At 43.4% G+C, this 144,179-nt stretch overlaps 2 protein-coding genes across 2 annotated transcripts; one reads left to right on the forward strand and one right to left on the reverse strand.

Annotated features, from left to right (window-relative positions):
• Positions 1-47,289: 47,289 nt before the first annotated feature.
• LOC147361605 (uncharacterized) lies at positions 47,290-48,288 on the reverse strand. The gene has a single exon (XM_086328481.1). The coding sequence runs from the start codon at positions 48,286-48,288 to the stop codon at positions 47,464-47,466; it is 825 nt and encodes a 274-aa protein (XP_086184607.1). The 3' UTR covers positions 47,290-47,463.
• On the forward strand, positions 47,933-96,435 carry UBL3 (ubiquitin like 3). The gene is made up of 5 exons (XM_086328482.1): positions 47,933-48,753; positions 84,104-84,212; positions 88,600-88,686; positions 93,040-93,117; positions 93,419-96,435. Exons 1-5 carry the CDS (start codon positions 48,712-48,714, stop codon positions 93,469-93,471), a joined length of 369 nt encoding a protein of 122 aa, XP_086184608.1. The 5' UTR covers positions 47,933-48,711; the 3' UTR covers positions 93,472-96,435.
• The last annotated feature ends 47,744 nt before the right edge of the window (positions 96,436-144,179 follow it).

Consider the following 144,179-nt stretch of genomic DNA (forward strand, 5'->3'; position numbering starts at 1 on the left):
ACCAGAGAAGCAAGGATTCAATGTATCAAAATTTAACTGACATGACTTTTCAAGAACAGGTTTATCAAAGAAAGGCTTAGCTATTGAGAATCTTTTTTTGTTTTTTATTTATTTATTCAAGGAGATCACACCAGTCAATCCTAAAGGAAATAACCCCTGAATACTCATTGGAAGGACTGATGGTGAGGCTAAAGCTCCAATAATTTGGCCACCTGATGGGATGAGCTGACTCATTGGAAAAGTCCCTGATGCTGGGTAAGATTGAAGGCAAAGGGAGAAAGAGACAACAGAGGACAAGATGGTTTGATAGCATCACTGACTTAACAGACATGAATTTGAGCAAACTCCAGGAACCAGTGAAGGACAGGAAAGCCTAGTGTGCTGCAATCCATGGGGTCACAAAGAGGTGTACACTGAACAACACCACATTTTTTAAGTCTTTACTGAATTTGTTACAATATTGCTTCTGTTTTATGTCTTGGTATTTTGGCCCCCTAAGCACATGGATTCTTCGTTCCCCAACCAGGGATCAAACCCACACCCCCTGGATTGGAAGGCAAAGTCTTAACCACTGGACCACCAGGGAAGTTTCCTGATATTCTTAAGAAGAAAAACATCAGTGGAGGAGGAAAGATCTTCATACCCAGTTCTTATAGTCTGTTCCGTGAGGCGATTTCACATTTGCTCTGATGGCATGATGCTGTGTCTTCATTGGAATCTGGCATCTTCAGGAAGCTTTGACACACTTGGAGCAACCTGCCTCTGGAATCAAATGATCACCCCGGGGACCTTGGAGCCAAGGGAGACCCAGGGTGGAAGGCTTTTCAGAGACGACCAGCACCTCCTAGACCCACATGGAGCCATCGCCTGAGACAGGCTCTTGGAGACCAGACTAGAATTTGATGGCACCTATGCTGGGACTAACAAGAGTTTGGTGTGACTTTGCTCAGAAGTCTGAAAGAATTGCTTGATTTTCTGTTTCCGTTTCTATTAAAACTATTCAAGAGTCACTGTTTTCTGATTAAAGCACAATTTCATATTGGGAACATCTTGTACGATCACAATAACATCGGGGGACTGTTTATATTTAATGAGCTTTCAAAGTACCTCTGCAATGTACTTTACCACCAGAAGAAGAGGTGACCAAATGGCACTCGATCAGAGTTTGAAAGCCTGCAAAGCCCATCTGACATTTCATTATAACTGGCATTGACGTCACAGAAGCAGTTGTCTTCTGGGTGGTGGGATGAACCACCTGCATGGACCCAGTGGGCCACTGAAGTAACCCTGTGAGTCAGCCCCATGCAGGGCCAGTCAAGTTCCACCGAGCAAGTAGGTCCCTTTGGCTGGGAAGGATGGAAAGCTGAGATCACCTTTAGCTATACAGCAGCCCCTGTTTCTCCTACTCATTTGGAAGAAGAAACTTACAAGAAGTATATGTTGTTCAGTCACTGTCTTGTCTAACTCTTTGTGACCCCTTGAACTGCAGCACTCCAGGCTTCCCTGTCCTTCACTATCTCCTGGAGCTCGCTCAAAGTCATGTCCATCAAGTCGGTGATGTGCTCCAACCATCTCATCCTCTGTCACCCCCTTCTCTTCCTGCCCTCAATCTTTCCCAGCATTAGGGTCTTTTCCAGTGAGTCAGCCCTTCGCATCAGGTGGCCAAATTATTGGAACTGTATCTTGAGTCCTTCCAGTGAATATTCAGGGTTAATTTCCTTCAGGACTGACTGGTTTGATCTCCAAGGGACTCTGATGATCACAAAAACTTGTACCTTGACAGAGGGTTTTCTAGGATTCACAGTTAGAAATACTACATTTGACATCATGACCGAATACACATATCCACAAAAATATGGCTGAAATAAAAGACTCATGAAACAATAGCTAGCCTTACTCTATAGAATACATTCTCATGTGTTCTACTTGATTTCATATTTTGAAAAATGCTGAAAGTCTGTTTGGAACATCAGAGAAAGTTCTCTGATGATAGAAATGGGTTCTGTCTACACCAAACTCTAAAAGGGACCATAAGCCATGTGGGGTCATCGAGCATTTGAAATGTGCTGGTGTGACTGAAGAACTCAATTTAAAATTTTGTTTGAAGTTAAATTTAAATAATCATGAGGACAACCTGTGTCCAATGGCTATCATACTGGATAGCTCAACTTGGAAAACTGCTCGGTAGCATTTACTAGAAATAAACATGTCCCAACCCTGGGACCCAGCAATTCTAGTCATATGTGAAGAACTGACCATTGGAAAAGACCATGATGCTGGGAAAGATTGAAGGCAGGAGGAGAAGGGGACGACAGAGGATAAGATGGTTGGATGGGATCACCGACTCGATGGACATGAGTTTGAGCAAACTCCAGGGTTGGTGATGAATAGGGAAGCCTGGCGTGCTCCAGTCCATGGGGTCGAAAAGAGTCAGACACGACTGAGCAACTGAACTGAAGGCACATACCCAAGGAAAAATGAGAGAATATGTCCATCAAAGGACTTGTAAAGTCACAGCACAAAGCTAGAAATAAACCAAATGTTTAACCATTTGAATTAATTTCTTAACGTGCGAATTATTCATACAATAAACTACCACAGAGCAATTAAAAAAAAAAAAAGAGCAACTCCCATATAGATACAGCATTTGGTTGAAACAAGCCAGATAAAAGAGTATCATTATATGATTTTACTTATATGATGATTACGAATGGGCAAGGTGGGACTTCCCTTGTGGTTTAGTGGTTAAGACTTCCCTTTCCTGTGCAGGGGGCATGGGTTTGATCCCTGATTGGGGAACTAGATCCCACCTGCCATACAGCATGGCCAAAAAAAAATTTTTTTTTTTTCAAATAAGAATAGGCAAAATATGCAGAGTACATCATGAGAAATGCTGGACTGGAAGAAACACAAGCTGGAATCAAGATTGCCGGGAGAAGTATCAATCACCTCAGATATGCAGGAGACACCACCCTTATGGCAGAAAGTGAAGAGAAACTCAAAAGCCTCTTGATGAAAGTGAAAGTGGAGAGTGAAAAAGTTGGCTTAAAGCTCAACATTCAGAAAATGAAGATCATGGCATCTGGTCCCATCACTTCATGGGAAATAGATGGGGAAACAGTGGAAACAGTGTCAGACTTTATTTTTCTGGGCTCCAAAATCACTGCAGATGGTGACTGCAGCCATGAAATTAAAAGATGCTTACTCCTTGGAAGAAAAGTTATGACCAACCTAGATAGCGTATTCAAAAGCAGAGATTACTTTGCCAACAAGGTCCGTCTAGTCAAGGCTATGGTTTTTCCTGTGGTCATGTATGGATGTGAGAGTTGGACTGTGAGGAAGGCTGAGTGCCGAAGAATTGATGCTTTTGAACTGTGATGTTGGAGAAGACTCTTGAGAGTCCCTTGGACTGCAAGGAGATCCAACCAGTACATTCTGAAGGAGATCAGCCCTGGGATTTCTTTGGAAGGAATGATGCTAAAGCTGAAACTCCAGTACTTTGGCTATCTCATGTGAAGAGTTGACTCATTGGAAAAGGCTGTGATGCTGGGAGGGATTGGGGGCAGGAGGAGAAGGGGACGACAGAGGATGAGATGGCTGGATGGCATCACTGACTCGATGGACATGAGTCTCAGTGAACTCCGGGAGTTGGTGATGGACAGGGAGGCCTGGCATGCTGCGATTCATGGGATCGAAAAGAGTTGGACACAACTGAGCGACTGAACTGAACTGAACTGAACCACAAAACAGTGTTTGTCTGTCTGGTCCCATCACTTCATGGGAAATAGATGGGGAAACAGTGGAAACAGTGTCAGACTTTACTTTTTGGGGCTCCAAAATCATTGCAGATGGTGATTGCAGCCATGAAATTAAAAGACACTTACTCCTTGGAAGGAAAGTTATGACCAACCTAGATAACATATTCAAAAGCAGAGACATTACTTTGCCAACAAAGGTCTGTTTAGTCAAGGCTATGGTTTTTCCAGTGGTCATATATGGATGTGAGAGTTGGACTATAAAGAAAGCTGAGCACTGAAGAATCGATGCTTTTGAACTTTGTTGTTGGAGAAGACTCTTGAGAGTCCCTTGGACTGCAAGGAGATCCAATCAGTCCATCCTAAAGGAGATCAGTCCTGAGTATTCATTGGAAGGACTGATGCTGAAGCTGAAACTCCAATACTTTGGCCACCTCATGGGAAGAGCTGACTCATTGGAAAAGACCCTGATGCTGGGAGGGACTGGGGGCAGGAGGAGAAGGGGACGACAGAGGATGAGATGGCTAGATGGCATCACTAACTCAATGGACATGAATTTGGGTAAACTCTGGGAGTTGGTGATGGACAGGGAGGCCTAGCATGCTGCGATTCATGGGGTTGCAAAGAGTCGGACACGACTGAGTGACTGAACTGAACTGAGGGAAGTAAGTGGGTATTTACCGGGATGTCACAGGCTGGCACTTCCTGGGTTGCTGCAGATGTTCTATACCTTGATTTGGGCTTTGGTTGGTTTTATGTATAAACATGTGCTAGGTCTCTTCAGTCATGTCTGACTCTGCAACCCTATGGACCATAGCCCACCAGGCTCCTCTGTCCACAGGATTCTCCAGGCAAGAATACTGGAGTGGGTTGCTGTGCCCTCCTCCAGGGGATCTTCCCAACCCAGGGATCAAACCCACGTCTCCCGCGGCTCCTGCATTGCAGGGGGATTCTTTACTGCTGAGCCACAGGGATGCCCCGTTATGCAGATATAGACATAGATAAATAGATACTGCACACATATATATAAACATATATACATTTCTGAGCTATACAGTACATTTAAGATATATGTACTTTGTTGTACACATTATGCTTCAATTAAAAAGTTTTAAAGGATGCTGGTTCTCAGTCCCTAGTTGATCTTAGGATTCTCTGCTAGGTTGGGACCTGCAGTCTGAAGAACAGTGCTGACACAGACATACCTGGCTGCCTTCTCTAGCAAATGAGTCCTTCATGGAAAGGAAGGGCAGGAGTATTGAAGGGTGCTTTCTTACTCTGGCCTGGATTTCTTTCCATTTTCTCCCTGGCTCTTGTTGCTCCCACATTCTGATATCTTTCTCCCTTTGAGTAGAAGAGCTGATATAAATGTACGTGGAATCAAGTCAGTTTGTGCATCACCCCACGCTTTTTCCTCTTCACTGTAGCTGGTCCCTCTGTTCTGTGTTTTCCGCCTTTATCTATCTGCCTGGTCCCCGGACAACACAGGGAGAATCAGGCAGGTGAATGCTGCAGTAAGAAAGGGACTCTGTAGTCACGAGCTGGCACTGTGCTTCCCCTTCTCTTCTCCCTGTTGCCGGGAGAAGGCCTCTCACATGCAGACAGTGAGTGCCCTTGTCCACACACCCCAGACCCAGCCCAGTGGCTGGGAGCACTGTCCTCCCCACCTGACCAGAAGGGCAGGGGGTCTGCTCCACACTGGCCTAATAGCTGATGTTCTGCCTGGCACTGCCCACTTGCTCACTGAAGACCAACAAGAGGGGATACCCCAGAACTCCAAGAGGCACACAGCCACCTGGAGGAAGCCAGAGAAGGAGGGTCACAAAGCAGTTCGCTGAGAAAACCTGGGATGGAAAGTGCCAGGGAGGACATAGTGACTAGCAGGGGAACACCTCAAGGACCAAAGGGAAAAGAAGCCAGGATGTGGAATGTAGGTGGGAAAGGGGAGAACTTGTAAGTATGGAGCCCCCGCCCTAGGAAAACAGGGTGAGTTATGAATGGAAGAGGAGTTGGGGCACATGTCCAAGGTCTGAGACCACATGAAAATAATGAAGGAATTAGTGAGGGGGTGAGGGAGGAGAACTGAGACTTATCAAATGCCTTCTAAGTGCAGATTCTTCAACACTTCTGATCTCACTTAATCCTCACAATCACCCTGCGGATAGGTAGCAGTCTACCCATTATACGGATGAGAAAGTTGAGGCTTATTCATGCTGAAGACTTTGGCCTAGTTGCACAGCTAAGACTCGAACTGATGCTGTGCAGTTGTGAAGTCCATGCGCCTTCTGCTCTGTTTAGTGAGTGACCCTCCTGCCAAAGCACTGGAATTCTCCACCCTGGACCTTCTTCCAGTCCTGCCTCTTCAGATAATAGGGGGGCCTTTGGACTAGGCAAGTGGTGACTCACTGAAGAGTAAGAACAAGCTCCGTGATGTTTGCATAACGAGGGAGGACCTTGTGTTGCTCAGGGTGACCAAAAGCATGTTACAGTTTTAGACCAAGAAGATTTCTCGGCCCCTGGAAGCCCATTCTAGCTTTCAAACATCCCGGGGATTCTAGTTCCCTATCAAGAGGTCCGAGAGTCCTGTTCAATGCATAAGGGTCTCTGAGCAGGGGGTGGTAGTCTGAGAATTCCCGATCCATCCCAAAGGGTACCCAGGAAGGCAGAGACCATTCCTTTTCCAAAGATTCCCAGAGACTTCCAAACCAAATCGTTTCTCCCTAAAACTTGATGCCTCTAACCTTCATTGTTCACTGAAATTTCCAAAGTAAACAAGGAACCAACAGAGGCCCTACCTCTTTCAGGATGCATGCCTACTCCTTTGGCCCAGTGCTGGCAACAAACACATTGGTCCAGTTTTTGGTGAATTTGAGTCCAGATTCAGGTTTGACTAATGCTTATTAAGATCTACCAGGTGCCAGATGTACTGACATATACTATCTTGTTTCATTCTTCCAGTAGTCTGGAAAGAACATGTTATTATCCCTTTTTGCAAATCAGAAAGAAAAGAGGTGGAGAGACCTGTTCAGTATCAAACCACTCATAAGTGGCAGGGTTGCCATTCAAGCCCACAATCTCCAGCCATACCTCCCCAGCTCATTACAGCATGTTGTTCAGCTTCCCATGGGGCATGCAGCTGAGGGGCCTCCACTATATCATCATGGTCCTTAATTACCAGGCACTACAAAGCTCATGAGAGCCTCATAAAGGAAGGAGAAAATGCATTCGCCTCACTAAGAGTTCAAGCATGAAGACAGCTTATAATCACACCCAGAGTATTACCAACATGTGTCCATCCTGACTATGGCCCTCAGTTCAAACAGGAAATCTCTGATGTATTTCAGGTCCTTGACAAGAGTACAAATGGTTAGATATCAAACCATTGAATCAAAGTTCACTCAGGTTACTCCTCAATCTTTTGAGATTAGCCCTGTAATATTAATCTGTAATATTAATATTACAGATAGAATCTGTAATATTAAAAGGTTATGTTTATGATCACTTCACTCCTGCTGTGTGTCTTGGGGTTCCAAGAGATGGCATCTTGAGTGGTATTCTGGTGCTTGAAATTGAAACAAGTTGGACTGTAATAAATTTTTGGAAAGAGAGTCAGAAAACACATACATGCTTGATCCCTATCTGAAAAAGCTTTGTAAAATAATGAAACTCAAATTATTCAAGTATTAACCAAACTCCAGTGTTTTCATCTCAATTTTCTTTAGCGCATTTGGCAATCAGATGACCAGATATTCCAGTTTTGTTTGAGGTATGTGGTAGATTATTAACCAGGAAACAAATTAAGTCTGCTGTGGCAACATGGTTGTCCAGGTAGCGTGGTCAAGCCTGATCATCCTGAAATGTGTGGAAAGATAGTGAATACCTCTATTGTAAAATCTCACTGACTCCAATAGGCCCTAAATCATCACATCCAACAAACTGGTGATTAACAAAGCTGGGAGTAAATGCACACATTACTCTTAGCCACTGAACAGTTGTTCCATAAGACTTGGTGATAAACATTTCATTCACCACACTAGAGGAGAAGCTTTAAATATATACTTTAAAAATAGATTTTAATATATTTAATTCAAAATCAAATTAATTCAATTTAATTTATATTTTATTTATAATATGTATGTATAAATATTTAAACATATAAATGCTTTTTTACATACATAGTATGTTATGTAGATCTTTGTTATAATTATTATATAATTATATAAAATAACAGCTTCTTAATATGCACAGTGAGTTATCTTGGGAACTTCCAACAGTTTCATGAAGACAAAACCAGTGATCTATTTATGGTAATGGTAGTTAAACTATGCAGAACAAAGAAAACTTGAATTAATTTAGGTTAAAAAAGAAGTTTTTCCGCTTTAAAATTTGATCAGTGAAGACTTATGCAAAATATTGGCAGAATTTTGCAATGTTTGCCATTCTTTTTTTTAAACTTTTTACTTATTTCTTTCTTTATTTTTGGCTGTGCTGGGTCTTCTTTGCAGTGTGCGGGCTTCTCATTGCAGTGGCTTCTCTTGTTGCAGAGCATGGGATCTAAGCATGTGGGCTTCAGTAGTTGGGGGGTGCAGGCTCAGTGGAAGCTCTGTGGAATTCTCCCAGACCAGGGATCAAACCCATGTTCTCTGCATTGATAGGCAGATTCCTATCCATTGGGCCACCAGGAAAGTCCTACCGTTCTTAAAATTAGACTGATATAGTTAAAACCTTTTAAAAACAGAATCCAAAAGCCTGGTACCTGTTAGTGTAAAGGTTGTGTGGGTTTTCATCATCCTTCTTTGATACACTTGGGCTTCCAGTGGTGTGGTTGATGTTGCCAGTTCCCAGGGACATCTGTGGCATGCATGGGGAGTAAGAATATAAGAAGAAGAAGAAGGAATAATGAGTCTAAATGAACTTGGCACCAATGATAACTGTAGATTTTAGAAAAATGTTTTCTTTGCCAAGAAAAGGGAAGCTATTAAATGTGACTAGATCTCATACAGAGTGTTGACAGTCAACGCTGAAGGAGGGCAGCGCAGCTCCAATCAGTTGGATGCTACCAAAGAGAACAGTATGGCTCCGAGTCAATATCAGCAACATGCTATCAGCTCCAACGCTGTGGTGACAGGCAGTATTCGGCCCTTTCTGCATGCAGTCAATGAACAATGATGCCCATGTGGGCTTCACATAAACCATGTCCAGCAGAGGGTCCAGGACTGATGTTGACAATTGCTTCTATATTCATAGGGCTTAGCAAGCTCAGGACCTTCCTGTTCTCATCCAAACATCCTTTTCTTTAATGCCTAACTTCCAACATTATCAAAGCAAGAGGCAGTTTAGCAATGAACATTGAATCTCTTTCTAAGGGCATCCTCAAAGGTCTGGTGAAGCCTTTGTCTTTCAAAACTGGAAAAGAGCTTCTCAAAAATTAAAGATTTTTAAAAATTCACGTGAAGGTGAAGGATGGACTGAGATAAGGAAGTACTTATCTCGGTAAATGACACAGACTAATTCTCTACAAGACCATCTGTATGGTGGAAAAGAAGAAATTAAGTCTTCCAGATGTTTTATCAGCATAACATAAAAAACTTCTTTGATTAAATTTTTTTACTTTCATTTCTGTGTTTGATGTTATATAGACAAAGTCACAGATAGGAGAATACGAGAAGAAAATGAAAGGTATGTGGAAAGATTTCATCAAAAATGCTTTTTGATGATAATAAAGTTCCCCTTTAATGTTTTAGAGTTTTCTTCCAAGCAAAACTAAATAGGTTTTATATTTATGTAGTATAGGACATGTATTAGCACAATTGAGGACCTTTGGAAGCTGTTGATCTCAACGTCTAAAAATGAAAGAGGAGAGTCAAGCACTAAATTTTGGAATGTCCTTGTCATAAAAAAGTTTGCTCCTAGTTATTTCAGAAAATAAGTGGTTAAACCAAAGTAGAAGCTGCAGGAAACCTATGATTAAGGGAGGACAAGCACTTCGCAAAGGCAATATAAGAAGGAGAATAGAGACACACACTGGATGGCCTTGAAAGGTCTGCTGTTTTGAGACTTAGTTGTAGAGAAATGTGGATGCCAGATGGGAAAGTGGGTATTTATTTCATTAGTCCCTGAAGGGTCACGAGTATTTATTTTTAATTTTGTGTTTATTGGTTACCAACAACAGAATTTACCCTGCCTACTCCAAGCTGAAAGATAATTTATCACACAATATTAAATAGCTTATAGAAACCTCAGGTGAGAGCTACAGCTTGGCTCTGAAGCCAGAAAATGGGAGCTACATCATGAAAACACATCCCACCAACACTCCTGAAGACTGAATCTCCCAGCTGCATTTAACAGAAGAATGGATCCCTGAAATGATATGCCTGAGTCTTAGCTGCAAGACAATCTGTGGTATGAGGTTTCCTAATGTCAACGTTAGGAAGACATTGGCCCCAAATATGGAAGGGTATTCAATGACGTTGGGCAGCTTCTACAGATGAAATCTATTACAGCAAGGAGATGGCTATAACTAGGAAAATCGCATGCATGCACAGTCAGACATGACTCTTTGTGATTCCTCTAGGCTCCTCTGTCTATGGGATTTTCCTGACAATAATAATGGAATGGGTTGCCATTTCCCGCTCCAGGGGATCTTCCAAACCCAGGGGCTGAACCCACCTCTCCTTCCTCTCCTGTGTTGGCAGGTGGATTCTTTACCAATGATCCACCTGGGAAGCCCTTGTGCTGCTGCTGCTGCTGCTGCTAAGTCGCTTCAGTCGTGTCCGACTCTGTGCGACCCCATAGACAGCAGCCCACCAGGCTCCACCATCCCTGGGATTCTCCAGGCAAGAACACTGGAGTGGGTTGCCATTGCCTTCTCCGGGAAGACCTTGTAGGAAAATTAAATCACCATTATTTGTGGACAAGGATTGGCATGAAAAAAGGATGGATGAGGGAGGAGCCTGCTGCAGTTGTCAAAGGAAGTAGCAACAAGGTCTTTCACTACCGTGTTGCTTAGTGGTGGGAACCCAAGGGAGTGGGAAGGTTCTGAAATCACCAGACAGAACTAACACCACTCACAATGATAGTGTCACTGAACCAAACTTGGGTCCACGTGCCTAACTGCAATAAAGCCCATGTGCTGACACCAGGTTGTAGTGAAGGAAAGTGCAATGTTTATCGCAGGTGTCAAGAGGAGTCCAGGCAGCTAGCACTTCAAAGGCCTGAACTCTCTGACAGCTTTCAGGGACAGGTTATTAAAGGCAGGATGAGGCGGGCAGGTTGTGAGGTGTGTGATCAGCTCATGGACATTCTTCTGGTTGGTTGGTGGTCAGGTATTCGGGAGCCAGCACCATCAATCTTCTGGATCCAACTGGTCTGGGGTCTACATGCTTGTGGGTAACATACAGTCAACTTCTTCCACGTGGTGGGGGTTTCAGTATTTACAAACAGCTCAAAGGACATGGCTCAGAATATTATCTGCAGCTCTTGAAGAGAAACTAAAGGTCCTTCACTTTGTTTAATGGTTAAAGGATTATTATTTTGTCTTGTTTGACTGATTTCCTTTCTTACTGTATTTTCTCACTTCTCTGATTAAATTCACTTTTGGAATCTGGGAAAGGCCAGGGAGACTAGAGGTTTTCTACAGACAAGAGGCAGGGAGAGGACATGGGCATGTCTCTCCCAGCAAGGCCCCATAGCGTCCTGCTTGGTTACAATAGTTGATGCCATCAGGGGAAACAAGGAAGTCAGGAGGAGATGCCCTTCCAAAGGGGAGGGTGGAGTTCAGTGGCGGACACATTCAGTTCGGGGACAGCAAATTACCCATCATTGGAAAAGACCATGATACTGGGAAAGATTGAAGGCGGGAGGAGACAGAGGATGAGATGGTTGGATGGCATCACCGACTCGACGGACATGAGTCTGAGCAAGTTCCGGGAGTTGGTGACGGACAGGGAAACCTGGTGTGCTGCAGTCCATGAGGTCGTGAAGAGTCGGACATGAATGAGCGACTGAACTGAACTGAAGCTACCCATTGGTGGGCCAATCCAGCAAGTGTTGGAAAAGCAGATCTGGAGTTTAGAGAGAGGCATCCAGACACAGGTATTAGAGTCACCCACAGAGAGAGGAGAGCTGAAGGAACAGGACGGGGAGGACGTAGTTCAACATTATTGTTTTCATTGCATTTGAAAATTGGTTTCTTTTCTTTGTGTCAATGCTCCTGGGTTTCTGCCAAAGAGATTTAAGGAGACCTTAAACCAGAACCTTTTTCCTCCAGCAAAAAAGGGACGATTTGAAATTTTGCTCTTATCCGAAGAATACATTCCTTTCTGTTTTGAGAAACTTATCACCTGTCTATAAACGACTCCCCTCTATTCTTTAGAGAACGATGTCTTGGGGGTTTGAAGACTTAATTGTTTCTGTCCAGCTGATGGGTTTGTCAGAAATAAGGAAAGCCCAGCCTTGTTTTTATCACAGTCATTCTTTCACCTGGTCTGAGAAAAAAAAACAAACGACCTGGCTGATATAAATCAAGAGTCTACATCACAAAAGAGCAAGTTTCTGAATCTCCCACCTGAATAAGCCTCTCCCTGGAAGCAGAGGGAGGGGCCCACTTCCTGGGATTTCAGTGCCCTCAGAGCTTGCAGCACAGGGCCCCACCTTCCCATCTCCTAACAATGTGCCTTCTCTGAGGCTCCAAAGAAAGGGACCCTCTGGAGAGTGAATGGGAGGCTTGTTACCCACCAGGAGTAAACTAAGAAGTTAGGACTGGCATTTTCTTTTACATCAACAGACCCTTTTGTTTTGAAGGACAAAACTGTCTCAGAGCAGCCTGGTGCTCTCCGGGGAAGAGCCTCGCCACCTGTTCTGCTCTGAGCAGGACCGTGGAGCCCCCACGCTGGCCAGGGTCAGCGCCCACAGCACCCTGGAAAGATCCAGAAGCTGTGCCACCCTAGAAAGCGGGGTCCAATCAGCCACTCTGGGCCAGCGAATGGGTACCACGTTCCAGGTGCTTGCCTTCCATCTGAGCACTCACCTCCTGACATGGGATTCTCATACAGGATGCCTTCACACTCACACGGATGCCCTGCTACACAACCAACCCTCCCACCATGCCATCTGTTTTCTGACAAGTAAGAGGGTCTGTGGTTGCCCAGCATTGAGACCAGCAGATGCTGCTTCTCTGATGCAAACCATCCAGTCCTTCCCATGTTAAGTAGTAAATAGTTGAGTCAGTCTTCAGAACTCTGTCTTCCCAGAGACGTCGGGAGAAGCGGGGCATTCTTATTTAATACCTTGGACCATCACAAGTACGCCTTCTTCTGAACAGTAACTGACATTGTTCCTGAGACAGAAGAGTCCTTCACCCAACTAGAAAGACACAGTAGGACCACTTGGTCTGGGTAGGGCTAGGGGTTTCCTTCAGGAGATCAGAAGACTGAAGAGGGTCAGGACCAGCATTTTCATTCTGGTTAAACTCAAATTTCATGTTGTCTCGGGGTGGAGGGGGGCATTCTGTTGTCAAAGGTTTGACAGACGGTTTGAGATGGGGTAATGGATGATCGAAGGGAAAAGCAAACACATGCGCAGCAGAGCTTACATTCCTCATGGGTTCACTTGGGCTTTAGATTTTGCAACTATAAATGGAGAGACTGTCTAGGAGGAGGAAGAAGACAAAGAAGGAGGTGCTGTGGACTTGGTCCTCTAGGCAGAACGCAAGTCCTGAGGCAAAGTCCACAGGGATCAAGAGATCACTTAGGGCTTCCAAGGTGGCACAATGGGAAAGAATCTGCCCGCCAATGCAGGAGACATAAGAGGCTTGGGTTCGATTCCTGGGTTGGGAAGGTCCCCTGGAGGAGGAAATGGCAACCCGCTCCAGTACTCTTGCCTGGAAAATCCCATGGACGGAAAATCCCTGGACAGGAGCCTGGTGGGCTACAGTCATGGGGTCACAGAATAATTGGACAGGACTGATCGGAGAAGGCAATGGCACCTCACTCCAGTACTCTTGCCTGGAAAATCCCATGGACGGAGGAGCCTGGTAGGCTGCAGTCTATGGGGTCACTAAGAGTCAGACACGACTGAGAGACTTCACTTTCACTTTTCACTTTCATGCATTGGAGAAGGAAATGGCAACCCACTCCAGTGTTCTTGTCTGGAGAATCCCAGGGACGGGGAGCCTGGTGGGCTGCCGTCTATGGGGTCGCACAGAGTCGGACACGACTGAAGCGACTTAGCAGCAGTAGAAGAAGCAACTGAGCACACACCCACGCACAAGCAGTTAGTGCATGATGACTCGGCATAGATTATTCTTCCCACCTGGGCCATGATCTCAGACAGACCCTTTGGAAGGCCTCTAGGGGCCCCTATACTGGCCGCACCTTGGCCCTGACAGTGTTCTGAAGCCCTTGGGACTGAGCCTTAACCACAGCGCTTCCATCCAGCTGAGCCATAATGGAAAAAAAAAAAATGTGATGCTGTTACAAGACACCTCCCACGTCTCCCAGCAGCAGCAATAAATTCGGGGTCAGCTTTATGCCCTGTAGGCACTAAGTCAGCTACAGGAAGTGAGCATAAAAGATTTTATCTGTCTCTGGGTCCTGCAAATAACAGAATGTATCCCAGATCTCCTCTGCTACCTGCTCAGAGGGATGTCAAAATTAAAAAGGGAACCGAAGGTGTCGAAGTTTGAGCTGTCAGCTTGCCCAAGGATTGTCTAGGACAAGAAAGAAAGAGAGGAGTCTGGGGGACTCTAGGACCGAGCTGGGGGTGGTCCACCCACGCTGCTCCTTGCCACGCTCCAGGCAGTGCTGCACAAAGATGTCATTTACCCACCAGCCACTGTGCAAACGTCTCTTTGTGGGTGGTCTGATCTGGTGGAGCTGGAGAGAATAAGAGGACAGGATGATTTGGGCCTGATGACCTTTTACCTCATCTTTACTTGAGGGTGGTCTGGTTCCCACTGGTTTCAGAAAAACCGAGGTGGTCCCTTACCCCTCAGGAGGTCTTGCCTTCTAGCCCAGGCTGGTTGAAAGTTTACCTTCCTACCTGCCCTCTTCCTCTGGTGGGCTGTCAATGATAGCATCTTCACACCTGGAGAGGTGTTTACAGACCACAGAACATATGTGTCTCTGAAAACCCTCCAGGCAGCCCAGTGACTAGTTATCATTGCCCTCAGGTTCTCAGTGTGAAAACTGAAGAAATTGGTCCCATATATTACCAACTAAGAAAAAAAGACCAGGGTTTATGTAGCATATATTGAGCACCTACAACCTTTTAGATAAGTGCTTTATGTGGATTGATGATTTCATCCTTATAACAGCCAGTGTGGGGATATTACTGCCCCCAGTTTACAGATGGGGAAACTGAGGCACAGAGAGTATTCATGCATCTTGCCCATGGGCTCAGCATGCAAGGGATGTCAAGATCACGTGAACTAGATAGGGTGGCTCCCAAATCCTGGCTTTCTCTCTTAAAAAAAAAAAAAAAACCCAACAACTTATTTTTATTTATTTTATTTGGCTGTGCTGGGTCTTAGCTGTGACATGTGGGCTTTAGTTCCCTGACCAGGGATTGAACCCAGGGCCCCTGGATAGGGACTGTGAAGTCTTAAACACTGGACTACCCGGGAAGGGAAGTCCCCAAACCCTGGCTCTTCAGCCCAGGGTGTTCTGCCCCTGCCACTATGGGAAGCTGGTGGACGCAGACTTTGAATGGAGGTCCTTGACCAGTTTTTTCAGGAAACAGGGTATCTCCTTGAAATGCAGGCTCTGATCCCTCAGGTCTTGGGTATGGTCCAAGGTTCTGCATTTTTTTTAACAAGCTCTCAGATGACATTGGTGCTGATGACCTGCCAGGGTGTTCTGTACAATTACTGCTGGTCAGCCAGCCCACTACCAAATCCATTTATTTTTCTCTAAGACCCAAATCCATGGCCTCTTCCCATACATACCACTGCGAAGTCTACTCCTAAGTGTACCTTTCTATTCTCTGGTGGGATCAATTCAGACAACGGTCCTTCGCCAAGAACGAAGATAATAATCGCTTGGGTGGCCCTTTCAACACAAAACTCTCACCTCAATGGCAGATCTTCTTATTCCGTGTTATCAGGAGAGGGGCCCAGGGTCAGCACAGAGTTGTTCTCTGCCCTTTCCAGTATAAATCAACCCATCTTTTTTTTAATCAAGGCCCAAGTAGTTTATACAACTAGACCCACGAAATGGGCTGGCAAAATCCGCTTTCTCCTCAGTGGTGTACACTTATCCTAAAAGAGTCTTCTTCCCCTCCATACCCAGATAGGTCGACTTCTCTGCCAATCACAGTGTCCATGCAGGGGATTGGCTCTCCTGCTTCTACCACCCCGTGACACAACTTCCCAGCCACAGACTTGGTTCTGCTAATTTATCAGTTTGGCCAGCAGGCATAATGCCTGATCATTTCTGATCTCACGTGTCTAAGACTGAAGAAGCATCGGTGTTATTTTCTGTCCCCCAAAGTCCTGAGCCCAGTCATTTAGCTGTTATGAACCTTGGCTGAGAATAAGAACTCTTCAAGAAGAGTCCTTTTACTTTAAGTATTTTCAAAGACCAATTCCCTGTGTGGTTACGTTTTCCCCGGACTTTTTTCTACACTTCCCGAAGAAAGAAATTCTCACTTTGAGAAAAACTAGAAAGGCACAATTTAGTGATGTCAATGCTCTCAGGAGCCCTCCTTCCAAAGTCTTGTTAATTGTACCCAGTATCTATAGTGATAAATTTAAAGACACGTGAAACAGCAGATCGGAAAGACAGTGGACTATTGTATTGACCTATTAAGTTGAAACAATGGAGCCAAGTCTCCAGCCTGTTTCCAGGGCAACTGAAAATGCCAGGCACAGTCAGGTGGGCTTTCTATGAATTTTTAAAATAGGGTTTCACATACTTTCTTATTTAAAATGGGAAAGTTAACTGATCAGTATCTAAATAAAATATGAACACTTTGAATCAAAAAATATATCTTTGCTTTAATCCCAAATTTTCCTTTTTAATATTTGGTTGATTTGTGGCAAAATAAAATTTCTCATACCGAGAGAAAAAATGGACCCGTGGAAAACCCTAAAGCAACATATTACCAAAAAAAAGGGATGAATCAGCAGATTGAGACTGACATATATACACTACTATACGTAAAATAGACAACTAATAAGAATCTGCTGTATAGCACAGAGAACTCTACTCAATATTCTGTAATGACATATATGGGGAAAGAATCTTTTTAAAAGAGTGGATAGATGTATGACTGATTCACTTTGCTGCACACCTGAAACTAACACAACATTGTAAATTAATTATATTTTATTTTTCAATAAAAATTTTATTTTTTATTTAAACTAAATTTTATTTTTAAATAAAAATTTTTTTAAACAAACAAAAATACAGCTGTAGACAAAAAAGTCCCGAGCTGTGGGCCTAGGGGAAGTTGCCCGTGTGTCTCACTGGACACTCTGCCCTCATTCCCTCCATCTGGCCTTGTCCCTCTCTGGCTCCGGTTGGTCCTCTGCACTCAGCTTTGACTCCTTGCCATTGCCTCTCGAGCCTGACCACCCATTTTGGCAGCGTTTTTCTTGGCTGACCTCAGTATTCTCCTTTGGATGAGGTTTTAAATCCCTGCTCTCTAGACACATTGATGATAACTAGGAATACAAAATTCTAGAGCTATGCTCTCCAGTATGGTAGCCACTAGCCACATGCATTTATTTAAATCTTTTAAAACTAAAAAAATAAATAAAAACCATTTCCTCAGGCACACTAGTCACATTCCAAGGGTTCAATAGCCACATTCCTTTTACTGCAGAAAGTTCTCTTGAACAGTGTTGATTTACAGACACCCCTATTTCCCTGGTAGCTCAGACAGTAAAGAATCTGCCTGCAATACTGGAGACACAGGTTTGATTGCTAGGTAGGGAAGATCCCTGGGAGAAGGAAATGCAACCCACTCCAGTATTCTTGCCTGGAGAATCTCCTGGACAGAGGAGCCTGGAAGGCTATGGTCCATAGGACTGCAAAGATTCAGACACAACCAAAGTAACTTAACACGCATGCATGTAGAGTAATTACAATATCTGTTCATGCTCTTTCTTGACTTACCACCACTTCAAAACAACCCTGTAGAGGAGAGAGAGCAAGAATGAGGCTCCAGGGCACCTCATCATATATCACATATCACAAATGAGAAATTATTTGTGGGCAACAACTGTTATATACCCTACGTAGGTGTTCAACACATACCTGATGGGCTAATTATAGATATTTAAGTTTAAGAATGGCTTTAAGAACACTTTAGCATTTGAATCACTCTGAAGCATGTTCATCCATCATGAATTTAATTTTAAGTGCCCAAAGCAAGTTTTCTCATATATTTTTGATCAAATGAGCAAAAATCATCCCTTCCACCTTTCCCCACCCCCAACAAGACTTCTCCTTCACTCATTTGTTTATTGATTCATTCAACAGCTATTTTGTGCTCCTGCTCAAGCACTGTCCAGTCTTTGCAGAGGATAGAAAAGTTGAAGAATACTCCTTGGTCTAGAAGCTAGGTGACTGTGAGTCCCAACTAGGACCCACAACAAATAGAATAGAAGATTCTTGCCTTTTCTATCTCTGACCTCTGTCCTCCATCCCATGTTTCAGAACCCCAGCCCATTCACTAGACTATGTCTTGGGTGCCTAATTGAAGAAACCTGAAATAGGAGTGCTTAGACCAGATCAAACTTACTCCTTCAGGTGAAAAACCAGAGTTTGCCTCCAGGACTAAGATGATGGCTCTTTTGGAATCCAGGCCCCTTCTGCTCTCTTGTTTCACCAACCTTAGTCCATCACTTCAAGATGTAAACTCTACCTTCCAGGTGACAGAAAGAGGGGAAATCAAAGAAGCGCATCTTTCACCCTTGTAGGAGGCTTCCTCTTAACCGCATTGGGCAAAACTTAGTCCCGCAGCTGCACCTCCATACAAAAGAGGATGGGAAGTTTCATCTTTCGCCCAGCAGGCTTCGAATCTGAAAGAGAAAGTCTGGAATGGATGGAAGGGTAGACGCCTAACAATGTCTGTCACCTACCACACTCTATATCAGTGAGCTATTCTAATAAAATATAGAAGCAAATATAATAATCTGTGCCCTCTGCTGAGGGAAACAAAGGGCACTAAGCTTGAATGAAGTTATTCACAGCACCAATGTTCTTTCAATTGTGCATATTGCAAGGTTCTAATCTCATCTTTTGCATGCTTGCTTGTTACTGTAGAAGTAAAATAGATGTCAGCAGATGCAACAATTAAAAACTTTCATATATATTAAGACAAAGCCTTTGCAGAGGCAATAACAAAGCCATAAAACACGGAAAGCTATAACATTAGACCATCTAAGTTTTTATAAAAAACAAAAACAAAACGGGGCATATTGACCATGGTATTTTAAACTTCCAATTATCCTGCTAATTGCAAAATCTCAGACCAGGACATGGTAAATGGGGAAATAAATTAATGTTCCTATGAAAAACCTAATTTTTGAGACCATACCTTTGAAATAACTCTGTCTTTAGTTCTTATGCATAAAAGGAAGAAACAGCACAGAGTGGAAAACGCTGGCAAGTGTAATACTCACAATGACAAAGTCCATGGAGGCTTTGATGTTAGTATCTGACAGAGTTTTAAAAAGGACCAGATCAGACCTCACCTGCTGCTGATATTCATTTGGGGATAATTAAATCACCATTAGGTTTCCCAAGCAGAAAAGAGACACATTTTCTCGTGTGAAGAAACGTGCTTCTGTAAGTTCTGCCCAAACCATAACCTAATCTCACAGATAGAAATTCTTTTTAAACTGTGATATAACTCAGCAGTGTTTCATTTCCTTTTGCCCTGATAGTTGATGTTGGATCCTGGTCCAAAGCAAGGACCTCTCTGTCTACAAATGATTCTGAGAGTTTCACATGTGTTCCATGTGCTTGTGGAAAAGCCCAGTTGAATTTCCAGGGGGCAAATGTGGTGCTATTTCTGTTTATTTTCCACCTCCCTTGGTGCCCCAGCCCTCTCCTCCCTGACAGAGTGCCACATCTGCAGGCCCAGTGACTGGCAGCCATGTACTTGGGTGTGTGGCTCTCCAGCACCCTGCCAGCACTTCTGGTCACTCACAGGCTCCTCAGTCTCCCATCTCACTGACAAACATCAGATTTCTAGTCAGCACTGCCTACAAAATCAGTATAAATGCTGATATGTGTCTAAACCCCAACAGTGGTTGGGATAGGATGGGATGGGATGGATAGATGGGAGCTGTAATCCTGTGGCAGAGACTCAGAATTTCCTCTCATTTCTCTATAGTAATAGAATCCTTCATTTTCATAGTACAAAATAAGGACCATGTTTTTTTTAACTCTTTCTGCAGCTAAATGTAAGAACTTATGTCTAAGTTCTGGCCCAAGAGATATAAGTAAAAATGGAGGAGAGGGGTCATATCCTTCTTTTTCCCTTCCACCTATTTGTTGATGAGAATACAGATTCAATGGTTGGAGCTCCAGCAGCAATCTTGAGCCATGAGATAATCTGAGAATGGAAATTATACATGCAAAAACAACCAACCAAACAAACAAAAAAAATTTGGGTTCTCCTGAAACTATGAAGTACAATCTATCTCAGAAGTAACTGTCCCTGGGATTACAGAATGTAAGAGAAAAACAATCTTGCTTAAGAATCACTGTTATATGTTACTTGCAACCATATTTAATCATAACTATATGCTACAAATACAGAGCTATCCATAGTTAAAATAGTGACTATGTGTGCTGAGTTGTTTCAGTCATATCTGACTTTTTGTGACTTCATGGACTACAGCCCACCAGGCTCCTCTGTCAAATTCTCCAGGCAAGAATACTAGAGCGGGTGGCCATGCCCTCCTCCAGGGGATTTTCCTGACCCAGGGATTGAGCCACATCTTTTAAATCTCCTGCATTGGCAGGTGGGTTCTTTAGCACCAGCACCACCTGGGAAAATAGTGACTAGGGAATTGATTTTTCCATCTTCTGGACCCTCTTTAATGAATCTTCTTCCAGAGTCCACTGTCTTCTGATACTTTCTGTATGTCTCTGCACTAATACTCTTCACTGAAGAGCCCATGCTCTGCAATTTTTCTAATCACTCTTCATTTATCCAGATTTGCCAACACTTCCCTGGTGGCTCAGAAGGTAAATAATCTGCCTGCAGTGCAGGAGACTGGGGTTCAATCCCTGAGTTGGGAAGATCCCCTGGAGGAGGGCATGGCAACCTACTCCAGTATTCTTGCCTAGAGAATCCCCTGGACAGAGGAACCTACAGTTCATAGGGTCACATGGAGTCAGACATGACTGAGCAACTAACACTTTCACCAGTGTTACATCCCATCCCCTTGGGATCTGGCAGGTGACTGACTAGGTAATGTGACCATTAAATTTATACTAAATTATTCATGGGACATAATGAGTATTTTTATTCTGATATAGCATCCTAATAGGGTCTTGGGTAACTGGACCTAAGGAATGACTAACATGGCTACCCTAGTAAGTAATTTTGGTAAGTCATTTCAGGCAGGCAAGCTTTTTGACATCTGATATAAGAAATATAATTCGGCAAACTGTCAGCCAGCTCCAAGTTTACATACATAGTATGTCAGATTCAATTAGAATTCCCAGATACTCATCTCTGCTTTCTCCTTGGATTGCTTACCTGTGTAAACCTATGCTGATGGTGTTTAAAATAAGGTACATGAGGTCTGGGTAAGAGGGAATGTGGAGTTTGCAGTCTGGAAACTTTGAACGCTTGCAGACATGGTATTTGATTTTCCTACCACGGAAATTGGAAAGGGTATTTGAAGGAGGCGCCTACATCCAGCACTGCAATGTGTGTTGGAAAGTCTTAGGCTATCTCTATAATCTCCATCGTTCAGCTCTCCTCTACCCCAAAGAAGCAGACCATCTAAATAAAAACAGTGAGTGCCATATAGAAACATTGCTTCTAGAAAAGCCTCTTGGCTTCAGTCCTTCCAGCAAAACTGTGATCCCCAACGTCCTCCACTTTGGAAGTCAGGGGCTACCCCTGATAGACCCAACATTATGATTCTACTTCTTGAAACTATCACAGCCAACTTTACTGTTTAATAGCCTGGGAACTAGACAATGGGCAGACACGGGAGCTCACCTGAATCACCAACTACCAGCTGCATAAACACCACTTGCCTGAGCCTCCACTGGCATCACTTCCAGTAGAAATACAGTCATTTGAGCCTCTGTCTTGGACTCTGAAGCAACAGCTTATGATGGGCGTGTACCTGTAAACCAGCTTCCTTGAAGATAGTAGTACCTTGAAATGCAAGGTTGGCCTTGGAAAACAGGGAGGAAGTGACCTCACGGTGACCTTTTTTCTTTTGGCCGGTATCTTAAGTTTCCTAACTAGAGATGGAACCTGTACAGGTAGAGTGGAAGCAGAGTTCTAAATACCAGGGAAATCACTCGGTGGTCTCTTATCTTTTCTTTTAGCATCCTTATCTTGCCAGCCTCTTCCTAATATTCCTCTCTTTCATCCCACTGTCGTTTACAACAGTAGACCCCTGGCAGGAAACAAGTTTAAAAAAAAAAGTTATGAACACATCTTAAGTTACCCACTATAAAAATAAAAAAAATTAAAAATAAAAAACCACTTTCTTACCTCCCCCATTCTCTCATTTTCTCCTGAAGAAACATCCCCTGGATTACAAAACTAGCAATTCCAAGTTGCGTAAAATAAAGCCATTATTTCATTCAAGCAACATTCCTAGATAATGGAGAATGGTAACTCAGGCAAAACTAGGGACTAAAACTAGAAAGGCTATAGGAGGAGTGGATCCTGTGAGGATGGCTGAAAGAAAGCCTGAATAACAACGATAAAGCAAGCTGAGGAGGCAGTAACTCAGGTTGGAGCCGGACAGAGGGCCCTAAGAGGAAGGTAACCAGGAAAAAGTGAAATTCAAACACGTCAACAATCAGATGAAGCACTGGGAGAAAGAGAGCCTGATGTATTATGCAGGGAAGAGATTAAGCGCTGTTTGAAACATCAGCAACAACATAACACTGTACTATTGATTTAAAGAAACTACAGGTATGGTGTATGTCTTGGCTCTGAAGTGTATGACATTTGTAGAATTATGACATATTTGTAGAATTGTGACCTTTTCAAGTATATTGAGAAGGTGAAATAGGAGAAGTCAATGTAATTTTCACCTGTCAAGGAAGAAACCTTTAGGCAAGATCTAATATTGAATAGGGCTTTCCTTGTGGCTCAGCTGGTAAAGAATCTGTCTGCAATTCGGGAGACCTGGGTTTGATCCCTGGGTTGGGAAGATCCCCCGGAGAAGGGAAAGGCTACCCACTCCAGTACTCTGGCCTGGAGAATTTCATGGACTGTATAGTCCATTGGGTCACAAAGAGTCAGACACAACTGAGGGACTTTCATATAAGGCTTCCCTGGTGACTCAGATGGTAAAGAATCTGCTTGCAAGGTGGGAGACCTGGGTTCGATCCCTGGGTTGGAAAGATACCCTGGAGAAGGGAATGGTGACTCACTGCAGTATTCTGGCCTGGAGAAGTCCATGGACAGAGCAGCCTGGCAGGCTACAGTCCATGGCGTTGCAGAGTCAGACATGACTAAGCGACTTTCACTTTCAAAACATTGAATAAATGTGAATACTAAAAATAATGTCCCATGTGCACACTGCTATATTTAAAATGGATAACCACAAGGAACTACTGTATAGCACATGGAACTCTGTTCAGTGTTATGTGGCAGGCTGGATAGGAGTGTAGTTCGAAGGGGAATGGGTACATGTATATGCGTGGCGGACCCCTTTCTCTGTTCACCTAAAACTATCACAACATTGTTAATTGGCGATACCCCAATATAAAATAAAAAGTTCAAAAAAATAATATCCCTTCCTATATATCAATAACTGTGATTGTTTCAGGCCCTTACCTCCCAAGCTCAACAGGTCGGAGATCCAAGCCTCCGACAGAGCTGAGAGCCAGAAGCACACTTGCCGTCTGACTCGGGCTCTCCCAGGCACTGCGGGGGAGTGTGAGTCACCTGCTGACACACCTGTCACGATGAGCAGGTAGGTCTTGTCGGAGGAGACAAGACAGGATGCATACAGCGATGAGAAAACAGTGTCAACCGAAGGTAACTCACAAGGCTGTCATGCTGTAAATCAGTCCTTGAAATAACATTGACACCTAAGAATAGAGCTCGCGTGAGTAAGGAAGTAAGTGGGTAGAGAGGTCTAAGAACCGGAAAGGCCCAGCAAGGGCACTGTGAGTCACACCAACTTCAGAGAGAGTTTGCAGAACTGCCAAGGGCGATTGTTTCGGCCAGGGCTTAATCCCATTAAGGTCTTTCGTGAAATTTCAGTTTTGAGACATTCAGCACCAGTGGGGAGGCAAAGGGCTTCCCAAGAGGCCCTAGTGGTAAAGAACCCACCTGCAATGCAGGAGAGGTAAAGAGACGCAGGTTCGATCCCTGGGTTGGAAAGATTCCCTGGAGGAGGGCATGGCAACCCACTCCAGTATTCTCGCCTGGAGAATTCCTTGGATGGAGGAGCCTGGTGGGCTACAATTGGGGTTGCAAAGCGTCAGACACGACTGAAGTGACAGCATACACGCAACATGAGGAGGAAAAGAACTCTGATGGGTGCCCTTTCTCTACAGTGGGAAAGCCACGTCCATCACTGGGCAAGAATGACTCTGGTGACTCTTCTGTCTCTGTCTACGAGAGAGCTTGGGGTTTTCTTCTGCAGCAAAATCCTTGGGGATGCAAGAAGAAGAAGGAAAGAGAAACCCTAGGAAGCTATTTGAGGAAATAAATGCAAGTGAAATGAGGCTTTAATCTTACTTTTAAGCCATATCACACATGTATAATGCCTAACTCTAAGCTTTTTTATAAAAGGAGATATAATTTAGATGCATGGAAGTCAATGTTTAATTACCCATGAGTTCAACATTATGGGTCCCTTTGCAAATGTAAAATCCTTGCTATTAGGAAGAAAATCCCAGCCTAAAGTAAGGGAGACTTTGCTTCTAACTTAAAGAAAGGTTGCCTTTAAACATGGTTTAAATTGTCGGGTTCATCAATTTATGACTTTGTGTTCAATGAGATAGAAAACACCCAGCACACTGGCTGGCCATGGTGTGTTGTGCTCGGTAAATGTTAACTTATTATTTTTCACAAAACTGTAATTAAGCTATGATCTGAGTGTTCCACATTCTTCATTAACTCACCTGTGCCTTTCCATTTAGATGAGCTTAAAATGCACAACAGGAACTCTTTGAAAATGTTCACAGTTTTTAAAATGATTCTGGACCTTCCCTACATTTTTCATCTCAAGGTTCTGTACTAGAACTAATTCTCCTTGTGTATTTTTGTAACTGTATTATCTCAGCCAGGATCTGAGATCAGCAGCTTATAATTATCTCACCAAGTCAAACAGATCTACATTGACAGACAAGACCAAGCTGCTTCCCCAAAGTGGGGACATTTTAGCGCAACATATGGATGTCTGTCCATCATTCATCCTTAAAGAAATTCCTGCCGACCCAGTCAGTGGTTTTAAGAGCTGTTACCTGTCAGACTTTCTCTGGTAAGTGGTTGGCATCCTTGGCCTTTGCAGGGTATCACTGGCTTTACCCAAGAGAAGAGCTCTTGGTGTGAATTCAGTTCAGTTCAGTTCAGTCGCTCAGTCATGTCCGACTCTTTGCGACCCCATGAATCGCAGCACGCCAGGCCTCCCTGTCCATCACCAACTCCCGGAGTTCTCTCAAACTTATGTCCATCGAGTCGGTGATGCCATCCAGCCATCTCATCCTCTGTTGTCCCCTTCTCCTCCTGCCCCCAATCCCTCCCAGCATCAGAGTCTTTTCCAATGAGTCAACTCTTCGCATGAGGTGGCCAAAGTACTGGAGTTTCAGCTTTAGCATCATTCCTTCCAAAGAACACCCAGGACTGATCTCCTTTAGAATGGACTGGTTGGATCTCCTTGCAGTCCAAGGAACTCTCAAGAGTCTTCTCCAACAACACAGTTCAAAAGCATCAATTCTTCAGTGCTCAGCTTTCTTCATAGTCCAACTCTCACATCCATACATGACTACTGGAAAAACCGTAGCCTTGACTAGACGGACCTTTGTTGGCAAAGTAATGTCTCTGCTTTTGAATACGCTATCTAGGTTGGTCATAACTTTCCTTCCAAGGAGTAAGCATCTTTTAATTTCATGGCTGCAATCAAGGTAGGTAAACCAAATGATTTTCAATGCAACAGAGCTTTCAAACAATCCTCTAGTGGCTCCTTTGCAAAGTCAAGAATTCTTTTACAAAGCCAATAACCACCTCCTAATGCATGGGTTTTGCAGATCTGGATGGTAATCCTTCAGACTTTCTTAAAACAGGCCGACCCTTCTTTATCTGTTTCTCTGAGCATTGGTCTCTGTTTTAATTTAAAGAATACAAGTATCGATTTCTCCAGTCACACTAGTTCTGGCAGCACTGATGATCAGTGTGTAAGGGGTAATTTGGTGTAATGGAATGGAAACGTAAGGTACAGATGGTACGTATGGTACAGAAGTGGTCTGAAGTCACTGTGCCACAGAGCAGGGTGGTCAAGATCCTTGCACAGAGGGCAGCAATAGAGATGCAGCCAGAAAGAATGGACTTGTAGACACAGAGGGGAAGTTGAGGGTGGGATGAATTGGGAGAGTGGCATTGACATATAAACACTACTCTGTGTAAAATAGATAGCTTAATGGGACGCTGCTGTATAGCACAGGGCACTCAGCTCAGCGCTCTGTGATGACCTAGAGGGCTGGGATGGGAGTGGGGAGTGGGAAGGAGGTTCAAAAGGGAGGGGATACATGTATACATAAAGCTGATCACTTCATTGTACAGCAGAAACTAACACAACATTGTGAAGCAATTATCCTTCAATTAAAAAAAAAAAGAAGATCCTTGCACAGCTGAGGTTTGAATATCTCTGATTTTCTTTTAAAATTTACCAGGCCGTTTGGAAGAGTACATCGTACCAAAAAAACAAAAACAGAGAAAACCCTGATATTCCACAGAGCTGAAAAAGTAGGAATGCATTTACAACTGGTTCTATTCACAGAGTGTTAGTTATACAAAAGTGGGTTAATCTAGCACAAAGAGACACAAGGGCAGAGCACAGAAATCTGTGAACTGATGGTGTAAAACAAAACCACAGAGATGGGAAAGGTCAAAATTAGTTGATGAAGTATGTTTTTCTAACCAGGAGAATAGAAAACTAAAAATAAGACCTCCTTCCTATCAAAAAGGACTGGACCGTGTCCTTTATAGTTCTCCTTTGTACCCCTTACTCACATGCTCGTCTTTTATTGCACCATCCAGTCCTCCAGGGAGAAAAAGAATCTTGTTTTGTCCCTGCCAGGCCTTCAGAGCAAACGTAGCCCTTTGTATCAGAGCTCTTTCACCTTCACAAAATGCTGATACAGTTTCTACACATCTGAGGAAATCTGACGGTAGGAGTGGGAGCAGATTTGCAGAAGAAGAATTTTCCTTCCTGTCACTAAGACAGGAGAAATTTAGTCATGTTCCCTGGGATGAAGATTGCTGTGCTGGTGGCCTAGACCCTTCATGCTTTGATGATTTCTTTCTGGAACTTCATCCAAACAACACAGAGCGGGGGAAATCTAACCCACCTAAAGGTTCCATCTCTCCAGCTATCTACGTGTTCCTCAAGAGTTTTAGCTGAATGTTGTTCAAGGTAATGCATTTTCAAAAGAAAACTTCTAATTCTGGCTGCTCAGCTCCATCAACCTCTATGAACTTCCTTTTCGGGTTCTTAAAATCCTCAGCGTGTTTTACTACTTCAAATTGAATGAGAGGGCATTTTGGGAGATCAATCAGAGATAATAGGAGGGTTCTGAGCTTTTATAGTTTAGAAGAATGCCGTGTTCAGAAATGGAGAACAAGAGCTCTATTATGAGCATTTAATTATTTCTATGAATACATTACAAACTCCTCCATCACTAGAATGTAATAACTAAAAACTGCCTTAGAATGACATTTAAATGAATTTCATTCCATGAAAATGAGACTTTAAAATCAGCCAGGCAAACAATGACATTTTTTTTTCCTGTTGGCTCCTCAAAACTATTGCTCCATCAAAACACCAAAAGAATGTTGTTCCTGTCATGTAAGACGTGATTGATAGTAACATAACTTTCATCCTAGTTCCAAGACCCTAGTTATGTAATATTCTAGAGCAACTCCAATTACTTCAAGGATATTGTGAAATCTCTTTAAAAAAATAAAAAACTAATTGTGCAGCCATGAAATTAAAAAATACTTGCTCCTTGGAAGAAAAGCTATGACCAACCTAGACAGCATATTAAAAAGCAAAGACATTACTTTGCCGACAAAGGTCCATCTAGTCAAAGCTATAGTTTTTCCAATAGTCATGTATGGATCTGAGAGTTGGACTATAAAGAAAGCTGAATGCCAAAAAGTTGATGCTTTTGAACTGTGTTGTTGGAGAAGACTCTTGAGAGTCCCTTGGACAGCAAGGAGATTCAACCAGTCCATCCTAAAGGAAATCAGTCCTGAATATTCATTGGAAGGACTGATAATGATGCTGAAACTCCAATCCTTTGGCCACCTGATACAAAGAACTGACCCATTTGAAAAGACCCTGATGCTGGGAAAGATTGAAGGCAGGAGGAGAAGGGGACGACAGGGGATGAGATGGATAACACCACTGACTCAATGGACATGAGTTTGAGTAAACTCTGAGAGTTGGTGATGGGCAGGGAAGCCTGGCATGCTGCAGTCCATGGTGTCGCAAAGAGTCGGACATGACTGAGTGACTGAACTGAACTGAAATGAAGTTTAATACAGTTCAACTTTGAAAGGATGTATAGCTGGCATTAGGATTTTTGGAGGCAGAAACATGGATCACCGACTATATGAGTATATTTGTTCCACTATGTACATGATCAAAACATATATATTCTCATGCTAACTTGGGTCTGACTCTGCAACCCCATGGACTGTAGCCCGCCAGGCTCCTCTGTCCATGGGATTCTCCAGGCAAGAATACTGAAGTGGGTTGCCATTTCTTCTCCAGAGGACCTTCCCAAACCAGGGGTTGAACCTGTGTCTCCTGAATTGCAGGCAGATTCTTTACCACTGAACCACCAGGGAAGGCCAATCAAAATATAAATCTTTACCAATTGCCAAGAGCCCAAACACCTGGGTCCAAAGGATGATAGATTTATTAGGCTATAAATATCAAAAAGGAAGAAAGTAAATGCACATTTAAAATGGATTGAACTCTGAGTGTGTAAGAGTTGATGATGGGGACTTCCCAGGGGTTAAGACTTTGCCTTCAATGCAGGAAGTGTAGGCTCAATCCCTGGTTGGGGAGCTAAGATATCATATGACTAGCAGCCATAAAGCCAAAAACAGAAACAATACTGTAACAAACTCAATAAAAACTTTAAAAATGGTCCACATTAAAAAAAATCTTTTGAGAAGAAGCTAATAATACAGTTTAAGTACTTATAATTTTCATTCTTAATTATAACTAGATCTTAGACAATTGTTTCTTAGGAACTCCCCAAGATGCTGGGGTTAGCAAGGCAGATGATATAAAAGTCATAATCAAGGACCTGTTCCACCTGAGGTAAAAATAATAAATGTAAATGTATATACATTGTTATATGATCTTATGATGGGGTGATCAGCAGTCATTCACTATGATATTTACAAAGAGTAGTGATGTGTTTATGGTAGTGAAAAAAAGAGCAAGATTTGAAATTTTATATTTACATTGAGTCCAAATACTTACAAGAAATGTAGAAAACAAGACAAATAGGGTGTGGTAGGAGAAGATTTGGGGTCAGGGTTATGAGAGGAGTTTATTTTTCTGGTTTTATGTCCTTTCACATTTTTCTAATGAAGATGTGTTGAGTTTCATTTGTGATTCTTGACAGTGTTTGAAAAGGCAAATTTATTTCTAAATTTGCCTTTTCTGAACTCAGTCATTCTTAATTAATCCTTTTGTTATTTTTGCAAAGAAGCCTTTTAGGTATTGATGTTGATTAGGCATTGATTTTAGGTATTGATACAAATAGATATCCCGAAGGACCATTGTAGTAATGGCCTAGTTTCATGTGTGGAGCAGAAGGCAAACCAGGCAGGGTCCATGTAGAAGCGGTACATGGCACAGTGAATATTTGCTGGACAGTTCTCATGATTAGGGTTATCTTGTAAAGTGAAAGGGACTCCTTTTATTCCTCCAGGAAATACCAGATGGCTTAGAGTCTAGTGAACAACCGTTTAAAGGGGGAAAAGGCAGAAACCAGAGGATAGTTACAGAAGAGACTGGGTGTTCCTTTCAATAGAAGCTGAGCATCAGAAAAGACTTCTTTTTTGAATTAGAGAAGTTTAACTGGGAGCTCTGCCAGAACTGGGACTGGAATCCAGGGCCCTGGCAGAAACATGGCTGCGGTATTCAGGAAGAACATTGTGCCTTAGTGCTGGGTGGGCAAAGCCAAGTGGAACTATGCCGGAGTTAGACAGATATCAGGATGGCTAGATGAACACCGACCTGACTTGCGGGGCTGCACAGAGTTCTCCACACATGGGATCTGAGCCACCTGAACCAAGTGAGGTTCTGTTTTATTATCTCTACCCACCTGTTCGAAAACAGACTGCACCCTTGTCAATTACCATCTGGAGGAAGGTGGTTTCCACCACTCCACTCGCAATGACTAGCCGGCGTTTGTGTCGTGAGTATGATCATGACCTCTCTGGAGAAAAGTACAGGGAGGATGATGGACTTTGGGCCAAGGGCAAAGAGAAGAATTTCAGGCTCTTCAGGGAGTAAACACAGGGGCACAGAGATCCACAGGCAGCCACAGAAGCAGAACTGATTAACTTGGCATTCCTTAGTGCAGCTGCTATCATTCTTTAGAAACATTCATGTTTCTACATATAAATTTGTCTCTGCAGAATTATCACTATCTCTTTTGTGATAACCTTTCCCTTATGTGACTGATTGCCAGTGACACTGAAGGGTTCAGTTTGGGTGTCGACTGTACTTTAAAACACACCCAGAATCAAAGCCTCATGCCTCCTCTGCTCCCTCCCATCCAGATAGTTCAAGCCATCATCTTTTCTGACCTAGATTATAGTAAAGCTCTCCAAATGGGTTGCCCTGCTTCTCTTCATGCCCCTCTGTAATCCATCCTCCATGTGTTAGCCCAAGTGATTTATATAAAGCCTGAGTCAAATGTGAACACCATCCTGAATGACATCAAGCCATGCTCTTTGCTGGGCACCCTGAACCTGTACCAACCACTTCTATCCAACTCTAACTTCATCCCCAGCCCTCACTCCCACACAGATCAAGTTCAGGCTACACCAACTTCTCCGTTTCTTGTCCACCTCTCAGTCTTGGTCCCTTTGCTTGGAAAACTCTTATTTTCTCTTTTTCTGGGGTAGGGGGTGGGGAGGGGAGCTTCCCAGGTGGCGCTAATGGCAAAGAATCCACCTGCCAATGCAGGAGATGTGCGTTCAATCCCTGGATAAGGAAGATCCCCTGAAGAAGGGCATGTCAACCTGATCCAGTATTCTAGTCTGGAGAATCCTCATGGACAGAGGAACACGGTGGGCTCCAGTTTAGAAGGTTGCAAAGAGTCAGATGTGACTGAAGCGACTTGGCACTTTTTTTTAAGCTTTTTTTTTTTTAATAATCACAGTTCAATTCAGTCGCTCAGCCGTATCTGACTCTTTGCAACCCATGGACTGAAGCACACCAGGCCTCCCTGTCCATCACCAACTCCCATAGTTTACTCAAACTAATGTCCATTGAGTCAGTAATGCCATCCAACTGTTTCATCCTCTGTCGTCCCCTTCTCCTCCCACCTTCAATCTTTCCCAGCATCAGGGTTTTTCAAATAAGTCAGCTCTTCGCATCAGGTCGCCAAAGGATTGGAGTTTCAGCATCATTATCAGTCCTTCCAATGAATATTCAGGACTGATTTCCTTTAGGATGGACTGGTTGGATCTCCTTGCAGTCCAAGGGACTCTCAAGAGTCTTCTCCAATACCACAGTTCAAAAGCATCAATTCTTCGGTGCTCAGCTTTCTTTACAGTCCAACTCTCACATCCATACATGACTACTAGAAAAACCATAGCTTTGACTAGATGGACTTTTGTTGCCAAAGTAATGTCTTTGCTTTTTAATATGCTGTCTAGGCTGGTCATAACTTTTCTTCCAAGGAGTAAGCGTCTTTTAATTTCATGGTTGCACTCACCATCTGCAGTGATTTTGGAGCCCCAAAAAATTAAGTCAGCCACTGTTTCCCCATCTATTTGCCATGAAGTGATGAGACCAGATGCCATGATCTTAGTTTTCTGAATGTTGAGTTTTAAGCCAACTTTTTCACTCTCCTCTTTCACTTTTATCAAGAGACTGTTTAGTTCTTCTTCACTTTCTGCCATAAGGATGGTGTTATCTGCATATCTGAGGTTATTGATATTTCTCCCAGAAATCTTGATTCCAGCTTGTACTTCCTCCAGCCCAGTGTTTCTCATGATGTACTCTGCATATAAGTTAAATAAGCAGGGTGACAATATACAGCCTTGATGTACTCCTTTTCCTATTTGGAACCAATCTGTTATTCCATGTCCAGTTCTAACTGTTGCTTCTTGACCTGCATACAGATTTCTCAAAAGGCAGGTCAGGTGGTCTGGTATTCCTATCTCTTTAAGAATGTTCCACAGTTTGTTGTGATCCACACAATCAAAGGCTTTGGCATAGTCAATAAAGCAGAAATAGATGTTTTTCTGGAACTCTCTTGCTTTTTCAATGATCCAATGGATGTTGGCAATTTGATCTCTGCTTTTTCTAAATCCAGCTTGAACATCTGGAAGTTCATGGTTCATGTACTGTTGAAGCCTAGCTTGGAGAATTGTGACCATTACTTTACAAGCGTGTGAGATTAGTGCAATTGTGCAGTAGTTTGAACATTCTTTGGCATTGCCTTTCTTTGGGATTGGAATGAAAACTGACCTTTTCTAGTCCTGTGGCCACTGCTGAGTTTTCCAAATTTGCTGGCATATTGAGTGCAGCACTTTCACAGCATCATCTTTTAGGATTTGAAATAGCTCAACTGGAATTCCATCACCTCCACTAGTTTTGTTAGTAGTGATGCTTCCTAAGGCCCACTTGACTTCGCATTCCAGGATGTCTGGTTCTAGATGAGTGATCATACCATTGTGATTATCTGGGTGGTGAAGATCTTTTTCATATAGTTTTCTTCTGTGTATTCTTGCCACCTCTTCTTAATATCTTCTGCTTCTGTTAGGTCCATACCATTTCTGTCCTTTATTGTGCCCATCTTTGCATGAAATGTTCCCTTGGTATCTAATTTTCTTGAAGAAATCTGTAGTCTTTCCCATTCTATTGTTTCCCTCTATTTCTTTGCACTCATCAAGGGGAAGCTTTTCTTATCTTTCCTTGCTATTCTTTGGAACTCTATATTCATATGGGTATATCTTTCCTTTTCTCCTTTGCTTTTAGCTTTTCTTCTTTTCACAGCTATTTGTAAGGCCTCCTCAGACAGCCATTTTGCTTTTTTGCTATTTCTTTTTCTTGGGGATGGTCTTGATCCCTGTCTCCTGTACAATGTCATGAACCTTTGTCCATAGTTCTTCAGACACTCTATCTATCAGATCTAATCCCTTGAATCTATTTGTCCTTTCCACTGTATAATCGTAAGGGATTTGATTAAGGTCATACCTGAATGGTCTAGTAGTTTTCCCTAATTTCTTCAATTTAAGTCTGAATTTTGCAATAAGGAGTTCATGATCTGAGCCACAGTCAGTTTTTATCACGGATATTTTTTAAAACCATGAATTTTCAAATACAATGGCCATACACAAATACTGAGTAAAATCATTACATTTTGCCAGGCAAATGGACCACCATGCCTTGTAACCATGTCTGAGCCTGCAAGAGTACACAACAGGGTCAGGGTCGTGGAGGGGGGTGCTCACCTTGGGAAGAACACAGCTGATTGGCCCCCAAGAGTGCTCTGTGGTGAGGCTTCCTGGGTAACTTTACCAAAATCCAGGTTCTGGATGTAGGTTTTCCTTCTGCTCTGACATGGATTTTCTTCTTGCCATCAGGACTCAGCATAAATATGCCCCCTTCTAAGCCACCTTCTCAATCCCCCAGTTGCTGATAACTCCTCTTGGAGTCTCCCTGTCCTGTCTCCCTGGGTCATTTTATTTATAGCACATAACCCGAACTGGCTGTATCTATTGTAGTTGTGGTGGTGGTTTTCTAGAGTTACCTTAACAAGGTACCACATCCTGAGTGGTACAAGCAGCAGAAATCGATTAAAAAAAAAAGACATTAATTTTTCCTAGAGTTCTGGAGGCTGGAAGTCTGAAATCAAGGTGCTGGCAGGTTAGGTTTCTTCCAAGGCCACTCTCTTGTTGCCTGTTCACACGGTCATCCCTCTGTGCATGCACCCCTGCTATCTTCTGTGTGCCCTGGTTTCCTCTTAGAAGATCACCAGAGTGCAATAGGCTCCACTCTAATGGCTTCATTTTCAATTTGATTATCTTTTTAAAGCCAAATATAGTCATATTTAACTTATATTTAGAGTACATCATGAGAAATGCTGGGCTGGAGGAAGCACAAGCTGGAATCAAGATTGCCGGGAGAAATATCAATAACCTCAGTTATGCAGATGACACCACCCTTATGGCAGAAAGTGAAGAGGAACTAAAAAGCCTCTTGATGAAAGTGAAAGAGGAGAGTGAAAAAGTTGGCCTAAAGCTCAACATTCAGAAAACTAAGATCATGGCATCCAGTCCCATCACTTCATGGCAAATAGATGGGGAAACAGTGGCTAACTTTATTTTTCTGGGCTCCAAAATCACTGCAGATGGTGATTGCAGCCATGAAATTAACAGATGCTTACTCCTTGGAAGAAAATCTATGACCAATCTAGACAGCATATTGAAAAGCAGAGACATTACTTTGTCAACAAAGGTCCATGTAGTCAAGGCTATGGTTTTTCCAGTGGTCATGTATGGATGTGAGAGTTGGACTATAAGGAAAGCTGAGCGCTGAAGAATTGATGGTTTTGAATTGTGTTGTTGGAGAAGACTCTTGAGAGTCCCTTGGACAGCAAGGAGATTCAACCAGTCCATCCTAAAGGAAATCAGTCCTGAATATTCATTGGAAGGACTGATAATGATGCTGAAACTCCAATCCTTTGGCCACCTGATACAAAGAACTGACCCATTTGAAAAGACCCTGATGCTGGGAAAGATTGAGGGCAGGAGGAGAAGGGGACGACAGAGGATGAGATGGTTGGATGGCATTACCGACTCGATGGACATGGGTTTAGGTGGACTCTGGGAATTGGTGATGGACAGGGAGGCCTGGCATGCTGCAGCTCATGGGGTCACAAAGAGTCGGACATGACTGAGCAACTGAACTGAACTGACTGAGTCATATTCGGAGGCACTGGGGGTTAGGGTTTCAACATAGGAAGTTTGAAAGTGACACAATTCAGCCCATATCAGTTACTTGTATGCTGTCTGGATAACCTATTTATTTTGTGTCTCTCCACACTAACTTTTTATCATCACAAGAGCAGAGGTTTGTCTTTTGTTCACTCTTTAGACCTGTGTCCACTATCACATCATTTCATAGGAGATGCTAATGGTTTACAGTAAAGCAATCAACAGTCAGTGGTTTTGCATAATTTTTTGTTATCTTTCCCCAATGTGCCCCGTTTTTCTGAAAGATTTTTATCTCCTAAACTGCATTTATTAAGTTTTTATTAATAGATTTTTTCCATGAGAGGATCATGCTATCACGTTCCAGCCAAAAATCCAAGAAATGTGACATTTGATTCTCCCGAGCAGCCTTATCAGTTTTAAATATAGAATTTCTATTAACTATTTTAAAGAGTTGAAAGTATTTCAAGGATTCCTCCCTCCTCCCTTCCCCATCACCATCTTTTCAGATCCCTGACATGAAGGAACTCAAGCTGGAAACCTCATGGATTAACCCTTACAGGTTGTGCCTCTCTACGTTTTCCTCTGATTCTACAATCAGACTAGAACTAGAATACATCGGCTGATCAACACCTACAAGTGCCAATCCTCCGCCCAGGACTATATATCCCTTACTTATCCATGTGATAAAGTGAATTCCAGACCCACAGCCAGTTAGGTTATTTGAGTGAAAAACAAAGGCTGAAAAAGACCATCCACTTGAGTTAAAGAATCCATAATGAACCATCCTATAAAAAATGATTGATTCCGAAAATGGTAGGTCCCTATTCTTGATGTGAAAGCTTTGCATATCTTGCAGTCAGCAGAAATTTTTACAAGAATGAAAATAAACACACCCAATCGCAATAAATAAAGGGTGAATAGGGTGCCAACTCAAAGGCATCACAACCCAGTAAAACATGGGCACCAGCAGGCAGCTGTGCTGAGAACCAGAGCATACCACTGACAATGCAGGTACCAGTGGTTTATAACCAAGACTTCTAGTTTCATACTGAGCCTCATAAGAATTATTGTCACTACAATTTATTTGAGAATTTGAGACTTCACACATTTGACTTAACATAGAAACTAAAGTCAAATAGCACGTATTCGTGTAAAGAACATGTGTGTTAGTCGCTCAGTCTTGTCTAACTCTTTGTGACCCCATGGACTGTAGCCCTCCAGGCTCCTCTGTCCATGGGATTCCCCAGGCAAGAATACTGGAGTGGGTTGCCATTTCCTCCTCCAGGGGATCTTCCACACCCAGGGACAGAACCCCAGGTCTCCTGCATTGCAGGTGGATTCTTTATCGTCTGAGCCACCTATAAAATGAAAGCAAAAGTGTTAGTCGCTCAGTTGTGTCTGACTCTTTGTGACATCATGGACTGTAGTCCACCAGGCCCCTCTGTCCATGGGATTTCCCAGGCAAGAATATTGGAGTGGGTGCCCATTTCCTTCACCAGAGGATCTTCCCAACTCAAGGATCGAACCTGGGTCTCCTACATTGCAGGCAGATTCTTTACTAAGCCACGATATAACTGGAGTTTAAATTTGGGGGCAAGGGAAAGGCACCTCCAATGCCAACAAAACTCTCCCCAAAGTATTTTGTAACTATTATTTAGCATATTTCAAAGGAATAATCTTATTCGGAGTAAGCTGGCCTTTTAATTTAATGACCAGACATTCAGCCCCAAAGAACCACTGTGTGTAGCGGAAAGCACTCTCAAGCTTCAACAGACTCATCCTTCACTTTGTTCAATGTGAACGAAGCCTGGAAGGAATTTGAATTTGAAATTTGACAAGCGCTTCTTTAGAACACTTTTAAAAATGAGCTTTGGGCCACTTGCTTTTGTCCTAAAGGGATGGTGCTTGCAAGAAAAGAGTAAAAAGGCAGAAGATCCATTCAGGCCTGCAAGTATTTTATGGTGTCAGGAGATTCACTGAAGCTTGCCATTTCTTTGTGCTAATAAATGTTAGTCATGTGATTTGTTATTAAATAACTGGCAAAGTTTCATTTCAATTTCTTTGACTATGTCATGATGCAGAGCTACCTGGAATCATATTTGTACAGAAAGAAGGAACACCCTCCCAGGAATATGAGAACCCCAAGAGTCGGTTTAATGGGTAAATTATATCCTTGTCGCTCAGTCGTGTCCAACTATTTGCCACCCCATGGACCTTAGCCCGCCAGGATCCTCTGCCATTATATCCTTAGAAGAAACTAAACTCAAAGGCCAGGATTTTATGAAGCCAATAACTTATTTCTGGGTTCCTAAAGCTACTTGCCTGTTTTTGCGGTTTGTGGAAGGGAAGCATGTCTGCATCTGCAAAGGAGAGTGAGGCTTCTGCTGTTCTAATATTTTAACTCAACTCTGCCTTCATGAGTTAATGCAAACTGCTGCAGGGTGCTTTTTCTAATTGTTCCCTGCCCTTCTGCTGAATCCTCAGAATCAAAACAGATCTGAGTCAGAATCCCTGAGAAAGTTGTCTTACTCCTGAGGCTCTCCTTCATCTGTAAAATGGGCAAAACGACTTGACCTCTCAGGGCTGTTGTAAAGATTACACAAAATAAAGTATGTGAAAACCCAGATGGTACCCGAGCTTACCTGGGAGAGCTTGCCTTCTGCTGCCCCGCCTTTTTCTTTCTTGTCTCCTCTTGTCTTTTCCTTCTCTCTCTTTAAACCTTTTTTATTTATCTATTTTTGGCCATACCATGCAGCATTCAGGATCAGTTCCCTGACCAGGGATCAAACCAGTCCTCTTGCTGTGGAAGTGAAGAGCCCCAACTACTGGACCACCAGAGAAGTCCCTTAAATCATTTTTAAAATTGAAGTATAGTTAATTTGCAATGTTGTGTTAGCTTGCTGCTGCTGCTGCTACTAAGTCGCTTCAGTTGTGTCTGACTCTGTGCGACCCCATGGACTGTAGCCCCTCAGGCTCCTCTGTCCGTGAGATTTCCCAGGCAAGAATACTGGAGTGGATTGCCATTTCCTTCTCCAGAGGATCTTCCTGACCCAGGAATTGAACCCATGTCTCCACGTGGCCAGGCTTTTCATCAGTGTGGTTCTACTGGTCTCTGTAACAAGAGGCAGACAGTGTGGCTGGATCCCAATTGAACAAGAACAAATAGTTGAAAACTCGGGCCCTGAAGCTGGTTTAGTCAAGTTACTATCACATATGAAAATGCTAGCACAGCAGAAAAAGAGAGTGAGACAAACACGAAGTCTCTCCCAGTGTATCTCATTTTATTATGATAATTGTCAGCCTTGCTTATTTTTGAGAGCTTATTATGTGCTAGAAAGAGTTCTCTTTAAAATTTTTGTATTTTGTATGTATTTTTCTACTTTCACATTTTTTTTTAGATGAGAAAATTGAGTAACTCACCCACATTTACACATATAGTAAGTGGCAGAGCCAGGATTTAAATACAGGGCCCACATTCATTACCAATATGTTACTTTCCCCTCTCTCTTTCACTGGAACCTGTTGATTTAAGTTCACTTTAGGTCTTCTCTTTTATCTGGTAGATAAGACAGTAAAGAATCTGCCTGCCATGCAGGATGATCCCTGGGTTGAGAAGATCTCCTGGAGAAGAGAATTGGCTACTCACGCCAGTATTCCTGCATGGAGAATCCCAAGGACAAAGGAGACTGGTGGGCTACAGTCCATGGGGTCGCAAAGAGTCAGAGACGATGAACGACTAACACTTTTGTCTGTGGCCTTACATCAAAGGTTGCCACTGTGATAAATTTATGACATCTGAATTCCCCAGAAAGATGAGAAGGTGATGTGGCATGAAGCCTCCTGACTTGCTGAAGGAGATGCCCATTTAAACAGGGTAATTCCTTTATCACTGCTGCCCTTGAGAGATGGTTAGGTCCTGGCTCCTGTGTGACGTCTCTGATTGGCATGCTGGAGGAGGTGCGTGCTGATTATTCCACGTAACATGGTCATGAAATGCAGCCACATGGGTGGTTGCCCAATAAGGCCTGACTCAAGAGATGAATCAGTGATGATGACAGAGGCCACTCTCTGGCCCCAGCCTTTCCGACTAGTGATCTCCCTGTCACTGTGATACACTGGAAGCCTTCACAAGCATACACAAGGCTTTGGAGAAATCTTTCTTGGATTCATCATTCTGCTGTCTTAGATATTAATATAATGTGCAATACATTTATTGATGGACAATGTCACTGTCTCCTTTGGTAAAGAAAAAAACACAGTTTGAACGACATGGACTTATGGGTCAATCAATCAAAAAACTGGTCTCAAAAACAGTGACTATCTGAAACTAAAATAACAGTGTAAATCAACTATCCTTCAATTAAAAAAGATGAAAACAAACAAAAGTCCAGTGACTATTGTAGAGGTTATTAGGGTATAAAAGAAATAGAATTTCCAGTTCATGCCTCAAGATCAGTATTCAAGAGAATTTTCTTGCCTACATTGATGGAAGTATAATCTTATACAGGATTTTTTTTCTTTTTTTTTAATTGAAGAGTTTTATTACTTTTGGCATTAAAAAAATGCCTTTTCATTGAATAATCCTATGATGGTGGACTGATTTGCATGGCAGTGAAAACCAAACATAATGACTGTTTTAGGAAATCAATTTGATGATGCATTTTATATTGGTTTGGTATATTTGTCATGACTTAACACAGAATCATGTAATAATTCAACAATTACACAATGCCGCTAGGAACTGTTCTGCCTTTTGGTTTCTTGGAACATCTTAAAGGAAACTCATTCTTATGTTCATAGGAAAATTACAGAGAAGACATGAGTACCTTTTAAGAGTTTCTATTTCCTCATTTGTTGAAAGAATCGGAGATGATGCCATTGCCAAGGTTCCTTCTAGATTTGACTTTAGATATTCAACAGTGCGGGCAAAACCCGGTAATGGTGTGGGCAAAAGTGGGGTTGGGTTGGGAAGAAAGGCACCGCAGGACATCAGCAGGAGGTCATTTGGGTACTACTTTTCTGGTGGCCCACGAATATAGTCTGCCCAACTCCCATGGCTGTATGTTTGCAAACAAAACTTGTTAAAAACATGTTACCATTAAAAAACAGAACTCGCTTTTTCAAAGTGAATTCCAGCCTGCACACAAAAATTGTCTTTCCATTGGCATATTCTCTTAGTCATGGGAAAGCAAATGAGCGAAGCCTGAATATCATTTCTGCCTTAATGAGGCACACTCCTAGGTTTGAATAGAACATCAAAAGATAATCCCTGACTTTGCAAAATCATGGAATTGGGAAGAGAATGTAGAGGGTTGTCTCTTCCATGTGATTGCTGACAAGGTATTGGGTGCTATTCCTACAATATGTTAAGCACTAGGGCTACAGAGATGAAGAAAGCCCAGCTCAGACCCTGAAGGAAGTTATGGATAGTTGGAAGGAAAGGTGGCTACAGCCCAAAAGAGGAATAACAAAGCTGCCTATCTGTAGCAAAACTGGGTATCACCTCCTTCACTCGTGATGTGGTGGCCCAGGGACTCTATTAGGTATGTAAATTATTTGTAAATAAGGAAATAATTTTTTTGAGGGGGGCTCCAAAATTACTGCAGATGGTGATTGCAGCCATGAAATTAAAAGATGCTTACTCCTTGGTAGAAAAATAATGACCAACCTAGACAGCATATTAAAAAGCAGAGACATTACTTTGCCAAAAAGGTCCGTCTAGTCAAAGCTATGGTTTTTCCAGTAGTCATGTATGGATGTGAGAGTTGGACTATAAAGAAAGCTGAGAGCCAAAGAATTGATGCTTTTGAACTGTGTTGTTGGAGAAGACTCTTGAGAGTCCCTTGGACTGTAAGGAGATCCAACCAGTCCATCCTAAAGGAAATCAGTGCTGAATTTTAATTGGAAGGACTGAATTTTCATTGGCTGCTGAAGCTGAAACCCCAATCCTTTGGCCACCTGATGCGAAGAACTGACTAATTTGAAAAGATTGTGATGCTGGGAAAGATTGAAGGTGGGAGGAGAAGGGGATGACAGAGGATGAGATGGTTGGATGGCATCACTGACTCAATGGACATGAGTTTGAGTAAACTCTGGGAGTTGGTTATGGACAGGGAGGCCTGGCGTGCTGCAGACCATGAGGTCGCAAAGAGTTGGACACAACTGAGTGACTGAACTGAACTGAACTGAACTGAAAGAAATAATTTCTGACTGTTACCTGATTGATAGCTGTACTACAATGACCCTTAAGGGAATCCCTGGGGGTCTTGTGGTTAAGACTCTGCGCTTCCAGTGCAGGGGGTGCAGGTTTGATCCCTGGTTGGGGAACTAAGATCCCACATGCCGGGCAGTGCAGCAAAATAAAACACCCTTGGAACTCCAGGGTCGTGTGGCCCATGCCCAGCCAGGGGAAGATGCATCCTTCAGCTGTGGGGGATCCCTCCCAGCTGTGCATCAGGCAAGATTCTGGGGCTTCCTCCACCGTGGTCCTGGACCTTACTGTGCTTGCTGCCCTGTTTCTGCTTGCTCAGTGTCAAGCCTTCAAAAATGTTGACTTCTTACACACAGGGAAATGTTCGACCAGATAGAAATCATCTCAATGCAAAATGAAAAACCACAAGGAACAGGATTTTTTTCAACCAAAGGACAGCAAGGAGATCCCACCAGTCAATCCTAAAGGAAGTCAACCCTGAATATTTATTGAAAGGATTGATGTTGAAGGGCTTCCCCAGTGATTCAGTGGTGAAGAATCTACTTGCAGTGCAGGAGCTGCAGGAGACTCGGGTTCAATCCCTGAATTGGGACGATCCCCTGAAGGAGAGCATGGCAACCCCCACTCCAGTATTCTTGTCTGAAGAATCCTATGGACAGAAGAGCCTAGAGGGCTACAGTCCATAGTCTCAAAGAGTTGGACATGACTGCAATGACTGAACACACGCTGAGAATGCATGCAGGGATGCTGAAGATGAAGCCTCAATCTTTGGGCCACCTGTTGCGAAGAGCCAACTCATTGGTTAAAGACCCTGATGCTGGGAAAGACTGAGGGCAGGAGGAGAAGGGGACGACAGAGGATGAGGTGGTCAGATGGTATCACCAACTCAATGGACATGAGTCTGAGCAAACTCCAGGAGACAGTGAAGGACAGGGAGGCCTGGCGTGCTGCAGTTCATGGGGTTGCAAAGAGTTGGACACGGCTGAGCGACTGAACAGTAAATTAGCATACACAGTCTGGGACAGATCCAAAGTTTTTAAATGTGAGGGGTTTCCTATCTGGTTGGAGTGTGTGTGTGTGTGTGTGTGTGTGTGTACGTATGTATGTGTGCTCTTCCTGATCACCCCACCTGCTCAACTAGCCTTCACCCAGTTCAATTCCAGACACCTCAAAGCTAAATGTGCTTCATTTCCTGTGTGCTTTCCTAGTGCCCGGTGCCAGTTCCCATGGTGGCATTTATCAACTCACCACGTGGTATTTTAAATTTCACCTTCCCCACCTCTATCTCTTACTGGACTCTGAGCAAAGAGGGAAATGTCTTGAGATAAAGAGACTCGGGCTGTATCAGAGGAGAGGTCAACATCTGGGTGGCTGAATGAGCACAGTGGGGTCGGGAGGGGAGAGCAGGGCAATGGTGATTACTCCTTTAATCTTTATGACTGTGGCCACCTTTGCAAATCACAGTACCTGCAGGTTACCACTCATTATTAAGGCAAGACTGACAAAGAGAAAGGAAGCTGATCTTACCCTTGAATGAATTTTCATTGGAGTAAGGCTTCTCTGGTGGCTCAGGTAGTTAAGAATCCACATGCAATGTGGGAGACCCGGGTTTGATCCCTGGGTTGGGAAGATCTCATTGGAGTATAGCTGTTTTACAGTGTTGTGTTTGTTTCTGCTGTACAACAAAGTGAATCAGCTATACATATATCTCCCCTTTTTTGAATTTCCTTCTCATTTAGGTCACCATAGAGCACTTAGTCGAGTTGCCTATGCTATGCAGTAGGTTCTCATTAGTTATCTATTTTATACATAGCAGTGTCTATATTAATATGTCAATCTCAATCTCTCAATCCATCCCACTCTTCTTTTTCCCCCTTTATGTCCATCCATTTGTTCTCTATGCCTGTGTCTATATTTCTGCTTTGCAAAGAGGTTCATCTGTACCATTTTCTAGATTCCACATATGTGTGTTAACGATACTGGATGCTTGGGGCTGGTGCGCTGGGACGACCCAGAGGGAGGGTATGGGGAGGGAGGAGGGAGGAGGGTTCAGGATGGGGAACACAGGTATACCTGTGGCGGATTCATTTCGATATTTGGCAAAACTAATACAATATTGTAAAGTTTAAAAATAAAATAAAATTAAAAAAAAAAGGAAACATCCCTTTAAACCTGAAAAAATATATATATACAATATTTGTTTTTCTCTTTCTGATCTACTTCACCCATATGACAGTCTCTAGGTCCATCCATGTCTCTGCAAATGGCACAATTTCATTCCTTTTAATTGTCCCACTGTATACATGCGCCACATCTTCTTTATCCATTCCTCTGTTGATGGACACCTAGGTTGCTTTGATGTCACTGCTATTGTGAATAGTGTTGCTATGAAAATTGGGGTGCATGTATCTTTTGGAATTATGGTTTTCTCAGGGAATGTGCCCAGGAATAGTATTGCTGGATCACATAGGAAAGAGGCTGAACTTGAAGGAATTTGACTTACACAGTGTTTCTCAATTGTGGCTGCACAAGTGAATTACTTGGGTAAGCTTTGAAAGATAGTGGTGTCGTGTCTGGTTCAGGAGAGTCTGACTTACTTGTGCTGGGGTAGGGGTGGGGCATCCATCTTTTTAAATGGCTCCTAGTAATTTTTATAGGAACAGGGTTGAGAATGTCTGGTTAGGGGAGTGTAAGGTTAAAGGGCTAGACATAATTGCGACTCACGTGTAAGGGGGCTCCTCAGGAGCGAAAACAGGCCCGGCACGTGTCTGCCTGTTCCCTTGCCTTAGACAATTTAATTATTTTTTTCACATCCCCAAAAAGGCATTCACAGCACAATTCTTAAATCAACAAACACACATAGTACATTCATTCTGTTCTGGAAAGAGTAAAGACTAAAGGTCGGGGGACTTTCCTCTTGGTCCAGTGGCTAAGACTCCGTGCTCCCAGTGCAGAGGACCTGGGTTTGATCCCTGGTCAGGGAACCAGATCCTCCGTGCTGCCACTAAGACCTGGCATAGCCAATTATATATATATATATATGACTTAAAGGGAAAGTCCTTTACTAGACCAGTAACTATCAAATTATCTCCTGTTTCAGAGAAAAAGTCCTTGATCTTTTATTACGGTAGGAAATTAACATTTATTGAGGACACTTCTATGATAGTTTTCACATTGGCATTAGGGGGCTTCATATACATTTTCTGGTGAGAAAGAAACGTAGTATACTTCTACAAAGTAAAACCTCAAACTGACTCTTACACTGGAACCAAAGAAGACCAGGTCAGCCTTGGGTAACATTGGATGGAGGTGGCAAAGGGGCTGGTGGTTGCCAATGGCTGGAGGGAAGGGGAATGGGAGTTTGTTAACTGATTTGGAGTTTCAGTCTCATAAGATGAAAGAGTTCTGTGGATGGATGGTAATGACGGTAGTACAACAAAGTGAATGTTAATACTGAATTGTGTGCCCCAAAAAGGTTAAGATGGTAAATTTTATATTATGTATATTTAACTATAATTTTAAAAATAAAAAATAAATTCATCCACATAAAGTATGAAATCCAATGGTTTATAGTGTATTTACTCTAGAGTTATGCAGCCACTGCCATAATCTAATCTTAGAATATTTCCATCACACCTGGCTCCACCCCACCGCACCCCACCTCCAAAAAAAAAAAAACCCTTATACATGTGAGCAGTCACTTGGGAGAGATATTTTTAACAGATCATGGGTGTCATGTGTTATTCTTCTGGAACTTGACTTCACAGACTCTTAGAAGCAGCTTAAAGACTTTTAGTCCAATCTCTGCAGATGAAGAAATTGAGGCTCAGAGAAGCAAAGCATCTTAGCAAAGGTCACACAGCAAATTATTGGGCAGAGGCAAGGCTTCTGATTTCCCATGGAGTTGCTTTTCTCAATACAAAAATGCTGTGTCATTCACTTCCTTTAGATTGTTGCTGACAGTGGATTGAAGGTATCAAAAAGATGCTACCCTTTTTCACTGTGGACCCAGGGACTCTTTCTCCAGCCTCTCATCTTACCCACCTGAATCGGGAAGTACAGAGTAAAGACAGGAGAGTACAAAAATCTGCAGTGGTGTCCGGTCATGCTTCCTTATGCCTTAACACTATTAGGAAAGAGCTATAATGAATTTTATGGAGAATAATGTCGCAGCCTCTTAGAAGAATGATTAGAAACACAGCCAGGTGCGGGGACTTTACTTTTGAAAGATGTTGCGTTTTGCTGTGGCAGCAAATAGAGCACCATGTGTCAGAGATGCCAAGGTTTTGGGCTGGCGGTGGAGGTCATTACCTCTCTTGTCATTGTATGATTATTGGGAAAGAGCAGAGGAAGTGGGTTATACATCCTGCTCTCTTGTCTTTCTTGTCTTTCAATGACTTTCAGACTCAGCAGAGCCTTGGGCAGGGCAGCAGGTGGACAAAAGTTGGGATTTGGAGTGGGGTGGAGGACGAACTTGGTGAGCTCCTTGAAGCATCTTCGGCAGTCCTTATTTCCTGGAGGGCTGGTGGAGAGGGTGCTGAGGTTGCTACACATGGGGAATGAGGCCAGGGAGATTCACGCAGCTACAGACTTAGACATATCTAGATCAAGTCCTGAAACCTACTCCAGGCAAGGTTTGGGTCTCTTTTGTCTCCTGTCCTTTGGTCTTTCTGAGAATTTGACCTACCCTCCTCCTCCCTGGTTACCACCCTAACTCACCCCAGGATGATGTACACCCCCAGGAGTGTTTGGAATTTCTCCAGCCAATCTATTCGAGAGGTAGGTACTCTAAACTTCCTGAGAGTTTCCATCATGATAGACACACCTGACTGGAGAGATTGCTGGGGGAATGACACAGGCTCCTAGCCAATGGAGGACACTGCCTGAATTAGTCATCTTTTAAACTTCCGGTACCTCGCCAAGGACCCGGAGGGTTTGCTGAATGAATAAGTAGTAACATTTCACATCAAACGATGCATATTATTTACAAAGTGATTTATTTCCCATGCATGGACTCATCCTCACAACTGCCCCTACTTGACCCCTGGAAGGTAGGCAAGACTGTTTCACAGATGAGGTCACAGAACTGGAGGTTGGAGAGGTGGCTTTCAGACTCTTAAGTCTGTTGGCATTTTTATATAGGTATATTGAGATGGCCTTTCCTAAAACACTCGAAGCACTAAGAGAGATATGTCAGATAGACATTTGCGGTCTCTGCATTTTGTTCCTAAATCTGGGGAAGACATATTCTTCATCTAAGTCTCTCACCGATGGTATTATTTTCTGTTGTTTGCTAATCACTGCTGGTGTATAAGTTTTCAATCACATTTTGAGTTAAGTGGGATTTCAGGGCTAGCCTGGTAAACTTGTGTCACCCCATGTGGTTTGGAGTACGTAGCTGTTTCTTGACAGAGATTTTGCATCATACACTATTGTGTCTAACAGTTTTTGGTTCATACACTATTGTCTTGAATGTAGTTTTGGGTAATTTCAATTAACTGGATTGTAGTTTTATGGCCCTGGGTCGTCAAGAAACACATGTTCAAACATTCTCCCTGCTTAATGATATCCTTACTCTTGCTGAACTTCTATGACCGTATTGGAAATCAATGATTGCTTCTGATCCTCCAAATGTATTGTTGAGGAGAGACCTAGATGAAATCACTATACGAAATGCTTTGAGATTGCAGGATGTGGAGAGCGCGCTGTCATTAAAATGAATGATTCTGCTTGGAGGTAAACCATGTTTTAAGTCTGAGAGTATTTTGTGCATGAGGGAATTTCTCTGTGCAGAATCATTTTCCATCCCCCACCCCCAATAATTCTCAGTATCACAGCCCTCCTGGCAGCAGGTATCTCCCTGAACTCCTGGGCAGTCGTCCGGCTAAAGCGAGTTTTCCTCTCCTAGCAACTGTTGCTAAGAGGGGCGTGGCCTCGGAGTCCGACTAGAACGCGTTTGGTGTCCGGTTCCCTACCCCCACCCCCACCGCATAGACTACACTTCCCGTGATGCTCCAGGGTGGTCTCCGTAGTGACGCACTCGGTGTTCGCGGAAAACTGGGGGGGGGGGGGGGCAAGAAGGCGGAGGCGGTGGTTGCGAAGAAGGCGGGGGGGAGGGGGACCGTGCTCTCCGCGGGTCCCCGGCTCGCGCTCCGGCAGCTGCCGCCGCCGCCGCCATGTTGGCTTGAGGGGTGATGACAGGAGGCGGCTGCGGCGTCGGGGACTGAAAAGTGAAGGAGGAGGAGGCAGAGAGACGAAGCTCTGAGAGGAAACGGTTCCCGGGCTGAGGAGAGGAAGGACCCGGCCTCTTCCGGGGTCCGGCCGAAGTCGGCGTCGCGGGGAGCTCGCGAGGCCGGGGAGGGGAGCGGAAGGCGGAGACGGTGGGGGGGAGGCACAGGCGGAGGAGGCGGGAGAGGAGCGCTGGGAAGCCGGAGACGATGCGCCCCGAGCCCCGCGGCTGCCCGGAGGCGCCCGCGGCCTGAGCCCCAACGGGCCGTGGGGGTCTCGCTCCTGGCCGGCCGAGCGCCCCGCGCTCCCCCCCGCCACCGCTCCCCGCCCGGGCTCTCCGGCCCGGGCTAGCACTTCGGCTGCCAACGAGTTAAATGCCCTTGAGCGCGGGTTTCCGCGGCCCCGGCCGCGCGATTTGAGAGCCGTTTGCCCGCTCCGGCCGCCGGGGACGAGTCCATGTGTAGCCACATAAGTTCTCTGTGTGCCGCGGCGCCTGGTCATCCTCCCGCTTCATGAGGACTCGACTCGGGAGCGAGTGTGAATCACGGCGGGGCTGGGAAAGGAGGAAGGCGATTTAACCCCCTCCCACCCCGCTCCATGTCCGTGTGTCACTCGGCTCAGTCCACCTGGCGCGGCCGGTCCTGGGGCTGCTGCTGCCGCTGCTGCTGACTTCGGCGACCCGGGAGTTGCTCCGCTCCGGCTACAGCTCTGCCGGCGATTGTTCCTCTGCGCCCGGCCAGGCCGGCACTTCGGCTCGGAAAGAACTTATTATTTTATTTTAAAAAATTATTTTTGGAGAGCACATCTCGAACCAATCAAGATCTTGAAGATTGATTTCTGTTAGCTTGAAGACTAACAGAAGACTCTTTTTAATTTGTTGTTGTCTTAAAATTTTTTTTTTTCTTTGCGTAAACATCTGGGTATATGTCAAACGGCAAGATGTCCAGTAATGTCCCGGCGGATATGGTAAGTGAAGGATTAAGAGTTAACGACAACCTTTGATTTAATTGTGGTTTCCAATCTCGTTTAATCAGAAAGGATGCAGGCGTAGGGTGAAGGTTTGCGGGGTGGGGGTGGGGAAGCCACGGTCCCGGGAGATTGTGGAAGAAGTTGGAGGGTCTGGTGTCGCTCTCGTTGAAAGCGCTGCGTTGAATACGGATCTTCTCACTTGGTTGCGTTTTCTAAATGGTTAAAGACAATGGAGAAGTTGGGAACAAGTAGCAAGGTGCCTTGAAGTGGAGAAAAATCTCTTCCGCTTTGCTAGAAGCCTCTGAACACTTGTGTCTGAAAGCTTCTGAAAACGGCAGAGCTGAGGCCGGGTGTCCCTGCTAGATACAGAGGTGGGCATGAAGTCGGGAATCTTGCCCTGTGACACTGGTCATGAATGCAGTAGGTGCAAGCCGGATATTTCCAAGAAGTGGGGACGTCTTATCTCGGCCAGGATTTGCTGTGAGCTTTTCGAAACGTTTGGGAGAACAAGCACGGCACAGAAATAGACGTTTTGGAATGTTCACAAATCCAGGCTGACTGTATTTTGGTACTTTTAATGAATATTCCAGGACTTTTAGTACCAAATATTTAGTAGTATGACATCACTGGACTTTTAAAGGCTAATAAAACACATTATTGATTGAACCTTGATCCTGGAATGTTAAGAACTGGAAACCAAAGTACTCTTGTTTATTGACGCTTTTCTTTTTGTTCATAAAGTAGGTTAAGCTTATGAGACTGTTGACTAACAGGAACTGTGTAGGCTTACAGCGCTGGGAAGGTGGGTTTGTGTGAGGTGAAATTACTCTTTGCTGTCTGTCTTGGGGACAAACGTAATGCAATTAACAGGAAGGGGAATAATCTCCTTTATGAAAGAATTGAAGTTAACATAGTTATGCTCATATATTCGAAGTTAACATTTGAGTGTTTGTATATTTCGGTGAAAAAACAAAATTGAACTTTGCTGAGGATTAAATTTTAAAATGTCAGATGCTTCAGTTAGAGTGAACCCCATTTACGGGCTGTAAAATTAAATTAAATGGCTCTAAATGGCATATTTTGACCTTGGTTTAAAGACATTTTGCTTGTGTTTGATTTCCCTTTCAGTGTGCTGTTTAAATGCAAAGGAACCACAGTGTTCTGTCTCTTGGGTGGCCACAGAGCAACCCAACACTCTCCTTCCTGAGTCTTAAAACTCGAGCATTGTCCTTTTAGTTTTCCTTTCCCTCCTGGGGTGCACACTGGAGCATAGTCTCCTGCCGGCTTAAGCCTAACCAGACTGGATTTCCTTCACCCTGTTGGTGAAGTTGCCTAGATAGGTCTCTGGACGGAGCAGGAAAACCCACTTTCCCCGATGGATACTCTGTGGACTCGTACCCTCCAGCAAAGACTTGCTGTCTGGCTAAAACCTCCATTTTATATCATCATGCACAGTGTGCAGTATGATCACCTTATGTACTATATATCTGTCATAGAAGTTGTTGTGCAATAGATCTGTGAGATTAAAACAGTGCAACAGCTTTCTTTATTTAGGCCCAGTGACGAGAAGGAGCTGAATGTGCGTAGCTTCACTCACAAATTGAGGTGATTTGGAGAATACCGTTTCCAAGTCAGAGAGGAGGTTTGGAAGCTAGTGTTCGGGGTGCCGGGAAGGGATGGCAAGGTTGTATTAATAGCTCTAGTTATCAAATACAACTGTTTCTGTTTTAGACTGTATTTTAAGGCCGTGATGATTCTGTGGTGCTTTGAGATCCCTTGATTAAAGGTGATAGGCAAGGGCAAAGCAGTATTATGTAATAAACATATAATTCCTTGGTGATGCTGTTGCAGAATGTGTCTAGGGTACAGCTCAGATTAGATGATTCTGAATAATTTTTATGTTTCATTTTTTAGCCATACAACTCGCTGGAGGCCTTGAGGGTTTTTTTCCAGCATTAAAACATTTAAACCGTCATTTGCTATTACTCACATTGCATTTTTGTTTAAGAAGTGTCTTCCTTTGATATGTACCTAGAATTACAGCTTTTTGAAATATAACATGATAAATACCGGTTAGAAGTCGTGGACTCAATACTTCATGTTTGTTAAAGTTTTCATTATCAATAATTGACAGTCTGCACTTACATTCTGACTTAAAGTGAGGAAAATGTCACTACTCTTGAAAAGCATCGGCCTTCTCAGCCTCACCTCTCCACAATCTGATACTTCCCTTGCAGCATAATTCTAAATTGATTGGGATGCATATTCTTGCAAGTATGAATACATACATTTGCTAGATGCAGTAAGCATTTTAAGTTTCTCATTGGTGATAGTGTGTGCTATTTAGAAACAAATGTTACGCTTTTTCATCTGTTAATGATGCTTGTCACCTGTATAGGAAAATCCTATTTTGGAGAAGAGGTGGGGCAGTGAAATTATAATAAACCCTGTCATGGTTTCAATAGAGATAGTTCGCTCTTGAGTTCTAATAATTGCTAAAGCAGTTGTTGTTTTTGGTAAAGTCTCCTTACAGAAATTATTGTGACTCACTTTTTAAATCGATTTTTTTTTTAGCATGACTTTTTTTGTTACTGACATTGAAAATTTATTTTTAAACATTCAGTATATTTTTTTGTGTACCATAAGGAGTCTCTTTTTCTTAGAATCCAAATCAGCAAGTCAGTCTTTTAGGGCAGGATACGAATGGTACCCCTAGTGAATGGATTTGCTATATTCTTTACAAAAAATAATTTGCAGTTGATACTTTTTCAATTAACATTCTGTAAAGATGTCCTATAAATGGTATAACAGTATTTACTTAAAACATTGGCTTTTTCTTTGCTAAAGGTGATTGAGTTTGAATTGAGATTTACTGACATTTCAGTGTAATAACTAATTTGTGAGAAAAATCTATAAATATCCTGTCCTGAACCCAGTGTCATTGTAATACATTGTATTTAAGTGGTTGATTTCCCCCCTAGGCCCAAATCAGAGCTCCTGATGGGGCTGTATTCATTGTTTATACTTGTAGCATGAATTATGTTAATGATTTAGGCTTTCTGAAAGAAAATGTTTAGTCTTTGTATCAGTAATAAAGCCTAAGGCTGGTTAGATAAGCTGGTAATTTTGTTTTCTGGATTTGGAAAGTTTTCAATATGTAAATTAATATATAAAATTTATTATATAAAAATTGGAACTACTGTTTGGAGCTTTGGACTGAAATTATACTTTATGATATCTATAAAATTGAAAACCCTTTGTAAGAGAGACATTGACAGTGTGAGAATAATGGCAAAGCAGTTTTGGTTATTTGAAGCATTTTAGGTAATAAAGAATCCTGTACCTTTTTAAGCTATGAATGTGAAATTGTAGCATATGTAACTATGTTTAGTCTGGGATTAAGTGAGTTAATGATAATTTGATTTTTTTCAGTGCTTAATGAATATTTTTATTGTAATGTCATATCTTTTCCATTTGTGAAAGAAATATTGGAGCCCTCTAGTGGACAGGAAATTATTCAAATGAATTTCTTTTCAAAGTGAAGTTTTATCACTTTTCTAAGTTTAATAACAGATACAGAGTATACCAGGGGGAAAATGTCATGCTCGAAAAAGGTTTAGAGAATAGAAAAGTTTTAACTTCGGAGAAAGAGTTATATTAAGATCCAATGCCTTAAATTTTTCTCTTTACTTACAGCTCTTTTAAATTTTTCTTTCTCTTGCTGGAGCTCTTGTTCCTAATATGAGTTGGAGGTTTTATGAAGGTTAAGGGTGGATAAGTACCATTTATATATTAATATATGTATGCTAATATATACACACACACATGCATATGTAGGTGACTTGATGAACAACATATTAAATAACATGTCTTTTATGGTATATTTCTCTAAATTGTTTTACTTTGTGTCTTAAATTTGGTATCTTGAGTTAGACAGTTTTATTGAGAAAACAAATAACACATTATTTCCTTCCATTTTGAATGACTTTTCCTTTCCAGCTCTGAATCCTATTCCAGCTCATGTCCCTCTCTTGTGAAACTGGTTTTTAGTCCATTCTAGTCCACACTGATCTTTCCTTCCTGTGAACCATTTTCTATTTCACATTCTTCAGTTCAGTTCAGTCGCTCAGTCGTGTCTGACTCTTTGTGACCCCATGAATCGCAGCATGCCAGGCCTCCTTGTCCATCACCAACTCCCGGAGTTCACCCAACATGATGTCAAATTTACATGAATATATGTCTTGTGTTTATTATATCTACCATAATTTCTAAAACATTTAAAAACTGTTGAATGATTTTCTTGACTTGTAAGGCATTACTCTTTCTGTTATTTATGGGAAACATAAATATTGTCTCATACTACTACGACTACAGTAATGGTGTTAAGCATGAAGTCAGTGATATCTGATACTACTTTGAATATGAAAAATGCATTATTAGTGTAAGTTTTGAAGTTATTTTAAATTAGTGGATAAAGTACTGATGGCTCTACTAGTTTTCATAACATGAAATAGTAAATACATTTTAGGAGACTGAACTTCAACGTGCTCTTTAAGAATTCCTCTCTTTCTGGAGGGGGAAAATTGAAAGTGACTAGAATTCATGGTAACTGGAGACCCTGGGTAATAAATTATTCTGAATCAGTAAATTTTTTGAATACATGTTGGTTATTTTGGGGAATTTCCCAAAATACTGGATTACTGTCCTGTTTGCTTACATGTAATATGAGACACATAATTTAACTTACTTTTGGTGACTTAGCCATCATTTGAATAATATTGATTCAGTTCAGTGAAGTTCATTGACTGTTCCTTTGTAACGTACTGTCATTATTCTGTAAACTACAGCTGTCTTAGCTCAGCATCTAATACAGCTTTTGAAGCTTTGTGCCCGTTGACTACTAGTAATTGACAAAGTGAGATGAGGCAAGTCAATTTGAGAATGAAAATATTAGAACGTCTAGCTTATTTTGTGCTCCAAAAAAGAAGGAGAAATTGAACTTTTTTTTTAATTAATACATGGATTGGGTCTGAAAAAACCTCCAGGCTTCTCTAGGTCCACATTCTAATGAACATTTTCCTGAGGGACAGTATGAGAATTTTGTAATGTAGAGATAGCAGGACTATCGAGTTTCTCAAGGTTCTTGCAGTTTTTTATGACACTCTTTTATATCGGTACTTTAAAAATTATTTATTCATTTTTGACTGTGCTGGGTCCTCCTTGCTGCTCAGGCTTTTCTCTAGTTGCGGCGAGCAGGGGCTGCTCTCTAGTTGTGCTGCACAGGCTGCTTGTTGGCTTCTCTTGTTGCAGAGCGTGGGCTCTAGGGTTCCCGGGCTTCAGGAATTGCAGTTTCCAGGCTCTAGAACACAGGCTGAATAGTTGTGGCGCATGGGCTTAGCTGCCCTGTGACATGTGGGTTCTTCCTGGACCAGGGATGAAACCAGCGTCTGCTGCGTTGGCAAGCAGATTCTTTACCACTGAACCACCAGGGAAGCCCTAGGTACTTTTTAAGAGAATCTTTGATACTTTGAATGGAAATGGGGAGCAGAGGTTCACTGTTAAAGTACCTCAAAGAGTTGTAGAACTCAAAACTGAACAACACATTTTTATTTTACTAAAGATGAATATCTTAGATGCTGATCAAAAATAGTCATATTCAGTAACAGTGCTCTTAGTGTTAAGAGTAATAGTATTTTTAGTGGTTGTGTGATCAAAACAATGTTTAACATAGTTAATTAAAATTAAAACAATAAATTTTAATTTTGTTTTAGTGTATTTTATAATTTGCATAAAATGTATGGTTTATAAATGAATATATTATATATATTGGCATTGTATGCTGAAGTATTTTATGGTTGGGATGTTCAGTCAAACTTTAGAAGCTGTAAGATGACTTCAGATTTCTAAGTATTTTGAGTTCTGTTTGATATAGTGTTCCCATCTCCTGCCTTGTTGAGTATTTTTCTGTGGTCAGTATGCCTAACTGTCCCTCTCTAACTTCATAGTTGCTGATTCTAATTTGCTGTGGGTGTAGAAATCAGATTTCCAAAGTTTATTAGGACAAAGTGTGTTAAAAATGAGTAAATGACGTCCAAGTGGGATTTTCAGGCATTCTTATGGGAAAGTGCATAGTCTTTTATTTCATTTGGTCATGTCTATTTTGGTTGTTCAGAGTTCTGTTTACTTGAGGGGCTTATTTCCTGGCTTAGTTTTGGAGAGATGTAGATTTTTGCAGGGATGAACTAGATAATTTAAAAAATAAAATTACACGAGGAGCTTTATTTTGAGCTCCGAGGGGAGAGATGCTAATATTTGTTGTGTCCTAGCTGTTTCCCAGGCAGATGCTTGGCATTTGACAGGATAACATTTAGTTTCATCCTTTCAGTGACCCTGGAGAAATAGGTTGGTAAGTAGAAAAAGAAGCGGCTGTTACCCGCCTGGTGAAGAGCACCAGGAATACATCTGTAGTGGAACAAGTCAAATTTACTGACTTGTTGTAGCCACGCAGTCACAGAAGAGGGTATCGCAGAGGTTCTCGCTGGGGTTTGCCTCATGATGCTGATGAGGGAGCCGGGGAAGAGGAGACTAGCTCGGTAGAATGCTGCAGACACAGAGTGGAAGTGGGTTAGTAATTGGATCTTCCAGCGGTCTTGGTTTAGGAGGCAGGAAAAAGGAAGCTAGCTGGAGGAGCTGTCAGTCACTGTGAGCCCCAGTGTGGCCCTGGGAGAGTTTATTACCTGTTGGTCTCCTGCGGGCCTTGTCTGTCTCTGTCATAGAGTGATTGTCAGCAGAGCTGTTTTTACTTTCTCTCAGCCTAGGTTCAGAGAGGGTAAGGGTCTTCTTTGGAATCACATAGCTAGGAAAATACAGAGCGAGGGTAGGAATTTGGGTTTCATGGCAATAGTGATAAACACCCTAAGCCTTTCCCCTGTGTACCTGAGCAGACAGTGCTCACCCCTCAGGCCCTCTGTTCAGCAGAATACCTGGATCCCCTCCCAACAACTTGCTCCAGGTGTTTTTGCAAAATGCTGTGTAACCTATGGGTTGGAGTGATTTTAATGCAGGTGGGTTTTTCCCTGGTGACTCAGATGGTAAAGAATCCACCTGCAATGCAGGAGACCCAGGTTCAATCCCTGGGTTGGAAAGATCATCTGGGAGAAGGAAATGGCAACCCACTCCAGTGTTTTTGCTTGGAGAATTCCATGGACAGAGGAGCCTGGTAGGCTAAAGTCTGTGGGATAAAAAAGAGTAGGACACGACTCAGCAGCAAGTAACACACTTTTCTTACTGCTTAAATTCAAGGGAATTTTCTTTAAACTTGTTGGAGCTTTGAGTCCTCTTGTATATATATTATACAATAGAATTTTTTTCCTATAAACTTACCACTTTGAATTCAAAGACTGCTGCTGCTGCTGCTAAGTCGCTTCAATTGTGTCTGACTCTGTGCAACCCCATAGACGGCAGCCCACTAGGCTCGCCCGTCCCTGGGATTCTCTAGGCAAGAACACTGAAGTGGTTGCATTATATATGTGACAGACACATGGGTTGATTTAGTGCTTTCAGGGTATTTTGTGTTTGTCTTCCTACTAGTATCTGCTTATGTATGATGCAGATTCTTTGTTAATTGATTAAAGTCTAGCAGCATTTTTTTATGGTCTAAATAAAATATATATATGGGCAGTCTTCTATAACTAGGTTTTCAAAAGAAAATGTTCTTTCTGTTGAGGAAAATTATCTTAAGTTAGGCAATATATCGTGTTTATGAACATAAATTAACATGGCAATTCATTATGTCTAGACAAAATGCTCTCTCAAGACAGATGTTTGATTTTGTTTACTCTCTTATAAAATTAGTGTTTTTGCCATAGAAATGCTCCTGATTTTTTCATTTAGTCATATATCATTAACAACTATCCATACAAATAAGTATAGAACCATGTTATAATTTTGAACGGATTCTGAATGACGTACAAAAATTGTTTAGCTATTCCATATTCATAAAGCATTTAAAAGCTATTAAAAACAATATTGTAATGCCTGTCTTAGAGTATGTCTCTGTGCCTTGTCTGATTATTTTCTTAGGATAAAATTCTTAAGAATGTAGCAGCTGTGTGTTCAGATATGTGTTAACAACTGTGGTGAGGTAGGGATACACGTTTTACTAATTTTAAAGCATCCTTGATTTTCTGGATAAACCTAACTTTTTCATTTTGAATTATCTTCTTAATACGCTACAATATATTTCATTTACATTGTTCTCAGTTTTGTTCATGAAAAAGATTGACTAGTGATTTTTAATTTCTTGTAAAGTCTTTGACATATTTAGCTGTCAAGGTTATTCTGACTTTAAAAAATGACCTGAGAAATGTTTTTTATTCTCTGAGTTTGTGAAAATTGATCTTATTGCATCCATTAATGTTTGGAGGAGTTCACTGGTGATGGAATTTGGAGTCTTCGTGGGGGGAGGGTTGAGGATTATTGATTCTGTTTCTTCAATTCATGTGGGACTATACATGTTTTCTATTACTTTTTTGTCAGTTTTGACAAGTTTTGCTTTTCAAGGCATTTATCTATTTTATCTAAATTTTTCAATGTGGCTTCAGATTTATTTTTCTTTTTTTATAATATTTCTATTATCTTTTTGATGTTTGTAGTATCTGTAATGAAATGTGCTTTTAAAATCTGATTGTTGGTAATTTGTGCTGCTGCTTACTCTCTATTGACTTTGACAGAGTCAGTTTTCAGATTTCATGTCTTGCAGGTCTTCTAGTAATAACTAGTTTTGTTTGCCTGGAAGTGTATTTATTTACCTTCATCTTTAAAGGGTCTCTTCCTTTAGCACCTTTAAATTATTTTATAATTTCTGGCTCCCACTGTTTTTATTAAGTCAGCTTGTGGTCTTACTATTTTTCCTTTGAAGTTAATGTGTTTTTCTGTTTAGCTTCTGTTGAACTTAATGTGTTTGGGCTATTTTCAAGATTTTATCTTTGTCTTTGGCTTTTAGCACTTTTACTATTGTGCGCTTATGCATAGCTTTTATTGTATTCTTTATGCATGGAATTTGTAGAGCATTTTGAGTCTATGGCTTGCTATTTTTGTCATTTTGTGAATTTTCTAAGCTGGAATTCTTTTCTAATTTATTTTTTAATTGAAATATAATTGAATTAAAATGTGTTAATTACTGCTTTATAGCAGAGTGACTCAGTTATATTGATACATGTATATACATTCTTTTTCATATTTTCCATTATGCTTTTTCACAGAATATTGAATATAATTCCCTGTACTATACAGTAGGAACTTGTTGTTTGTCCTTTCTATATATACCAGTTTGCATCTGCTGATCTCTAACTCTCGATCCAAACCTCTCCCACCCCTTTCCCCTTGACAACTGCTAGTCTAGTCTCTGTGCTTGATTCTGTTTCTGTTCCAGAGATGGGTTCGTTTGTGGCATATCTTAGATTCCGTATACTAATGGTATCAATACGGTATTTGTCGTTCTCTTTCTGACTTCCTTCACTTAGTGTGAAAATCTCTAGTTGCATCCATGTTGCTGCAAATGGCATTATTTTGTTCTTTTTTATGGCCCAATTGTATTCAATTGTATATATGTATCATATCTTCTTTATCCATTCATCTGTTGATGGATATTTCGGTTGTTTCCATGTCTTGGCTATTGTGAAAAGTGCTGCTGTGAACGTTTAGTCCACTTGAGTTCCATCGCTCAGTCGTGTCCAACTCTTTGCGACCCCGTGGACTGCAGCACACCAGGCCTCCATGTCCATCACCAGCTCCTGGAGCTTGCTCAAACTCATGTCCGTTGAGTCGGTGATGCTATCCAACCTTCTCATCCTCTGTCGTCCCCGTCTCCTCCAGCCTTCAATCTTTCCCAGCATCAGGGTCGTTTCAAATGAGTCAGTTCTTCACATCAGGTGGCCAAAGTATTGGAGTCTCAGCTTCAGCATCAGTCCTTCCAATGAATATTCAGGACTAATTTCCTTTAGTATGGACTGATTGCACCTCCTTGGAACCCAAGGGACTCTCAAGAGTCTTCTCCAACACCACAGTTCAAAAGCATCAATTCTTCAGCGCTCAGCTTTCTTTATAGTCCAACTCTCACATCCATACATGACTATTGGAAAAACCATAGCTTTGACTAGACAGACTTTTGTTGTCAAAGTAATGTCTCTGTTTTTGAATAAGCTGTCTAGGTTGGTTATAACTTTTCTTCTAAGGAGCAAGTTGCACTCACCATCTGCAGTGATTTTGGAGCCCAAGTCTGTCACTGTTTCCAGTGTTTCCCCATCTATTTGCTATGAAGTGATGGGACCAGATGCCATGATCTTCGTTTTCTGAATGTTGAGCTTTAAGCCAACTTTTTGACTCTCCTCTTTCAGTTCCATCAAGAGGCTTTTTAGTTCCTCTTCACTTTCTGCCATAAGGGTGGTGTCATCTGCATATCTGAGGTTATTGACATTTCTCCTGGCAATCTTGATTCCAGCTTGTGCTTCTTCCAGCCCAGCATTTCTCATGATGTACTCTGCGTATAAGTTAAATAAGCAGGGTGATAATAAACAGCCTTGATGAATCCTTTTCCAGATTTGGAACCAGTGTGTTGTTCCATATCCAGTTCTAACTGTTGCTTCTTGACCTGCATACAGATTTCTCAGGAGGCAGGTACAGTGGTCTGGTATTCCCATCTCTTGAAGAATTTTCCACAGTTTGTTGTGATCCACACAGTCAAAGGCTTTGGCATAGTCAGTAAAGCTGTGAACATAGGGGTACCTAGACCTTTTTGAATCAGAGTTTTGTCCAGATATAGGCCCAGAAGTGGGATTGCTGGATTGTATGGTAATTCTGTTTTGAGAAACTTCAATAATGTTTTCCACAGTGGCTACACCAATTTACACACTCACACCAACTTACACTCCCACCAACAGTGTAGGAGGGTTCCTTTTTCTCCGCACCTTCTCCGTAAGCTGGGGTTCTTCAAGTACTTTTTCTATTCAGTTCTTTCTTTCTGGGACTACAAATGCATGTGTGTTAGGTCATTTCAGTTTTCATTCTTCTTCCTACTCTGTGTATCTATTGGATATTTTTGCTGAACTGTCTTCAAGTTCCCTTATCTTCTCTGTCCAGTATACAGTTATACCCAATTATTAAGTTCTTAATTTCAGTTTTTGTATTTTCAGTTCTAAAACTTATACAGATTCAAATTCTCACAATGTTTTACCTATTTTTATTGAGTATATAAGCATTGTTGCAATGTTTCTGTCTGATAACTGTGATACTAATCCCTATCACCCATGAGCCCATTTCCGTTGTCTAGCTTTTGATCATTTGATCCTTTTCCCCAATATGCCTGGTAATGTTTTAATAACATTGTAATGAAACATTATAGTGGGTCTGAATGATGTTATCTTTCTTAACATAAAAAATATTAATATTCTCTGGGAGGTAGTTAGGTAAACATTGATCACTTTGATTCATTAGTGATTAATAAGAAATAAGCCTGAATTCAGGGTAATCAGGAAATTCAAATAGGCTTCTAACACATAGCTCTTTTGAGGTCTTATTTAAAAGTTTGAAGTGTTTACCAAGATGCTTCTTCCTTGGCAGGCCCTGAATTTTAAATATGAGGACTGATAAAAGCTCTGCTTAGCTTTTTTGGCCTCTTCGCAACATCTTTTTGAGGAGCTTTTCTGCATTTCAGTCCATGTTGTTTATGATTCAGCACATTCCTGGAGGGCAAACACTGAGCAAGATGTTGGGCTCCTTCTTTACAGTTCCTTTTTATCTGGGATCCTCAATCCTGCCTCCTCTGGTGTAGCACAGGAGTCCAGTTTCTGCCTTCCCAGCCCGGCGGGACTGCCACAAGCTCCCGGCTCCTGTTCTGCCTGGCCTGGATGCCCTGTACTGGTAACTGGCAGATGCCTCAAGGGGAAAACGGGCCGTCCGTGTAGCTCTCGGTGGTTTTCTGTGTACCTTCAGGTAGCTCAGTTTGTTTGTTTGGTATCTTAGGTCACTTTTGTAGTTGCTTTCAGTGGGGAATTTGGTCTGATATCGCTCTTCCTCATGGCTTGACCTAATTGCCCTTTCTGTGTGTGCTTTAGTTCCCCTCCCTCCCTTTTGGCTCTAGGATTACCAAGTTTTTTTTCCCTCTCTCTTTTCTATACTGATAGTAGCTATGAGTAGCTAAAATTAATTCAGTACTTAACTGTGTTACTTACCATGGCACCATCAGCCAGGCAGTTGCTTAAGTCAGACATCTAGGAGTCATCTCTGATCTCTCCCTTTCCCTCATCCCCCAAATTCAATCCATTTCAAACTGCGCCTGGAATTCATCGACTCCATCTCTTCTCCATGCCACCACCGCATTGCCAAGTACCATTGCTGTCTCCTGGACATGGCATTAGTCTTGCAACTAATTGTTCTGCTTCTGTTTACGTTCCCCTGTGATACACTTTCCAAAGATAGCTTAAGTGATTTTTGTGAGACATAAATTGGATCATCTTTCCTTCTGAAAAAATACAAACAGAAAACTTCAGCAGCTTTCCATTGAAGAATAAATTCCCATAGAATAAAATCACAGATCCTTAAAGAGGCCCTTTGGAGTCCTGCATCATCTGGCTCTTGCCTGTCTCTGTAATCTTACCTCCTTTGACTTCCTGTGCTTCAGTTATCCTGGGTCCTCTCAGACGGGTCACAGTTTCTTTCCCACACCTGGGCTGGGCCTGAAATCCTCCTCAATGTCCTCTGTGCCCTACAGCTGTGGGCAGTGCCGTCTTGCTTCCTGTCCTCAGAGGCACTCTTCCTGCTCACATCTAAAATTGAATTCCCTCATCCCTCGATTTCTGACTCAGAACCCCACGGGCTCCCTCTGTAGCACTAGTCACACTTGGTAATTCATTAGTTTGTCTTTAGATTTGTTTTAATTGTCGACAATTCTGTTAGGTAGGTATATCTCTTTCATTGGCCACTGTGGCCAGTAAGTATGATGCCTTTTATATAGTAGGTTTTTCATAAGTATTTATGGGCTTAAGAAGTAATTATATTGTAGGCACTGTGCTAAGCTAATGACTTGAAACAGACTTAATCCTCAAAAAAAAAAAAAAAAAGAGACTCTCAGAACAAGTTTACCTACAAGGTAGGTGCTTGTGTTAGCTGCATTTTATTGATGAGGAAGATGAAAATTAATGATATTTTGTCACTTTCCTTAAGCCAGCCAGCTAGGTGGGCCCATTTTGTGTTCTTGGATATTTTTGCATTTCTAACTTTTCACCATTTTAATATCATCTTCATTATATCTTAAAGGTAACGACTGTTATTATACTTATATTCTGGTATTTCAACTTTAGCTTCTTGCATTTGCTTAACATTTTAAAATAACCAAGATTTCAGAAAGGAAATTAGAAATTTGTAATGGAAGTTGAAGAAGTATTAATAAGATTTAAATACTTGAAGTGGTAGATTTGCAGTGTGGCTACCAAGTATTATGAGTGATTTTTCAAGCCGTAAAATCTCTCTCATTATTTTGTGACTAAACAGAAAGCCTGTGTTACTATTAAATGCATATATTTGATATATATAAAAACATATATTTGAAGAAAATGGTGTTTGAGCCTTTTGTACTTAAAGGACTATTACATAGATTTTTACCTTTAGCACTCAATATAATCGATATAACTTCCATGTTAGCTGTCAGTTTACTTCCATACTTATTTGTCTATGGATAATAGTCTTGCTCTGTTTATTTCTTTCTGTTATTCAGTTCATCAGCAAGTATTTGTTGAGCATGTGCTTATGCCAGGCACGTTTTTAGGCTCTGGTGTGCAGCAGTGAGTGAAGCTTGCACTTAAGTAGTAGGGAGATAGACATTAAACACAATGAAAAGTAAAATACATAGTGTGTGAGGTAGCGGCATTTTTTTCTCCAGGGAAGAATAAGGGAGAGGGTTTGGAGAGTGCTGAGGGACAGTTGCTGTGTTGCCCAGTTTTACAGAGGGTGATCGGGGAGACCATTGGGAAGGGATCTGAGGGAATTGCGGGCCATCCAGTGTCTTGGGGGATCACATGCCAGGCAGAAGGAATATGTCCTTGTTTGATTTCTTTGTTCCTTTTCAGTGTCTCTCACTGTCAGTCCTTCCCTTAAATTTTTGTGTTTCTCATAGTTTTTGTTCCCTGCCCTTCTGTGTCATCTGCGTGATCAGTATCTTCCTCACTAGTTTGTGCAGCAAGCATTTATCGCCTGCCGGTGTGCCAGATAGAATTTTCTCTGATGTCAGCACACACACAGTGTCTTTTGAATGAATTTCCTGTTCTTTATCTCCACTGCCTCCAGCCATGTTTTCATCCAGATATCATCCCCCTTTATCTGCTTCTATTTATCTGCCTTTCACCCTTTCCCCAGGTTTGTTTTTTGAAAACACAGATCTCATTACAGAGATCTCGTTGTTTAGCTCTTCTACTTAATTATGGTTGGCCAGTCCACGCCCCGCTCCTTAGGTGGTGGCATTAAGGCTCTTGGCAGCTGGGCTCCCATCTAGCTTCATCTGCTGCAGTTGCCTGCTGAGTGTGCCCTGTGTGGGGCTATAATGAATCCTCTGCTGGCCCACAGACCCTCAGTCACCGTTCCTGCTTCTCTCATCCTTGCTTAGCCTGCCCTTTCTGCTTTGGGGCACCTCCCCCCTTCCTTCTTGCTTTATTTGCACTGAAGACTTGTGCTTCGTGGCAGTGTTAATTCCTTGGTAATGCCTTAACTACTTGGTCAGGCGCTTCGTCATTCTAAGTATAGCACATGCTAGGAGTTCCAAACCAAAGGGACAGTGGAGGCACAGCTGTTTCCCTAGGAAGGACCAAGGGGAAAAAGAGTGGCAGCACGGCCTTTTCCTTCCAGGGTTGCCAGCAAGGTGAAGCACCAGCAAGTGTCCTCAGAGGGACAGAGCCAACACACATCCTGTTCAGGTTTCAGCGTCTCTGGTTCCAGTGAGCCCAGAATTGCTAGGTAGTGATGAGTCTCAGCATTACCTGTTGTACCATCATAACAGCCGGGGAACAAGATCCAGTCCACAGGAAACTAAAGTGAAAGGATTGCAGTCCTAGCTGATTAGTCTGGAATTCCGAGGGCTGGGCCTCCCAATCAGTCCTTCTCTCATCCACGGTTTTACCTCTACTCTAGCACGTGTGAATATTTTTGTTTTGTCCATTAGACAGACTGTGTACTCTATGAGGGCAGAGAGAAGCCTTATCTTCCTCATCTCTCTATACCCCTGTTCCTATAATAGCACTGCGCCGGTTGTATAGAGAATACCAGGTGAATGTTGAGCTAGCACTGCCACTTTGGCCAGTAGAACATTCTGCAGTGTTCGTAATATTCTGTATCTGTGCTGTCCAGTAGAGTAGCCACTGGCTGCACGTGGCTGTTGAGCACTTGGAAAGTGGTGTGTGACTAAAGAATGGAGTTTTAAATTTTATTTAATGAATTTAAATATGAATAGTTACAGGTGGTATTGGACAGTGCAGTTATGTAAATTTTTTTTGGCTTGTATTTCAGATGGTCCCAAACTGCTCAGCTTTTGGTTTTACTTTTTGTAATTTTTGTTCTCTCACTGTCGGCACTTTTTGCTACTGTCATTGTGTACACTGTCATCAACTTTCTTTTAACTTTTTGGATTTTGGTCTACATGACATAGAAAGACATGTAATCAAGCTAATGGAATTCTTTTAGAAAGAGCAAATGGTAGAGGGGCCTGGGAGTCATCTTTGACCTTTCCTAATGTGGAATAAGAAGTAAGAATGTGGAATAGCCCTCAGAAAAGAAGAGAGAAGACTAAAAATATAAATTAGTGTGGGCATTAAATTGAAGAAAAAAATACCTATATGACATTACATGAATTCATGAAGAGATGAGAGAGCAGCCCAAAAGTATAGTGCCTCTAGTTACAGGTAGGATAATTTTTTAAATGAGAAAAGGAACGGAGTTATGGTGAAAAAATGTTTTTTAAAGTTTGACTCTCAGGAAAGCCATCCAAGGAGAAACCCAGGCAAGAATAGCTGTGGGCAACAGCAGAGATTGCAGGGGTGATTGGATAAGGACCAATTAAAGTCCTTCTTGTGTAATTTGGTAAAGGTTGCATGGATCTTAACTCATTGTCAGATATTTTACTATAGTCAAAACATTGTTTTCATTATAATTCATAGAGTTTTCTTCCATATTGTGCTAGACATAGAAGAATTCAGCATGTCCACTTTTTTTTGAAGTCACTGCAGTTTTTCAGTTTCTGTGTCCATATCTACCTTTTCTCAACCTTCTGTGTCAAAATATTTTGCTTTGCTATTATATATAATCTGGACAAGCGTTAATAATACTTGCTTTCTGCTCTGAAGTTGATCCTTTTTAATCCTGCCCAGGTCAGTCTCTCTGTTACCTGGTGGGAGGGTTGTTGGTTCAGTAGCAGCCACTGAGTTGGTGCTCTTATGCAGGGTTTAACTAAGAGGTGTTTCGCGTTTAACTCTTTACACCCAGAGAAAGACAGGTTTACTAAGAGACTGAGACATCTAGCCTCTCCGTGGTTCTGTCAGACTCCCAGCTGGCCAAGGAAGCAGGCAGAGTGCTCTCAGACTTCCCAGAGCCCTGCCTGCCTCACTCCTGTGGGATTTAGGACAGACTGCCAATGAAAACAGAAAACTGGGAAAACATTCTCCCTAAATATCTTCATTCTGAAGTGGAGATGGGCTCATTCTTAGGTTGTTTATACTGCAGAGTGCAGATGTAAGCTTATTATTATATTTTTATTTTCGCAAGTGATATCTGAAATCTCAAGTAGCACCACTAGCTGTATACTGAAGTCTTCCTGGAATAGCTCAAGTGGCCATCACAGTCTACTGTGAATTCCCTGCACACATACACATACACCACATCGTCTTTATCCATTCCTCTGGTGATAGACTTGCAGGTCATTTCCGTGTCTTGGCTATTGTGAATAGTGCTGCTGGGAACACTAGAGTGTATTTTTTGCTTTTTAAAATGCAGTCGTCATCTTTGGGGATTCTGTGGAGTCTAATATGGAGCACCAATGACTAGAAACACTTTGCTAATTTTAGTTCAGTAATTCCCCTACAGTGAAAGCAAAACAAAAATTCACTTAAATCAGAATATTTTATTTCAGTAGAATCAAAGGAGGAGGCATTTGAGTTTATTGAATAATATTTGAGATTTGTAGGAATGCTTAATATCTTTCTGCTCTTAAAAAAGCTCTCATCTGTTGTTGTTGTTGTTTTTTTAAGCTTTTCCCTTCTCCAACTAGTACTTTGCTTTATCCTGTTTCTAGGTTTGGAAATATATACATAAAGATAATAACACATATATATGTATATATGTTTATGATTTTTTTAAAGAACCTTATACTTTAAATTTTATTTACTTTCCAGTCATCTGTCAAAAATAAATAAAAATGAGTCTCTAACTGTACTTTACAAATTTTCAAGTACAAATAACTGTACTTTACAAAATGTATACTTTTTTTTTTTTTGGTCTTCAGAATTCACATTTGTCTAAGATTATTGACTTACTGAGTTCGGGCTCTGCTAGTTTATAAGCTATTTTGTCTGCCACATGTATTCCACCAAGGTAATGTATTCCAGTGATGGTACTAATTATATCAAAATTAAGAACATCAACACTATTTCTCAGCAGTCCTAAATGAGATTAGATTTCTAGATCTTCTAATTTAAGTAATTTAATAAGACTGTAGAGGACCAGTTGCAATCACCTGGCAACTATTTATGAAACATTCTGAATTTCATTTAAATTCCTTGAGAGCCACTGTTAATGATTCTATTTTGGGGATTTATGTACAGTAAATTCATAACATGTATTTCTTTACAAAATCAGTACACAATACTAATATAAACTGAAAGTAAGTTTGAAGAAAGTCATAGTTTTTATTATGGCCTTGTAGTAGAGAAATACAGAGCAACTAAAAGTTTACTGGCATACTAAACTTCGCTATCTGTGGAATGCATATTCAATGAATAAAAGATACACAATAGAAAATGGTAGAAAATCCAACCAAAGAAATTAGCATGATCCTTTTGGAAAGGATTGAATCTCCCAGTTCAAAGTAAAATTTAATATCTGCAAAACAATAATAACACCATCTCTTACTTTAAGAGTTTTAAAGTTAGACCTTGGAGAAGGAATTGTCAACCCACTCCAGTATTCTCTCCTGGGAAATCCCATGGATAGAGGGACCTGTCCATGCTATAGTCAGGCTATAGTCAATGGGGTCGCAAAGAGTCAGACATGACTGAGCAACTAAACAGCAAAATTAGCCCTACCACTTTGGCAGAATAGCTTCCTAAGCAGTTTGTTTAGTTTACCCAAGAACCATGACTGCTGTGAAATGGCATAGTATAGTTATAAATAATAAACACAAGTTCAGTCCTAATTTGTGTTGCAGTTTTATACCTCGGAGGTATTTTATTTTTCTCTGATGAACTGAGTGTAATAAATCAGATACTACAAATAATAGGTTTTTTAAAAAATCAAAAGTAACATCAGATGTATTGGAACTTTGCTTAGATTTCAGTCTCATTAACACAGTCCTTTTGGAGCCTAGGTTGATTAGCCTTCTTGGGTCGTTTCTGTTGTTTTCTATGTAAATACTGTTTATCCTAGTATTCAGTGTCCAAGCGGGCCCTGTCCCACGTGCTCCACACACATTCATTCAGTAGAATTCCCCTACAATGCTATGAGCTAGGAGTTATTACTATCCCCATTTTACAAATAAGGAGACTGAAACATGAGAAATAAAGCAATATCTTGGTGACTGATGGAACCAGGATTCAGATCTAGGTATTCTGTTTTCAGAGCCTATGCTATGATTGTAACATCTGGAATTCTGGAAAAAGTGAGAGTCGCTCAGTCGTGTCCAACTCTGCAACCCCATGTACTATACAGTCCATGGAATTCTCCAGGTCAGAATACTGGAGTGGGTAGCCTTTCCCTTCTCCAGGGGATCTTCCCAACTCAGGGATCAAACCCAGGTCTCCCGCATTGCAGGCAGATTCTTTACCAGCTAAACCACAAGGGAAGCCTAAGAATACCGGAGCGGGTAGCCTGTCCCTTCTCCAGCGGATCTTCCCGACCCAGAAATCGAACCAGGGTCTCCTGCATTGCAGGCAGATTCTTTACTGAGCTATCAGGGAATTCTGGGGAGGTAGACTGTATTCTTCAGTACTATTGTGTGTATTAGAAATGAGCCAGTTCATTTTGTGTACACACAAAAAAGGTAGCATTTATTTAACAAATAATAGCAAGCCAGGTAAAGGGGTAATCTTTAATGTCCTTATTATGCAGTTGAGTTTATTGTTTATATCATGGTTGTAACCTAGCATGTTGATTTGGACAGTGTCTGTATCTGATTCTTTAGATTGAAAGAATGAAGAGTGGAAGATAACTCAAGGAAAAAACAACTTGAATTTAATCTTTTTAAATTTCTAATACCATTTCAGATATAGGAACCATGAATGTAAAATAAACTCTTAAGACTGCAAGGAATCTGGGAGTAGTCTAAACCTAGAATTCATTCTCTCTTACTATAAAAAGTCTGAGGACCTCTCAGTGAGGTTCTGCCTATCTCCAGTACATCTTTTCTGCAGGGTCACTAACATACCACTCAACTATTTTCATTAGAGAAGCTTCTTTCCAGAAAAGAAAATGCTGAGTGTTGGGGGTACCGTAAGTTAGGAGGCATTGTTCGACGTATGCAAACAACTTAAATCATTCTGTTAAGCTTTGTAGAATCTTCCACATTTCTAAGTGGTTGACATTTTATCCTCACAGTTGTCTGTAGAAAAACGGGAGGGGAAAAGGGATTATTACCCTTGATTTATTCCCTGTGATGGAGATCTCCGTTCTTTTAGTCAACCTTTAACATTAGTGAGTGTTGTTCATTGTTTGTTTGTGAGAGGGTGGTCTTTGGATTCTTTCTAGATTGTTTCTCTCCAAATTGCTAATCAGATTTTTTTCTAACTTTCCTCTCTCTCTCTTTTTTTAATGGTGTCTTTTTAGCGAAAGGGCTTCCCTGATAGCTCAGCTGGTAAAGAATCCACCTGCAAGGCAGGAGACCCCAGTTCAATTTCTGGATCGGGAAGATCCACTGCAGAAGAGATAGGCTACTCACTCCAGTGTTCTTGGGCTTGCCTGGTAGCTCAGACAGTAAAGAATCCGCCTGCAACTCGGGAGATCTGGGTTTGATCCCTGGGTTGGGAAGATCCCCTGGAGAAGGGAACAGCTACCCACTCCAGTCTTCTGACCTGGAGAATTCCGTGGACAGAGGAGCCTGGCAGGCTACAGTCCATGGGGTCCCAGAGAGTTGGACATGACTAAACGACTTTCACTTTAAAACACTACAGTTATCTTTCTGATGGAAAGAAGAGTGCATTTTGTTTTACTTTGAAAAACTGCTCAGAAGAAAGAAATTGATATAATTTGCAATGCCCTAGTAATTTAATTAATTCATTATTATAAATAAACTGATTATCTGGGATGGATTGGACAAAGTATATAGCTGCTTTATTAAGTATTCTAACTATCTGAACAGGTAGGTTAACTTCTTCCAGATTTGTAAAAGTACTGTTATAACATCCTTCTTACTTCACGGATTTGGTGGAATATTTTATTCCCTGGTGGCTGCATTTCTTGTTAAGTCTATAACTGTTATTCCAAGATTTCTGATATAGATGCAACAAAACACCTTACTTGGCCTTTCTCTTCCATCTTATGCTATGATAGTTTCTCATTTTCTGTCCCAAAGTTAAATGACCAGCTTTACAGTTTGACTCAACTTCTTTAGATTACAACATTAAGAGTCCCTTAGGTGGGGTTTTGTAAATACTTATTTTAAGTTTTATGAAAAATTGCAGACAAAAATGGAGAGATAAGTATAATAAATCCCCATGTATCCACATTGCAGTTTCAACAATTATTAACTCATGGTCAGTCGTGTTTACTTGCTCTTCCTGAATGATTTTGAAACATCATATTACATATGACATTTGGTATGTGTGAATGAAATATACATGAGAATGATATTTTAAACCACAATAATCATTACAGCTTCAAAATTAGTGATAATTACCTAACATTATCAGCCTTACAGATACAGAGCATATAAAGACAAGTATTTATGCCACTTTTAGTTTTGAACTGAAGGTGCTGAAAAATTTAACGTTTCAAAGGCTGTTTAACATTAAAGTGTTTTTTTTTTGTCTTATGAACGTTGAGACCTGAAGAAGTCATAGTATAGTAACCTTCTTTTCTAATCCTGCTGTGGCAATATTCTTAGCATTCTCAGCTTTTCTCTTACCTCTAAGAAGAAGTAGAAAATGTTCTGACTTTGCTGTCAGAATATACAAACTTAAACATTGACCACAGATTTTGAGCATAATTGCACTTATACAGATTATGTGACTTAAGAATGTTTTCAATAAATAACAATCTTTGAAATCTAAGAAAATTGCCTAAAGATGTAAAAATAGTTCTTGGACAGAGAAATATATTTCAGTTGATTGATTGGTGTTAATGTGGGAAATCATTAGGTTGCTATCTTCCTTTTTTATTGCAAGGAAAAGGAAGAAAATTGTGCTTGTACCTCTGGTCATTGAACTAAGCAGTTTGTTCTCTTTTTTCCTTTGCTCTGTGATAGGTTAGTAGTTATTTAAATAATTGATGTTAAGTGTCTCTGAATTCCTGTGGTTCTCAGATACTATTAACTTTCTCTTCCTGACTGAAGAGGATGAATAGGATAGAATCTTTTTTCCTTTGTCTAAATTTAGACTTAATTATGAATTAGGAAGTTTGTGAGGGTATCTGAGCTGGAGGTAAAGTATGGCTGTTTTCTTATTTTTTAGTTTTGTTTTGCTGCTGTTGCCGCCTTTTGTTTTTCGATCCTTTATGCAGTTAAGGGTGAATGGAGAGCTAAAAATAAACATTTGCAAACAGTTCACACTAGAAGTTATTTTTCTATAATCCTTGAACTGAATAAAAGCAGAAGTTTTAAAACTCTGAATCCAAGTTTCACTGGCATCCCTGGCTTACAGAGAAGGCATTTGGTTGCCATTCACCCAGCTACCTGCTCTTGTCTCAAAACCCTCACCTAGTTCTAGATCTGAGTAGGGATTGGCCCCGTGTGCAAGTTTATCCGTACCTGTGGATTTGCACTTGAATATCCCTTTTAACAAACCTGATAATCTTCTGTTGGTTTGGAGATGTTTTTTCTCCTATGATTACTTTCTGCTTGTAGAGTTGGATCATAGGTTTACATTAAAATATCAAAAGCCTCTGGAAACCCTGTCCTTTCTAATACATTTAAACAATTTCGTTTATGGCCCTTTCCCTGTTCCTCCCCTGAGAGACCCAGTCTCTTATTACCATTACTGAAACTGTCCTTCTCAACACATACCCCCACCCCCAAGGGTGGGTAGGGGACTGAAACGTAAATCGCAAAAGCAAGCCTGAATTACTTAAATCAGATTTTTAAAAATTCAGAGGTTCTGCTGCCTCTACAAATCTGTCAAACAGGAGATAGAATAAAACAGAGGAACTGAAATTTATTTATTGTAATTTATACTTTTATTCTTAACATTATAGTATACTGAGCTGTTTAGTAGTAGCCTTTCCCCACATTGACATTCAAACTCTAAACTAGAAAATGCTTTTGTTCTTTTATTCTAGAAAGAATAAAACAGACAAATTTGTATATCCACCTTCTACGTCTGATTTTAAAAATTGAAGTGGTTTAGCATTTTGCACTGTAGCTAGGAATTGAACAGTCCTCAGAACGAAATGTGGAGAAGGCAATGGCAAGCCACTCCAGTACTCTTGCCTAGAAAATCCCATGGATGGAGGAGCCTGGTGGGCTACAGTCCATGGGGTCGCCACGAGTCGGTCGCGACTGAGCGACTTCACTTTCACTTTTCACTTTCACGCAATGGAGAAGGAAATGGCAACCCACTCCAGTGTTCTTGCCTGGAGAATCCCAGGGACGGCAGAGCCTGGTGGGCTGCCGTCTATGGGGTCGCACAGAGTCGGACACGACTGACGCGACTTAGCAGCAGCAGCAGAACAAAATGTTCAGGGATAAAGAGGACATAACATAGCAGCATTGCCATGGTATTGCCTTGCTCTTGAGGATTACATGCCCCTAATACAGTTTGTGTTCTGTATCTCGAATCAGGATATAACACAGCATGGGATAGATAACCCCTAATTTACCTGTCTGTATAGCGGTCTATACAGCAATAGACCGCTGTCTCTATCTCTGCTGTGTAGAGTTTAGCTAAGACCAAGAAAATACAATGAAGGCCTCCAAACAGCAAATTTTATAACCAAATTGAGTTTGGTTATAAGATTTCCAGAGGTCAGCTTTGATAGCATAGTTGCTCTTATTTTAGACACAGTTTAAAACTGATTATCTCAGCCTATAGCAAGAGAGAAGCTCTCTGGATAGCCACCACAAGCAACTTCGTGATAAAATCTCTTTACTGTTAGTTGGTTCTAAAAGTAAATTCCCTAAATTCCGTGATTGTATTTCATAATTTCTTCAATACCTTCAGTGCTTTAACTGAGGGAAAGAAGGAACTCTATACATAGTAACATAATAACTAACATTGACATAAATAATACTGATAAAATTGCAGTATACTTATGGAGTGCTTTTCATAAAGTTAACAAAATGCTTTCATTCCTAGTGTTTTACTTAATCGATTTTTTTCTTTATTTTTTAAATTCTTTTGGCTGCATCACGTGGCTTGTGGGATCTCAGTTCCCCAACCAGCGATTGAACCCACAGCCATGACAGTGAAAGCCTAGAATTCTAACCACTAGGCCACCAGGGAACTCTAGATTATGTCTTCTAATTCAGAGAGTCTGCTGGCTTAAAAAAAATCCTAAAAAGTGGCAGAATTCCTAACAAGCATCCTGAAAGTTTGGGGGGAAATGTCGCTGAGCATCTACCTAATAGATCCTAAAGGCATCGTTGTTTGATAAAGGATATTTATAATGGCGCCCTGCAGAGACTGGTTACTTGATGTATATTGAAAGACGATAAGCTTATCTCCCTTAGACATACATGGATCACGCAACTGTTCACGAGTTGGTCCCAGAAAATAAAGTTAAGAAGGACTATATGGATTTCCCCTATTGCCTTAAGCGAGTTTTTCAGACATCTTCCGCTGAGTGCTTCTCTCTGTGGATTAGAATTATTTAATCAGCTTGTGAATGATAAAGCCAGTTGTTTGCCCTGGTATGGAACTCACCTAGTAAACTTAGATCTCTGTGCAATTCAGGAAGCACAACTTCCTGAGATTTCCCACAAAATGCCAGTAATGTCGTCTGAATTTTTGTTTTGGTGTTCTGAGTTGAGAAGGTAGTACATATTTGGGAATTAAATAGTATTCAGAAAACTGAGAATAAAATGAAGATGTTTTTATTGCAGTGGGTTAAATATATTCCTTGGTTTCTGGGCCTCCCAAATTTATTCAGGAAATTTCTAACTTGGTAAAATAATTTTAACGTTAATATCCTTGATTCCTTTGATCCATGGCAGATTGGCAATTCATGATGATTTCTCAAAGTATGTGCATTTATGGCTCTGTAGTGTCCAAATGAGAGGATCTCCGAAGTTTGAAGCAGGTGTATTTAAGAGGTGCTTCCCCTATCCACTCTCCACCAGATGAACTCCCCTGACCTCTCAGTGTAGGATAGAGCCTCCTTCTAGGCTGCTGTGCTCGGGCCTGTAAGTCTATGTTGGTGCTTGTTGGCTCTGTGTGATGGATGGCACAGGGTTTCTGCTGTAGTGCTGGGTTACCCTGGATTGACATTTCAGTTGCTGTTTAGTTTTGCCCTGGGTTGGGTCAGTTCATGTAGCTTGGGAACTAATAGTAGTATTTTACAAATATTTATTTGCTCAACATTAATTAATGGAAGGATAGACTAATTTTTATACCATTTCCATATTGAAACAAATACAGTTTCGTAAGGGTCAGTTTTCAAAAAGCAGGGTCAATTTTGTATAAAGAATTAGGCAAAACATTTCCCAGGTTTTGGGTGTTTTAATTCATAATTTTTCTAAAGCAAGAAAGAATTAGTCACTCAGTCATGTCTGACTCTTTGCAACTCCAGGGGCTGTAGCCCACCAGGCTTCTCTGACCATGGGGTTTCCCAGGCAAGAGTACTGGAGTGGGTTGACATTTCCATCTCCAGGGAATCTTCCCAACCTAGGGCTTAAACTTGAATTGGCTGCATTGGTGGGTGGATTCTTTACCATTGGGCCACCTGCGACAGTCTTCCGTGTACCTCATTGGTCGGAACTAGATACGTGGCCACTCCTAGTGCAATGAAGTTTGCTATAGTTCTCATGTCCTCTTGTGTTAAAGGTTGCTTCTTACACTCTTTATGAGGAAGGAAAGAAATGAACATTGTATGAATCTGTTAGCATTGTGTTTAACTGTTACGTCACTGCAGAATTGTACTTAGTGGCATAAAAAAAAGTGAGGGGTTTACATGCTTCCTGCAGCAAGAAATCTGGATGGTGACCCTGTAGGGTTAGTGCAGTGGCCTGAGGCTGCTCTCAAGGGACCAGGCTCCTCCTGTCTCTCTGCTCTTCTCTCTGTAGCCTGTGGATTTCTATCTGGTGGTCTAAAGGTAACTCCGGACATCACCTTATGTTCCAGGTGGTGAAAAGATGGAAAGGCAAAAGGCTTTTCCTGAGCAGTGATTTATTTGAGAAGGGCCTTCCTTCCCAGGTACTGTAACCTCTGTCCCACTGACTGGAGTTGTCAAGGGCCCAGGCATGCATGGTGCTGGCATTTTGAGTGGCCCGACAGGCCCTGATTGTGGAGGCTGGCAACTCATCAGTCTTAGTGGTGAGGGCACACGCAGCACCAGCGCAGGAACCAGCCTTTGAGACAGAGGGGCCCTGTGTCCCTGTGTGTCCTTTCTGCAGCTCCTTTCCTGTGTTGAGAGTTCTCCCTCCTAGTTTGTATTATAAGCAATGTTAGTTCAAATAAGGTAAATCATGTTCTTTAATTGAATTAAAAAATAATTCCTATGTAGGAAACTCTTTTATAGGAAAAAATGGCTGTATTTTCACTTAGTGGGAAATTAAGTAGTCATTAAATATTTACAAAGGTTGTGCACAGAATGGGCTGCATGCCCCGGAACTGTTCTAGGTCATTAGTGATCTCTAGGATATAAATCCAGAAAATGCTTTTCTGTCTTCATTGTACTTGGCCTCTCAGCAGAACTTAAAATAGGAGCTCACCTGGTCTTCCCTTTACACTTTGTTCTCCTGGCTTGCGTGGCCCCACATGCACAGCTTTTTCGTTTGTCTTCTTAGCTCCCCCCTCTCAGTTTCCTTTGCCAGCTCTTGATTTGCTTTGAAAGTGTTAACTTTTCTTTGGTGTTCAACTGGGCTCTCATCTTATCTCATCAGCCGCTTTTTCCGTACAGCAGTCAAAGGGCTCTTCAGTGGAATTTGAATTGTGAGCCTCGCTGTTTAAAACTTTTAAATGTCTCACAGTTCGCGGTGAACACTCAGACGCCTCCCAGGCTGTGTGAGCGGATCCAGCCCCTGCGAGCTCCTCAGCCTCATCTGTGCCACCCTTCCTCGGTCGCTAGTGCAGTTCCCTGCACTTGTCAGGTTCTTCCTTGTTCCTTGAAGTCCTCATACGCGCTGGGCCACTGCCTGGAGTGTCGTGCTGCCCACTCTTGGCATCTCCAGCTCCTGTTTTAGGTCCTCAGCTAGGCCTTCAGTGAAGCCCCCCTGAAGCTCCCTGTTCCAGAGTCTTGGTTGTTTCATGGCACTTTCTCTCAGGTGATCTTTTGTCCGTTTGCTTCTTTTCATACCCAGTTTGTGCATAGTAGGTACTATTTTTTTTTTTTTTTTCGGCTGAATGCGTGGTTAATATCATGGAGAGATTCTTAACATTATTTTGAGAAAAAGAAAAATTTTGTAGAGCGTCATCATACTGTGTAAAAAATGTTAATAGTCCTCTGGTGGGAATCTGTTTTTTAAAATTAGCTTCTAATGGCAAAGGAAAACTTAAAAACTCTAACTTGCAGTTTTACATCTAAATGGAACTCTAGAGATCATTGAATACAATCATTTCCTCCCTAATCAGGGAACATGGATAATAATATGCTATTTTATGTTTTTGCAGAAAGTTTCAGAGTTTACAGAATACTTTCACATACTGTCTCATTTGAGCTTTAAAGTAGATTCTGAGTAGTTAGGGTATTCTCTGGATGTAAGCCCTTGTCTAGCCACCAGGCACGTGACCTTGGGTAGGTGAGAAAATGAGGGTGGTGTGAGTATCCAGAGACTTTATATAAATTTTGTGAACTCTGCAGTATGAAACATGTCGGTAGTAGTTGTGTTACAAGTAACAAACCTAGCTCCCAGAACAGTGACGTGCTGGCACGGTGTCCGGGATGAGCAGTGAGCGGTCAGGCTGATAACCAGCCTCCGGCTGTGCAGTAATCTTAACTCTGGCAAGATGCTTAACCTCAGTTAAGCCTCAGTGTGCTCATCTGGAAAATAAAGATACTATCTGCTTTATACAATAGTAGTTAGCACAGTTTCTGACACATGCTAAGTAGTCAGTAAATCTTTTTGTTGTCACCACCATCAGTAACATCAAGCACGACAAAAATGACCAGAATGGTAGTTTGATGAGTAGTTTGAGTCTTACAGAGTTCTGAATTCTTTGCTAAATTCTCATCTGAGAAGTAATTCATATACACAGGTGTGTTGTGCAATAGCTGTGCTGCAGCATAGCAAGACTGCTCAGAAGTTGTTGTTTTCACATATTTTCTAATTGTATATGCTCAGGTCACCTTATTCAGATTGAAATTACCAAAATAATAGCAGTTTAAAGACTGAAAAGTGTGTAGAGCGATTGTAGACATTCAGAGGGCTTTGAAACTTTGAAATAAGGATTGTTAGTAAGCACTTGGACTGTCAGGTTACCTCTTCAGTGTTGCTATGGCTTCTTAGAGACAACGTCCTGATCATGGTCTCTTTCTCTTCCTCTCTAATGGCCCCCTGATGATTTTATTGACGCACTTTAGGGAGCATGATTATTTGGTTCAGTACTTGTAGCATGCCTTCATTAGGATGTGTAATACGTAATGCTGCCACAGATACCTAATCTGTAAAAAAAAACACACAACAAAAAACAAACAAACTGGCTGATGGTGGGAGGAAGTAGAAGGAAGTAAAGACATAGAAGGAATCCAAAGAAAGAAAAGTAAAAGTCGCTCAGTTGTATCCAGCTCTTTGCAACCTCATGGACTATACGGTCCATGGAATTCTCCAGGCCAGAATATTGAAGTGGGTAGCCTTTCCCTTCTCCAGGGGTCTTCCCAACCCAGGAATCGAACCCAGGTCTCCTGCATTGCAGGCGGATTCTTTACCAGCTGAGCCACAAGGGAAGCCCAAGAACACTAGAGTGGGTAGCCTGTCCCTTCTCCAGAGGATCTTCTGACCCAGGAATTGAACCAGGGTCTCCTGCAATCCAAGGCTTTGTGATTTCTGCCGTTGAGTTTACAATCTAATTGAAGCCATCTGCTGCTATTGCATTTGCTTTCTGTATTGTAATGCTAAATGTTTTGATGATGCTGGATTTATATTCAGTAACAACTTCAGTAACACACGTCTTGTGTTTTTCTAAATGAATAGCCTTGATGCAGTCACGCCTAATGAGGAGCACTCCGTGATTATGTTAAAAAACGATAGACATTCTTAGCTCAGGTGGCATGTCCTGCATAGATGCAGACTTCTGTGCTGTTTTACTGGCAGTTGTACTGAACATTATGTACTGATGTAGATGCATTTATCATGTTTGCCTTTTCCATTTTCTGCTCATTTTGTGGAGTTTTGCAGCAAAGTAATTTGCCACACGAATCCTAAGTAAAACCATTTATTGTGACTTTAAAATTTAATAAATAATAAGTAATAAAGCAATTATGTTCAAGTAAGAATTCACGAGTGTTCCAGAGACGTCCAGTTATAAATGAGAACCTCACTGTCAGGAGCACATGAGGTCATGGCTCTCTGGGGCACCACTGAGTGATGGGATCCCTAGTCACAGGTCGACGCAAGCCGTCTGCGAGCTGAATAAGCTTGCGGATCCAGGCGGCCGGGGACAATCGTTGTCTTCACGGCTGCCCAGAATGAGTTCTTCTTGGACAGGAGAGCTGGCTATCACTTTTGAATAATCAATTGACTGACAAACATATTGTAAAGAATAGGATGATTTTTAAAATGCCTTGTTCTTTTTTTCCCTGTTCAGGGCAACTGTTTTTCTTTTATCACTGTGGTCTGTTGCAGGGCTTGTGTTCCCTGATAATTTTACTTGGGAACTTAAGCTAGAGGACTCTTTGACCTCTCCTTTACCTATTTTTCAGAGTAGATGTTGGTGGCTCAGACAGTAAAGCGTCTGTCTACAATGTGAGAGACCTGGGTTTGATCCATGGGTTGGGAACATTCCCTGGAGAAGGAAATGGCAACCCACTCCAGTACTCTTGCCTTGAAAATCCCATGGACGGAGGAGCTTGGTGCAGGCTACTATCCATGGGGTCGCAAAGAGTTGGGCACGACTGAGCGACTTTACTTTCTTTCTTATTGAGTTTTTACTGCTACAGATTTAATAGTTCATGTACATTGGAATCTACATCATTTTCATCATTTTAAGTGTTAAAAAGAAGGTAAAGATCCCATAGGTTTAACCCATTTAGCAAATCTCAGTGTACCTTAGTTTATGAGTACATAATACAAGTAAATTCAGAGACAAAAATCCAGGTGTATTTTCTTAGAAGGTAGAATCTGTTTTCATGAATCCCTTACAACTTCTTCACAAATAGGAGTACTCCTTCATTCCAATAAAAAAGTAGGAATGCTTTCTTGGCTTCTTCAGTTATATTTTGAAATTCTTCCCTGCTCTTTGTTGAAAATGTAGTTTTATCACTTCACCAGGGTGACTAGGTGCAGGATAATTTTTTTATGCCATCCCCTCTCAAGCATGTGAGCCCAGAGTGTGTGTGGATTGGAGTGGGGCAGTGAGCATTTCAGCCAGGAGGAACAACCTGGATACAGGCCTTGAGGCAGAGAGCTTGGCAGCTTGAGGCCCTGAAAGAAGGTCCATGCGACTGGGGCATAGTGGGGCAAGAGGGGTTGGGGTGACAGAGGATAATCATGGAGACCTTGCTGAGGAGTTTGCCTGGGCCACGGGCCACTTGAGCAGGGCGGCACCCAGCGGGTATTGCTGGTGGTGCCCTAGGTTCAGCTCTCAGCCTCCCGCTTGCTAACATCTCTCCTTTCATTCCCAGGACTCTGAGAGGTGGGTGGTAGCATCAGAGTCCGCTAGACTGAGTACCAACTAGGTGTGTGGGTAGTCGCGGTTTTACTTCTGGCCACTGTACATTACACACCCTACCCTGGAATCTCCAGCTCACAGGTTCTGCTTTCTTTTCTCTTTTATATTCATTTAGCAAATACTTGTTGAGCACTTTGTAGCCACCCCCTCCTCCACAATCAGTTGTTTGTATGTCTCCTAGCTTCCAGGGTATGAAATCTCCACAAGTTTCATGTTAAATATTTTGTAATCAGGCACCAAGCACTGTATCAGTTTCAGAAAATGTCTGAATAAATGAACAACTAAAAGAAAGTTTATGTAATTATCATATCTAAGCACCGCAGTTATTTGAATAATTTGTTTTTAATCAGTCCTGTGTAGAAACATGAACATATTCCTCCTTCGTTCCATTTTTCTTTAACATACAGTTAACAGAAATTCAAAACATGCCATTTAAGTCCATAGGTCTAGAAAAAAAAATACACTTATCTCTTTTCAGCCTCATATCTTAAGTCACTGGTAGTTTGTATTTTTACTCTAGATGAAGTAGCTATTTTGATACAGAATTATTTTTTAAAAAGCACTGTTCACCTTCAGATAAAAATAAGAAAGATAAGTAAAGACAAACATATACCACCATATACATTTTTAGGAAGTCAAGCTCTTTTTAAAATAATCTTTTTGAGGTAATTATGGATTTACATGGGATAGTAAGAAATAATACAGGGAAATCCCATACAGCCTTCACCTAGTTTTCCCTAATGATAGCTAGCATCTTGTAAGTAGTTCGGTAGCCTCAGGGAGTGGACACTGATGAAACCCACAGGCTTTATTCGGAGCTCTCCAGTTCGCATGCCCTCATTAGTGTCTGTGCCGATGTAGTTCTGTGCAGTCACAGGCCGCTTACCCAGCAGCACGCATTTCAGTTCCACCCCGAGGATCCCTATACGTCCCTTTATAGACACAGCCGTGCTCTCTCTTCCCCTCTTCCTAGAACCCGGCCACCACTTCTCTCCATCTCTTACTTAGTAATTTCAAAAATATTGTATAAATGGAATCATATATACCACGTCATCTTTTGAATTGACTTATTTTTTTTAACTCTATATAATCCCCTTGAGATGAATTGAGAACTTTAAAAAAGTGATTTGCAAAGAAAGTCTAACCTCTTCCCCACTGGCCACTTACCTGTCCTTTAGCAAAAACAGGCAGGAATGAGCCCCACCAAGGCGCAGGCAGAGGCCTCCCCTCTGTGCCCTGGAACTCACGCTGCTCCTCAGAGACTCTCGGAGAAGTCAAGAGTTCCCCTTTTGATCAGTGCATTGATATCTTTGTGAAAAACAGTCATATTTCTTTCAGAGGGCATGGCCCATCTCCATAATCTCCTGTTTTATTTCCAAAGGCTGTTCCAGTTAATCCCATCTTCCATTACCCCTCTTTCTTTCCTCTTAATTTTTTTCCCATTCTGACCTACTCAAAATAAATTGTTGAGTGAATTAAGCTGTAGATAAGATTTCTCCAAATTGATATTATCCAACAAATAGGAATCACAATCAATTTGACCGAAAATCTTAAACAGACAAACTTGAAATTACATGCATGAAAGAGCTTCTTTTGTTTCCATTGGCTTTACAGGAAATGATCATGGTAGTTCTGCTTCACTGATAGTCTTGTTTTGATTTGTTTTGCCTCCAAAGTAATTATAAAGTATATATCATTCATTTGGATGGTCTAAGTGCCATCCCTTGGGTATATTATTCTGTGATAAGAACTCCATCTCCTACCAAGTCATTCAGAGTCCTGATGAACAGTTTTCTTTTTAGATGAGTATGTATATGAGTATATCACATTTTAAGCTGTAAATAAGAGTGTTGTTTGTAACCCACTGTTGATGTGTTGAGAATACCAGTACCTCACAAGCAGAGATTCTTATTCTTAAAATAAGGTATTTTATAAATTGACTTACCTTGGCTTCAAAGAAGAAAAAAGGTCTTTCATTAAAAAGTATTTAAATAATTAATACTTAATCTTTCTAAAGAAACTAGCTCACATTTGTAGGGACTGCTATACGTTTATTGAGAGGAGCTGTAATTGACATTTAATCTGAATGAGCATGATAGATTCTACCTATACTTTGCTTGCTTAGTTGTTCAGTGGTATTCGACTCTTTGCGACCCCATGGACTGTAGCCCACCAGGTTCCTCTGTCCATGGGAGTTTTCAGGCAAAAACACTGGAGTGGGTTGTCATTTTCTTCTGCAGAGGATCTTCCTGACCCAGGGATCAAACCTACATCTCCTTTGTCTCCTGCATTGCCCTCTTTACCCGCTGAGGAAATCCTAACTGTGCTATAAGAACAATTAACTACTGACCAACCTATATGGCTAGATGTTTGGATGATTGCTTCAAGATTTACTCTTTTGTTTCTCAATTTGTAGCTCTAAGCCACTTTCAAACTGTACCAAGAATTATAAACTTAATTTCTGTGGCCATCCAGGTATAAGTGTATAAAGCAGACCAGTGTGAGTAAATTGAGAGTATATGTGTCAAACTGAAAAGTTCATGTCCACCTGTAAACGTTTAAAACAAAAATTAACTGTGTCAGACACATCTACAGGCCAAAAGTTTTCAACATTCTGATCATCTTGACAGACATAAATTTGTCAGACTGTTGATTTTGAAATGTGAAAGAGCTTTTTAGTGACAGTGATTGTATCAGGTTTAAAATAGGAAAAGCCAAGAACTTGGCAGCATGAATGCACTTAGCATTATGTATTTATGAGGTGGAGGTGTGTGTATTAGTTTTTGTTTAATACATTGTGGATGTCTTTCCACATCAAGTCATATAGGTCTGTGTCTCACGTCATTTAACGATTGTAGGAAGCTTCCATGATGAGGATGCACTATCATTTATTTTTCCATTTTCTTGCTGAGGGATATTAGGGAAAATTTAAAGTATGTGTCAGTGTAACCTTTGCGGAAAATAATGGTTAAGTCCTCTTCTATTTTCTTCGTTATTTTAAAATATTATAACTTGAATAAAAGCTCAGTAGAAATTAATTTTTAACTTAAAAGTTGATCCCAGGAAATAGTAAGTTCCTATCATTTGCATACCTCTTAGGAAGCCTGGATTTAATTATATTTCTTTCTGAGTGAAGCAGACATGTGGCTGACCCATTTTGAAGGGCATAATTTCTTGGGCATTAATGGCTGAAGGGCCCTTCCGCAGTAGTTTGAAGCTATTAAAAGATTCCTTGTAAGTTCACAGCAAATAGATATTTACCCATATTCACACATAAAGAGACAGTGTTGAATAGTTATGTATGTGTGAGAACTGAAACTCACACCGTATTATGTAGACGGTAGGCTCCTTGCTTTAGCAGTCACTCATTACTTATTTGTTGTGGGAAAGAAAGGTGGTGCTTTCTTACAACTGAATCATTATTTTAAATTCTTCCTTGAATTTTATTCTAATGGAACTTAAGGTTCCTGGATCAAATTACTTCTTTCCAACAGTGTTGTTTCATCAGACCTCTTCCTGTATTAAGTTCTTTGGTATAATTTCATTTTATTTAGGAAAGGCAGCAAAAAATTCACACAGGTCATATCGAAAGGGCTTTTCACCTGAAATATAGACTTATTTTTCTTTTATCTTTTGAAATACTTTACAAATTGAGATAATAGGGTACATAGCAGTTAGAATACAGTTTCTAATATGGAACCTGATTCTACTCCATCTGCTGTGAAATCCAGTTACATCCCGTTGAATGCAGAGTTAGGTGTATATAGCATTTTGCTTGAGGAGATATTTTATAATTATGAGTACATTTTCAAAGTGGCGATTTTGAGGTCCTGGGAATAGCAGTGGCCATGGTGGTGGCAGATAGTAAATGAGTGACCTGGTATCTTGGTGGTGCTGCAGTAGATTCCAGTTTATTCGTTGTAGACTTTGTCATCTTACAGACTTACTGTGTTTTGTTTTTTTTTAATAATAATAAAAAGATGTTAGTAACTGAGGAGGAGAGCTTGGGTGACCTGGTGCATTGGCAGTCTCTGTGCTCTGTGTGTAGAGAAACTGGGCTCTGGCTGTACCCTTCTTTTTTAGGAAGATATTATTTCCTCTCATATAACAGGCCTTATAGGTATAGAAAACCTCATCTATATATAAGGGAGATGAATGAATATTGTGGTTGAAAAAAATGGTTAATTATGGACAAAGAAAAATTTTAAAGTGAACATTTTGGAAACTGTATTAAGAATGGTATAAGCAAATCTGTATTGACTTGGAAATGTAAATCCAGTGGCTCTCAAAAATGTTAATTCTACTGTCCATCTTAGGTGTTCCACTGAGGGTGAATCTGTGTTCTTTGTCACACAGAGCTCCATGAAAGTGAATGATCATGTCATTGGGATTAAAGGAACTACTGTTACTGACTCTTCCAATTAACTCTAATGAAGTTCTTCAAAATTACAGTTTCTGGTTAATTTGTTTAGGTTTGAATGATTTTTATAGGATAAAAAGTTGTATATAGTTTACTTTTTCTCTTCCTTTTTTCTAAGAAGCATATTAGCAACTGAATTTTTTTTCCTATTTAGTGATGTGATCTGCAGGGTAACAACTTGTATTAGCTGTTCAGTGGAAAATTGCTGAACAATTACAATGAACATTATAAAAGCATAATGAATTTTGGTTTCCCTTTGTTCATTTATATGGTAAATATATCCGCACACACACACACACATACACACGCATTAAATAATGAAAATCATGTCTCAAATTCTAGACCTTTAAAAAGAATCTTTTCAGAATTTAAGTAAATAAAAAACAGAAAATGGCATTATTACTAATTGAGAATGTGATTGAAATGAAAAGTTGTTATTTTACTTTAAAAATGTTAAGACTTGAAAAGAATCATTGTCTTCTTTCAGATAAACTTGCGCCTCATCTTGGTGAGCGGGAAAACGAAAGAGTTCCTATTTTCTCCTAATGATTCTGCTTCTGACATCGCAAAGCACGTGTATGACAACTGGCCGATGGGTGAGTAGTGGTTTTCTCTTGAGAATGAATAATGTTGATTCCTTGTGCCCTGCCTTGTTTCACAGACATTTTGAAAAAGTTGTAAGTAAAATATAAGAAAACAAGCGAATGATTGAGGGTACAAGGCTTAAAGTTGAAGGGGCTGCTGCATCCCTGCTGGGTTTGGCCTTTCAACTCCCTCACTGCAGAATGGTAAAGGAGCCTGGGCATCAGGTCGCTGGGTGGCCTTACAGCTGTTTTAATGTAAAAGAAAATTATTTTTTAAAGGAAAACACAAGGTAGCTAACACACACACACACTTCATATCAGTAACTCTCTTTACACCAAAGCACAAAGTAAAAACAAAGAAAAACTATCTTTAACAAATTGTAACACATTTTTAAAATTTTTGGTCTATTCTGTACACAACCTGCTTAGGTGGCATTTGACAGAAAGTGAATGTTTGATTCATGTCACTTCCTTTGTTTTCTGAACTACTACATGGTCAAGAAGGTATAAAATCCATTTATGCTTTGCATTTTCAAGCCAATATCCATGACAGAATTTTGGAGTGTGTGTGTGAGAGAGAGAGAGAGATCCTTTCTCTGGTTTTTTTCCATGTAATAAGACTCGTGCCATCCTCAAACGAGTCTTCAGCTTATGTTCTTCCTATGAAGCTAACCCAAGTCAGTTTGATCCTCTTAATTGCGTGTACCTAGTGATACGACTGTTTGTGCTGATTTCACTAATTTTACTGGACTTCCCTGGTGGCTCGGACGGTAAAGAATCCACCTGCAATGCGGGAGACCTGGATTCGATCCCTGGGTTGGAAAGATCCCCTGGAGAAGGGAAAGGCTACCCACTCCAGTATTCTGGCCTGGAGAATCCCATGGACAGAGGAGCTAACCAAAACAGTTTGTACTTCTTAAAGCACAAGACTTGTATTAACAGAGAACACAGTGTATACAAAATGAATCAATTAGATCATACTGCTCACCCTAAAATAATGTTATATGAAGCTCTTTTAGAAGAAACTCTTTAATCCTTATTAACTTCTATACAACCATAAAACTAAAACAGATCTATAAAGAAAATGCAAATACAGCTCTAAAACCAGTAATGTTCAAATTAACAACTTTAATGTGCCAGGTGGCATATTTTTGCTAACACTCACTCATTGCTTACCCCATGAATATGGTACTGTGGAGTATGGTGTGCCTCCTCTCCCGCTGGCTGTAGAGAACCCAGTTATGTGTGGATTTACCACAGACCCTTCATGCACACAGTGTACCAAAGTGTCATTCAGCCTTCACTGACAGGAACATGTCATTTATGTATTAAGTCAACCTTTGTTCTTTTCTTGTTAACCTCTTGACAATTAAAGAAGTACTGCTTGGTACCAGTACAATCATAAGCTTAAACGCATACATGAGCACTGAAGTCCCAAGGCTGTACTTGGTTGTAAGGTAATACTTTGAATTATCTAGATAATCTCATCCAGGTTATCAGGTTAAAATGAAAAGACAATCTAAAAACTCTTGATGAGGACTTTCAGACCCAAAGAACTTGTTTTAAGGATTCATAGACCTGAGTTTAAGAAATACTGCTTTAGACAAATACTTTGAAATGACTGGGTCTTTCTTCTTGCTGATAAGGAACAAATCAGTACTAGCTCCTGAATCAGAAAGAGACTGGAGCTAAAGGTCATAGATAAGAAGGAATTTCAGAAGAGCTGAAGTAACTAAACTTAGAATACTAGATTGTCTTCACAGCCAGGCAGGATAGATAAGTAAGACTGTGAAAAGCATTTTCAAATGTCTGAGAGTGATGTTGTTTGTTTAGTGGCTAAGTTGTGTCCAACTCTGAGACCCCATGGACTGCAGCGTGCCAAGCTTCCCTGTCCTTCACTATCTCCCAGTTTGCTCAAACTCATGTCCATTGATTCATTGATGCCATCCGACCATCTCATCCTCTGTTGCCTCCTTCTTCTCCTGACCTCAATCTTTCCCAGCATCAGGGTCTTTTCCAGTGAATTGGCTTTTTGCATCAGGTGCCAAAGTATTGAAGCTTCAGCTTCAGCATCAGTCCTTCCAATGAATAGTCAGGACTGATTTCCTTTATGATGGACTGGTTGGATCTCCTTTGAGTCCGAGGGACTTTCAAGAGTCTTCTCCAAATCCAAAGTTGAAAAGCATCAATTCTTTGATGCTCAGCATCTTCATAGTCCAGCTCTCACATCCGTGGATGACTACTGGAAACACCATAGCTTTAACTATGGACCTTTGTCAGCAAAGTGATGCCTCTGCTTTTTAATATGCTGTCTAGGATTGTCATAGCTTTTCTTTGGAGGAGCAAGTGTCTTTTTATTTCATGGCTGCAGTCACCATCTACAGTGATTTTGGAGCCCGAGAAAATAAAGTCTGTCATTGTTTCTATTGTTTCCCCATCTATTTGCCATGAAGTTATGGGAGTGGATGCCATGATCTTAGTTATATTTCTCCTGGCATTCTTGATTCCAGCTTGTGCTTCATCAAGCCCAGCATTTTATATGATATACTCTGCATATAAGTTAAATAAGCAGGGTGGCAGTATATAGCCTTGACGTAAAATCCTTTCCCAATTTGGAACCAATCTGTTGTTCTATATCCAGGTTCTAACTGTTGCTTCTTGACCTGCATACAGGTTTCTCAGGAGGCAGGTAAGGTGGTCTGGTATTCCCATCCCTTTAAGAATTTTCCATAGTTTGTTGTGATTGACAGAGTTAAAGGCTTTAGCATAGTCAGTGAAGCAGAAATAGATGTTTTTCTGGAATCTCTTGCTTCTTCTCTGATCCAGTGGATGTTGGCAGTTTGATCTCCTGTTCCTCTGCCATTTCTAAATCCAGCTTGTACATCTGGGAGTTCTCAGTTCACCTATTGTTGAAACCTAACTTGAAGGATTTTGAGCATTACCTTGCTAGCATGTGAAATGAGTGCAGTTGTGTGATAGTTTGAACATTCTTTGGTATTGCCCTTTTTGGGGATTGGAGTGAAAATTGACCTTTTCCAATCCTGTGGCCACTGCTGAGTTTTCCAAATTTATTGACCAAATGAACAATGCTAAAAGAAATATTCTATTCACAATAATCTTGGGTGTGATGAATTCAAAGTAATCCATACCAAAGTGTTAACAACTCGATTTTCCTTCTGGAGGAGAGGGGCCTGGGACCATGGGAGTCAGAGGGCACTGAAGGGGGATGGATGGGGGAAAGGCTGGGGGCGGGGCGGGGGCTCGTGTCTCCTTTCCCACCATGCTGAGTCACCCACAGGCACTGGTGGTATCAAACTCACTTCATCATCTTGAACAGTCAAAACAAGGCAAAAGGGAGAGCCCTCCACTCACCTCCTCTATCTTCTGTCACTTGCTCTTGAGAGTCTTTTAAACTAGTTTTTGTGTTGACAGTTATCTCATGAAAGCAGGAACTTCTGTAGGAAACACACACATGATGCTAGAATTCTTAAGAAAGGTGATGATGGAATTTTCAAATCTCTATCAAAATCACAACTTTAAATTCTATATCTACAAGGTAGTGAAAATTACTAACCCCATACTTTGTCATGATACAGTGTCCTCAAACCACTGTTTTGAGAGAATCGTATTCCGTATTTTACCATAATAAGGTAAGGTATTCTCTAAACTGAAGTATTCTGTTATCCGTCCTACACACCAGTTGTATTTCCGTTGTCTTTGTACATTATCCTAGATTTCATACTTGTATATATGGTACCTTGTGATATCTGTTGCTTTTCAAGTTCATTCTGAGAATTTTTGGTAAAGTGAACTAAAATTGTATCTTCTGTAATGTTTATCAGTTGGCTTTAAAAAAGCAATAAAGTTATCCACATTATGAAAAAGTAGACACTGTTTTGCTTTTTAAAATTTTCATTTTCTAGTTACTGAGGTATATTTTTTTGTTGTTGTTATGCTCTTTACCAATATACTAACGCTTTTAAAAATCTTTGTTAAACCTACTGTTTCCAGCCTCAAATACATGTTTTAACAGGTACAGATACCGGAATATTGCGATGTTTTGTTATTTTGATAATTAAAATTAATTTTCAACTGACTTCTTTTTAACTAGGATTAGACTTTCCCCAACTCATTTATTTTAGTTTTTAAACTTCAGGACTGTTTTCTGGCACATTTTGGTGTTCTTTAAGAAGCGAAGACTAACCTTAAGCAGTTCCTGCTGTGTAGTGAGAAGCAGTGAGAACAGTGCTTGCGAGAGTCGTGATTATTCCAGTTAGCAGGAAGCTCCAGGTGTCCTCTCTGATACTCTTCATATGAATGGGATCAGAATTTTAGAACAATTCGGTAATACCTTAATTTTATGTTGAAATGCACCTAACAATTCCCTGGTTCTTTTCAGACTGGGAAGAAGAGCAGGTCAGCAGTCCAAATATTCTACGCCTTATTTATCAAGGAAGATTTCTGCACGGAAATGTCACCTTAGGAGGTAATGGCCACCTTTGTAATGGGACTTAGTGCCTGTCTTGCAGCAGCATCACTCGTTTGTTTAGATGCTCATGTCTGGTTTTGCTAAAAACATACAATTTCAAACTCTATAAATTTTGCCTAGTTTTTGGTATGTCTACCTTTTTACATTTTGCATTCTAATTTCAGCTCTATGCTTAAGTGTTTACCACCTTGTAAAATAAACTCTTAAGCCATTAGAGATGGGAATCCACACTTATTATTTTATAAATGTAGTGTAATTTTACTTCTGGGTAATATAATGGCACCCTGCTCCAGTACTCTTGCCTGGAAAATCCCATGGATGGAGGAGCCTGTTAGGCTGCAGTCCATGGGGTCGCTAAGAGTCGGACACGACTGAGCGACTTCACTTTCACTTTTCACTTTCATGCATTGGAGAAGGAAATGGCAATCCACTCCAGTGTTCTTGCCTGGAGAATCCCAGGGACGGTGGAGCCTGGTGGGCTGCCGTCTATGGGGTCCCACAGAGTCGGACACAACTGAAGTGACTTAGCATAGCATAGCAATATAATTTAGATGTCATATTTTTAAGTTAAATCCAGACACACAAACTTGGCAAAGTTTATGATGGTGGATTTTCAGATATAATATTGAAGGGATGTTTTCATTTTGACTGTAATTGATGGAATTGCTAATCATGCAGAAGTACAGGTGAGTGAGTCATGTTAGAGAAACAGTGATGTATAGCGACTGGAAGAGCAGACCTTAGAGCCACGTTGTCCATGTCGGAGCTTAGCTGCGCTGCGCACTGGCTCCGTGACTGTGCGCCGGCCACTTGCCTGCCCTCTGTCCTAGTGTGGTTTCCTCATCAGTAAGGTAGAATGGCCACAGGGCCTCAGAGCAGCGCTTGCACGCGTTACACACTGTCAGTGATTACTGCTCTTCACGTGTGAATGAAGAGACGTGGCTCAGCAGTGCCCCCTCATGGTGGTGCATTTTCAACCATGAGCAGAATTTAAGTACGGGTATTTCAAATATATTGTGATAATTATCAACAGAAATTTGTAGTCAGAGGAAGTGATCTACTTTAATGTATCTTGGTATACATATAGTCATGAGTTTTTTTCTCTAAACCTAACAATTGAAATGTTTAATCTGATTTTCCTTAAAGATAGGCTATTTTCATTCATTCACTCATTCATTCAGCATCTGTTTATTTCTTATGTGACAGTAGTGCTAAACAGTTAAAGGTACAGGATTGAAAAAGATAGAATCTCTTCCTTCAAGGTACTCTGGTATGAGATAGTAGAAGCAGATAAAATTCACTGTTAAAATACTGTGTGACGAGGGCTGGAGTAGATGAATGCAAATGATTATTATGACAGACAGATAGAACGTTTCAGTATGTAATTACAAGTGTTGTCCTTGGCTGTATTTCACATTCATTGAAAATGGGACCGTATTTTAGCCTTTCTTTGGTTATCTGTGCCTCAAGTAACTCTTGGAATGTCACTGGGAGACGTGGCCTGAATTAACCTATTGACTCCACGAGTGCATCTTGAGACTACACTTCCCTTTACGTGTTGACCTGTGTGAGCATTTTCTCACCTACTTAATTTAATTACCTCTCTGTTGTGGCCCTAAAGCTCCAACTTCATGTTAAAGATCATAGAATTTGTGTTAAAATCAAATCATTGATTGTTTTTTGGAATTTGTTTTTGAATGATTAATAGATTGACTTACATTATTTCTATGTTGCTGTCAATCTTTTTAAAACCAACCATCTCTCCGGTCTTGTGATTTAGACAAATAACATGAGAATATAACCTGGATCCTCTAAGTTGATCAGTAAATCTGGGTAATGACATTCAGCCCTTGAGGGGCTTTGGTTACTGTTTTTCTTTGTCTCCTATATTCTTGAATGTGAGTACTGAGGAGACAGTGCACAGGGTCATGCCGTTGAATGGCCAGCGTGGAGCAGGCCTGGGCGTGCTCTACACGGCTTGAGGGCTGCTCTGTACTATAACCCTGCCACCCCGTGGGTGTCGGAATCTTCCTTTAAATGCAGATTTCTGCACACCCAGTCCCCCTCTCCGTCTCCCTGCCTGCTAGGGCTGTGTCGCCCCCAGTGGCTCCTGTGTCGAAGTGTGGGGACCTGTGTCCTGGCTGCTGTGCACTGCCACAGCAGAAAGCAGAGCCCCCACAGTGAAGGAGAGAGGGCGTCTCAGGTCTCGTATCCCCCTTCCTTTTTCTCCTCTGATGCCATTAGTGTCTGCTCTTTTGAGTTAAAATTCAGATGGAGAAGAACAGTAACTGTTCCCATTAGTCAGATGTGTAGCCTAAATGGGTAAGCCCCTCAGCAGCTTCCTAGGCCTGACCACAGTGTTTCTCCACATTTGCATCTCAGTTTGCACACCTGTTCTCTGAGACCCATTTTTCTTGCTGCTCAGAAAGATGATAATGGTGATGGCAATAAAATTTATGGGGTGCTTCTTTGGGCCGAGCCCTGTGGTAGGCACTTCCCTGGATTGTTTCTTTTAATCAATATGGTGGTAAGGGGCGGGTGCTCGAATTTGTCTCCCAGTTTCGGTGGGGGAAACTGAGGCATCAGGAGGAGGCAGATGGCACTCAGAACCCATCTCACAGTGAGCGAGTGGCAGGATGTGCTCTTAATGCAGGGCGGGCTGCCTGTGGTCAGGAAGCGGTGTGAGAGTGGTCCACAGCTTGGTGTGTGGACGTTGCAAATTCATTCAGGCTTTCCCAATACATTTAGTGAAATGTTTGGTAATATAAAATTTTGTTTGCATTTCAGTGTTAAAGCAGGCCCAGGAGGTTATCCAGTAAGGGCACTCTTGTTTCAGCCTACTGTGTATTCGGGGCCTACTGTGTATTCAACTTTGGAAGTTAAGAGAATAGACCAAATAGTGGCTCAGTTCAGTTTAGTTCGGTTCAGTCGCTCAGTCGTGTCCGACTCTTTGCAACCCCATGAGTCGCAGCATGCCAGGCCTCCCTGTCCACCACCAACTCCGGGAGTTCACTGAGACTCACGTCCATCGAGTCAGTGATGCCATCCAGCCATCTCATCCTCTGTCGTCCCCTTCTCCTCTTGCCCCCAATCCCTCCCAGCATCAGTCTTTTCCAATGAGTCAGCTCTTGGCATGAGGTAGCCAAAGTATTGGAGTTTCATCTTTAGCATCAGTCCTTCCAAAGAACACCCAAGACTGATCTCCTTTAGGATGGACTGGTTGGATCTCCTTGCAGTCCAAGGGACTCTCAAGAGTCTTCTCCAACACCACAGTTCAGAAGCATCAATTCTTCAGCGCTCAGCCTTCTTCACAGTCCAACTCTCATATCCATACATGACCACAGGAAAAACCATAGCCTTGACTAGATGGACCTTTGTTGGCAAAGTAATGTCTCTGTTTTTCAATATGCTATCTAGGTTGGTCATAACTTTCCTTCCAAGGAATAAGCATCTTTTAATTTCATGGCTGCTGGCTAGCATTAAATAAGATGGAAAGTCACCTTGATCATATGAAATATTAGGAATATTAAAGATTATTAGGGCTCTTCTTAACCATCATCCTATAGAGAAGATTTAAACAGCGGGTGGCAGGAGGGCTGAGCTTGTTGGGTACTGATCTGAGCCTGCGTTCAATTCCAAGTGAGGGGATAGATTGAAACTCGGAACTAGAACGTTGCAGCTGCAGAAACAACTCCAGGCCGTAGCTCCACTGTCTCCTTCTCATTTTATACACAGAATGACAAAGGGATTTACTTTGTGTAACTGGTTCATAGATACATGGGTGTATTATATTACTCTTTCTGAAATATTTCATAATAAAAATTGTTACTTATAAATGAGAAAAACCTTTTAAAGGCTTGATTAGAAAACAGTGATTACTAATAATGCCAAACAGTGATTCGTTTAAAGTAACCTTTTAAAGAAAATTGTTTTCTAATTAAGAATATAAGGTTGAAAATAATAAAGTTATGTATTATTATTATGTTTAAAATCATTAATATGTCATTTCTTCTATTTCTACATTGTGGTGACCTCTTTGATGCAGAAATTTTATTAGGTGACTAAATAAAATTAGCTTAAGCAATTATGTATTTTCTCTTTCCCCTTCCTTACACAGTATGTTTTTATATGTCAGACTAATAGTCATAGCTAAATAATTTCTGAATTATAAAAATTGCTTCTGATAATATTAACCTAACTTCATTATGTAAGAAATGCTGTATCCGGTAAGAAGTGCTATCTGTTGAGGAAGTCATACAGAAAGCAGTCAATTTTTAAAGTGGTCTCAATTCTGGTGAGTGATTCCAACAGGTTGATGTATATGTAACAAACTGTCTTCTTTTCACACAGCATTAAAGCTTCCTTTTGGCAAAACAACAGTGATGCATTTGGTGGCCAGAGAGACCTTGCCAGAGCCAAACTCCCAAGGTGAGCTGTGTGCTGGGAGCTTTCTGCCTTGCACCACAGAGGCAGGCATTCACAAATGGCTCCAGTTCTCTTGGATATTCTGGGGAAAGGATGTTTTCATAGTTTATGGTCAGAGCTCGCTAAGCAGATAACCAGGCATTTTGGAGACAGGCTAAAACTAAAAGGGTATTTATTATAGCCTTTTAATTTTAAAAAATGCCAACATTAAGCAAAAAAAAAAAAATCTGTTTCTTATTATGCTGGAATCCCTCTGCTTCCCCCAAGCATCTTTATAAACCAGGCTTCTCTTCACTTTGCCTAGGTCAGAGGAATCGTGAAAAGACTGGAGAGAGTAACTGTTGTGTCATCCTGTAAGCGGTCTGCCGGGCGCGGTGTGGCGTGGTCTTTGTCTTTCGTGCTGCCGGGCCAGGGGCGACCCGGCATCGCTTCAGAACCTTCAGGAAGAGTCTGCCTGTAGACCCTTGGACCTCAACCACCACGTGAAAACTGTCATCTTCTCTCATGAAAGTAAAAAGAACCAAGGACATTTTTCACTATGACTTTTTATTTCTAGTAGTTTTGTTTATGTTAAGCAGTTTTAAAATATAAATTGATTTTTGAATGCAAGTCAATCTCCAGGGGAAAAGTTAACAAGTGATTTTTCATAGCAGAAACCATTTTGCTGCCACAAAAGTTTTCATCACCAGAACTAACAAATCAAGTGTTCCAAATACAGTTTTGCACTAAAAACGATTGACAATTATTTTCTTCATCAGCAGAATTTATAACATGGTTTATGGTACCTAGAAATACTCATATGTGTAAATCCACACTGGAAGACACTCAGCAATTAATGAAGTTAATTGCTGGGCCAACTTGAAAGGAAAAAATGGAAAAGAACCTAAAATGTTGGGTGAATTCTACCGAAGGCAGCCGTGGCGGCTGCACTGGCACAGAATCCTGCCCTGAGCGCGCTGTTCTCACTGCGACAGATGAAAAGACACAGTGTGCCTGTTGCTGGAGGTGCTCAGCAGAGGCTCGTGACGCTAGGTGTCTTTCCTTCACACGCGCACTCCAGGCAGACTGACGGGGGCTTGTTCACACAGCACAAGAGGGCGGGCGCGCATCTTAGCCTTAACGTGGGGGGAGTTCCAGTCACTCGTAGATTTCCATGATTGCACAGAAATATTAGAAAACCTCATAGATTCACCACTTTTATGTATTTGAATATCTGCAAATTCAATTTTCCGTAATTATTGCTCATCTCTGTGTCCCGTGTCATACTTACTTATTAATGAGAGCTCAGATGAATTCTTAAAATTAAAAATTCTCCATAGGACTAATTTCGTTTCTATATGTAGTTTGCCTTGGGTATTAGTGCTTGCAATTGTATTAAAATCGAAAGCTGATTTTTAAGGCATACTTGATTAAGGATGCCATTCTTTTGTTTTGTACCAATAATTTAAAAATTGATATGCTAAAAACAATTTGCACAGCACTAAAGCATGAGCTAGTTTCATCTAAACCTGTAAAAAAAAATATAAAAGATTTTATATTTTTTCACTGGGAAGAAATTCTTCCTGGGTGAAATTGCGAATATGTGTAGAATATATTTAATAAAAACCTCATAAAATACCTAACTATAGAACTTAAATATAGATTGGCGTGTAGTATATAGAACAATATTCCATATAAATAACTCTAGCCTTTATAAAAATGAAGTTGCAGGCTGACATAATGTTCTGTACTGAGACGAGCGTCCACGGCCCTTCCAAGCAGTGAGTGTAAATGGCTTCAGTCAGCTTCGTTGAAAGGTAATCAGGTTATTTTATTCATTGTTAATGCTTTGATGAAAAGGCTTTATATGCAGTAGGTCTACAAAAATATTGTTCATACTGATCAGAATTAAATTTGTATAGAGCAGAGTTTTAAAATGAATGTAAATAGCACTAAACATTTTCTTTCTGCAACCTGTACTTATAGATTCTTTCTGTACACTAAATAAAAAAATATCATAGTGCATTTTGGTGGTAATTTTAAAGGTCTTTGATTAGGTTGATAGTTGTTTAAGTACTGTCTCATCCATGTTATAATTGTTCAATTTTTATTTCTGAATCTTTAAGAAAATTTGTTGAATATTCTATTGTTAGTTTTGGGAGGATTCCCAGTGTATCTCTGATATTTAACCTGGTTAATTTGTGCACAGTCATGACAATGGGTAGCAGTACGTAGTCTCTGTTATCACTAAGATGTTCTATTCAAGAGATGTTAAATATTTATATGCTTTGTTGACTGGCTCAAATGTGAATTCTGTTAGTGTTGACTAAAGAAGAATCTAGTTACTTAATTGGGCAATTAAGCCATTTATGGCTCTATTCTTTCCTAATATAAACTACTGGTAATTATTTTTAATACTATTTTAATTCTAATTATTGTTTTTCCAAAGTTAAAGACTATCAGTAAATTATGATTGAAATTTTATGATGGCTAACCACATTCCCTATTGGTTTTCTGTGTATTTTTCTGTGTGTTACCACGTTATAAATTTCCCTTCACAAGACTTGGAGTTTGCAAAATGGATAAACTGGATCATTAGTAGAGAAAGAAATGTGTCACTTAATACCTAATATCATTGTTGTGCAAAATGAAAAAAAAAAAAAGCAGTAAAATTATATACTGAAAACACCAAAAATTTAGATGCCTTAATAGTGTATACATGAAAGTACTCAACTGTCCCTTTTTGAAATAGTTCTTTGGACTGCTTGACGGTTAAAATCGATACCACATCCCAGTGAAGATCCCTCTGCCAGAAACAGTAGCTCACGCACGGAAAGGCGAGGGCTGCAGAGGTCCAGTCCTGTGAACACAGCCTGAGTTACGGGCCTGAGGCCCTCCTAGCACTTGGTATTTAATTCCTGTCTTTTACCTAAATTGTCCTGGATTTTAAGCGTTCTGGGAAAGGCAAAGCTTTTCTTCTTTATTAAAACCTCAGCATGTCTCCTTGATCTGACTTATTTACTTTCTATTCAAGATAAATTATATCTTATCATGGAAAAGTATAGTATCTGACATCATCACTGACATTAAATGAGGTTTCCTCATAACAGGCATTTATCCTTAGTTTTATGTCATCTTGACCAATGTTACAGTAATTTCTGTTAGCTGATTGTGGTATATGATGTTTAATGTGAAAAGAAATTAAAACTTTCTTCATCTGTTGTAGAATATTTCTCTTCTTTTAAATGACTAATGTTCATAATTTTGGTGTAAAAATTTTGTCTGCACTATTTTCTTCTTTTTTTCCTTCAGTTTATTTCATTACATTCTTCAGTAAAAGCAGTATTGTGTCAGCCCTTTATTTTTCTGTGTTACCTAAACCAAAGAGAAAGTGATCAAGTAAGATGGAGTACGCCTTCACACTGTCCTTATTGGTAACTGTCACAGGCATTTCTTTAATTTTTTTTCCCATTATTATTTTGTGATATAGTCACTGGTTAGCCAAACCAGGTGATTGGGGGTGGGAGGAGGGCTTGAAGGAGCACGCATAGCCTATACTTGTGGTTGAAACCAAACCACAGGCTGCTGGCCGTCTCCTCGGCAGTTTCCCTGTCCTGGCAGAGCGGGCCTCTTGGCCGTGGCAGTGGGTGTTGGCAGTGGCTCCCTCAGTCTATCGCAGCCGGCCTCCTGGCGCACTTTTCTTCAGAAGACTCTTGATACATGAAGCCCTTTCACGGACTGGGCGACTGGAGAGCTGACTTCTGAAAGAGCTCATGGACAAAATCAAGTCAACATCTAAGTCTTGGTAAAGTTTAATCCAGTTCTAGGACATGAGAACATTTCATTTATTAAGTTACTTTGTGACTCTTGACAGTGACATCAAATGTCTTGTGATATTTTTTATAATTCTGCCTCTTTTTCAAGATGACAACTTTAAAGAAATACACAGTAGGCATTGTAAATTAATGCTGTGAAAAGGGGGGTGCCAGTCTCTCCTTTGATTCCACCAATTAAAAGCAGGAAGTGAGGGCTTCCCTGGAAGTCCAGTGGCTAGGACACTGCTTCCACTGCAGGGTCTGAGGTCCCATCCCTGGTTGGGAGATCTCTCACGCCACCTGGTGCGGCCAAAAAGAAAAATACACACATATTTCTTAATGTAGATCTAGAAGTACTGTACATTCAGACATTGAGTATCTGATTTGTATTTTCTACAGACATCTTATTTTGATGGACGGGGAGTCTACATTGCAGTAGAAGAAACCTCATTTTAAGAAACGGAGCAGGATGTAGAGGGGAACAGTGCTGACCGCATGCAGGGCTGTAACCTCCAGGTTTAATCCATGCTGCTCTTTGGTCTGGCCACATGTTCCACGTGATGATAAAAGAGAGGGATTTATTTCGTTCTCAGCTGTCTGCTCAATAAGGTGGATTTTCTGGCGTTCTGGAGCCTGGCTCCTCTCATAGTCCCTGCTTCTTGATCATGCACCATGCTTTTCTCTTGCGGGTGGGAGGTGGGGTTTCTTAACAGAGCTCCACTAATCAGCGAGCTGCTTTCTACCACTGCTTCTCAGGCATTTTTAAAAATTTGATATTTGACACATCTCCGTCCTGACTACCCCTGCCCCTCAGCTCTCAGAACACAGGATACTATGCAGGAAAACCACAGGACTTCAGGGTCCAGTTCCTTAACCTTTGGGTTTTGGTTGTTTCATGTGTAGATTAAGAATAATACCTATTTTGTAGGGTTGTGAGGATTATTTTAAGATAAATAGAGCACTGATTGGACAAAGAACTTACCCGACCAACCTGCAACCCTGTCAAAGGGCCTTCTGTTGGAAGTAGAGGCCAGGCACCCGCGTGGTTCTAGATGTCCCGTAGAAGTAGATTAGAAAAAGGAGAGAAAAAATGAAAGTTCGGCATGCAGATCTCACAAGTAAATATGACCATATAGTCACAAGTTACTGTGATGAGGAAGGAAAAAAGACATTGAGAAGGTCATCGAGGCAACAAGTCAGCTCTCCAGCCTCATAATTTAGCACGAGCAGACCGGGAGCTTGGCCACATAAATCAAGGGTGCGTATAGTAAATGTCTAACACCTCGGAGAATGATATTCGCTTGGAATGAGCTGGGTGGAGAGGAAATAAGAAGTACATGTTTACTGTGTTTAAAAAGGACAGGGCAGCAATAACGCTGCTGGGTGTCAACCCTGGTTGCATGCTGGGACCACCTGGGGAGTTTTTACATTATCATATTAATGCCCGGGCTTCTCACATCAGCTGAATGAAACCTGAACGCTTGTGGCTCGGAATGGTCACCTGCAGATGGCCATAAACTGAACCACTTAAATACCAATAACACAGGAAAACAGTGGAAAGACTACAACAAATGGAGTTGAAATGGAAATGGGGTGAGAGGCTGGGGATGGAAATGAGGAACTTGGCCGCCTTGGGTTCAAGTCACCAAAGCCGGATGGACATACTGGGTAGGACTGTAGGAGCCGTTGTGCACGCTGGCTGAGCAGTACCGCCCCCTTGCCCACCTCCCACCGTTGCCCCAGACCCCCTCCCGGGGCATTGTGTCTGGGTTCTGTGCTGGGCCCACGTTTTAAGTTTCAGTGACACACCTGAGTGTGTCCAAAGGTGACCGGGGTACCGAAGGAGCTGGAAATGATGTCACCAGTGAGCTATTAAACCCCCCAAAGAGAAAGCAGAAGCAGATAACCTTTCACATGTTTGAAGGTCTGTAATGCAGGAAAGGCATGGTACCTCATGTGAGCCACTGCAGTGGTCAGAACAGAACTCAGGGGCAGAAATTGCAAGTAGGCAGATTTTGATTCCGTTTGGTTCTGAAGTGCAGAAATGAAAGCAGCTCTTTTTGAGTAGTAAGACTGCTGTTATAGGAAGTGTTCAAGCAGAGGCTGTCAGAAGGAACAAGGGCCCTTTCGTGCAGGGAGGATGCAGAGGAGAGTCATGCGTTGGGTGCAAGAATGGATTAGTTAACAGGAGCTAAATCTGACTCCCTCCTGAATTTCTCTGTTCCTTTCTGTCCTCTGCATCAGGGTTATTCTCTTACCACCCCCCACCACACCCCTCATTCATTTCTAGGCACCCACCCCTTCCTCCTCCCCTCCAGTGTAGCCTTTCTTACCACTGAGGATGGTCTTGGGACCCCTACATAATTACTAAGACTTCCTTAATCCTCAATGTCTCCAAAGAACTACCATCACATTTTAGCTGAAATGTGACCATCGCTTAGTACAGTAAGTAAGTCCCTTACCTACATACGAGTTCCATTCCAAGAAAGTGAAAGTTGCTCAGTTGTGTCCGACTCTTTTCGATCCCACGGACTATACAGTCCATGGAATTCTCCAGGCCAGAATACTGGAATGGGTAGCCTTTCCCTTCTCCAAGGGATCTTCCTAACCTAGGGATTGAACCCAGGTCCCCCGCATTGCAGGTGGATTCTATACCAGCTGAACCACAAGGAAAGCCCTCCATTCCAAGAACGTGTTTGTAAATCCAATTTGTCCGTAAGTCCAAAAAGTTAGCTTGGGCACCCAACTAACACAACTGGCTGTGTAGTATTGTACTGTAATATGTTCATAGTACTTTTCACACAAATAATACATAAACATTTTAGACTGTACAGTACCTTGAGAAGTACAGCAGTGCAGGATCCCAGCTGGCACTTCTTAGCAGTGCCAGCTCCATCACTACTTCCAGACATCCTGCCAAGGCTTGAAATAAAGACACTGAACTACTGTACTCCGTACAGTGTTGTTGTTCAGTCACTAAGTTGTGTCTTTGCAACCCGCTGGACTCGGCCAACAGGTTCTTCTGGGGATTTCCAGGCAAGAATGCTGGAGTGGGTTGCCCTTTCCTTCTCCAGGGGATCTTCCCAGACCAGGAACCAAACCTGTGTCTCCCTTCTGTTCTGGGGATTTCCAGGCAAGAATGCTGGAGTGGGTTGCCCTTTCCTTCTCCAGGGGATCTTCCCAGACCAGGAACCAAACCTGTGTCTCCTGCATTGGCAGGTGGATTCTTCACCACTGAGCCACTAGGGAGCCTCACTCCATGCATACTGTACAGGGGAGTACAGAAAAGCACAGCCACACGCATGGTTGCAGAGGATGCACACACGTGACAATGTGCGCCAGCCTCAGGAGCTAACTTACCTGACTGGGCATGAGGCCACATGTTTGCATCTTTAAAATTTGAAAGTTAAAGGTTCATATGTAGGGGACTTAACCGTATATATGTCTGAGCTGAGGTCCCTAGAGAGTAGAGACTGAGGCAAAGCCTACATGCTTTACTGGTTGTTTTCACCCCAGGACAATAGAAATGAGAAAAAAACAAAATTAGAAATTTGGTGGGCAAAGGGGGAAGGTTACCTGAATGGTAGGGAATCAGAACTGGTTTGGGGAGTAGACAGTGTCCAAGTGGAATCATAAAAACGAGAAGGATTTGCAGGTCAGTGTTCATAGCAAGATAATTCACAGTATCCAAAAGATGGCAACCACTCAGGCAGGTGACTGCTGCTGCTGCTAAGTCGCTTCAGTCGTGTTTGACTCTGTGCGACTCCATAGACGGCAGCCCACCAGGCTCCCCCATCCCTGGGATTCTCCAGGCAAGAACACTGGAGTGGGTTGCCATTGCCTTCTCCGAAGCAGGTGACTAGAGAAGCAAAATGTGGTATTGTCAGACAACAGAACCTTTAAAGGCATGGCAATTCTGACACGTGCTGCAACATGGAGGAGCCTTGAAGATACTATTGTAAGTGAAATAAGAAATCACAAAATGACAAATAATGATTCCACTTAGTCAAAGTACCTTGAATAGGCAAATTCACAGAGACAGAAAGTAGAATAGAGGTGACCAGGAGTCGGGGAAGGCAGGGCTGGGGAGATAGAGACTCAGTTTCAGTTTGGGAAGACAAAAGTGTTCTGGAGATGAATGGCAGTGGTGTTTGCACAATACGATGAATGTATGTAATGCCCCGACTGCACACTTAAAAATAGTTAATATGGTAAATTCTGTCTTACATATATTTTACCATAATAAAAAAAAATAATTTTTTCCCCCAGAAATGTGAGTAGGCCTTACCCAGGAAAAGGAGCATGGTGGAGGGTCAGAGAGAAAGGTCGGGGTTGGGGGGGCAGTGATTCAATCAAACGGAAATGCAAAGGCCCAGACACAAGAGTGGGTGAGCTGGCCAGGAAACTGTGAGTAGCCCCGAGGTGGCTTAGTGGTAGAGTCCGCCTGCCAGTGCAAGAGACGCGGGTTTGAAACCTGAGTCGGGAAGATCCCCTGGAGGAGGGCATGGCAACCCGCTCCAGTATTCTTGCCTGGAAAATCCCATGGACCGAGGAGCCTAGTTGGGCTACAGTCCAGGGGGTGGCAAAGACTTGGACACGACTAAGCGACTGAGCATGCACACAGTATGTCTAGAACAGCGAGTCCCTGACTTTGAGGGGGAGGAAATGAAAAAGTAGAGCCTTGAAAAACCAGCCAGGAGCACAATGTGGGGAAACTCAGCAGCATTCCCCCCAATTCTGAAATCTGGACTATTCCTGCAGGGGGTTGGAGCAGTGAGATCACCCACATCCACACCCCCAGAAGACACTTGGGCCCTCCAGCTTTTCTACTGTAATAAATTATGAATTACCAAACTGCTTTTGTACTTTTAAAAAATACTTTTTTTATAAAGAATTCAAAGAAACCTAAAGATGAAGAGATGAAAAGTGTTTTTTCACTTCTGTTTTACCCGAAGTCTGTCACACACAAATAAGAAGGTGATCTGGATATTACAGAATGAAGTAGGTCAGAAAGAGAAAAAAAAATACTGTGTATTAGCACATACATGTGGAATCTAAAAAAATTGGTACAGGTGAACCTATCTAGAGGGCACGAATAGAGAATGGATACATGGACAAAACGAGAGAAGGAGAGGGTGGGTCTAATTGAGAGAGTAGCACTGACATGTATACGTGACTGTGTGTGAAACAGCTGGTAGGAAGCTTCTGCGCAGCACAGGGAACTCAGCAGGGTGCCCTGTGATGACCTAGGGGATGGGATGTGGGAGAGGAGCACAGGGAGCTCAGCGTGGGGCCCTGTGATGACCTAGGGGATGGGAGAGGGGAGAGGAGCACAGGGAGCTCAGCAAGGGGCCCTGTGATGACCTAGGGGATGGGATGTGGGAGAGGAGCACAGGGAACTCAGCAGGGTGCCCTGTGATGACCTAGGGGATGGGATGTGGGAGAGGAGCACAGGGAACTCAGCAGGGTGCCCTGTGATGACCTAGGGGATGGGGGCGGGGAGAGGAGCACAGGGGAGCTCAGCACGGTGCCTTGTGACGACCTAGGGGATGGGATGCGGGAGAGGAGCACAGGGAGCTCAGCGAGGGGCCCTGTGATGACCTAGGGGATGGGAGGTGGGAGGGAGGGAGGGAGGTCCAAGGGCAAGGGGACGTGTGTATATGTATAGCTGATGCATGTGGTCGTACAGCAGAAACTGACACAACACTGCAAAGCAATGATCCTCCAATTAAAAGAAGAGGAATATCCAGGAGAAAAAAAAAAAAAAAGGAAGCACAGAAGTGGATTGCCTTTATGTTGGAATGACTGCAGACTTACCCAGTTTCCACCTGCTTGACCTCTTTGAGCACTGGTTCCATACACACACACACACACACACACACACACACCCCTGGGCCCAGCCTCATGTGTCCTGGAAACCCAGCACCGGTCCATTGTTTCTGACTCTGGCCTGGCAGCTGCTTGGAGTCCAGGTGTCCAGGCCCTGCTTCTAGATGCCACTCACCTCCGCACGCTGCCCACACACCTGGACACGTCCCACAACCAAACCCACACCAGCACAGCCTCAGTTTCCAAGGGGGGAGATTCAACAGTTCCTGACTGGTGGAAGACCTTAGACACCACCTGGCTGACCCCATGATGACAGAAGGTCTTTGCAGCAAATTTCTCAAAAAAGTGTCTTCTTCATGAATTGTGTTGACCTAGCTATCAGACGAGAGCCAGCAATCCGTTCCTTGGTGCTAGAAAACTCTTAGCTCTGTTTTATACCCACTGGCAGCTGTTTATACCCGTAGCCTCCTTTTCCATTTACCGTCTACACAGCTGTCCAGGCTCTACATAAGCCCGGTAGGTGACATGGAAAAACACAAGCCCTACCATCAGACGGCAGACGTGCTTCTGGCCCCAGGCCCACCATAAATCAGTCTGATGAGTGTGGGCACAGTTTCACTCCTTTACACATCATTTCTCCGTGTGAACAGGGATAGAACACCCAGTCCCAGTGGTTGGATGATTGCTGAGCTAATATCCACGCAAAAACCCACACATGTAAATGCTCAAAAGATGTGAACTCTCTTGCCGCTTCTTTTTTTTTTTAATGGACCCATCCCAGCCGTTTCTTGCTTCTGAACACATTGGGAGGTAGGCCAGGTATCCGTACTGAACAAAGAAATAAACAAGAAGATAGGGGCTCTGTGGAGCCTGGCCCCCAGAGGCCAGGACACCTGAATTGCAAACAGGAGGACAGTCAGACCTGGCGTGGGACAGGAGGGGGTAAGTGCATGAGCCACGAATGCAAATTGGTTCTCTGTCTCAGTTCCCCAAAATGGCTGTGGGGATCTCCAAGACGAGTTCCCAAGGAAGAAATGCAGCCATCGCTGTAAACAGTTGAGAACGGTCTCCAAGATCGTAAACAAGTGTGGGAGCCAGAAACCAACATCGCAACAGTTTGTGCCTAGCCTGGGAACAGAGGCTGGGCTGGTTAAAAATATGAGTCTGCAAATAAGTTTGTGCTGGTGAATTTGGGTTAGAAAGCTCATTCCTTCTCATCTGAGCCCTTGTTTTGGATGTGCTTTCCTCCGGGCAAATGACGACTTCGGCAGCTCTCAAGAACTATTTGCTGCATCCGAGACAGATAGGGGACTGTGTGTGCAGCACAGGAAAACAGGTCTCCTTCCGGTCATTTAAGAGCCTTATGCAGTCTTGTCAGGAGGAGACACAGTGGAGAGGGGACAAGAAACTGAACAGACTCAAGTCCAACAAGTAATTTATAGGAAGGAGAACCACGTGGCCCAGTGATGCCTGTTGTCTGGATGCCATGTTTTTTTCTTTTTAATTTTATTGAAGTATTAGTTGATTTACAATCTTGTGTTAGTTTCTCCTGTACTGGGTACACTTCTTTTTGTTGTTGTTTAATTTGGCTATGCTGAGCCTTGGCTGCAGCAGGCAGGAGCTAGTTCCCCAACCAGGCACCCTGTACTGGGAGCACAGAGGGTTTCTGTTTGTTGTTCCTTGGAGGACATTTATTTTATATTGTTATTGGAACATAGTTGCTTTACAATGCTGTGTTAGTTTTTGCTGTGTAACAAAGCGAATCAGCCACAGGTGCACATATATCTCCTCCCTCTGGAGCCTTCCACCTCCCCACCCCCATCCCACCCCTCTGGGTCATCACAGAGCACGAGCTGAACTTGCAGCAGCTTCCCGCTAGCTATCCATTCTATACATGGCAGTGTGTAGATGTCAATGCTATGCTGTGCTCAGTCACCTTAGCCACGTCCAACTCTTTGTGACCCCATGGACCGTAGCCCACCAGGCTCCTCTGTCCGTGGGATTCTCCAAGTAAGAATACGGAACTGGGCAACCATTCCCTTTCTTCTCCAGGGGATCTTCCTGACCCAGGGATTAAACCCAAACCCCCTGTGTCTCCTGCATTGCAGGCAGATTCTTAACCACTGAGCCACCTGGGAAGCCCGATGTCAATGCTACTCTTTCCATTTGTCCCCACTCCTCCTCCCCCACATCTGCATCTCTATTCCTGCCCTGCAAGGAGCACAGAGTCTTAACCCCTGGGCCACCAGGGAAGGCCCTGGCTACACTCTATTAGGGCTCCTTTTCACTCTGTTCATTGATCCTCACAGTATCAGCTTCCTAGAAGTGCCCTAACAAAGTACCACAAGCTGGGTGCCCTAAACGCTGAGACGGTATCATGGAGGCCAAAAGTCCGAGACCAAGTTGTCATTGGGCTTGGCTGGAGGGGATAACTGTTCCACACTTCCGTCTTGGCTTCCCCAAGGTTACGAGCTATCTCTGATGTCCTGTGGCTTGTAACAGAGTCTCAGCGTCTGTCCATCTTCGTAAGGTGTCTGCATATCTGTGTAGGACACCTGTCATAGTGGATCAAGGACTTGCTCCACCCCCCATTCCAGTGGAACCTCACCTGAACCAGTTACATCCATGATGACCTGTTTCAAGCAAGGTCGCGTGCTGAGGCTCCTCTCTGAATGCAGTGTGTGCGGGCTCCTCTCTGGTTGCGGTGTGTGCGGGCTCCTCTCTGGTTGCGGTGTGTGTGGGCTCCTCTCTGGTTGCGGTGTGTGGGCTTCTCCTTGCAGTGGCTTCTCTGGTTATGGGGCACAGGCTCTCGGCACACACGGGCTTCAGGAGTTGTGGCACAAGGGCTTAGTTGCTCCTCGGCACGTGGGATCTTCCCAGATCAGGGATCAAACCCGTGTCTCCTGCATCGGCAGGCTGATTTTTTTTTTTTTTTAACCACTGAGCCACCAGGGACGCCCCTGAATCCACTTATAAAGTCATCTTTAGTGTATCCTTAGCCTTTCTATAGTGTAAAATCATATGGTTGTTAAAATGAACATATTGCGGCACATAAGCCATCTGGTCTAGAATTTAAAATAAAAATACTTCAAATTTTGAAGGATCCATGGTCAGATCATAATTTTAGTTTAAATGGTTTAGAAAATTCACCCAATTAAGTCTGTTATCGGTGTTCAGATGTTCACGAAAACGTGTTCTCCAAACGTGGTTTATTAAAATTGTGCTGTGTTTAGTAATTCCCATAACGTAAGATAAAGCAAAATAATAAAATAAAAATACTGAATTGTGGCTGACTTGTGTCTGCCCCCAGATTCCTATGCTGAAGCCCTAATCCCCAATACCCCAGAGTGTGACTGTACAGAGAGAGTTGACCAACAAACAGGTGATTAAAGCTAGAATGAAGTCTTCAGGGTGGGACCTGAATCCAAGATGGCAGGTGTCCTTATAAGAAGTGGGGATTGGGGCAGATGGGGAGAGATGCCTGGGATCCAAACCCACACGGAGAAAAAAGCCGTTTGAAGACAAAGGAAGAAGGTGTGGTTTGCAAGCCAGGAAAGGGGAGCCTCAGGGAACCAACCCTACCAACACCTCAACTTGGACTTCCTGCCTCCAAAACTGTGGGAAAACAAAATACATCTCTGTTGTTTAAGCCCCCCAGTCTCTGGTATGCTGTTGTGATGGTCCTGGCAAACTAACACTCACTGTTGTGCTGTGCTCAGTCCCTCAGGCGTGTCCAACTCCTTGTGACCCCATGGACTGCTGCCTGCCAGGCTCCTCTGTCCATGGGATTCTCCAGGCCAGAAGACTACGGTGGGTAGCCATTTCCTCCTCCAGGGGATCTCCCCAACCCAGGGACCGGACCGGGGTTTCCTGCACTGCAGGCCGATTCTTCACCAGCTGAACCAGCAGAGAAGTCTAACACACAGTTAGTGGTTTACAATCCTCGGGGTTTGCTTGTTCGCCTGTTGGCGTTCAGTTTGGTTTTCCTTCTTAATGTTTTCAAAATAGCACACACAGGGACTTCCCTGGAGGTCCAGTGGTTAAAACCCTGAGGTTCGACTGCAGGGTCATGGGTTCGATCCCTGGTGGGGGCACTAAGATCTCATAAGCCACGTAGCATGCCCAAAATAAACAAGAAAATAATACACACACCTCCCTTTTCTATCCCATCTGCATCTCCTTGCCCCATGTAGCCTGTATTACAATTTGATGGGTGTATGTACATGTGTGTACGAGCTGAAGGAGTCTTTTTGTAAATATTATGGTATTTTACATATTACTTTGCAGCTTTTTTTTTTTTTTACTTAATTGTATGGCTCTGAGATTTTTCTGTATTTTACCATATTCCTTACTGATATACTTTTGTTTCCAGTGTTTGCTAGTAAAGTCTTTATTTAAAAAAAATAGTACTTCCAGTCCAGTTGGTAGTTTCAATAGTCCAGTGTCTTTAAACTTGTACAGAGAATAGGAACAGTCATGAGTGAATAAACTGTAATGCCTTTGAAGGACTTCCTTGGTGATCCAGTGGTTAAAACTTTGCTTCAATACAGGGGCACAAGTTCCATCCTTGGTTGGGGAAGTTTCTCACACTGCTCTGTGGGCCAAAAAAAAGAACAATGCAAAAATAACTAGAGCTCAAAGTTTCTTAAGAATTCAGCAGAGCCATATTCCTTATTGTGATGGTTTCAATGGAAAAAAAAAAAAGAAACTCCAATAGGACAATGTACTTATTTCAGCACATAGAACTTACACCCAAACCAGAAAGGATTTCTGATTTATTAGCATTAAATTCCTTAAAACGTCAATTGAATGTTGCCTGTAAGGCCTGGTGGGATGGACTCCGCTTTAGCCTTTAGCTGCAGCCCTGGGACTGTATGAGGCTCGATGAACACTTGCATTTTATTGCAACTTATATAGATGGGGAAACAGTGTAAACTGTGTCAGACTTTATTTTTCTGGGCTCCAAAATCACTGCAGATGGTGACTGCAGCCATGAAATTAAAAGACGCTTACTCCTTGGAAGGAAAGTTATGACCAACCTAGATAGCATATTCAAAAGCAGAGACATTACTTTGCCAACAAAGGTCCATCTAGTCAGGCTATGGTTTTTCCTGTGGTCATGTATGGATGTGAGAGTTGGACTGTGAAGAAAGCTGAGCGCCGAAGAATTGATGCTTTTGAACTGTGGTGTTGGAGAAGACTCTTGAGAGTCCCTTGGACTGCAAGGAGATCCAACCAGTCCATCCTAAAGGAGATCGGTCTTGGGTGTTCTTTGGAAGGAATGATGCTAAAGCTGAAACTCCAGTACTTTGGCCACCTCATGCGAAGAGTTGACTCATTGGAAAAGACTCTGATGCTGGGAGGGATTGGAGGCAGGAGGAGAAGGGGACTACAGAGGATGAGATGGCTGGATGGCATCACCGACTCGATGGACGTGAGTCTGAGTGAACTCCGGGAATTGGTGATGGACAGGGAGGCCTGGCATGCTGCAATTCATGGGGTCGCAAGGAGTCGGACACGACTGAGAGACTGAACTGAACTGATGAATCCAAAATGTTTTGAGTTAAAATCAACCCTTGGGCAAAGAAAAGCTGATGAAATTTATTTTAGACACAGAGCAACATACCAGACGTGACAGCCCTCCGATACCTTGAGAGATTTAACTGTTTTACAATAGTTTTGGTGCATCCAATTGTTTTATTTCGTTTCCAAAGGATTTTTACTTCGACTATAGCTATGAATGCTTTGTCAATTATTATTTGTACATTTTACCCATTAAATTTAGCAGCAAATAGCTTGTATTTGAAATCCAAAATGAAAGCAAACACAATAATCTGAACAGATGTGTGCTGGTTAAAAAACATCTCTGGGGCTACCCAGCAGCATTTGGGTCATGCACACATGTGTGTGCTCTGTCCTTTGAAAAGAAATCTATGAATTTTATTTAAAAATCAGTTTGAGGCAAACAGTGTACAGAAAGTCCTGATGTAAGTAAACGTTAAGTACCTATTGGTTTATAGTTAGAATATCCAACTTTAACTAAATAACAGTGATAATTTAAAGATAATGTGTTCAAATATTACAGTACCAATTACAAATGTGAACTTTGTAATTCTGAACATAAAAAGCAAGTGTGTGTGTGTGTGTGTTCAGTTGTGCTCAACTATTTGAGACCCCATGGACTGTAGCCAGCCAGGCTCCTCTGTCCATGGGATTCTCCAGGCAAGAATACTGGAGGAGATTGCATTTCCTCCTCCAGGGCATCTTTCCAACCCAGGGATTGAACTTACATCTCCTGCATTTGCAGACGGATTCTTTACCAGTGAGCCACTTGGGAAGCCATAAAAAGCAGTAAAACTTCCTTATTGTAAATTGTCATCAACACTCACAAACCTCTCTCCAAAGCTCCATCACACCCTGGGAGATGACAGGTCCACTGGGAAGCTGAAATAGAAGACAATGGAGTTAGACTATCAGAAAACCTAACCAGTAGAATAATATTAGTGGTAGCATTAACAGCGATAGCAGGAGTATTTATCATCCAACTTAATACATGAAACATTGGCAATTAAACTCTTAACAGGATTTTGGTATTTATAGGAATTAAAACTTGAGAAAAGTCTGTGTAGGTATTTTCATAGATGTGGGTCCCCTCTCTCCTAATGGGTTAACCCTTCTTGGAGGCAAGAACTAGAAAGAGAATAAAAACCCTTCTCCAGGGTGCGTTAGGCTAGGAGCACATGCAGAAGGTGGGGTGCCACCGCAGGGCAGCCAGCTCACTTGCCGGGACCAGTTTTTGCCCTCTGCAGCCCTGGGTGTGGTTCTGAAATTCTATCCCGGTTCTAGCACTTCACAACCCCACTTGGTGCCTTCACCTCTTTCTCTTAGAAAGCCGGGAGCTGAGTTATTGCCAAAGCACAGTTTCTGGTGGTTTCTGCCATGGGGTTGGGAGGCTGAGTGGAATGGGTTTTGGTGTCAGACCCGCATAGGCTCAGCTTTTGGTTCCTACTTTACACTCTCTAGCTGTGGGATCTTAGGGGATTTCTGTAACTTCCTTAAGCCCTAGTGTCCTCAACTGAAAAATATGAATAGTACCAGAGCTACTCAGCCATGCAGTTATTGTAGTGACAGAAGCAATGCATGTGTCCTGGTTCAGAATAACAACGTGGTCACGTCAGCATCTCTTTAGATTTATTGTGAAATACTGCGGTTCTCTTTCACAGATATATTTATGAGTGTGAAATTTACCAAGTTAAAAAGAGTGAAAACAAATATTTGCTCATCAGAGAAATGATAAACTTAATGCAAATACTAAGGAAAACTTTTATAATGGTTGTATTTTATCATGCAAACATAAAACTTTTAGACAACCTTATTAAAAGTGAAGTGCTTGAAAAGTAAGCAAAAGCTATGTAGAATGAAGACTATTTCATGGTAAGTAATGAAAAATAAAGCAAGATTATTTGACCTTTTTATCAGAGCTCAACTTCAAAAAAAGGGGGGGGGTTCAATGGTACCATGGTTTAAAGGTAAGCTTATTTTTATTGAAAATTTTGCAGCTACTGAAAAAGCTCTCCCCCATCTTTCTTTTTCTTAAAGGAATTGCGAGGAGGTAATTACAAGCTAAGGGGCTTCCCTATTCAGGAGGTAAAGAATCCACCTGTCAATGCAGGAGACTTGGGTTCGATCCCTGGGTCAGGAAGATCCCCTGGAGGAGAAAATTGCAACCCACTCCAGTGTTCTCGCATGGAGAATCCCAAGGACAGAAGAGCCTGGCAGGCTACAGTCCATGGGGTCACAAAAGAGTCGGACATGACTTAGCAACTAAACAACAACAGATCCGGTTCCACGGTGGAGAGTGGAAATGCAAGGAGTCATGGACGGATCCCAGTAACCAGAGGTGATAGTGACGGGGTGGGGGTGGGGAATGGTGCCCCTTACGAGTAGTAGGAGAGGATCGGACTCGACTGAAGGAGGTGCTTCTAGGGCTTTGTTTTGCGTGTTGAGTTTGACACGCCCAGGGCACATCTAAGTGGGAATGTTCACCAGTGGAACTGCTTCACGAGAGGACACAGAGACTAGAAGAGGGCCCAGGACCCAGCGTTGAGCAGATCTGACATCTGGGGGACCAACGGGGAAGGCAGAGCCAGCAGAAGAGCATGAAGGAGAGGCCAGTGCAGGAGGAGAAAACAGGGACGGGCGAACTGGAGATGCCCAGGGACTAGTGTCTCAAGAAGGAAGACAGGCAGGACTTCCCTGGTGGCCCAGTGGCTAAGACCCGGGGGTCCCAATGCAGGGGGCCTGGGTTAGATCCGTGGTCAGGGAACTAGATCCCACATGCCGCAATTAAGACCTGATGCAGCCAAATTAAAAAGAAGAAGAAGAAAGGTCAGGTCTGTCCAGTAGAGTGCCCTGGTGTTGGCATATGGAGGTGGGGTGATCAAGCCATGCACAGCTCCAGGGTAGAGACCGGCAGCTGGAAGCTCTGCTGGTGAGAAAGTGGATGCAGGTCTTGTAGACAGCTCTGCTGCAACCTCTTCCTGTTTGCCAAGTGGGGGAGTCAGAACAGGACCCCGAAGAACCCTGGGGCAAAAAGATGATGATTTCCCCTAATTAACCACCCTCAACCCCTGAGCCCAGAAACCTTCTCCAAACAGGAGAGCATCTTCCTCCAGCTTCATCCCCACCACCCTCATAAATGCCCAGCTGAGGGTGGGTGTGCGAAGGGACTACTTGCTTTGGGTCTCAATGGGGAGACGTCTGCTCACTTTGTTGCCAGGCCCCTCTCCCCTCCCTCTGCTAACAAGCCCACCCCCTCCCTCCACACCTTTCCCATTTGGGCTAAACTCCCGGTGAGTTTCTATCACTTACAGCCAAGCGACCCTGACTAATATACTTTTTCTTCTGAAACGGTCCAAGGTCAGCTCTCCTTGACTTTCTCCCTTAGCCAGCAGTGAGGTTGGAGGACATGAAAGAAACACTGGAGGGTAGGAGATTAAAGAAGAGAACTTGGAAGAATGCAGTTGTTCTCACAACGTTTTGATTTTTCAAATTTTATTTTGTTAAACTAACCACATTATGGGAAATTGCCAATAGAGGAATATTGATTTTTCAAAGCATAGCAGTGCTTTAGGAAGCGATTACATGGCTTTTATTGAAATTGCAGAATCGCTGTATTTTGTACGTGCCGTCTGTAATGGCCTGGTGGTGGGGGGGGGGGTGGAAGAATGTGTAATATAAGAAAAGGAATAGAAGGGATTTCATTAAGGGTAAGATGCTAGAAGAGGCAGCTCTTACGTAACTGGAGAAGGGTAGAAATTGAAAACCAGGAACAAAGGGAAACAAGAGAAATGAAATAAGATGCAGCAGATTTAACTGACTGTCCCACCTCCAGTCAGTTAAACTCTCCTCTGCAGACTAGACACGTTTTCTCTATTTGTAGCAAAGCTTCAAACTACAGGCTGGCTTCAGGCCATCAGAGTGACTCCAACCACAATGATGACACTTCCTGGAGTCCAGCTTCCAACCGGACTTCCCAGTTGGAACTTCCAACGTCCCCCTCTCCCCTCATCTTCCCACGTCCTGGCACCAAAAATTTTAGAAGATGGAAAAGGAGAATATTCTTTCCTTTCCCTTTCGATGCTTTCTGTGATTCCCAACAATATGGTCCCCAACTGTCCCCTGATCCCCACCCCTGCCCCACTGCTTCCAGGCAGTTTCAAGCCAGGGGAGTCTGGGTGGGCCCGATGAATGCATGTCTTTTTCTCTAAAAGACCTTGTGGGAAGTCCCCACTATCCTATGTGGTAAAAACATGGTCTCTTCTGTTCATTCTCTATTTCTAGTGCCCTGCCCGGGGCCAGGCACGTGACTGACAACATTTCTCTAATAGTGAAAAATAGATAAATGTGCTTCCAGTTACCTTGAAAGGAATTTCCCCTGTTTGTTTTTGTACCCTTGTCACTTGGGGCAAAATTCAAAACAGCAATATGACTTTTCGCAGGGTCGTGAGGCTTTAAAGTCAGAGGATGGGATCTTGGCAAATCTGAGAAGCTGACTCTTAGAGTCTCCCTGGTCGTCTGTCCCCTTTCCCCACCTCTCATTTCTCTGGCTTCCCCATCCTCCTTCTCCTCTCATCTCCAGGGCTCAGCTATGAATTCTGCTGCCTGAAATATAGCCCTAGAGGACTGAACTCTCCTAGAATTATCGGAATTTTAGTAAAAGCTCTTGAGGACCAGCACAAAAGAAAAACCCTAAGCAATAAAATGTCCAGTGGGTGGGACCAAGTGATTTAGGAGGACTTGAATTTTCTATTTCAAACCCAAACAGGCAGCGAATGTTCCAACCATTCATCAGGCTGGGTCTGTTCTCTGATGAACCAAATTGGATTAGGACCCAGAGATATGAGATTGCCTTTAACCAGTAACTACCACCCCTGCATCCATCCGTTCATCCATCTATCCCATTCACTTGTTCATTCACTAAAGAAAAACTCATGATGAAAAAGACAACAACATACTAATTCTCTCACAGCTTACAGACTCAGGGAGAGACAGATGGTGGCCAAATAACCCAGCAAGTGAAAGGAATTCCTCAAAAGGAGAGAGGCTATGGGAGTTTATCACAGGGTCTTGCCTGGTGGGCAGGGGAGGGAAGGGGCTGGAGGGGTAGGGGGTTGGGGGGTGGAGGGGTGGGAGAAGGATGGCGAGAGGGGCTTTCCAGATGAAGGAGAACTCTATAGAGGAGGGAGTGTGGCTCCTTTGAGGCCTGGAAAGCGAGCTGGAGGGGCTGGAGGGGATGATTAGTTGGAGGGGAAGCCGGAAGCCAGACGGTTCAGGCTCTCTGGGGCCATGATGAAGATTTCATTCTTATCTTAAGATCAGCAGGAAGCCATTGAGTAGTCTAAGTGGAGACGGACAGTGATGTTATCAGGCTAGGATGTGTTTCACATCTGTTCATGTCTTACTGTGCCTTTCTTCTTTGAGCTCCTAAACCAGCACGGCTCTTCCTAGGGGAGGATGCAGGCTCTGCTTTCCTGAACGGCAAAGACAAAAGACGGGGTCAAGGTTTGGCTACTGGCTTCTGGTTTGGCTACTGGCTTCTGGTCCAGAGATAAAAGCTGTGAGAGCCGGAGCTCTGATTTGTAAGCGCAGAGCATCCAGGGAATCAAAAGGCAATGTCCCAGGGGCTGAACGTCAGGGACTGAAGTTCATCCACAGTGAGCAGATCTTAACCCGGACTGTATGGGGTGCGGGGGCAGGGGGGCGAGGACAGGGGGAGCCTGAGCACAAAGCCAGAGGGACTTGCTGGCCTGCGGGAACTGTACAGAGAGGAGGGCATGGAGGGACCGTCCACCCTCTGCCCCAGAAGCGCCAGGTGGGACCCTGACCCACGTGGCAACCTGTCTATACCCTGGGAGAGTTCACGGCTGGGGGCTGCCTGGGCTGAGGGACCATCTTTCTCTCTGCGTGCTCTCCCCACATCCTAAGCCCAGCAAAAGGGACTTCACCCTTGTTCAGCCCAAACAGACTGTCCCCCTTGGGTCAAAGGCTCCTGATATGTGTCAGTTCTGCCCCCAAGAGTTCATGGTGAAATGGTAACCTGGGTGTGCCCCAATGGGGACAGGGGCACCGTGGATAAGGAAGCTTCCATTGTCATAGCAGAGTGAGAATCAAAGCGTCAACTGGGCCAAGAGATTGGCGAGACTCTTTAAAATGAGGCTGGTTCTTTTCAAAGGTCATATTAGCTGCAGGGTGGAGCGCTGTACACTAAGGGGCCAGAGCCAGAGAGGTGTGACCAGGCAGGAGGCTTTGCCGAGGTCCAGGTGAAAAAGGGGCCAGAGCCTGAGCTAAGATAATGGTGGTCTTGCAGACAGACAGATATGATTAGGTTCCAGAGATATTACTGAGGTAAACTGACGGCACTAAAGGGAGGAGTAGATAGGGAAGTACAAGATAATTATACTGATTAGGTTTGCACTGCAGTGAAATAACAAACAGTTATCAGTGGTTTCCACTGTAATATTGGGTAACCCAAATTCTCCATGGTTACAGTGATCATTTCTTTTTCTTGTTATACGTCTCAGGTTGGTTGGGATCCATGCATTTCCTTTGTTTTTAAATAGAATTTTTAAATTTATTTATTTGGCTGTATTAAAAGATAGAAGGTGGGAGGAGAAGGGGATGGCAGAGGATGAGATGGTTGGATGGCATCACCGACTCAACGCACATGAGTTTGAGCAAACTCCGGGAGTTGGTGATGGACAGGGAAGCCTGGCATGCTGCAGTCCATAATGTTGCAAAGAGTTGAACACGACTGGGCAACTGAACTGAACTGACTGGGTCTTAGTGTCATATGCAGGATCTTTAGTTGCAGCATGTGAGACCTAGTTCCCTGACCAGGGATCGAACCCAGGCCTCCTCACCGAGAGTGCATAGTTTTAGCCACTGGACCGCCAGGGAAGTCCCCATGCATGTGCTTCTCATTCTAGAAGCTGCAGTTACCTGGGGCAAGCTCTTCCATGGTGGACAACAGAAGGACAAGAGGCCAAGCCAAAACACACAAGCACATTTCAAGACTCTGGTGAGAAGAGGCCTGAAAAGAGTCTGCTCATATACTATCAGCCCAGGGATGCCAAGTGGCAGAGGGCAAAGACAGTGGGACAGGGAATCAGACCCCGCCCCAGGAAGGTGAGGGTACATGATGCTCTCGATCTCGGGAGCTGCAGATGGCCCCTAGGGTTCTGGCTTGCACTAGATAGACTGTGGTTGCCCTTCACTGAGAAAGTAAACACCGGAAGTGGGGATGTTCGGTTGGGAGGTGCCTTGAATACCAGCGTGGCCGTGTCCTTGCACTTCAGCTCTCACCCCCACCAGCCTCTGCCCACTCCCAGGCCTTCTAACAACCTGCACCTCTCGGGCGCTCCCTCGCCCATCCCCACGCGGCTTCTCATTATTTTCTTACGAAAGAGCTAATAACCTCATTTTTTTGCTCAAAATTCTTCCCAGGAATCCCCACTGACTGTGTTTTAAAGTTCAAGTTCTTTAATCAGGCACACGAATCTTCTGGGGTCACACCCTGACCTTTTTCTCTGGTCTCATATGCCCCAGGAACATCTGCCTGCCGTCACATGAAAGACCCAGCAAGTGCCACCCGTGACCAGTCCACCCAGGGAACAATGATAAATAACAAAACATGGTTGTTTTAAGACACCACGTTTTCAGGTGGTGAGGCACACAGCAATAGATAACCAAAATGGAAACTGATACCAGCAATGGGGTGTTGACATTTTAAAACGTAAATCGTAAGGCCTTGGCTTTAAGCCTATGCCACGGCTTAAAGAATTTTAGGAAGATTGTTATTAGCTCTGAAAGAGCCGTGAGGAAATTGCTATTGGAAGCTGGAGGGGAAAAAAATATGGATGTAGCAGCGGAAAGTTTAGTAAAGCTGTCACCTGCTAAACTGTGACAGATGTGGAAATGAAAGGTGGAAAAGAAAGCTGTCCATGACCAATGGACAGTGGGTTTGGCTAAGGAAGTGTCGGGCAGAATGTGGAAAGTGCAAACTGCTGTCTTTCAGCAGGTAAGGGACAGACAGAAAGGAACTAAAAGAAGAAATTTTCAGTTTTCAAATATAACTCACGGAATATAATTTTCAAAAGCCAGGATTTTCTGGGTTCAGAATTAAATTGTTTCACACTCCCAGTCTTTCCAGAAAGACAAATTATTCTCAAAGTAAGATGACCGTGAGGGAAAAGGTCCCCTCTTTCATGACTCCAAGAATATTTAGAGCACAACTCCGAGACCTCTCAGCCGGTCAGAAGGCTTCTAAGACTCTCACGGGTGGGGTCCCACAGCGTCCTCCACTGAATCTCAAGCCAGATGGGGCCCCGTCTCAAAATATCTGTAAATGTGACTTTTATAAATTCCTGGTGAATCTGGGGAAACCCACACTGTGTTTACAAGGCTTGTGTTGATGGGTACATCACCAGTGTGAACTTCAAGGGGCAGAGATGGTTCAAAAATTAAAAGAAGCTTCTGGACCTCCAGGCTGGTGTGGGCAGGAAGCGGACTGTGGAAGCCGCTCAGCAGCAAACCAGGAAGGACCCTTTGCTGCAGAGAAGGAAAGATGCAGAGACCCGTGGAGAATAAGCCCCAGGGCAGGGCTGTGAGCTACAATAGAACCGATCCTGCCCCCTGAGAGACCCAGGATGCTTGCGTCCTCTTTGGTGTTGGCTGGATAGGAGCAGGGTTCAGAGCCCGGGCAACAAACTCGGTAAGGACGCCGTTACCTTGTCTTCGTTCAGCCTCTCGTCGTGTCCGACTCCTTGCAGCCCCATGGACCATAGCCCACCAGGCTCCTCTGTCCAAGGGATTCTCCAGGCAAGAATACTGGAGTGGGTTGCCATGCCCTCCTCCAGGGGTTCTTCCTGACCCAGGGACTGAACCCACATCTCCTGTATCGGCAGGTGGGCTTTTCAACAGTGAGCCACCAGGGAAGCCCAGCCTCTTATCATTTCTGGGTCTGCAGAGCCCAGGCACTCTGGAAATGTTTGTTGAATGAATGAGTTTATAAAGGAGGCAGAATGGTATGGTGGGGGGCGGAGGGAAAGCACAGGGTATATTTATCTAGGTGATCTGAGGGCCAGCTCTGTCATGCACACCCTATGGGACGCTGGCCAAGTCCATTTTCTCACTCTAAAGTGAGGCTACCAGTCTGTGTATCTCCCAGAGCCACTGTACTGAACACTGTAAAAAGCAGCTATCCCACCTATCCTGACTTAACGTGATTGAAATGACAAAGCAGAAAGCAGATCAGGGATTTCCCAGGGAGGTTGAAGAGTGAGTAGGGGCTGTCACAGGGCGACACGAGGGGTCCTTCTGGCAGCAGAAACATTTGGTATCTGTCTGCATCCGGGTCGATTTTCTGGCTGTGATTTGCACTGTGGTTTTTCAGGATGAACTCACTGGAGAAAGCTGAGGAATCTCTCTGTATGATTTCTTGCAACGTCGGTGAATCTGCCGTCATCTCAAGATTAAGATTCTAAGATTCATTAAGGTTATACAGTTGGATCAGAAATCCATAGAATAACAACTTGTGTTTACGGATTGCTCCCATTGCACCAGTGTATCTGATTTATTCTCATACTATAACATTGTCATAAAGGAAAAGGAGAAGGGAGCAACAGGAGGAGGTGGTTGGATGGCATCACCGACTCAACGGACATGAGTCTGAGCAAGCTCCAGGAGATGGTCAAGGACAGAAGAGCCTGGTGTGCTGCTGTCCATGGGGTCACAAAGAGTTGGACACGACTGAGCAACTGAACAACAAATACCGTCGTCGTCCTACTTTATGGATGATAAAACTGGGCACAGGAAATAGTAAGGCCACAAAAGCAGTGAATGTCATATTGCTGAGTTTGGAGTCCAGGACCACTGCACCACAGTTGCCTCAGGTAAGGACAACACGACACTCTCTGCATTTGAACCCGACACAGCTCAACCCGAAATCCACCTTCAGCTGTATTTAGTTAAGTGCAAAGATCACCAGCTATAAGGTTCATTAAGAAGTCATTTTCAGGACTTCTTTGGGGGTTGATGAAAATGTTCTGGGATTAGATGGTGGTTATAGTTGTCCCTGGAGAAGGCGATGGCACCCCACTCCAGTACTCTTGCCTGGAAAATCCCATGGACGGAGGAGCCTGGTAGGCTGCAGTCCATGAGGTCGCTAGGAGTCGGACACGACTGAGCGACTTCACTTTCACTTTTCACTTTCATGCATTGGAGAAGGAAATGGCAACCCACTCCAGTGTTCTTGCCTGGAGAATCCCAGGGACAGAGGAGCCTGGTGGGCTGCCGTCTATGGGGTCACACAGAGTCGGACACGACTGAAGTGACTTAGCAGCGTAGTTGTACCTATCTGAGGATACAGTAGAAACCACACACTGAATTGGACACTCTAAGCAAGTGAATGTCATGGTGTGTGAATTATATACCAATCAAAAAAAAAAAAGCCCTCCCTCCAAAAAAATCTCTTGTGGTTTGGAAATAAGGAATTGGCCTCTGGTGGTGGCAATGGAGGTGGATTCCCCCGGCGGCTCAGCCGTAAAGAATCAGCCTGCAGTGCAGGAGCCGCAGGAGATGTGGGTTCGATCCCTGGGTTGGGAAGATCCCCTGAAGGAGGGCATGGCAACCCACTCCAGTGTTCTTGCCTGGAGAATCCCCATGGACAGAGGAGCCCTGCGCGAGCCCTAATCCAGGGGGTCACAAAGAGCTGGACACGACTTAAGCGACTTAGCATGCAGGCATGGTAATGGAAGTGCTACGGAAATTTCTAAGAAAGAATGAACTTATTAAAGAGAGGTGGGACCGTGGCAGAGGCGTTAAGATGCCTGACGTTCTGAGCCTGCGGACAAGGAAAAGGGGAGGGAGGCCCAGGAGGTGGTATAGAGGTATTGAATTTGAGATGACAGCAGCCTGTCCTGGGGACCGCTGGTGGATACATCGGGGGTCTGGTGTTTGGAAGAGAAGTCACAGAAGTATGGGATCAGAAGGAGATGAGATATCTCAGGAAGATGGAATCAAGATGGAAGATCAATTATTAGGAGGAGATGGGGCCGAAGGAATTGCTCTCCTGCAGAAAAATAGAGCTCAGCGTGTGAAATCGTCCATCTCCGGCAACACAGAGAACTCACATTTTTCTTCTCTCCCTCAAAGGGCAAAACCAGATGCAGTGAGAAAAGAATGAGGCTCAGAAGTGCTGGTAAGAAAAACCATGTTTCCCCAGGGAAGCATGTCACTTGGTTTCTCCTCTGTACCTTTGCTGCTGCACATTTTTTGTGGTCCTGAAAGGAGAATTTGAGTCCCCAAAAAGGTGACTTTGGTGTCTAAAAAATTAATACAGTGTTCAATTAATACATGTTCAAAAAAGTAATGCATTGTAAAACCCAGCTTTTCTTAAGCTTATGAGTCGAACTTAACAAAGCTTATTCTTTTATTTAAAAATTTATTTAAATTCAAGTAATTTTTTACAAAAGGACTTTAGAACTTTTCAAGTTTCCCAAGTGGCTCAGTGGTGAGAGTCCGCCTGCCAATGCAGGAGACACAGGAGTCGCAGGTTCAATCCCTGGGTTGGGAAGATACCCTGGAGAAGGAAGTGGCAACTCACTTGCCTGGAGAATCCCTTGGACAGAGGAGCCTCGAGGGTTACACTCCATGGGGTTGCAAAGGGACATGACTGAGCACACAGGCAGGTTAGAACTTCTGGCTAATTAAACTCCCCTGAACATTTCATAGTGCATTTACAAGGAAAATATATTTACTTTTCTTTTTTAAGCACTTTGCTTGTCCAATGAACAAACCTTTCCCCAGTACTTAAATCATGCTTGCAAAATTAGTACGTCGGCCCTTATACATATGATGAGAATGAAATTCTCTTGAGCAGGGGTCGCTGGCTGCCTCCAGCCGCCCCACAGAACCGAGTAGCCTGGGAGTGGCCTGTGATGGCACACTTTTAGGAGAAGGTGGGCACAAGAAGGTAACTGTCCCCCCATAAAAAGCAGGAGAACAAGCCTGGCTGACTGTGGACACTGTGCCAACCTGCTTGTGGGAAAATCCCAAATTGTCCACACAGCAGGACCTGCCGTGTGTGTGTGTGTGTGTGTGTGTTCAGCCACTGGGTCGTGTTACCTGGGAAGCCTCAAATCACCTGGGGGTCTGGTTAAAAGGCAGATTCTGACTAGGAGGGCTGGGGGTCCTGGATTCTGCATTTCTAACACATGTCCCCAGGTGATGCTGATGCCGCCAGCCCCGGACCCCACTCTGAGGAGCGAGTGAACGGGGAGCAGCATCCTCTTCGGGGTCTCTGCAGGCCGTCCCTCCCATAGGAAGGACCCCTACCTTGTGGCCCAGAGTAAACATTCATTACATGGCACCAAGCGGGTCATGCAGTTCCCTGGTGGCTCAGCTGGTAAAGAATCTGCCTGCAGTGCGGGAGACCTGGGTTCAATCCCTGGGTTGGGAATATCCCCTGGAGAAGGGAAAGGCTACCCTCTCCAGTATTCTGGCCTGGAGAAATTCATGGACTGTATAGACCATGGTGTCGTAGAGTCAGACACAACTGAGTGACTTTCCCTTCACTTCAAGTGGGTCATAGATACAGCAAAGAACACAATCAGGGGCAGCGTCGACCGTGGGTCGATGAGGTTAAGGAGAAGCCTTGACCCTCGGGCTATCGGGGCAGTGCTGTTGGGACAGTCGAGGGTGGCATTTGACCCCGCCCTCTCTCTTCGACGTTTGGACCCATGGCTCCTGGGGTGGGGTGACTTGGGATGGCGTTTCTCCACCTTTACATTTGACAAGGGGCTCTTGGCGGTGCCTGTGGGTGGCACACAGGGTGCTCCACCTAGCCCCCAGGTGCGATGCATCCCCCCTCTGCTCTAGCCCCACGGGCTCTCACTGGACCCTCATTCTGGGTGCAGCCTTTGGACCATAATGGCACCTGAGTTCGGAGCTCAGCAGCCTGGAGGATTCAGAGAGGCCGTGGCCCAGGGGGCCAGACTCCGCCTCTGGTGAGTCCTGAGTCCAGACCACCTGCAGCTTCCTGGATCTCACCTGCGACCCCTCATCAGGATCCCTGGGAGTCGGTCGCAGTCTCTCCCACGCTGGATTCTGAGGCTGGCTTTTCTCCCCGGGAAGCCAAGGGTGGCCCCTGTGTGAGACTGAGCGCGGAGAGGTCCCTGCCTGGGGGGCCGCTCTCCCGTCAGCGAGGAAGCCCGCAGCATCGCATGCTTGTCCCGGTGACTCTCTGCTGAGCTCCAGCCAAGAATCTGGCTTCCTCCCCTGGGCGTGATGATGGGAGCTTGTTCTCCTCCGAACACCATACTCCTTTCATCAGCAAGCCCTTTCCTGGAGCTTTCCGATGAGGCAAGAAAGAATGGTCCCAGCTGAAACAGTCGACATACGAGGAGAATATGATGAATGTGTACACACCCAAATCAGCAAGAAGGTGGAGAGCATGGTGCTAACCAGAAAACCCCAGCATCCCAGGCTGGAGGCGATGGATGAACAAATGCAGGGGGACAGCTCCGGAGCGGCTCGCCCTGCCAGGGAGTGGTGCACGACCTCATGAGAGAGGAACATCACATCAGCAAAGAACTGTACTGTTGGATCCGGGCCAGGTCTTCTGTCTGCGAGAGACCAACAACTTCAGATGTTTTCCACGCTCATATGAAATCAGTGCCTTTTTTCCTTCCAGAGGAGTGAATCTGGGGGGACCGAGCCAAAATCAGAAAAGTTTCTGCGGATTTCTCCTAGAATTCCAAGGGCCTGTAAATCCTGCTGCTGGCTGGGAGCCTGCTTGAGATTATTTTTAATGCAGGAAAGGATGTATTTGAGCATCTGGCCTGGGAAATGGGCTAAATCTGTCCCTAGCATAATGGGTTTGGAAAGAGCTGGAAGACAAATTGAGACTGGGTGTAAACAGAAGAAAAGGTGGCAGAAGGCGAGCCAGATGGATGCGCTCAAACACAAAACACAGACAAACAAAAGCTGCTCGGGACACCAGAGGCACACATGTGCCTCGGGGGACCCAGAACCGGACGGGCACCAGGGGGCCTTCTTGGCTTGGAAGCGTCTAGACGAAACGTCTGGCTCCAGGGACGGAGCCTGCATCTGAATAAGCAGGAAATCTAAACCGGCTCTCACCCAGGGCGATCCCCGGCCACGCTGTGACAGGTGGCCCCAAACTGGCCCCGGGAGTGAATTCAGAACATAGACACATCGCTCGGTTCCTTACAGAAGTTAGGCTCAAGGCTGGGGCAGACATGTGATCAGAGCCAGGGATTTGCAGAAGATAACTTCTTGATTACTGTATATAATTGTGAGTAGAGAGTCTCTCGTGTGGGGGCACTAACAATGAAGGCAGTGATGCTGATGGCTGATAAGAGATCTCCGTATTTGGGCACCTTACTGTAGGAAGGGCAGGGAGGCAGGGGGTGGAGTGGGGAGGGTATCGATGGTTAAAAACATCCACTGCTGAACTGTATCTCGTGCTCATGAGTCAGTCGATTCAGGGAGAAGCTGTTGTCCAAAAGGCGTAATTCCATCTCCACCCAGCAGACACTTATGATTGAAAAAATAGTACATTTTTCATTTGCTGAGAACATTCCCCAGAGTACCACAAACAGTCCTGGGAGGGACAGGCACAGCCAGAGATGCCTCTGAGCCAGGTGCCTTTAACAGCCCAACAGTAAATCATTATGCTGCCCTTTTCAGAGCCGTGACGCATGACCGGCCCAATTAAGCCTCCGAGAAGCTCGTTCCGATTGCCCGCAGTTCTCGGATCCCCTCCACGTTTGTCATCACAGCTCTGTTTTCCCTGTCTGCTTTCCTTTGCAGTGTGTACCCCATGCAGTCAAATTTCATGCTTCTGAAATGAGAAATACAACTGCTGGTTCTCATCTCTTTGGGGGAAATTAGTCTTACTTCTCCATCAGTCACGAGCATGCTTTGGCTGTTGAATAGAACGTGAATAACACCGGAAGTAAATTAACTTCAGGTGTAGGTGAGACCCCAAGGGGCTGAGGGTGACCTGGCACTTTTGGTTTGGGGAAGGGGCTTCACAGTGGGTGCGGCCTGCGTTCAGATGAAAGCCAGACACCCACGCCTTTGCCAGGCGGGCCAGAAGGGCCCTGTTCGTGCCTGATGTCACTGGGTAATGGTTAAGCACCCTTCTCTCAGCAAGGGTCTCATGTTTCTTGATAAACTATATTACCAGTCTAATTAAAGTGCAAATAAAATAAGGAACAAAAATTTATTTTGTGATAGAAGCCAGGCAGACACAAAAGGCCACTGTTACCTGATTCCAATAGGAATTATCCAGAATAGATAAATTCACAGAGATAGAAAGTAGATGAGGACATCCTGGGGTCAGGGGGAAAGTGGGGAGTGACAGCTAGTGGAGGTGGGGGCCTCCTTTTTTGGGGGAGGAAAATGTTCTAAAGTTGATCACAGTGATAGTTGCAAGAATCTGAATACACTAAAAACCACTGAATTGTCCACTTTAACTGGGTGATTGGTATAACATATGAATTCCATCTCAATAAAGATGCTGTGTTAAAAGCTTAAAAAGAGTTAAACCAAGGAGGGGAAGGGATAAATTGGGAGATTGGGATGAACAAACACAAACTAAAATTATCTAAAATAGATAACTGACAAGGACCTGCTGTGGAGTACAGGGACCTCCACCCAGTGTTCTTTAATAACCTGTATGGGAAAAGAATCTAAGAAAGAGTGGATATGTGGATATGTATAACTGATTTTCTGTACACCAGAAACGAACACAACATCGCAAATCAACTATACTCCAATAAAATATTTTTAGAAAGATTTAAACCACAGAAATACCACAAAAGAAGGACAGAAAAAAGCATGTCCTCTGTGTTTCTGCTACTGAGAAAGGCCTGGTCCCTGCCTGAAGGGCTGGTCCCTTGGAGGAGAGGCTGGGTCTTCACTTTGAGGGGGAGTGGTAACCCTTGCTGGCCCTGGAGGGGCCCACACCACAGGACCTGCATTTTTCTGAGTCTTGTGGGAGCGAGAAAGGGGGTGCCAGGTTCCCCGTGGTCACTGCTGAGAGTCAAGGTGTGCTGGTTGTCCTTCAGAAGATGGAAGGATTGGGGAGGGAGGGACCAGTACCTTGTGTGTGGGGGCGGGCAGGTGCAGCCCAGCAGCAGTGATCGACCGGAGGGAAGGCAGGAGATTCCGACTGGGGCTTGCGGGTCCTCACGCCCATGCCCCCTGGACTCCCGCTTAGGGGGCAGAAATGAGGAGTCCTTGGGGGCAGGGGGTGGAGGTAGGTTTGGGGGGAAAGAGTTCATCTCCCAGGAGAGTTAAGCCCATTATTCCACATATAGCACAGAGTCAGAGTGGACACAGATCTGCCCATTTTAGGTCAGAAACTCTAGGACGCAAAGGACAGCCACAAAGTGTCCACTTAACTGGAGGGTCCCTCAGCTCGCATCCTTTGACAAAGACTGTTGTTGTTGCTGTTTAGTTGCTAAGTCGTGTACGACTCTTCGCGATCCCATGAACCATAGCCCACCAGGCTCCTCTGTCCTTGGGATTCTCCAGGCAAGAATACTGGAGTGGGTGCCATTTCCTTCTCCAGGGGATCTTTCTGACTCAGGGATCGAACCCATGTCTCTAGCATCCCAGGTAGATTCTTTGTAGCTGAGCCACCGGGGAAGCCCGTGAAAGAGATTCAGTTCAGTTCAGTCACTCAGCTGTGTCCGACTCTTTGTGACCCCATGGACTGCAGCACGCCAGGCCTCCCTGTCCATCGCCAACTCCCATAGTTTACTCAAGCTCATGTCCATTGAGTCGGTGATGCCATCCAACCATCTCATCCTCTGTTGTCCCCTTCTCTTCCCGCCTTCAATCTTTCCCAGCATCAAGGTATTTTCCAGTGAGTCAGTTCTTCACATCAGGTGGCCAAAGTATTGGAATTTCAGCTTCAGCATCAATCCTTCCAATGAACACCCAGGACCAATCTCCTTTAGAATGGACTGGTTGGATCTCCTTGCAGTCCAAGGGACTCTTAAGAGTCTTCTCCAACACCACAGTTCAAAAGCATCAATTCTTCGGTGCTCATGTTTCTTCACAGTCCACCTCTCACATCCATACATGACCACTGGAAAAACCGAAAGAGATTATGGAACTGCAAATGCACCATCCATCCACCAGCGCCAGGATCCTCATTCATGGGAAGAGAGTTGAACTTGAAACCTGTGAGAAGCCTGAAAGTTTCCCTTTACATTTTCATATCCTCTGCCCCTCGGACAGGGCCTGGCGCTCAGCAGTGGCTGTTAAGGTGGACGGACTGACGGCTGGATAGGTGAACCGCACACACGGGGTTCACAGGAGCAGAAAATGCTACCAGAGCCAGCTCAAGGCCAGGGTACTGCACGTGGGTCACCAACAGAGGGCTCTCTAAGCCTTAAGAGCAAGGCCAGGGGCCAGGACCAGAAAGCCTGTTTTGCGCAGGGGTGATGGAACTTGGGCTCCCTGCAGACCAGAGGAGGAGATGGCGTGTTCAAACAGGAGCTGGGAGGCAGGCACTGAACCCCAATGTCCACGCACTGGGGGCAGGGAGGAGACAGAGGCGTCCCCTGCCTGGGCACTTCCTCAACCTTTGAAAAGGAAACCAACCCCCTGGGTCCAGGGTGGGGTCCGTGACAGGTTTGTTGGGCAGTTCTGCACAAGGCCCAGCACAGGGAAGGTACACAGTCAGCATGTCCCGAATGGAATGAATGAATGAAGGAGGCCAGGAGGACGAGATCATAACTGGACTGTGGGGAGCGAGCTCCGCCTGTGGCAAAGGTCATGAGGAAGGAGGCTCAGCATACGCAAAGGCGGGATCAAGCCTCAGGAGTCTCCCTGGAAATTCTCGAGCATCTACCCCCAAAACCAGAGTCTGCCTACTTTCTGCTTTGTGCTCTCACCTACACCTCTGACTTTACGGGGGGCTGTCCCCCACTACCTCTCTCTGAAAAAAAAGAGTTAACTTACAGCTCCAGTTAATAATTCCTGGGTGTGACAGTGTTTCAACCTACAAACTCCTTTGGAAGTCCTCTAGCCTGCCTGAATAGGTTTTTCCGGCCACATGTGATTGCTCAGAGCCTCCCAACTGTGAGAGGCATGAGATGTTCTAAACTGTCTAAATACAGAGTCCTTTGAGCAGTTAAAAGATTGATTAGAAATTGTATTGGTGAAGGGTTTTTCGCTTATTGGGCCAATGTTTGCTGCTAAGTCTCCATATCCCTTACCTGCTGTGTCCCTGGCAGTGTATTGATTAATATAATTGGTGTAAGTAGTAGCTTTAATGTTTGCAACCTGGGACCCTTGAGTTAATTCTTTTTCCTGTTATAGCTCACCACACCTTTGCTCTGTAGGAATGCAACTTTATCTAATGCTTTTGAAGGTGGCGCTTGACTAATCACCTTTAGAGAAAAATAAGTTTTCTGAAGAAAGGATCTTAAAATGTTAACAGGCCTCTGGGCCAGAAGATGATGCAAATCACCTAAACTTTTGCATATGATAAGTTTGCAGGAAGAAAGCCTGGCTTACTGTATGACTCTACCCCTTCCCCCATTATCCTCTATGCATAACTTAAGGTATAAAAACTACTTTGGAAAATAAAGTGCGGGCCTTGTTCACCGAAACTTGGTCTCCCCATGTCATTCTTTCTCTCACCTTCTGGCTGAATTATTCAGCCTCTTTTCTCCACTGAATTTCCTCACTGAGCTATCCTTATTTCAGCCTCTTTTCTCCACTGAATTTCCTCACTGAGCTGTCTTTATTCTATTACTCTTTATATCCTTAATTAACGTTTAATTAAGCAGTTGTTTCCTGATCCTCGCCGACGCCGTCCCCGCTTCGAATTCCCTGGATCCACCGGGGCTGGACCCCAGCACTGGACCATGTGATTCTCAGGCCGTATCCAGATATATATGTTCCCAGGGCGTCACTCTGCCCTCTGCCATCATCCGTCTTGGGAACCAGAGTTGGACGTCAATCCCCATAAGCCACAGGGGGCGGTCTGTGTCTGGGCTGGTCTTTCCACTGGAAGGAGCCGAGGGCAGCCTAGCTGTGGACCTTTTCCGGGAGATCAGTCCCTACTCACCCACTCTCCGCCCCTTCCCAAACCACAAACATGAGGCAGACAGAGCGAAGAGGAACAGCTAGGAAAATAGCGCAAAGCTCTCCCACGGGGACCGGCACGTGAGGGCACAACGTCTTCAGGTAAGTGTCCCTCTGACGTCCTGAGGGTCCGGAAGGATGGGGCTCCAAGCGGATCCAGGAGTGAACGAGACGGAGCCGGATGGCCGTGCCGCGGAGCCCTCATCACATTGCTTCCTGCTTCTGCGTGGGCCTGTCTCTGGGACGATTTCTTTCTTCACTGCAGGTCCTTGGTTTTATTGTCCATCTTGATTGGAGAGGGAGCTTCCCAGGTGGTGACAGCAGTAAAGAATCCACCTGCCAATGCAGGAGACACATGTGGTTCTGGCACATGTGTCAGAGGGAGGGAGGAGGAGGACTGGGCTCTCTTGGCCAAACTTCAGCCTTGAAGACATTTTAAGCCTCCTTCCCTCTCCTGTCTCCTTTCCCCACTTTCCTGAGGACATGGTGTTCCCTTACTGCCTGTGGGACCCCAAAACCCTTCCCTGTGTCCTGGCCTCACCTCTACTCCAGAATTCCTTCTCCTTCTCCCTTCCCTCCAACCCCCCCTCTGCTTTCTTCTCCCTGCCGTCTTCCTACTGCACTCAGCAGCAGACCTCCCATCCCGGCTCATTGGTGAGCATGCACCACGGTCCAGGGCTCAGCAGCAAAGAACCCGCCTGTCAGTGCAGGAGACACAGCAGACACTGGTTCGATCCCTGGGTTGGGAAGATCTCCTGGAGGAGGTCATGGCAACCCACTCCAGTATTCTTGCCTGGAGAATCCTATGGTCAGAGGAGCCTGGTGGGCTACAGTCCAGGGGGTTGCAAAGAGTCAGATACAATTGAGTGCACACACACATGCGTGCACACACACACACACACACACATTGCAGTCAAGGAAATCTGCCCAGAAGAGGGCTTGGAAGTGGATGGGAGGGCCCGCAAGATGGGCTGCCTGACAACTCGCCTCCTGGCGGGCGGGTGAAGCTCACACGGGCCTCGGGGCCCCGCTGCAGGTGGGCAGGAAACAGCCTCGCCCCTCGGAAGGTGGCTCAAGGACAGATGTTGTTAAAAACAAACCACAGGAGCGAGTCCCTCACAGCAAGCAGTGCGTTCTGCCAAAGGCGGTCGCTGCAGACACTGGGTTGATGAGGGAGGGTTCTTTCTTCTTTCTTGTGGGTTTGGAGTTCTCTGTAAGAGTGAGCTGTTGAAAGCACCCATGAACTCATTATTTCTGGTCTTAAATTCTTCTGGGACAAGCTCCACAGAATCTCAGGGTTTTAGTGCTGACGGAAAGAGTAAGAACTTCAAAGTCTCCCTTTATTCCGTGTGAGAACATCAAAATGTTAGGTGGCTAGCGACTGCCTCCTATCTCAACACACACACACACACAATCACTCACACACACACACTCACAACACTCACATAGTCTCACAACACACTCTCACAGACAAACTCACACTCACAGACACTAACACACATACTCTCACACTTTCCCAATACTCATATACTCAGTCTCACACACACACTCTCACAGACATTCACACACACACTCACTCTCTGTCACACACACACTCACAGACACTAACACACACTGTCACACTTTCATAGCACTCACATACTGTCTCACACACACACTCTCACAGACATAACACACACTGTCACACTTTCACAACACTCACATACTTAGACTCACACACACTCTCTCACACACACACATACACACTCTCACAGACACTAACACACACTCTCTCACACACACAGACACTAACACACACTCTCTCACACACAACACTCACATACTCAGTCTCACAACACACTCACAGACACATTCACAGACACTAACACACACACTGTCACACTTTCACAACACTCACATACTCAGACTCACACACACTCTCACAGACACACACACACATACACACTCTCACAGACACTAACACACACACTCACTCTCTCACAGACACAGACACTAACACACACACTCTCTTACACATAGTACTCACATACTCAGTCTCACAACACACTCAGTCTCACAACACACTCTCACAGACACACTCACAGACACTAACACACACACTGTTGCACTTTCACAACACTTACATACTCAGTCTCACACATATTCTCACAGACACAAACACACTCACACTTTCACAACACTTACATACTCAGTCTCACACATATTCTCACAGACACAAACACACTCACACTTTCACAACACTCACATACTCAGTCTCACACGTACACTCTCACACACATACACACTCTCACAGACACTAACACACATACTCTCACACTTTCACAACACTCATATACTCAGTTTCACACACACACTCTCAGACACATGCACACACTCTCACAGACACTAACACACACACTCATACTCTCTCTCACACACGGACACAGAGAAGAAAAAGAGCTGTCAGGATGAATCTGCCTGTGTCAAACACACACACTTACACACACAATCACTCACACACTCTCACACACAACACTCACAACACACTCTCACAGATACACACACTCACAGACACTAAGAGACACATACTCTCACACTTTTACAGCACTCATATACTCAGTCTCTCTCTCTCACACACACACACACACACACACACACACACAAAGAAAAATCGCGGTCAGGATGCACTTGCCCGTGTCAAACGCCTGCTGACGGACATCACTTTGGCATGTTGCTGTGGCACCAACTCACGTAGCACCAGCTGGGGATGTCCCCATGGAGCCCCACCCATAAGGTGCCCCCCTTGCCCCTTGTGGGTTTGGAAACCGTACTTTGGATGAAACTAGAAAAATCCAAAAGGAAAGGATAGGATTAGCTGTCTGTGGAAGTTGTTGGTAAACATGGGGCCAGAGAAGTTGGAGTCACTCAGCACTTAGGAGACTCAAGGGGGAAAGCGGCCCAGAGTGAGATGCACTGGGCGGCCCCACCAGGCCCTGTCCAGAGAGGGGCAGGGAGCACCTCCCCTGGAGGCTAAAGGCGGGGAGAAGAGATGGAATCATCAAAGACAGACTGACCTGTGCCCCCAGCAGGGAAGGAGCTGCCCAAAGTCCAACTGGGAGAGGGGGGCCCCCAGCGCTGGAAGAGGGCCCTTTCTGAAGCTGGACCATGGCTGGCATCTATGTCCTGCCCTGAGGCTCTGCCCACGAGGACCAGTGCACTGGGCAAAGATGGCCTGCCCTTATCCATTCCATTTCTCCCTGGAATCTGGGAACCCTTTGCCTAGGGGATGGGGCTTCCCAAGTGTGCTAGTGGTAAAGAACCTGCCTGCCAATGCAGGGGAAATAAGAGATGTAGGTTTGATCCCTGGGCTGGAAAGATTTCCTGGAGGAGGGCATGGCAACCCACTCCAGTATTCTTGCCTGGAGAATCCCTTGGACAGAGGAGCCTGGTGGGCTACAGTCCATGGGGTTGCGGAGTCAGACACGACTGAGGGACTCAGCACTGCATGCCACTGCCTGGGGCTCGAAGGGGGTGCAGTGTAACTAGTTTGTTAGGCCTAAGGATGAGGGTGGCAGAACCCTGTTAGCTTCCAGGGACACCTTAACTAATCACCACAGACTGGCAGCTTAAAGCGTCAGAGAATCACCCTCCATGGTTCCCGGGGCCAAAAGTCCAAACTCCTGGTGCTAGCCTGGCCACGGGCCCCCTGGAGGCCCCAGAGGAAGAGGACCCTTGTTCCCTCTCCCAGCTTCCTCATCACCCATGCTCATCACTCCAGCCTCAGCTTCACCTTGTACCTTCTCTGTTTGTCTATGTCCCAGACCTCCCTCTGCTCCTGTAAGGACATCTGTCTTAGGACTTAGGACCCAACCGAAACCTAGAGTGATTTCACCTCTTAAATACATCTGCAAAGACATTTTTTCCTGGTGAGTCTGCACTCACGGTTCTGGGAGTTGGGACTTGGGCGTATCCTTTGGGGGGCCTCAGTTCAACCCACCACACAGATGCACCCAGAGTCCTGGGTTGGATTCCTGGTCAGGGAACTATGATCCTACATTCCTTGCAGCCAGAAAACCAAAACAGACAACAGATTCAATGTTGTAACAAATTCAGTAAAGACTTACATCTCAACTATCACCGAGGAAGAAGCTTCTAGATGAGGTAGGGTGTGGAGTCAACCAGAGGCTAGGGTAGATGCGTTCATCAAAACCACAGTTTCTTCCCCTTTTCCCCTCAGGGGAACATAAGCAGCGATCATCCCGACTCTGCCAGTCCTTGGGCTCCTTTCACTTTGGCCTTCAGCCCTGGCAGTGGTGGCCAGCTCCCTAAGGGGTGGCGGCTCCTGCTTGAACAGGCCCAGCCTCGGGGCAGCTGCCAGGCCCAGGGAGCAGCTCTACCAGCGCCCAGCAGGCCTGGAGCAGACACTGGAGGTGCCCGGCCACCCAGGGGCAGGGATTAAGACCCTAGGGTTCCTAATCAGTGTTTGAATCTTACATCTTCTAGTGACATGATTGTGGGCAGATTCTTCAACTTCCCAACCTTCATCTGAAAAATGGGTGGTTATGAAGATTGTAAATTTCCAGGTAAATGGCCTGATAACATACTGTGTGCCTGGCTCACACGGTGTGTTCAAAACATGCTTGTTGTTATGGTTACCATCACAAAGAGGAAGGAAATTCACTGATCACACCCATTTATCTGACCTCTCAAAGCTCAGGGCTAATGGGCTGGAAATAGAATCATAAACCAGTTCCTTCCACCCCATGAATTCTTCCACTTTCTAACCTATTTGTCATTTGTTACAGACATTTGTTTTTTCAATCACTCTGAGACACTGAGACTTTCTCTGGATGGTCTGATTGATGTAAAATGCCAGGCTGGTTTCCTAGCTCTAAGGAGCCAGGAGGAAGGAAGCTGTTTCAGAGGCCTCTGCCTTGTCTCTTAAGTGTGGTCCCGCCTGTCAGGGCAGCTCTCTGTGCTGCCTCTGCAGCCCCTCCCCGCGTCCTTGAAGCAGGAGATGCGGTCTTCCCAACACGGCGACGTGTGGGGCATGTGACGGAGGCCTGGCCCATAGAGCTCCACTCCTGAGGCTGGGGGAGAAAACCAAATGCCCCTCATGAGACATGGCCTGGCACTCATGGCCTTTGTGCTGTCCCGGTTCCACACACAAGAAGCAGGTAGGATGAAACCTGCGTCTCCTCACATCCCCCAATCCTGCACGAATGGACCTGGCCCACCCGCCCCCCTCACCCTCCATTCACCTCAACCATCACCCTCACCTCAACCATCACCCTCACCCTCCACTCACCCCAACCACCCCCCTCACCCTCCACTCACCTCAACCATCACCCTCACCTCAACCATCCCCCTCACCCTCCACTCACCCCAACCACCACCCTCACCCTTCACTCACTCCTCATCACTCCACTCACCCTTCACTCACCCTCAATCACCCCACTCATCCCCCCACCCCCCACCCATCCCCACTCACCCCTCCTCACCCTCACTCACCGCTGCTCACCCCCTTTCACTCTCTACCCTTTCCTTCACCCTCCACATCCCTCAGTCACCACCCCCACCCACCCCAGTCACTCTGCTTTTCTTTCTTTCCCTCAAATGCTGCAAGTATTCCCACCCCAAGGCCTTTGAATTAGCTATGCCTCCGGACAGTTGCACTCTCCAGGGATCTTCACAAGGCCGGCTCCCTTTCATGCCTCAGGTGAGGCCACCACATAAATGCCCGGACACTTTATCTGCAAGTCAAGCAGGCTGGCTTATTTCCTTCACGATGCCCATCTGTATTTTGAGTTGTCTTACTTATGTGTTTACAAGTTTCTTGTCTGTCTTCTCCAAGGTGGCCACAGCTGTTGGGTGTACACACTGTGAAGTTCCCGGAGTACAGAGGATGAGGTGTCGGGAGGAGAGAGGATGGGAGAGGACCTCAGGGCACAGTGGTTACCAATGGCGGCTGCCGTCTGGGGAGCTGAAGGATGGGCATGGCATCATGGGTCAGGATGGAGGTGAAGGTTTGGAAGGAGCTCACATCCAGTTTTAGCAAAGACATTACTACTGTTACCCTAGCAATGTCAAGTGCAGGGATGTGCAAGATGGAAGGTTGAACTTGAGATGTCCAAGAGCAGAAGACCAGGCATGGAGACTCTGAGGTCCCAGGAAATGAGTCACCTCAGGCTTCTCAGAAGAAGAGCCCGCAGTCCAGGGACAAGCCCTGACTTCCAGGGGAGGGAGGCATGATTACTGCCTGCTGAGGGGGTGGGCGAAGTCAATCGGGTGAGAAAGGCGAGCTATGGCAGAGCTCTGGTCCTGCCTCTGTGACAGGGAGCGTCCATCTGTCTGTCTGCCAGGAGTCCAGGTCTCTGGCCTGGAGCAGACCTGTGGCTTCCTCTCTTTATGGGATCAGGCAGAACTGTTCACTCCCTCATCTGTTTTTTAAGCAGACTGTGAAGATTATCTGGTTAATCTTCCTAAAGGTCTTTCTAAAAGAAATCCAGTCAGTCAAATATTTACCTTTATTTTCAAAACACATTTCCTTTTTAAATGAGCTTTTATTTTGGAATAATTCTAGGTTTAGGGAAAAGCTGCAAAACTTTTTATAGAATTATAAAATACAGAATTCCTGTATTTCCTCCATGGTGTTTCCACTAATATCAGCAGCTTGCATTATCGTAGTATGTTAGTCAAAACTAAGGCGTTAACTGCAGATGGTGACTGCAGCCATGAAATTAAAAGATGTTTGTTCCCTGGGAGAAAAGCTAACTTAGCATATTAAAAAGCAGAGACATTGCTTTGCCGACAAATGTCTGTATAGTCAAAGCTATGGTTTTTCCAGTAATTGTGTATGGATGTGAGAGTTGGACCATAAAGAAGGCTGAGCATTGAAGAATTGATGCTTTTGAACAGCTGTGTTGAAGAAGACAATTGAGAGTCCTTTGGATGGCAAGGAGATCAAACCAGTCAATCCTAAAGTAAACAGTCCTGAATATTCATTGGAAGGACTGATGCTGAAGCCAAAGCTTCGAATACTTTGGCCACCTGACACAAAGAACTGACTTGTTGGAAAAGACCCCACTAGGAAAGATTGAAGGCAGGAAGTGAAGGGATGGCAGAGGATGAGGTGGTTGGATGGCATCACTGACTCGATGGACATGAGTTTGAGCAAGCTCCGGGAGTTGGTGATGGACAAGGAAGCCTGGCCTGCTGCAGTCTATGGGGTCTCAGTCAGACTCGACTGAGTGACTGAACTGAACTGAGGGCGTTAACACTGGTGCAGTACTGCCAGTGAAGCTCCAGTCATATCTGAATTTCATCAGCTTTTCCACTAATGTCCTCCTTCTGTTCCAAGAGCACAGCCAGGATCCCACATGGCACTTAGTCATCATGTCCCCATGGTCTCGCCAGTCTTTGACAGTTTTTCAGGCTTTCCTTGTTTATCACGACCTTGACGGTTCTGAAGAGTGCTGTCCACGTGTGCTGTAGAACGTGCCTTAGTTTGGATTTGTCTGATGTTTCTCATGATTAGACTAAGGTTATGGGTTTTGAGGAAAAATACCAACAGGCAAAGTGCATGAGAGGGATTTTTTTTTTTTTAAGATTCTTAAAAAAAAAAAAGATTCTTCAATGCCTTTACTGCTAATGGGATGGTATGAATTTTCAAGAGGGAAAGCTGTTTCTTACAGAAACAATTTCAAGAAAAAGATATCATAAGGTAACTTTTCTTGTGTAGTCTTTCTTTTCCTACATGTTTTCATTGTTGCTGATGTTTAGTCGCTCAGTCTTGCCTGACTCTTTTGCGACCCCATGGACTGTAGCCTGCTAGGCTCCTCTGTCCATTGTATTCTCCAGGCAAGAATACTGGAGTGGGTTGCCATTTCCTTCTCCAGGGGGATCTTCCAGACCCAGGGATTGAACCCATGTCTCCTACATTGGCAGGCATGTGCTTTACTGCTGAGCCACCAGGGAAGCCCCACATATTTTCATCCTGACCCTACTTGCTAACCAGATGTCTGGGTCTGTCCTCAATGCTTTAAAGCTGCCTCAGCAATAAAGGGTTTTGGCTTTTTCCTGCTCCTTCAGTATAAACACCCACAGTGGTACTAGCTGCAGGGGGAGGGGCCAGAGTCAAAAAGGTGTTGAATATCGGTCTCTGAAGGTGACACAAACTGAAGCAATTTGGTGTAGCTTGTGTCTGGTCCTTTTTGCTGGATGATGGTGGCCTCGATGATTTGGGACACATGGAAGGGTACAGGTGCATTCTGCCTCCCCCCAGCCCCGCCCGCCGCCCCGTCCCTACCAGGTGTGTGTAGCAAAGAGAGCAAGTCTTAGGCCACATTCCCAAACATGAACCAACTTCTGTTAGCAAGCAGGTAGAACACCAGTCTCTCCAGCTGTCCCCAAAATTTGGGTAAGTCCCTGCTCTCTGTTCTTTCAGGCTCTCCAATAAACACTTTGCATGAAAGTTTCACTGGTGACAAATGAAACTGTATGCCAACAATAAATCAGCTTAAGCAAATCAGATGGCAGAAACCTCCAGGAAGTGGAAGGACTGAGTGAAGTGGGGTTGAGAACTCGGGTTTCCCTCTCTTCTACTCTTGACAGAACAGTGGTGCCCATATAAGTCCACCATATTCCCTCAACACCGCCCACTCCAGAAATGAAAAGCTGCTTCCACATCCCTTAGCCAGAGAGCACAGCCTCTGGTGAAGATGGTGAGCAAGGTGTTTGAAGTTGCTGCAGTCTCCTCTGGGCTGGAAACTCCTGCCAGGGTTTTTTTGTTTATTTATTTGTTTTTTAATGTTTGATGTGTGAGTTCCTGATTAAGATACTTCAAATACTAACTAAAAACTTTAGGCTGTGGATTAAGATTAATGTACACACAGATGTTATCCTGTTAGAGAAAATATAATGTAAGAATGGGAAATCATTATAATATAGTATGACAGGAGCAGATAAAGGTATGAGAACCCAAATGTGGAGGTGGATGAGGTCTCACAATGGGGGCTTAGAGAAATTGCCAGAGAAGGCGCTCTAACACAGAGCTCCAGAGGATGCGAGGCTGTCTCTCAGGGGCCACAGGGGGACGGGAATTGCAGATAGACGGGGTAGCCCTGGAAGGGCACAGAGGGAGGAAAGAAGAGCTGGGCATGGGGCCCAGAGGGCAGGGGTGGTGGCAACAGAGGCTGAAAAGGTGAGGGGCTGCAAGTCTTGTAGGCGCTGGACACGAAGCTATCTTGAATCTTTGTAGAACAAAGAGCTTTATCAGAAGGGTTTTAAGAACTGCAATTTGGGAGACGCAGATTGGGGATAAAACCGAAAGACAGGGGCAAAAGCCATGAGGCTGTTCTCTGGCATAGGAAATGAGTACGTGTTCATAAGGGACAAGCTGCTGCGGGTTGATTTAGGGTAGGGGTCCTGTCAGTGGATGGGCTGTCGTGAGTGGGGCAAGGGTCTGACAAGAATCTTGAGTTTCTAGCGGATGTTCTGGCTATCATCCTTAGGAGAAGTGGTCAAAAGTTCAGATTCCATCCAGGCTGAGACGTGCAGAAGCCACACCTCCTCAGCGCCCACACTGTGGAGAAAAGCAGCTCCATTCTGATTTTCCTTCACTAAGGTCACCCAGTTAGAGGAAGGTGGATCGGGGAGCCATGAGAAGACGTGTAGTAGAACTGAAAACACATGCCCAGGGGGACTTCCCTGACTGCCCAGTGGTTAGGATTCTGCCCTTCTATTGCAGGGGGCCCAGGGTTCAATCCCTGGTGGGGGAACTAAGATCCTGCCTGTTGTATGGCCAGGAAAAGAAAAAAAAAAGGCATGCTCAGAGTTCTGTTTGCAAGTGACCTCCTTGGCAAGTGACCTCCTTGGCTGTCACATGGAAGGAAGGAGGGAAAAGGAACTAGAGTCAGGGTGATCAGTTAGAACTTGTGTGTCTACGGTTCAGACAAACCTGAAGATAGTGACGTGAAGGCGGAATAATAAAGTCACCTTGGTGAGCATGTGCTGTGGAGCCAGGCTCTGTTCTAAGCATGTTCCCTGTATTAAGTCATTTCTTCCCACAACTTTTATTATGTGTATCAGCTTATCATCCCCATTTTAGAAATGAAGAAAGCAAGGCCCAGAGACAGTGACCCGATGAAATACGGATGCCCCACGATATGTGAATCTCAGATAAATAAGGAATACTTTTTGAGTCTACATATACCCCGTGCAGTATTTGTATTTGTTGAATCCGGCACCCGTGGACCCTGACAGATGAAAATTGCTCAAGAAGGGGCGTAGCCGCCGAGACCCAGACCCAGCACTGGACTCGGGCAGGCAAGTGCCAGCTGGTGCCAGGCTCCACCACCCTCCACTCAGCTGCCTGCTTCTGCCACGGGCACAGCCAGGCGGGCTCCCTGCCCACGGATGGGACTGGCAGCGTGGCGGGCGAGCCGTGGGCAGGCCATTAAGAGTTACTCATCAGGCAGCCCTTCATTTGCCCTTTCGCTCTTCCTACTCTCAGAGGGCCTATTTTCTTCGAACAGGTTCTGCAAAGCTCCCGTAATCCACCTTAACGCCTAGAGCAAGATCCATGCCCTGTGACTAAGTAAGTAATTCTCCCCATCTCCACGGCTTTCTCTGCCCTAAGGGATTGGAACATCTTTCAGGGTTTCCAGCTTGCCTTTTGCGTTGAGCACGGTAATTAGGAACTTATTCAGACCTGATCTGCGCACAATATTGCATTTTCTGTCCTACCTACCTGTTGCTACTGGCCTGAGATATGAAACATAATTTAAACAGATATGTTTTAACAGATTTAACAAGGTTTTACCTGAGGTGCAAAAGGCAATTATGCTTTCAATGTTGGAATGTTTCAGGTTGTCAGAGAATGAAGGCTGGGTGCTGACAGTTCAGTGAAGTCCAGGGCAGGAAAACTACCCTAGGAGATGACTAGCCTTAGGAGTTTCACGGAAAAGATGGATATTCATTTTTTTTTTTTAAGAAAGAAGACCCAGAACAATGCAATGAATACTGTAAGGGAATGTAGGGGAGGCCATAGGAATCCTGATTTTGGAGGAAAAGGGTGGAGTTCTCCATGTGATCCTCATGGAGGCCCCACCCAGACCTGCAGAATCAGAACCTGAGTTCTAAGAAGACCTAAGGATGACTCCTAGGCATGTGAGTTCGAGAAGGAGCCCTTGGAGATCACAGAGATGATACACAAAATGAATGTGGAAGGATGAATGGCTTCCCAGGTGGGGTCACATGGAGGGAACAGTAAAGTCATGGCACTATGAAAAGAAATATACTCAGGAAATGACACAATGGTGTCACTGTGTATACGGTATATCAAGAGCCCAGTGGTACATGGGAGTGATGGATGGAGAGATTGGAAAGGTTGGCAGAGACAGGCTTGGGGATGGGGGGCAAGACTGTGTGGCTTTATTGTCAAGGTGAAAGGTTTGATTTTTTTCTCAATATATATATTTTATTGAAGTATAGTTGACTTACAATGTTTCTGGTGCACAGCAGGGTGATTCAGTTATACACATACACATATATTATTTTTCAGATTATTTCCCCTATAGGTTATTACAAGATACTGACTATAGGTCCCTGTGCTATACAGTAAACCTGGGTTGCTTTTTGGATATCTATTTTGTTTTAAAAAGTTAGAAATCTAGCATTCTATCCATACTAAGTCAAACAAGGGGACTAAAAATGTCGTTAACATTTTTAGTTAGGCATAGGCATAAGTTTTCTAAGATATATATATTATGCATACTATTTATACATATGCATATAAAAGCTTTTCTACTACACTTGATAAAGGCTTGAGAAAGAACATCAAAAAAAAAAAAGACAGATGAAATTGGAAAATATAAACTAAATGAAATGGGAGCACTGATTATGGAATTGAAAAAGTGGGACAAACTAGGCAAAAGTAGATCATATAAAAAGGTCCAACATATAAAATAAAATAATGAGCATAGAGTATGAATCAAACATCACAGCTACAGCCTGCTGTGTCTTCCCGCTTCTCCCCAGCTGCATTCCCCTTCCTCTTTCCCAGACCTTCCGTTCTGAGTTTGGTGCTTAACATTCTAGTGTCATAAAAGTTTTTATGACTTTTATACAGATGTTTATATGGATTTTGTGTGCAAAACATTGTTTTGCATGCCATGTTACTATATGCATTTTGCTACAAACTTGATTTTCTGGATCAGTGCTATTGTTCTGAGATTTATCTATGGTAATACACAAGGCTCTAGTGAACTCATTTTCAGCTATGACATAGTACTTTTTAAAGATCATTTTTAAGATTTATTTTAAAAGATTCTTTTGATGTGGACCATCTTTAAAGTTCCCATTGAACTTGCTACAACATTGCCTTCATTTTTTTTTTTTAATACCTTCGTTTCTTGGCCATAAGACATGTGGTATCCTAGTTCCTAGACTAGAGATTGAACCCTCACCCATTGCATTGGAAGGCAAAATCCCAACCACTGGACTTCCAGGGAAGTCCCTGATATAGCTCTTCTTTGGGGGGGAATATACCAGTATTTTTGTGTCTAGTCTCGCAGTGATGGGTGTTTTGTTGCCAGGTTAAACAATGCCTAAATGACAGGGTACTGTGGGTCTTCTTGTGCACATGTTTGGGTTTCTCAAGGGAGCATCGCTAGGAATCTTCCTCTTCATTAGACAGCATCAGATTGTTCTCAAAAATGCTTGGACCTCTTTACACTCCTATCTGGAAAGTATGACAGTTTTTGCTCCTCCACATCCTCTCCAACATTTGACATCGTCACATAGAAAAGGTTTTGCTGTTTTATGCGAGTGAGGAGGTATCTCATTTTTGTTTTTATTTCCTCAATGACTAGTGAAGTAGGACATGTCATTGTATATTTATTGGCTGTTCAGATTTCCTCTTTTGTGAATTGCCATTGTCTGCTTACTTAGTGGGTGGGTTGATTCATATTGATATGTAATTATTAAAATATTCTGGGCACTGATGCTTTAAATGCTCCCCAGTATGGGAGTCCATATACTCCCTAATATGCTACTGGAGATCAGTGGAGAAATAACTCCAAAAGAATGAAGAGACAGAGACAAAGCTAAAACAACACTCAATTGTGGATGTGACATGATGGAAGTAAAGTCTGATGCTGTAAAGAACAATATTGCATAGGAACCTGGAATGTCAGGTCCATGAATCAAGGCAAATTGGAAGTGGTCAAACAGGAGATGGCAAGAGTGAACATTGACATTTTAGGAATCAATGAACTAAAATGGACTGGAATGGGTGAATTTAACTCAGATGGCCATTATATCTATTTCTGTGGGCAAGAATCCCTTAAAAGAAATGGAGTAGCCATCATAGTCAACAAAAAAGTCCGAAATGCAGTACTTGGATGCAACCTCAAAAACAACAGAATGATCTCTCTTTGTTTCCATTCAATATCACAATAATCCAAGTCTGTGCCCTGACCAGTATTGCTAAAGAAGCTGAAGTTGAATGGTTTTATGAAGACCTACAGTACCTTCTAGAACTAACATCCAAAAAAGATGTCCTTTTCATTATATAGGGAACTGGAATGCAAAAGTAGGAAGTCAAGAAATACCTGGAGTAACAGGCAAATTTGGCCTTGGAGTACAGAATGAAGCAGGGCAAAGGCTAATAGGGTTTTGCCAAGAGAATGCACTGGTCATAGCAAATACCCTCTTCCAACAACACAAGAGAAGACTCTACACATGGACATCACCAGATGGCCAACACCAAAATCAGATTGATTATATTCTTTGCAGCCAAAGATAAAGAAGCTTTATAGTCAGCTAAAACAAGACCGGGAGCTGACTGTGGCTCAGATCATAAATTCCTTATTGCAAAATTTAGACTTAAAATTGAAGAATGTATGGAAAACCACTGGACCATTCAGGTATGACCTAAATCAAATCCCTTATGCTTATACAGTGGAAGTGACAAATAGATTCAAGGGATTAGATCTGATAGAGTGCCTAAAGAACTATAGACAGAGGTTCGTGACATTGTACGGGAGGCAGGGATCAAGACCATCCCAAAGAAAAAGAAATACAAAAAGGCAAATGGTTGTCTGAGGAGGCCTTACAAATAGCTGTGAAAAGAAGAGACATGAAAGGCAAAGGAGAAAAGGAAAGATATACCCATTTGAATGCAGAGTTCCAAAGAATAGCAAGGAGAGGTTTAAAAAAGCCTTCCTCAGTGATCAATGCAAAGAAATAGAGGAAAACAATAGAATGGGAAAGACTAGAGATCTCTTCAAGAAAATTAGAGAAACCAAGGGAATATTTCATGCATAGATGGGCTCAATAAAGGACAGAAATGGTATGGACCTAACAGAAGCAAAAGATATTAAGAAGAGGTGGCAAGAATACACAGAAGAACTATACAAAAGAGATCTTCATGACTCAGATAACCGCGAGGTGTGATCACTCACCTACAGCCAGACAGCCTGGAATGAGAAGTCAAGTGGGCTTTAGGAAGCATCACTACAAACAGAGCTAGTGGAGGTGATGGAATTCCAATTGAGCTATTTCAAATCCTAAAAGATGATGCTGTAAATGCATTCAATATGCCAGCAAATTTGGAAAACTCAGCAGTGCCCACAGGACTGAAATGGTCAGTTTTCATTCCAATCCCAAAGAAAGGCAATGCCAAGAATGCTCAGACCCACACAATTGCACTCATCTCACACGCTAGTAAAGTAATGCTCAAAATTCTCCAAGCCAAGCTGCAACAGTATGTGAACTGTGAACTTCCAGATATTCAAGCTGGATTTAGAAAAGGCAGAGGAACCAGGGATCAAATTGCCAACATCTGTTGGATTGTAGAAAAAGCAAGAGAGTTCCAGAAAAACATCTACTTCTGTTTTATTGACTATGCCAAAGCCTTTGACTGTGTGGATCACAACCAACTGTGGAAAATTCTTCAAGAGATGGGAATACCAGATCACTTGACCTGCCTCTTGAGAAATCTGTATGCAAGTCAGGAAGCAACAGTTAGAACTGGACATGGAACAACAGACTGGTCCCAAATCGGGAAAGGAGTATGTCAAGGCTGTATGTCACCCTGCTTATTTAACTTATATGCAGAGTACATCATGAAAAATGCTGGGCTGGATGAAGCACAAGTTGGAATCAAGGTTGCCAGGAGAAATATCAATAACCTCAGATACGCAGATTACACCATCCTTATGGCAGAAAGTGAAGAGGAACTAAAGAGCCTCTTGATGAATGTGAAAGAGGAGAGTGAAAAAGTTGGCTTCAAACTCAAGGTTCAGAAAACTAAGATCATGGCATCCAGTCCCATCACTTCATGGCAAATAGATGGGTAAACAATGGAAACAGTGACAGACTTTATTTTGGGGGGCTCCAAAGTCACTGCAGACGGTGACTATGATCATGAAATTAAAAGACCCTTGCTCCTTGGAAGAAAAGTTATGACCAGCCTAGATAGCATATTAAAAAGCAGAGACATTACTTTGCCAACAAAGGTCTGTCTAGTCAAAGCTATGGTTTTTCCTGTGGTCACGTATGGATGTGAGAGTTGAACTGTGAAGAAAGTTAAGCACCGAAGAATTGATGCTTTCGAACCATAGTGTTGGAGAAGACTCTTGAGAGTCCCTTGGACTGCAAGGAGATCCAAACAGTTGATCCTACAGGAAATCAGTCCTGAATATTCATTGGAAGGACTGATGCTGAAGCTGAAACTCCAATCCTTTGGCCACCTGATGGGAAGAACTGACTCATTTGAAAAGACCCTCATGCTGGGAATGATTGAAAGCAGGAGGAGAAGGGGACAACAGAGGATGAGATGGTTGGACAGCATTACCGACTTGATGGACATGATTTTGAGCAAGCTCCAGGAGTTGGTGATGGACAAGGAAGCCTGGCGTGCTGCAGTCCACTGGGTCTCAGTCAGACACCACTGAGGGACTGAACTGACTGACTCAGTGACTGATGCTTTATTGTTGTTGCTCAGTTGCTAAGCTGTGTCCGACTCCTTGCGACCCCCTGGACTATAGCATGCCAGTCTCCCCTGTTCTTTACTGTCTCTCAGAGTTTGCTAGATTCCTGTCCATTGAGTCACTGATGCTATCCAACCATCTCATCTTCTGCTGCCCCCTTCTCCTTTCAATCTTTATGAGTTACCTGTATCTACAAATTCCTCCCCCAAGCTCTGTTTGACTTTATCATATGATTTATGGCAACTTCTATTACATTTGAGTTTTAAAATTTTTAGTTTAAGTGAATGAGTCTGTTTCCCTTTCCAGTAGTCGTGGCGCTTCCTGGCCATCTGCTCTTGCACACGCACTTTACAGGTATCTTCCTAAGTTACACACACGCATGCACACGCACACACTCAGGAGGTAATGCTCCTTATTGCTTTGAACTTACAGAGAAATTTGGGAGAAAATCAGCATCTTTAAGATAGTCACCCCGGCCAGACATGGAACAGATTTCATTTATTAGATCTTGTTATGTGTCTCTATGGAGAAGAAAATGGAAACCCAGTTCAATATTCTTGCCTGGGAAATCCCATGGACAGAGGAGCCTGCTGGGCTACAGTCCATGGGGTATCAAAGAGTTGGACATGACTGAGTGCTCACACACATGTATCTCTACAGTTTTCTAATTTTCTATATAAAGATCTTGTGCCTCCTTAGATTTTTTTTAGACAATTTGCCTTACATTTTCTCTTGCTGTTGTAAATGACTTATTTTAAATCACGTGCCCTAGTTA

The sequence above is a fragment of the Bos grunniens genome, chromosome 12, assembly GCF_055505025.1.
Source record: "Bos grunniens cultivar Pamir isolate PY7600 chromosome 12, Bosgru_T2T1.0, whole genome shotgun sequence".
NCBI classification, from domain to species: domain Eukaryota; kingdom Metazoa; phylum Chordata; class Mammalia; order Artiodactyla; family Bovidae; genus Bos; species Bos grunniens.

Excerpts from the sequence above, each read along its gene's own strand:
- LOC147361605 (XM_086328481.1), bottom strand. The coding sequence starts at position 48,288 with ATGACCAGGCGCCGCGGCACACAGAGAACTTATGTGGCTACACATGGA.
- UBL3 (XM_086328482.1), top strand. The coding sequence starts at position 48,712 with ATGTCAAACGGCAAGATGTCCAGTAATGTCCCGGCGGATATG. Across the intron at positions 48,754-84,103 it reads GTAATGTCCCGGCGGATATG|ATAAACTTGCGCCTCATCTT; the intron begins GTAAGTGAAGGA and ends GTCTTCTTTCAG. Across the intron at positions 84,213-88,599 it reads GTATGACAACTGGCCGATGG|ACTGGGAAGAAGAGCAGGTC; the intron begins GTGAGTAGTGGT and ends GGTTCTTTTCAG.